This window comes from Brachypodium distachyon, chromosome 3, assembly GCF_000005505.3.
Source record: "Brachypodium distachyon strain Bd21 chromosome 3, Brachypodium_distachyon_v3.0, whole genome shotgun sequence".
In the NCBI taxonomy this organism is placed as follows: domain Eukaryota; kingdom Viridiplantae; phylum Streptophyta; class Magnoliopsida; order Poales; family Poaceae; genus Brachypodium; species Brachypodium distachyon.
The window spans coordinates 42,498,757-42,635,215 of NC_016133.3; the positions used below are offsets into that span (position 1 = coordinate 42,498,757).

At 46.7% G+C, this 136,459-nt stretch overlaps 20 protein-coding genes, 1 long non-coding RNA gene, 1 other non-coding gene and 5 pseudogenes across 32 annotated transcripts in view; 11 read left to right on the top strand and 16 right to left on the bottom strand.

Moving 5' to 3' along the window:
* LOC100822872 (thaumatin-like protein 1) overlaps positions 1-1,894 on the top strand; it is a 4,176-nt gene extending 2,282 nt beyond the window's left edge. For 2 of the 3 annotated variants that reach the window (XM_010237016.3, XM_010237015.3), the window contains 3 exons: positions 1-463; positions 576-840; positions 1,026-1,894. The exon at positions 1-463 is cut by the window's left edge. In XM_010237016.3, coding sequence (XP_010235318.1) covers positions 1-463; positions 576-840; positions 1,026-1,494 — 1,197 coding nt within the window. In that variant the 3' untranslated portion in view covers positions 1,495-1,894. The remainder of the gene's footprint in view (positions 464-575; positions 841-1,025) is intronic. The other variant, XM_003572357.4, reaches the window with a different exon arrangement.
* A 148-nt stretch (positions 1,895-2,042) lies between these two features.
* LOC100834123 (oxysterol-binding protein-related protein 4C) lies at positions 2,043-6,071 on the bottom strand. Of its 2 annotated transcripts, none has more exons than XM_003574742.4 (6): positions 5,745-6,071; positions 4,128-4,319; positions 3,223-3,468; positions 3,006-3,102; positions 2,491-2,891; positions 2,043-2,380 (listed from the first exon to the last, which is right to left on the bottom strand). In XM_003574742.4, the coding sequence occupies exons 1-6, from the start codon at positions 5,745-5,747 to the stop codon at positions 2,123-2,125; spliced, it is 1,197 nt and encodes a 398-aa protein (XP_003574790.1). In that variant the 5' UTR covers positions 5,748-6,071; the 3' UTR covers positions 2,043-2,122. The 2 variants fall into 2 exon arrangements, with proteins under 2 accessions (XP_003574790.1, XP_014756359.1); XM_014900873.2 differs by lacking the exon at positions 5,745-6,071 and adding an exon at positions 4,496-5,350.
* Positions 6,072-19,005: 12,934 nt separating this feature from the next.
* Positions 19,006-22,361, top strand: LOC104583737 (methyltransferase-like protein 13). Of its 2 annotated transcripts, none has more exons than XM_010237019.3 (9): positions 19,006-19,439; positions 20,945-21,058; positions 21,146-21,214; positions 21,309-21,328; positions 21,404-21,456; positions 21,533-21,563; positions 21,651-21,729; positions 21,878-22,011; positions 22,104-22,361. In XM_010237019.3, the coding sequence occupies exons 1-9, from the start codon at positions 19,268-19,270 to the stop codon at positions 22,158-22,160; spliced, it is 729 nt and encodes a 242-aa protein (XP_010235321.1). In that variant the 5' UTR covers positions 19,006-19,267; the 3' UTR covers positions 22,161-22,361. The 2 variants fall into 2 exon arrangements, with proteins under 2 accessions (XP_010235321.1, XP_010235322.1); XM_010237020.3 differs by having other exon boundaries at positions 19,010-19,439; positions 21,881-22,011.
* Positions 22,362-22,703: 342 nt separating this feature from the next.
* LOC100823180 lies at positions 22,704-25,673 on the top strand. The gene is made up of 9 exons (XM_010237017.3): positions 22,704-22,904; positions 23,721-23,927; positions 24,015-24,117; positions 24,209-24,288; positions 24,371-24,448; positions 24,815-24,906; positions 25,091-25,202; positions 25,341-25,466; positions 25,572-25,673. The coding sequence occupies exons 1-9, from the start codon at positions 22,704-22,706 to the stop codon at positions 25,671-25,673; spliced, it is 1,101 nt and encodes a 366-aa protein (XP_010235319.1).
* Positions 25,674-26,264: 591 nt separating this feature from the next.
* On the top strand, positions 26,265-32,036 carry LOC100834422 (serrate RNA effector molecule). Its single transcript, XM_003574743.4, has 12 exons — positions 26,265-26,632; positions 27,293-27,339; positions 27,760-27,814; positions 28,476-28,550; positions 28,719-28,793; positions 28,885-28,932; positions 29,054-29,122; positions 29,226-29,987; positions 30,074-30,122; positions 30,213-30,427; positions 30,496-30,705; positions 31,506-32,036. Exons 1-12 carry the CDS (start codon positions 26,388-26,390, stop codon positions 31,564-31,566), a joined length of 1,911 nt encoding a protein of 636 aa, XP_003574791.1. The 5' UTR covers positions 26,265-26,387; the 3' UTR covers positions 31,567-32,036.
* Positions 32,037-33,504: 1,468 nt separating this feature from the next.
* On the top strand, positions 33,505-46,279 carry LOC100834729 (calcium-transporting ATPase 5, plasma membrane-type). 2 transcript variants are annotated; one of them, XR_002965300.1, is made up of 35 exons: positions 33,505-33,762; positions 33,866-34,162; positions 34,742-34,858; positions 34,940-34,982; positions 35,907-36,022; positions 36,105-36,236; positions 36,586-36,675; positions 36,815-36,884; positions 36,983-37,053; positions 37,151-37,234; positions 37,315-37,392; positions 37,474-37,545; positions 37,719-37,802; positions 37,899-37,981; positions 38,048-38,156; positions 38,253-38,308; positions 38,396-38,438; positions 38,516-38,599; positions 38,853-38,990; positions 39,562-39,627; positions 39,706-39,801; positions 40,587-40,697; positions 40,769-40,933; positions 41,192-41,251; positions 41,676-41,840; positions 42,271-42,387; positions 42,472-42,570; positions 42,991-43,128; positions 43,327-43,431; positions 43,537-43,582; positions 43,682-43,816; positions 44,548-44,655; positions 44,742-44,833; positions 45,525-45,622; positions 45,720-46,270. XR_002965300.1 is itself a non-coding variant. In XM_010237022.3 (35 exons), the coding sequence occupies exons 2-35, from the start codon at positions 33,971-33,973 to the stop codon at positions 45,743-45,745; spliced, it is 3,285 nt and encodes a 1,094-aa protein (XP_010235324.1). In that variant the 5' UTR covers positions 33,508-33,762; positions 33,866-33,970; the 3' UTR covers positions 45,746-46,279. The 2 variants fall into 2 exon arrangements, 1 of the variants encoding a protein (XP_010235324.1); XM_010237022.3 differs by having other exon boundaries at positions 33,508-33,762; positions 43,327-43,427; positions 45,720-46,279.
* A 159-nt stretch (positions 46,280-46,438) lies between these two features.
* LOC100823486 (LOB domain-containing protein 6) lies at positions 46,439-47,748 on the bottom strand. The gene has a single exon (XM_024462001.1). The coding sequence runs from the start codon at positions 47,228-47,230 to the stop codon at positions 46,967-46,969; it is 264 nt and encodes an 87-aa protein (XP_024317769.1). The 5' UTR covers positions 47,231-47,748; the 3' UTR covers positions 46,439-46,966.
* A 2,003-nt stretch (positions 47,749-49,751) lies between these two features.
* Positions 49,752-51,468, bottom strand: LOC100823786. The gene is made up of 2 exons (XM_003572359.4): positions 51,143-51,468; positions 49,752-50,543 (listed from the first exon to the last, which is right to left on the bottom strand). The coding sequence occupies exons 1-2, from the start codon at positions 51,457-51,459 to the stop codon at positions 50,093-50,095; spliced, it is 768 nt and encodes a 255-aa protein (XP_003572407.2). The 5' UTR covers positions 51,460-51,468; the 3' UTR covers positions 49,752-50,092.
* Positions 51,469-54,893: 3,425 nt separating this feature from the next.
* LOC112271932 lies at positions 54,894-55,768 on the top strand. Of its 2 annotated transcripts, XR_002965482.1 has the most exons (3): positions 54,894-55,035; positions 55,122-55,181; positions 55,281-55,768. It is a non-coding gene; the product is annotated as an uncharacterized LOC112271932 (long non-coding RNA). The 2 variants fall into 2 exon arrangements; XR_002965481.1 differs by having other exon boundaries at positions 54,894-55,181; positions 55,281-55,291.
* A 5,748-nt stretch (positions 55,769-61,516) lies between these two features.
* On the top strand, positions 61,517-62,481 carry LOC104583738 (histone-lysine N-methyltransferase 2B). Its single transcript, XM_010237023.3, has one exon. It carries the CDS (start codon positions 61,651-61,653, stop codon positions 62,104-62,106), a length of 456 nt encoding a protein of 151 aa, XP_010235325.1. The 5' UTR covers positions 61,517-61,650; the 3' UTR covers positions 62,107-62,481.
* Positions 62,482-66,855: 4,374 nt separating this feature from the next.
* Positions 66,856-68,079, top strand: LOC104584247. The gene has a single exon (XM_010238455.1). It carries the CDS (start codon positions 66,856-66,858, stop codon positions 68,077-68,079), a length of 1,224 nt encoding a protein of 407 aa, XP_010236757.1.
* Positions 68,080-75,165: 7,086 nt separating this feature from the next.
* Positions 75,166-77,897, bottom strand: LOC100824096. The gene is made up of 8 exons (XR_002964971.1): positions 77,832-77,897; positions 77,135-77,749; positions 76,780-77,037; positions 76,480-76,700; positions 76,079-76,391; positions 75,906-76,004; positions 75,682-75,828; positions 75,166-75,580 (listed from the first exon to the last, which is right to left on the bottom strand). It is a non-coding gene; the product is annotated as a protein MAIN-LIKE 2 (transcript).
* Positions 77,898-86,478: 8,581 nt separating this feature from the next.
* On the top strand, positions 86,479-89,287 carry LOC100824404 (cytochrome P450 709B1). The gene is made up of 5 exons (XM_003572361.2): positions 86,479-86,586; positions 87,590-87,816; positions 88,029-88,279; positions 88,362-88,719; positions 88,817-89,287. Exons 1-5 carry the CDS (start codon positions 86,490-86,492, stop codon positions 89,285-89,287), a joined length of 1,404 nt encoding a protein of 467 aa, XP_003572409.2. The 5' UTR covers positions 86,479-86,489.
* A 579-nt stretch (positions 89,288-89,866) lies between these two features.
* LOC100824709 (BTB/POZ and MATH domain-containing protein 2) lies at positions 89,867-91,213 on the bottom strand. The gene has a single exon (XM_024462176.1). It carries the CDS (start codon positions 90,926-90,928, stop codon positions 89,924-89,926), a length of 1,005 nt encoding a protein of 334 aa, XP_024317944.1. The 5' UTR covers positions 90,929-91,213; the 3' UTR covers positions 89,867-89,923.
* Positions 91,214-91,391: 178 nt separating this feature from the next.
* Positions 91,392-94,253, bottom strand: LOC104583739. Its single transcript, XM_010237024.2, has one exon. The coding sequence runs from the start codon at positions 93,910-93,912 to the stop codon at positions 91,597-91,599; it is 2,316 nt and encodes a 771-aa protein (XP_010235326.1). The 5' UTR covers positions 93,913-94,253; the 3' UTR covers positions 91,392-91,596.
* Positions 94,254-94,946: 693 nt separating this feature from the next.
* Positions 94,947-98,399, top strand: LOC100835345 (cytochrome P450 709B1). The gene is made up of 5 exons (XM_003574746.3): positions 94,947-95,258; positions 95,887-96,110; positions 96,244-96,494; positions 97,301-97,658; positions 97,761-98,399. The coding sequence occupies exons 1-5, from the start codon at positions 94,985-94,987 to the stop codon at positions 98,196-98,198; spliced, it is 1,545 nt and encodes a 514-aa protein (XP_003574794.1). The 5' UTR covers positions 94,947-94,984; the 3' UTR covers positions 98,199-98,399.
* A 375-nt stretch (positions 98,400-98,774) lies between these two features.
* Positions 98,775-99,884, bottom strand: LOC104584248 (BTB/POZ and MATH domain-containing protein 1). Its single transcript, XM_010238458.1, has one exon. The coding sequence runs from the start codon at positions 99,882-99,884 to the stop codon at positions 98,775-98,777; it is 1,110 nt and encodes a 369-aa protein (XP_010236760.1).
* A 521-nt stretch (positions 99,885-100,405) lies between these two features.
* On the bottom strand, positions 100,406-106,557 carry LOC100825012 (annotated as a pseudogene).
* Positions 106,137-106,808, bottom strand: LOC100825623 (BTB/POZ and MATH domain-containing protein 1). The gene has a single exon (XM_024461453.1). The coding sequence runs from the start codon at positions 106,806-106,808 to the stop codon at positions 106,137-106,139; it is 672 nt and encodes a 223-aa protein (XP_024317221.1).
* Positions 106,809-110,295: 3,487 nt separating this feature from the next.
* On the bottom strand, positions 110,296-110,984 carry LOC112272020 (BTB/POZ and MATH domain-containing protein 3-like). The gene is made up of 2 exons (XM_024462511.1): positions 110,914-110,984; positions 110,296-110,828 (listed from the first exon to the last, which is right to left on the bottom strand). Exons 1-2 carry the CDS (start codon positions 110,948-110,950, stop codon positions 110,455-110,457), a joined length of 411 nt encoding a protein of 136 aa, XP_024318279.1. The 5' UTR covers positions 110,951-110,984; the 3' UTR covers positions 110,296-110,454.
* A 919-nt stretch (positions 110,985-111,903) lies between these two features.
* Positions 111,904-112,638, bottom strand: LOC100825937 (BTB/POZ and MATH domain-containing protein 1). The gene has a single exon (XM_003572365.3). The coding sequence runs from the start codon at positions 112,636-112,638 to the stop codon at positions 111,904-111,906; it is 735 nt and encodes a 244-aa protein (XP_003572413.1).
* A 342-nt stretch (positions 112,639-112,980) lies between these two features.
* On the bottom strand, positions 112,981-117,609 carry LOC100826563 (BTB/POZ and MATH domain-containing protein 1). Of its 4 annotated transcripts, XM_024462626.1 has the most exons (5): positions 117,381-117,609; positions 115,459-117,278; positions 115,237-115,354; positions 113,362-114,182; positions 112,981-113,233 (listed from the first exon to the last, which is right to left on the bottom strand). In XM_024462626.1, the coding sequence occupies exon 2, from the start codon at positions 117,149-117,151 to the stop codon at positions 116,258-116,260; it is 894 nt and encodes a 297-aa protein (XP_024318394.1). In that variant the 5' UTR covers positions 117,152-117,278; positions 117,381-117,609; the 3' UTR covers positions 112,981-113,233; positions 113,362-114,182; positions 115,237-115,354; positions 115,459-116,257. The 4 variants fall into 4 exon arrangements, with proteins under 4 accessions (XP_024318394.1, XP_024318395.1, XP_024318393.1 ...); XM_024462627.1 differs by having other exon boundaries at positions 112,981-114,182; positions 115,998-117,278; XM_024462625.1 differs by having other exon boundaries at positions 112,981-114,182; positions 115,637-117,278.
* LOC100826250 lies at positions 113,380-114,717 on the top strand (annotated as a pseudogene).
* Positions 117,610-118,531: 922 nt separating the features above from the next.
* On the bottom strand, positions 118,532-120,049 carry LOC100826876 (annotated as a pseudogene).
* An 848-nt stretch (positions 120,050-120,897) lies between these two features.
* Positions 120,898-124,676, bottom strand: LOC104581334 (annotated as a pseudogene).
* Positions 122,321-127,389, bottom strand: LOC100827490 (annotated as a pseudogene). The gene is made up of 6 exons (XR_002964950.1): positions 127,144-127,389; positions 126,072-126,252; positions 124,611-125,986; positions 123,516-123,803; positions 123,166-123,401; positions 122,321-123,048 (listed from the first exon to the last, which is right to left on the bottom strand). The product of XR_002964950.1 is annotated as a BTB/POZ and MATH domain-containing protein 2-like (transcript).
* Positions 127,390-131,367: 3,978 nt separating this feature from the next.
* Positions 131,368-136,339, bottom strand: LOC100828103 (BTB/POZ and MATH domain-containing protein 1). The gene is made up of 3 exons (XM_024461454.1): positions 135,941-136,339; positions 135,599-135,855; positions 131,368-132,270 (listed from the first exon to the last, which is right to left on the bottom strand). Coding segments are annotated over exons 1-3 (1,161 nt in total). The 5' UTR covers positions 135,942-136,339.
* Between the last annotated feature and the right edge of the window lie 120 nt (positions 136,340-136,459).

Below are 136,459 nucleotides of genomic sequence, written 5' to 3' on the forward strand. Positions count from 1 at the left end.
TCAATGGCAGCGAGCTGCAGCTTCACCATATCCAACCACTGCTCCCACACTATCTGGCCAGGTACAATGGCCGGCGCGGGCACACCGCAGCTGCCCACGACAGGGTTCAGGCTCGACCCAGGGCAGACAGTTCAAATCCCGGCGCCGGCGGGGTGGTCTGGCCGGATATGGGCTCGGACGGGGTGCAACTTCAGCGCTGACGGCGCGGGCGCACCTGCTGGCGCGGTCGCGTGCCAGACCGGCGACTGCGGTGGTGGGCATATGGAGTGTGGCGGCACGGGTGGGAAGCCGCCGGCGACCCTGTTCGAGGTCACGCTGGGGAAGGGCACCACTGCTGACGACCAGGACTACTACGACGTGAGCCTCGTCGATGGCTACAACCTGCCAGTCGTCGCTGTCCCGCGGGCCCAGCAGGGCGGTGGCAGTTGCAATGCCACCGGCTGCGCCGCCGACCTCAACCTCTGTACGTGCCATGTGACATAAGCATGAAGCAGAAAAGGCAACCATGTTTATTTGTAGTACACAAGTGTTTGTTTTCAGAGACCTGACACATACTTTAAATCATGTTATGGCAGCATGTCCCAAGGAGCTGCAGGTGGAAGACGGGATCGGCGGCAGCGGTACGGTGGCGTGCCAAAGCGCATGCGAAGCGTTTGGAAAGGACAAGTACTGCTGCAGTGGCGCCTACGCGACGCCGACGACTTGCAGTCCGACGGCCTACTCATCCGTCTTCAAGTCGGCATGCCCGCGGGCCTACAGCTACGCCTACGACGACGGCAGCAGCCTCTTCACCTGCAACGCCATCGACTACACCATCGCCTTCTGCATCCCTCCCACTGGGTAATCCAAAGTCCTTTCTTTTCTTGGCTTTGACATAAAAAAAAATGCATGCCAGCTAGTAATAAACACGCTTTCATCAAATCTTTGCCAAAGTTCATCAGTTAACAAGTATGTATGTACAACTCAATTTCTGGGCTTGGAAGTACAGAAGATTTGATGAATATCTTGTGGTTAATTTTGCATAGGGGCGGCACTCAGCTCGGCGCGCCAGCCAATGGACAGGGCAACCCTGGTAATGCTAACCTTGCTCCTCCTGCTGGCAGCAATGGTGCTGGAAGCGCCTACCAGCCGCCATCGACAGGCAATGACGGTGGCGGAAGTGCTTACCAGCGACCCCCAACAGGCAATGTTGACCCTGGAAGTGTCTACCAGCCACCGCCAACAGGCAACAATGGCCTTGGAAGTGTCTACCAGCCACCACCACTAGCAGGTAACAATGGCGCTGGAAGCGCCTACCAGCCACTTCCGTCAGGCAACAATCCGACAAGCAACAATGGCCTCGGAACAGAACTCGGAAGTGCCTACCTACCGCCCCTGACCGGAAACAATGGCGTTAGAAGCACCTACCAGCCTTGGAAGATGCCATCGTCGGCGAGCACTCGATACAACCAGCTATGGTTTCTGCTACCTGCAGCGCTCTTGTTCCTTGTATGATCACTCTCCATGAAAAGACAGGTACTGCTTTGTGTCGAGTCCTTCGAGCTTTTGAAGATTTGAAGAACGGACAACCACAAACTAACAGATGAATGCTGGACAGAGGATTGGGTGATCAGAGGCGTGGAAGGGAGAAGGTACATTCAAGCAGAGATCTTGTAGGAGTTCCTGACAGAGTGACAGTAGTTACAACTCAACGATTATTAACATTGTAAAATTAGTCTCGGTAATATCTAGTAAGTACTTGTTCTTTCATGTAGATTATCTACTGGTTCATCAGTGGAAGGATGTAAATATGGGTTCTTTTATGTAGATTATCAAAGATAACCTCTAGTATAAATTGTGCACTCATTTGAACCATCAAGGAAATGCCATGCTCTGATTTTGTAGGGTTAGTAAATCTTATGAATTCTACCACAGATGAGGGCTTGCGTTCTCATTTTCCCTAGAAGTTTTTTGATATTTCGAGCTGAAAAACCCTATCAAATTTTGTACAGAAATCTTGTCCAAGAAACTTGAGCAGCACACAAACAAGCAAAAGAAGCAACTAAAACATGTAAAGAATCATCAGCTTTATTATTATATAACAACAACAACAACATCTGTTACAGGTAATCTCTAGCTACTGTCATGAAGAAGGGACAATAATAGGAGCTGGACGCACTGATTTATCCAATGGCCAGCACTCCCAGCTTCCATTCTTGTCCTGAGACAGTGAGAAGTGCTTGGGCATCCACACCTCCCCCTTCTCATTCCTCTCCTTCTCAAGCTTCCTAGCTGTGTCCTCGACGCGACGCTTCGCCTCGCTAGCTTTCTCCCAATCTTTTGCCAGGATAGCTTCGCTGACCTCGCCCCAGACCAATGCCGATTCCGAAGGTGACAACCCCTGCCACATTATCATCACAATTCGTGAGTGCTACCCTTCTCAATTCTGGAAGTGCATAATATCATAAGACTCATCATTTGATCACCATATACAGAGAGTGAAAAATTTACCTCTTGATCTTTAACCTCTGGCGTGGTGAGGTTACCAATGGCGCTCTTCGCATCGTAGAGAACCGAGACCTCCCCGCTGCCAACATCCTTGAGCGAGACGGTCCTGTCCCAGTGGCCATCGATCTCGCAGACCGTGTCCTGCGGGCTCGATGAACAGAACACTTTGCCCTTTATGCACCTCGCATCGCCTCCCAGCCCCAGGAACGAGTGGCTCCGGTAGTAGCACAGCTCGGCCTCGAGACCGGAGTCCTTGCAGGCGATCCTGACAGTCCCGGACCACTCGACGGATGGCGCAGGCAGTAGCCTTATGAGCAGGTTGGGACAGTCCACCTCATATGTCTCATTGAACTTCAGAAGCTTCACTTGCCTCTTGCCTTTCACTGTTGCCTCTATGCTGGCGCCTTCAGAAAACAAGGTGCAGGAGTTCAGAGGAAATTGTGTTGTTTCGATCAAGAGCAATGTCATTGCTGAAACTATTGGGCGGGAAAATGGTTGTTCGATCTGGTGTGGCCTACCATTGAATTTTGGATTTGGAATTTGGCACCAGAGGAGCTCGACGTTCCCGCCATCATCGGTCGCATGAAGCGCGGAGACCGGGGGATGATGAGACACCTGAAAATGTCAAATGCCATATAAAAAAATTCACTTAGTTTGGGAACAAGAAGGAAACATGCTTTTTCAGAATGTTCAGAGACTGAAAAAGGAGTGATCTTGCCAAGCTTGGGGTGTAACCTGCTCAAGGAGGACATGGAGTGACCCTCTGGAGACATGGTGGGTCTCCCCGAGGACAGGGTTGTAAGGAGCGAAGCCGAAGATGGGCGGCCTAGTCGTCGAGATGCTCCACGCGACGACCGCCGTGAGCCGCTCGAGGCTGTCCTTGCCTGTGGCGCAGCGGCTCAGATGGTCGTCGCCGGTGCAGTAGACGCCTTCGCCGTACAGCTGGAGCTGCGACTTGGGCAGGTTGAACGTGGCCGGCAGCTGCAAAATGTTCAGAGATTTTATTTTACTTTCATCACCAGAGCCCCCGTTCTTGTCTGTCAAATACAGTATATTTGAACGCTTTTGGTTTCTGAAATTCGGATGCAGAGATAATGTGGTGACCGTCCATCCATGTGACACTTTTCGAGGGCAGAGATGATTTGTTAGTATACAAACGAAAGAACAGTTGTGAATTTGTATGGGTTGACCAGTGAATTAGGTGCCTGCAAAGGGCATAACCGATCATTATTGTTATGATTGATCATCACCACACCACTAACCCATGATATATATCTCGGGCTGTCGAGAACACCATTTGTGGTCAAATGCAATGAAGCAATCACACCAACTCAATAATTATTCTTTTCAGATTCGTGCGGAAATTGAAGCCTGTTTTGTTTGCTTATTAACTGAAACCCCACCTACTAAACTCTCCCATAAAACAAGTACAGAACCTGCTAATCAACTGTATTATTATACTGTACTACTAGTACAGGCAGCCCCCTGAATTATGCCGGTTTCAGGGCGCCTAGTGCTGCACCTGAAACCTTGAGCTCAGTAAACTAAGTAAATTTTGGCTCTCGAGATCGCATCGACCGAGACACACCCACGAGGCTGATGATCTGAGCAGTTACTAGTTTTCTTGAGTTAAATTTTACCTGGAAGTGCGAGAGATCGGAGCCCGGGCGCACGTTGCGGAAGAGGCTGAGCACCCGCTGCACGAGGTTGGCCGGTCGGAGCTCCGCCGCCAGCCCGCCTTCCAGTGACAGCGGCGCCGTCAGCACCGCCGTCGCCGTTGATGATAATGTCGCCTCCGCGTCCACCATTGCGGGCTCGCCCTCTGACTCAACCTGCATGCATACATGCATTGAATTAATACAGTCAATCATCAACAGCACTATACTAGTGCTATATTAGCAACCAAGAAAGCTCCGATCAACAGAGGAGTACTAGTTTAGCAGCAATTGAAATAAACAAAACAAAACAGTAGCAATTGAAATAAACAAAACAGTAGAGTAGTAGCAACCAAGGAAGCTCCGCTCGCTCGTCGTCGTCGTCGTCCCCATGGTGCCATGTTTTATGCTCTTGCTAGATTCAGGTCAGACCGTCAGATGGTCTCGTTTGCTTGGAGTCGAAGGGGATGAGCTAGGGGAGGAGGTTCCAATGAAAATTCTGGTCCGTCCGCGTGAATTGACCAGGAGAAATGGAAATGAAACCCAACCACCAAATTAACAAAACCAAACCCGTGTGGTCTATATGCAACGAAATAAACGAACGAATATCTGAGGCAGGTAGTATATGTGTGTGCTTTAAAGGAAGGTGAGAAAGAAAAAGTCAGTGGATCAGTTTGCCGGCAGCTGGGCGCTGTAATAAGAGAGATGCTGCCGCTGCGGGCCGGCCAATGCAGGATGAAAGGTTCTACGTGTGCTGCAATTTGCCTAGGAGTGTACGCCGGGCCGTCCCGTCCTTGACGCGGCTAAGAAAGGAAGGAGACAGGATTGGAGCTCCGTTCGCGTCTCCTTGGTCGCAAAGGAAAAGAAAAGGAGGCTCAGAGACAGACACTGTAACTCTAATTAACTCAATAGTCAATCCATAGGTGTCCTTGTCACTGCGCCTCTTGCTTAGCTTCAGAGACGACGCGTACGTCGCGGACGAGAAATGCAACAAAGATAGTAGATTCTTCTTAATTAATTGATTGGGTCCTTCAGGCTCCGGTTCGAAAAAAATAATTCTTCAGTGACATTTTTTTTTCCGCCCGCGGCAGTTTTCTTCTAATTTCAAAAGAGGAGCAAAGCGGGGTAAATAATTGATCACTTTTGCGGTTTTTTATCCGGCTTTTGATACAAGTAAAATGTGGAAGCGGGCAGGAAGAAAAGGCAGGAAAAGGAGACGCGGAAGGGAGTTTAAAAAAAAAAAAGAATGGCACGAGCAAGAAGAAGAACGGGACAGAAATTAAAGGCGAGGGGCGGCGCGCGGGCGGTATCTGAGAAAGGCGGGCGATATTCTTCGTGGCCGCCCATGACGTGGACACGCGGCCCCTTCCTCCCCGTCAGGAGAACAATCTCGATCCTCTCTCCCCCCTCGTAGCCAACGCCGGCGCCGGCTTGCCGCCCGGCCGGCCGAAGCAGACTGGGTCGATTAATCAACTAAACACGCGCGCGCCGGGGGCACGGCTGGCTTCTCGGCGGGATCGAGGCCGACGGGGAAATTAATCAAGGGGGAAGCTTGCGATCAAGGATGGGTCAAGAAGAACACAGGAGGCAGATGCAGCGTACCATTTCGGTCGGTGGATCGATCAAATCGATGGCGTGGCGCTACAATTTTTCCGGCCGAGCTCGAGCAAGCTGCCGTCGATCGGATCCCCTTCCGCCTTGTCTCTCTTTCTCTCTGACGCTCGCTCTTTCTTTGATCCGGAGCTCGAAATGGCAAGAATCCTCTCGCCTCGACAAGCAGACGGATGGATGAATGGATGGGTGAGTATGTATGTACGTGTGGTTTCTTTCTTTCTTTAGCAGGGGTGGCGCTCCGGGCTCTCGCTCTTGAGTTGCTGGCGCGGGCGTCGATCTATTTATACGCTCTCCAAGGCAGGAGCCTGGCGTGCGCTCTAATTCCCTCCCTCCCTCCCTCTGTGTTGTTCTCGCCATGCGGGGCGTGTGAGTTGCTGACGGCGTCGGCGTGGTCCTATGCGTGTCAGCTCGTGCGTGCGTGTGAACGCCCCTCCTCTAATCTCGCCACGGGCCAAAGAGGAAAGCGCTTCCGCATTTCAGGACCAGCTAGTGCTGCTATGTACTTCCTCCTCCTCCGTTTCATAATTCTTGTCAAAATATTACATGTATCTAGACGTTTTTAAGAATAGACAAGAATTATGAAACGACGAAACAGCATGCAAACACCACATCGCACCTTTCTTCACTCCCTTCCCCCGACTGAAAACAAAAACAAAAGTGCTCCAATCTTCATCTGACGGGGCCGTGCAAAAATTAACGTACGTACAACAGTCTTATTAAAAAAATGTATCTACATTATGTATTTGAATTTTTTTTCTCTCTCTCTACTACTACAGAAAACTCCATCCGTGATTTCCCTCCGGTGGCGGTTAAAACAGACCAAAAAACACACCGCCGCTGGAGACCATCCCAAGGCATCCACGAGCGCCACCAGTTGCGGTGATAGCCACCGCCACTGCTGCCCAACCACCAGTGGCGGTGTTTGTCACCGTCACTGGTAATGGCCATGAAAACCCTAAAAACCACCAGTGACGGCCGTAAAAAAGATCCGCCACTGGTAGACCACCCGATACATGATGGTACTACTCGGTCTCAGTGCCCTTCCCTGAACCCCTTAAGCACCGTTTAGAACTCAACCGGAACGGGAAACACACTGAGCACTGAGTAGTAACCACCGGTAGGTGGGGCGGCGGAACCCCTTTTATGCTGGTCGGAACTCCTGTAAACTAGCGAGGTGGAACTAAAGTGGGAAAAATGGTGGGAGAGCACCAGTGGTGGTTCTAATATTACCCGCCACTGGTGAGGCCTCCAGTGGCGGTTTATTTTTCCGCCTGCCGCTGGAGGTCACCAGTGGCGGTTTACCTGTCTATATATAACCCCTGCGCGAGCCCCAGCTGGTCGAGCTCGCGCGTCTGTTTGGACCAGCTGCGGCTCTCTCCTCACTGGCGCCGGCGAAGCCCTGCCAAAATTTGATGGCGGCGGCCGGAAGGTAGCTCTTCCCCCTTCTCCTTCCTCTTCCTCTCCCTTCTTCCTCCTCCTATTCTTCTCCAATTTTGCAAAATGACCATTAATGGTGCTTTGGCCGCCGGCGGGAAATTCGGCCCCGATCTCTCCCGGGCTGCCACCGCTGTCTCTGAAGCTCCCCCTCACCCTAGTTATGATCCTCCCTCTCTCTCTCTCGCTTTAATTTTGCTCGGATGAGCTCCCTCTCTCTCTCTCTCTAGCTCTCTCTCTGCGGTTCTCTCTATATATAGCTGCTTATGGGGGAGCTTAGCCCCTGGGGGTTAGCCCTAGGGTTAAGCTTAACCTCGGGACCGGTGTACGTGCATGTTCAAACGTATTAAATGTGTGTTGACACCGGCCTTCGTGCGGTGTAATTTCTTATGTGATGTGATACCGGCCGTCGTGCCGATGTGGGTGGGGGTAATTTGTTTTTGATGTAGGCATCGAATTTCGTAGTGCAAAATGCTATTTTTTTAGCAAATGTCATGCCGAAATTTTCCATTTTTGTCGATCAAGCTAATTTGTTTATTTAAAAAAAAACTTGTGTTGTAGCTCGATGGGCCGTGCTTGGATGTACGAGGACAGGTTACGTGTTGAATGGATAGAGCGGCTGAAGACTTTTGTCGATGCCGGCATGGAAGATATGCATTGAAAAGAGGGTGATAAGATGTGTTGTCCCTGTGTGAGATGTCGGAACAGCAAGCTGTATGAGCCAGAGGATGTGGAGATGCACTTGCTCATGCCGGGATTTGTGTCAGGTTATTCAAGGTGGACTTCTCACGGGGAGGATGGCATTGAAGTCGATGGCGGCATTGAGATGGAAAACATGGAGTCTGACGACCAGCCTGGTGAAGAAGCATACCGTGACGAGGATCCAGTACAGGACGTTCCAACCGGTAGGATGGTTGAAATGCTGGACGATCAGCATCTGCAGAATCAATTGGATGACCCCGAGGATGCGAGGGTGTCCCGTAAGTTCGAGAAGCTGAGGGAGGATGCCGAAACACCGTTATATGAAAATGCTGGCGTGGATAAGAGTGTGCTAGAAGTAACGCTCGAACTTTTGCGTATAAAGGCAAAATACAACATCGTGGACTCGGGATTCACGGAGATTCTAAGTTACCTACGTACAGTACTTCCTCCGGGCAACAAGTTGGCTAAGAGCACGTACGAGGCGAAGAAAGTTACATGCCCACTCGGGTTAGAGGTCATCAGATACCATGCTTGTCCGCTGGACTACATCATATATAAGGGCGACTACAAAGAAAGACCCCAATCCTGACGGCGGCGAGGAGGAAGAATTGAAGCGTGGTGCGGCGGCAAAGACGGTCTGGTATCTCCCGTGTGGCACTAGGCTGGAGCGTTGGTTCCAGAACGAGAAGGAGGCCAGGTGGTTCATCTACCACGACGCGAATCAGGCGGATATCGATCCTGAGGGCGTGTACCGCAATGATGATGGAGTCCTCAGACACCCCGCAGATGCGGCTCAATGGAGGACTCTAGACGACGAATTCGCTGAGTTCGGCGCAGAGCCCAGGAACATCAGGTTCGGGATGAGTACGGACGGGATCCTGTTCATATACAACCTCCCCCCGTGGCCTGTCATGAAGAGGAAGTACATCCACCTATCAATGCTCATATAGGGCCCTAAGCAGCCTGGAGCTGATCTGAACGTGTATCTGGAACTGCTTAAGGATGAGCTCAAGGAGCTTTGGGAGAAGGGTCGAAAGGTTTGGGACACTCATAAGAAGGAGGAGTTCACCCTTCGAGCAGCTCTCCTGACATGTGTGCATGACTACCCAGCGAACGGGAACTCATCGTGCCAGTCAACACATGGGTACAAAGCGTGCAGAAAATGCGGGGACGAGACAGACGGGTTGTTCCTGCCAAAATCAAAAAAGATTGTGTAAATGGAACACCGTAAGTGCCTGGAGATGAAGGACCCGTGGAGGGATGATAAGAAAAACTTCAATGGGAGGGCAGAGAGGCGGCACAAACCGAGGGAACTGACTGGACACGAAGTATACGAAACTGTCAGAGACTTCGAAGTTGTGGCCGGGAAAGCACAGCCGGCTGCAGGTCCAGATGGTGGCGGCCTTACGTACAAGAGGAGGTCCGTGTTCTGGGACCTGCCTTACTGGAGGTTCTTACAGAGCCGTCACACCATAGACGGCATGCATGTCGAGAAGAACGTGTGCGACAGCCTGTTGGGCTTGATGATGCACCACGCGGACAGATCAAAAGATGGACCAAAGGCACGGAAGGACCTGCGGTGGATGGGGATAAGGGAGAAGCTGTGGCCGATAGAGGAAGAGGCGCCGTAGGAAAACAAGGATGGTGAACGCACGATATATACGCGATGCAAACCTACGTGTTACAGTCTGAGCAAAGCCGAGCTGCATAGAATGTGCGAGTGTCTCCATGGCATCAAAGTTCCATCGAACTACTCATCCAGCATCAAGAAACTCGTTGACATGAAGAGCCATAAGCTGGTTGGCATGAAGTCTCATGACTGCCATGTGATTCTCATGCAGCTACTTCCGGTTGCAATAAGAGGCTGCATGGAGCCATGGGTGAGAGAGATGGTCATGAAGCTCTGTGACTTCTTCGACACGATCGGCCAGAAGTCCATCACGGTGGACCGTTGCCTGCAACTGAGGGACGCAATGATACAGATATTGTGCGAATGTGAGATGTTCTTTCCCCCAACGTTCTTCGACATTATGGTCCATCTGATGGTCCACGTCGCCGATGAGATCTTGTTGTTAGGGCCATCATTCCTGCACAACATGTTTGGGCCCGAACGATACAACATGGTGCTGAAGTGATATGTTCGTAATAGAGGGCGTCCCGAAGGAAGCATCATGGAAGACTATCATGCAGAAGAGTGCGTTGAGTTCTGCACTGATTGGTTGGCAGACCGCAAACCCATAGGGGTCCCCGAATCACGACATAAGGGGAAGCTAGAAGGTGAAGGTGGGCTTGGCCGAAAGGAGCTTGATGTGCATGCCCGCCAAAGAATGGACGACTTTATAAGAGCACACACAATGGTGCTGCAACTCACGCCAGAGGTCGAGCCGTTCATCGATATGCACATCGAAGAACTTCGAAACCTCAACCCTAACAGGAATGATGATTGGATCCAGCGAAAACACAATTCTACATTCGCCATGTGGCTCAAGGATCTTTGGTATCCGAGGGCTGCGGCGAATGAAGATGAGAAGATTGTCCAGAAGTTGTCACGTCTTCCCGACCGCAACATCGTGACATACCAGTCGTACGCAATGAATGGGTATACGTACTACACCAAGGCTCAAGACCGTAAGAGTACGTACCAAAACTGCGGTATAGTGCTCGTAGCTGAGACGGGGACCGACAGTAAAGACCAGACTGAAGCGTACTACGGCGTGGTCGAAGAGATCTGGGAGCTTGACTACACCTTCACCACCATCGCCATGTTTCGCATCAGATGGGCACGCGATGTCAGGCATTAAGATCATAGGTTCACAACAATGATTCTGCCAAAAGAGATTCCCCGTCATCAGGTGAACTTCAAAAGAATCTCGGCACTGCATGAACCATGGCAGTTTGCTTCCAAATGCAAACAAGTCTTCTTCGTAGAAGACCCGATAGCGAAAAACCGCATAGTCATGAGGAGAGGTAAAAGGAGCATTATTGGGGTCGACGGAGTAACTTCACAACAAGACTATGAAGGTTTCTCTGATCCCACGACCAGGCATGAAGAAGAGGTGGCAAGACGGACGATCCAGACAAGAAATAAGTCAAAATTACCCACAAAAGACGGGGCCTACGCCAGAAGCAGCCACGATGAGGTCCAAACGTATAAGAGGAAAGAGAAGACACCAAAGAAGAAAGACAAGATTGTCCAATAGTTCACTATTTGTGTAATTTTAAATGTAATTTGAATTCTAACGAGGTTTGAATCTTAACTTGTTCAAATTTGAAAACAAATGCCGTAAATTTGTTCGCTATGCTCGTTGATGATTTTCAATGTAGTTTCAATTCTAACGAGGTTCGAATCTTAACTTGTTCAAATTTGAAAACAAATGCCGTAAATTTGTTCGCAATATTTGTCTACTGTGAATGCATATTTTATTTGCTTGTTTCATCATTATAAAGGAGAAAAAAAAATTTAAGCCCGCCCGGGTCAACTAGGCTGTTCAGGTTTGGGCCCAGCCAGGCGAACCCGGGAGGAGCCTACTACCTACTAGGCCAGAGCGGACCCGGGCCCACGGGGCTGTTATCCGAGCCCACAAAGAACAGTACAAGCACCGGGCCCACGGGCCAGGCGAGGAGCACAGGAGACAGGCGAGAGGATTAATCGGAAGCTGATGGGAGAAGGGAGGAAAGTCTTATATGCTGGTCGAACTGCTCGTAAACTAGCGAGGTGGGACTAAATTCCCACCTCTCAGTCTAATGAAGCGACATGGAAAAAAATCAAGCCCAAAGTTGTTATAATGTTACAATTTGGAAGTTGGCTTAGAAGGTATCAGAGATATCTACCTAGATGATCCCAATATGTTATTCTTATGGGCTTCATTTGGAATTTTGACACCAAACTTCATATACAGGCATATTGTTGTGTGAGAAGCCTCCATTGCAAATATCAGACCATTTTGAGCAATTTTGTAATTTATAACAATTTTTAACCACGATAAACACTACAAAAGCATAAATATTTCAATTTCAGCAATGTATTTAGCATTGAAATATTTAGTGAGACAACAAAAAATTATTTTTACACTTGAAAGTTTAGGTGCCATAATTTTCAGAAAGACATAGAATATAATAAAAATATAATACTAGAGTCAAAATAATAACTAGTGGTGGGTATATGCAATACCGCAGCCACTGGTGCGTGGAACAGGGATGTGGTTAACCCTCACTCCTGTTCCAATTACCAGTGGCGGGGTTTTCACATACCCGCCACTGGTGGGTCACCAATGGCGGGTATCCGGAAATACCCGCCACCGGTGGTCTCCTGCACCTGTAACCCTAGGAAGGGTCTTCAGTGGCGGGTATCTGCGAAATACCCGCCACTGGAAACCCTCCCCATATATATTACAGGGCAAGACTTCGCGAAATTTTTGTATTCGAGACACGCGTCTTTCCCAGACCAGCAGCGCTCACGGCTCGAATCCTAGGCGAAGCCTTGCCGAAATCTCGTGCCGCTGCCGCCGCCCACGCAAACCCTAGCCGCCGCGCCGCCGCCATGTCGCAGAAGGACACCACCGGGGGGTCACAACGGACGAGGAGGAGCGGGAAGACCCTCGCCCCGCAGGCACCCCCGCTGGCCGCCGGCCGGGCGGCCTCGATGCCGCCCCCTCCACCGGCCGCCTCCGCCCCGTTCGCCCCGGCCCCGGCCGTCTTCGCCCTGGCCCCGGCCGCCTCCGCCCTGGCCCCCGCCCCGACCCCGACCCTCGCCGTCGCGACCCCGGTATGCTTAGGGTTTTAAATTAGGGTTGCTATTTTTTTTAAATTAGGGTTGCTGTTTATGTTTAGTTAGGGTGTAAATATTGATGTTTATGTTTAGTTCTAGCTATTTAGGGTTTATATTGCTGTTTATGGTTAAGTATTGATGTTATTGCTGTTTATGGTTTAATGATACATGGATGTGATCCCGACCATCGTGTCGGTTGACATCAGGAATGTGGGCCCGGCCATCGTGCCGGGTCGTTGAGAAGGGTCCGGCCATCGTGCCGAGGGGGTATATGTGGGTGGGAGTTTTTTTTATGCAGGTATAACATTCGGGTAGATTCATTTGTTGTTTTACAGCAATGGTCATGCCGAAATTTTCTTGTTTTACAGCATAGGTCATGCCGAATTTTTCCATTTTTTTAAATTACTTTTATAAGTGTTGGATAGGAAGCTCAGGCTCGCGTTGAAGAGGTGCCTGAGCAGCCACCGGTTGTGGAGGGACAAGTCGAAGAAGAAGCGGGGGCATCGTCCTCGGCCTCGGAAATTGCCATGAGCGAGGAGCAGCTATTCCTTGAAGGAGCCGAGGAGCAGCTGCTCCTTGAAGGAGCAGCTAACGAGGAAGAAGCCCAGGGCGAACAAGGTGCGGCGTCGACTACTCAGTCGAAGTCCAAGCAGGGGGCGAACAAGGTGCCGATGGAGTCGTGGGTCGTTACCAAGCTGAGCAAAGAAAACTATCCGGAGGAACCGGTGGAGGCCGCAGAAAGATTCTCCAACACATGCAACGCCATCGTACGGGTACGCGCTCGGATCTATCAAAGATGGAGTGACGTCCCGGAAGCTGTGAAGCAGGACTGTTACGAGGCGGCATGGAAGCGGTTCGTGCCTGCCAATGATGAGATCAGGAGACGGTTGGAGTGGCGGATGCACCAAGTCATGAGGAAGGGCCAGAGCACGTGGCAATATAACTGCCGGAAGCTCATCGGCAAATACTGAAGACAGAGGTGAACAAGCACTGGAAGGGGATCTCGGAGGAGGACTGGGAGAGGTTCAAGGAGTGGGTCAGGTCAGATGAATTCAAGGCCAGCCAAAAATGGTACAAGGAGCTTCATGAGAAAAGGCCCTTCGACCACCGCCTCGACAGTCGTGGACGCCCCGGAAAGGAGAAGGTGTGGGCGAAGGAGGACGCCGCATTGGACCAAGCCGGTATACAGCCAAGGGTCCCAACTTTGCTTCGCAGTGAGCACTCCAGCAAATGGATGCGGTCGTCCATGACCACAAATCAGTGGGCGGGCCTGAAGCCTATGTCAGAGAAGCAAGAGGCTGCACTCGTAAGACCTCGTTCTGACATCTTCTTTTATCGGTTAGGCTTCTTATACTCACATATAACATAAACACTGAGCATGTTGTTTTTTGTATACAGGGTGCAATGGCAGAGTGGGAGTCGGATGGCTCCCACTCGTCTATCAACCAACAGTGGGATGATGCCATCAGCTACGCTCTGCAACGAAATGAGCACGGGGGCCATATGCGAGGTGTCGGTTCCGGGCCCTTTCGCAGGCAGATGGCGAAAGAGCAAGGTTCCCGCAAACGCAGAAGGGCGTCCAGCAAAGAACAGAGCTCAGAGGAACTAGATGAGAAGATCCGGGTGTTGGCGAGGGAGGAGCTCAGGAAGCTCATGCGGCTTGCAAGGAATCAGCGTGACGTCGACAACTTCATCGATCACGGTGTTTTCCCGGAGGCGCCCATCCAACCAAGCCCACCCCCATCAGATCCGTCCCCGCTGCGGAATAAGAGCACCTCATGCTCCGGCACCGAGTGCCAGCTTGACCTGCTTAGGCCACCCGACGAGAACCTCACGGTAAGCGTCTTCGTGCGCTACGAAAAATTGTAAAATACCACTATCATGCTCCAATCCATTAATGATGTTGCTATGTTTGTCATGCGCAGAAGGGCGTCAAATGCTGGCTACACATGCCGACGGTGGGGAACCCTCTGGGTGCGCGCGGGTTGCTGATGCCGCGTACGGCCGTGGTGCACCACGTGACCCTGCGAGACGACATGGTCAGGGTGCAAGTGGACTCCGTGCTCAGGGGCTTCGAGGACAAACCGGTCCCTTATCGTCCGCACAAAGAGGCGACGACCCTAAGGGATTGCGTCAACTCCTACCTCATCTGGCCTAGGAGGTTGGTGGTCCTCGGAGCCGTCTCCATCTCCGTCCCCCCGCCTCGGTCCGTCTCCACCCGCCCGGCGCGTGACGTCTCCGTCGCCGCTTGGCGCCTCACCCGGTCCTTTCGACTACGAGCCCGCGGAACGAGACTTCTCCGCTGCGGCGGAGTGCAGCGACGACAATGCAGGCGAAAATCTTCCGTCGCCGCCCAAACCCGAAGCCCCGAAGCCATCCGCACCAAGACATGTCCCTCGGAGAGCCGCAGCACAACCGGCCCCGTTGGAGAGCCGTCCAAGTGCCCCTGCTGGGATGCAGGTCCCCCAGAAACCGGACAGTTCCGATTTCCTGAGACGCAGGAAAAACAAAAGGGGGACAGGCGGTAAGGCAAGCAAGGGCTCCTCCAAAGAGGCAAAAGAGTCATCTTCTACGGGAAGACAACCAAAGACCGCGCCACAGATAGAAGGGATTTGGGAAGAGCGGCCAGACATTCTGAAGATGCCCACCCACCCCCGTGTTGGAGATAGATTGCCTGATGGGTCTTATTTCGTGGACAGACGATTCTCCCAATTTTTGTTGTTCCACCCCAGACAACCGATGGTCACCCAGGATGACCTGTATCGCCTGCCACGGGAGATGCAAGAGCTCCATGATAAATACATGAATGTGGCATCATCAGGCGCAGACCTCCAGAATCTGGAAATCAGGGTTCGAGTGCCAAAGCATTATGGCTTCTTCGACTCCAATACGGGGGAAATCCAGAAGGAAAACGACGTTACCTTCGGCATTGACTTCCTCGACTTGTTTCACCTCTTCAACCGCAAGTGCCTCGACAACGCCATATCAAGACTGTGGTGTGTACACTACACAAGGGAGGCCTATAGGGTGAAGCAATATGGGATGGCCGTCGCCGACCCCCTTCTCTTCAACGCTACTTTGCTTGGTCCAGACCCATTGTTGGCCGAAAGTAGAAGGTTGGCGATTGAATACCTCACTCAATTCATCTTGAAACACAGAGACCGCCGTTTCGTAATGATATTGTACCATCTACAGTAAGTTGTTTTTAATTCGCGTGAATACATAAATCTTTTTCCGTCGGAAGACTTGCTTGTTATATTATTTGCCTAATACAATGTGCGTCCTTTTGTGAAACAACGGCCATTGGGTGACAATTGCCATCTGCCTCGATATGGGAGGGGTCACATATTTTGATCCACTAAGACGCAAGGGGAATGAACCACAACACGACTTTGGGCCGATCAAATATGTCATCGACTCAGCCTATCGCAACGCGGTGAAATGGTACGGGATGATTGGTTTCAGCCGCAATCCTGACGCTCTCCTCAGGCACAATTTCAACTTCCCCTGCGAGCAATAGCCTGAAAGATCCGTCTACTGCGGTTACTACTGCGTGCACACTATTCAGCAGATGATCAACGATTTCAAGCCGAAGGGGAAGAAGACCTTCGAAGAAGTGAGGAATTGGTTTCTGGCCCACGCCGAGTTAGGGCACAACTCTGAAATTCTCGTGTACGAGATCCAGAAGGACATCGGCGAAATCCTCAACAAGGAGGTCCTCAAATCGAGCGGGGGTTACTACGGCGGCGGGATTGTCGTCAAAAGTGGCTAAATTGTGTGGAATATTTTTATTTGTGGCTCATTTTTCAAACACTTTGTATACAGATGCATGTGACTTGAATGTTTAACTTGTGTGGAACTTTGTAATATATTTGCTGCTATTTCTGTTTTTTTGGTGTTGTATATTGTGCTGGTGTATTCCTGGTATTATCTGTGCTGTGCTGTATTCATGCTATTTCTGTGCTACAGGAATATTCATTTTTATAAATAATTCTTTTTTTTTGGAAAAAAATAGTATCAGTGGCGATTAAAAGCCACCGCCACTGAACACATAGCAGTGGCGGTTAGAAAACACCGCCACTGGAAATGGTTCTAGAGGCGGTGGCCATAGATCGCCACTCGAAAATGTCCAGTGGCGGGTTCTTCGCCCGCCACTGATGTACTCCACGCACTTTTCAGTTGGTGCCGGAAGGATTTACAGTGGCGGTTTGTGGGTCTTCGGTGGCGGGTATTTTATCCGTCATTGGTGATCTCGGAGCAGTAGTGGCCGGTATTTTACCCGCCACCGGTGCCGAAATCTCCAGTGACGCAGAGTTGATGGCAGGCGTGATCACCGCCACCAACCCAATTTTTTGACCGCCACTGGAGGGGTTTTCTGGAGTAGTGCTGGTAAAGGAATTTTTTTCATAGACTCCCGACCTCTACATTTGGATGCAGAAGGATATATTTCCTCCGGCCAGAATTACTTGTCAAAATATTACATTATCTAGACGTCTTTTATGCATAGATACATCCGTATTTGAACAAATTTGAGACAAATAATACCGATCAGAGGGAGAGGGAGTATAAAATTTTGACGTGCGGGCTTTTATGACAGCATATACAAAAGCGTCACCGATTAAATGGAGTGTCGGCGCTCCCTCGTACCGAGATCGGCCTTCATCGCACGCACACGCCAAAACTGGCCATATCGTACGCATGCCCAATGCTTGCTTGGAAGCGAAACCAATAAAACGTAGCCGCGTGCCCGCGTTAATTTGCTTCCCACTCGATCGACGTCCCAACCAAGCAAGACAACTAGACAAGCATGCATGATTCCGGCGTGTGTTTCTCATCTCTCTAGCTTGATCGTGTTTGTTTTATGACAGATTATTAGTCCATTACTATGAAAGTACTCGATCAGAGATTGATTGACCCGCGCAATTATGTCGTGGGTCGTTTCGATCGGACGGAGAGAACTCACCGGCCGGCCTTTGCCCTTTGATATGATATGATTCGACGGGGGCGGCCGAAGGGCTGCTTCGCGTTAGATGGCTCTCCAACGCCCGTGTTTCGTTGACTAGTCACACCACTTAATTAGATGGAATCTTGGACTTCTTTCTTCTTTATTTTTTATTTTATGGGAAGGCGTTTTAGTTAGTTTTATTCTAACCCAAGCCTTTTGAAATATGACCATGTTTATTAAAATACCAAGCTAAAATACTATAAAAATATTTCGCATTGGTATTGATTTGATATCGGCGTGTATTGATATTAGTCCCCATGGATAGTTTTTTTTAACGGTCAACGGTGGGGGAGGGCCCCACCTGAATCAAATTTTAGCCCATGGATAGTTAAAACTACATATATTGTATACACCAATGAAGCGTTATGTATTAGTCCTCGCAAAAAAAAATGAAGCGATATGAGACGTTGGATTTAGACAATTGTGCGGCGATCTTATTTTGTATCTGCCATAGCTCGTTTTTTTAAGTACCGTTGTTTTAATCGCAATTCGTTTACCGTTAAAAAAAACCATTGCATTTATTATTCACACAGGCTTGGGCTGGGCCATCCGGTGAGTCCTGGCCCACGACATCACCCACGTCACGCAAGCAAAGCTGGCCCCGAGGGGCCTACCATCACACAGAGGGCTGTTTCATTTTTTAGGGCTCATTTGGCTGCAGGGAGTAAAAAAACCAGGTAATCAAACCCCAGCGGGGATTTTCAGGGGCACAAGGGATCCTCCTGGGATCTCCTTCCACCGTGGTGAAGATTTGATTGTGCTATTTGACAGCAAGGGGAAGGGAGGGGAGGAGGGATTTATGCTCACAGAGATAATGATAGAAGCTCTTCAGATCCGAGGGAAGAAGAACGTCGAGGTGGAGCAGAGCTCGAGGGAGGGGGCATGGCCCTCGGTCGCCGGAGGGAGGCGGCGGGATCGCTCGCGGTCGCTAGAGGGAGGCGGCCGGTTCAGGGGATGGGGCGTCGCTCGCAGGTCGGGTCGGGGGAAGGGCTGGGAGGCGGCCGGGTCGACGATGCCACTCGCGGTCGAGGGAGGGAGGCCGCAGCGTCGCTTCGGGTCGCCGGAGGGAAGAACGGCGGCGTCGCACGGTTGCGATGCGTCGTAAGAATGAGCTCTCGCTCGTGGATTTTTTTTCCCGATGTGCTGGGTCGTGGGAGCCTTCCCCATGAAAAGGCCGTGGAAAAGGAAGGGATCCATCTCCTCATGTACTACCAAACGCGTCACGGGCTCACCTGGATAAAATTGGCCCGCGGTTTTTTCATCCAGGAAAAGGCCCGGAATTCCGGAGGGAAAATGGGCTTCCAAACGAGCCCTTAAGGAGCCCTTAAGGAGAAAACCACTCGTCCTCGTGTCGTGCCTCGTGGCATCGCACTTTCCTGCGACAGCCGAGAGGTCTCTCGCATCGCACTTGCGCAGATCGCGAACCGACTCCACGTGGTCCCCCCACCACTCTCCACAGCACAGCGGATCCGGAATCCTCAACCCCTCCCAATCACCTGCTCCTCCTGGCCGGCCGGCCGGCGCCCGTCGATCGATCGAAGCCCGGCTCAGAGCAGATCCGGCGGGAGGGAAGGGCAGTCCAGTCACTGGGAAGGGAGGGGGATGACGGGGGCGGCGTCGCAGGCTTACGGGGAGGCGTGGTACTGGGACGAGCGGTACCGCAAGGAGGCCGGCCCCTTCGACTGGTACCAGAAGTACCCCGCCCTCGCGCCGCTGCTCCGCCTCTACGTCCGCCCCCACCACCGCCTCCTCCTCGTCGGCTGCGGCAACTCCGGTTAGTCACTGCCCTAGACTAGACTAGTGTACAAGAGTCGAGTTGATTTCATTTGATTGCCCGCTCGCCCTTGGGGTGGGATCAGAGGAACCGATGGGACCGGTACTGGGCAGGACGCCGGTACCGTCTCTAGGCCCGCTTAGTTGACACGCGGTGGTGCCTAGCGCGAGCGTCCCCTCGCGTGACCCCGCCCGAGATCGGTTGGGATTCCCCGGGAAAGACTGTTGACCGAGGTGTGGATCAACTGGAATGCAATGTGCCCGTGCTCTGCAAACTCCCTTAATATTTTTTGGGTGAAGAATTTATTGAATGCTGTTATACACATAAAAGCCTTCGACCACACGGCACTTGTTTGATGGAATTGCCTGTGACTGGGAATACTGGGATGGTAACATGTAGGAGTAGTGTAATCAAAGGCAACTAGCATTCCGGTGTGTACATGCTATGCTGCATCGGTCTTCATTCTGGAATTAGTTCATACTAGCACTGCTGCCTATTAGTGGTTTAGCAATTCAATTCTGCTTTGCCAGATCATCTGAGACAACCACTATCCTGCCCCCTGTGCTCGTTGACACTAAAAAGCACATGCAAAATGTGGTGCATTACAGGCTTCTGCTCCCATGTCACTGTCATTGTCTGGCTAAAAAAGCATGTGCAAAGTGAGATCCACAACCGTGTATGTACTCCTGGTGCTTTATCAGTGTCACATCATAAAGAGTGCTGCTCTGGAAATGCTTCTGCCAGAAGGATAGCTGCACCTTGTACTCTACGGAGCATTGCTACTTGATTCAGCTTACTACTGATTAATTACTGCAATAGATCATGACAGAGAGTTACTTGAAGTGGAGTCGAAATCGCAACACGGGGTGTATGGTAGCAGGAATGTTGAGATGATTCCCAGGAATCTGGGGTAATCCAACAACATTCCTGCGTTTGGCACGGGGTGTATGGTAGCATGAAAATTCGGTATATTAGATTACGGCAGGAAGAAGGTTCCAGAGTTTGTGGGTTTTGCGTTCTCTTGGAATAGACAGCTCTCTGAGATTCCCACTCCCACCACATTCCCTGTGTTAAGATTACCATGACTCCTAAGATTCCCATGATTTTTCTAGCCACTAAACGAGTTAGTGACCTTAAACATCATGGACTCTTTCATCCATTTATGTCCACAGTTTTGCTTCTATGAAAACCTTGATTTGGTTTCACCCATCCTCAAATTTTGTTTCCAAGTGAAGATTATGTTGACAGTAGAGCATACACGATGAACAAATGTTATCTTTCCACCTTTTGATGCTGGAATGCTTAAATATATGTGCTTATGTGCATCTGTTTTTGCCGTGACTCAAGTGATTGTATTGTTGATAGTTGGGAATTGAGATGTTTTCAACCATAATTTGAATGAATTTTACATGTAATTTCAGACTAGCATTAATCACTTTCTGACCTTAGATTCCAATTGTAGATTGTTGTCATTATGTTTATTAAGCTACCTTTGGATGTTGCAGTTTTTGGTGAAAACATGGTTGACGATGGTTACCAGGATGTTGTCAACGTCGATATATCATCAGTGGTGATTGAACAGATGAAGAAGAAATACCATGATAAGCCTCAAATGAAATGTATAATCTTTGTTCCCAACATTCTAACACTGTATCCTTTCGGAGTATATACCACTTACTACTGTATTATTTTCCTACAATTTATAGATATGAAGATGGACGTAAAAAACATGTCAGATTTTGAAACTGGTTCATTTGATGCTGTGCTCGACAAAGGTACAGTTACCACGTAATACTTGCCAGTATCACCAAACATCTCCACATACATATGCAGCATGGCATTGGTTCTAACCCATTTTGTTGTTTGCAGGAACACTAGATTCTATTATGGTGAGTCAATTGTTGCGAGGATACTCTGATAGTTTTCCTATGTCGTACTCAAGAGTCGTGTTTCTTGTATTGTAGTGCGGCCAAAATTCACAAGAGCATGCAACAAAGATGCTAGGGGAGGTCAACAGGTAAAGAGTCAAGTGGCATTTGTTTTTGACACCTGTTTATTTGACGGTTGGTTATATTTGTTTCTTCTATCTGCAGAATTCTCAAGGATACGGGGGTCTACATTATGGTAAATGATAGTAGTATATTATCGTGGCAACTGTGTGATCCTTTTTTTTTGTGTACATAAATTTCTGTGGGTGCCACGATGCTACAGATCACTTACGGGGATCCAAGTTATCGATTGCATCTCCTGAAGGACATGCAGATTTGGACAGTACAGCTTCATGTCATAGGTTAGTGGGTTTTGCGACCGGCACAACCTAACCATGTCCCTGCCCATATATATACTCTTGACCCTGTTAATCTATTCTTTTGTTTTGCAAAGCTATAAGTAACACTTTGCTGTCCGTTTTCCCCGCTTGGCATCCACAATGGACATAGCAGACAGATGGGACAGAAGCTCCAAGCAGAAATGGGACCTGACGAAGCCGTTGCCTCTACACGATGACAGCACATCGACCATAAGCCTTCTCGGCCCGAAACCTGACGTTCACTACATCTATGTCTGTATAAAGGTCAGCACGCCAGCAAAGCTCATCTTAACCTGTTTTTTCGCGTCATTCTCCATTTCACCACCAGTATACTGTGTAAATGTACATCACCGCAGGGCGACAACGGTGCAAGGGCGAGCTCGAAGGCCGAGGCAGACGAAGCAGCCAGCTGATCGATTCCTTTGTATAAAAACCACATTTGGATCATCGTGTATAACCAGTGTAGCGAACGAATAATGTAGGGAAGACCTTTCTGTATTAACTCTCTTTTAACTGGCTTTGCTGCTGCCAACGGTCTAGCGAAATTACAGCTGCTGTTGCCGGTTCTTACCATCCTTGTGGTGCAAATTTCCTTAATTCCTGTTCTGTGCAAATTTGTGTCCAAGGGAGGGATTGCTCATAGTTGCTGGAAATATATATAGGAGAAAAGAATCGAAATATTATCTAGGTTTTTCTGTAAAAACTGAATTTTACGAGAACCCAGGCAAAGGGAAAGTGGAGGAAGAATCCTGAGAATTCCCTGGCGTCATGGATCTACTCATCTACGTCCAGTTCCAATCCGACGCCTGTGGGCTCGACACGTCTCTCAAATTCTCTCGCACCTCCCCTCTAAAAATCTTTCTCACTTTCTCTCCGTCGTCCTCCTCTGCCTTTTTCTCTTAGCCGCCTTCCTGACTCATCTCTCCGTCGCCTCTGCCCCTCGTCCCGTCGATCCAATGGAGGCTCTCGCGGGCGCCGCCGCCGCATCCTCCTCACTTGTCCCGAGCTTCCAGGCCCGCCAGCCGACCTCCCGCGTCGCGGTCCTCCGCGCACGCCCGTGCGGGCCCCTGCGCGCGGCCGCCGCGCCCGGCGGCGGCGGCGGCGGCAAGGATAAGGAAGAGTATGTCGCCACCCCGAACGGCACTCCCGTCATAAAGGTAACCACGCCTTGAACGCTTAGGGAACGGGGTTCAGAGCGCGAGTTGGCGAAGGTTTTTTGTCCGGGTGTTGTTGGTCGCTGTGAGTAGTGAAGTAGATGGGCGTGGCAGCATAGAACACTGGATGAATCCCGGAAGAGATTTGATTTGTTGCGATTGGGGAGTTCTGTTAGGCGCTGGATTGGATGCGAGGTAATATCGTGGACGTACCTACACCTGGCTGTATGTCTGGGTTGTTCGATTACCTTCTTACGAAGGTGTCACTGGGTTTCGAAACTTGATATGTTTGAAATCGGCTGGGAAGATTTTTAAGAAGCGTGTCTTTTTCGTACCAAGCAACTGAAAGTTTCTGGATGTTGAATTAGTTGAGACTTGAGAATCATCTCTCCGGATGTGTCGTTCGCGATACGCGAAGATACATCTTTTGTTGTTGAGAAAAGGCCTATAAAGATATCATTTATCTTCTTTGTCGTAAAAGATCAAGATGATCCTGTAAATATCGGTTCCAGACTCTTCCTGACTAATGGGCAATGCTTCTGCCTCGAAAGAAAAATATTTTTTGATAAGATGAAGTAGTCCAATTTTAGTTTTGTTTAGTTTGCCTTCTGATTGGTCACATATGTTTGTTTATTTCTAACCAGTTGCTTAACATTCTAAGAGTGATTAGAGTCGTAGTGTCATTTGCCTTTTGAGCGGTCACCATATTAGTTTAGTACTAACCGTTGTTTAACAATTGAAGAATGATTAGAGTCTTAGTGTTTTTTGCCTTTTGATCGGTCATGCATGTTCGGTTCGTACTAAACTGCTGCTCAACAGTTGAAGAGTGATCCAAGTCAAAATGGAGCTCTTGGACCGATCGTGACCGACAAGTCGCGCACGACTTTATCAGCCAATACCACTCCTGACTCAAGCGGATCCAGAGCTGGCCTGTTCAGAACCCCTATATCTGGTGGTGTGCAGAGTGCAACTTTTGCCCACGGTTTACCTCCACCGGCTTTGGCTGTTCGTAATTTGATGGAACAGGTAGCTTCTGTTAGTCAGCCCCTTTCTCTTAAGCTTCTTTTGGTTCTCATGGATGAAGTCTTATTCCTGTATTACTCTGCTTACCAGGCACGATTTGCTCATCTATGCACCGTCATGTCTGGCATGCATCATCGCCGTGCTGGATATCCGTTTGGTTCACTTGTTGACTTTGCTAATGACTCGATGGGCCGTAAGATAGCTACTTGGTTACAATTTGGATAAATATGATGCACTCTGTTAGATCCCCTTAGTTAATTATTTTGTGTTGATGTCTTGTGCAGACCCAATATTTTCGTTGTCGCCCTTAGCAATACACACCAGAAATTTGCTCTCTGACCCAAGATGCACACTTGTCGTCCAGGTATGAAGTGTCTAAATATGCTTTACTGGTGCAGAAAGATTCCTTGTTAGTTATTACTCAAGTCCTTCATAAATCATAACAGGTACCTGGATGGAGTGGACTGTCTAATGCTCGTGTCACGATATTTGGTGATGTCTACCCTTTGCCAGCTGAACACCAGGTTCCTTTCTTGCTTTTGTTGCTTCATAATTGATATTTCATCAGCTAGGTAATTACTTTCTCTATTGATGCCAGCATGTTAATCATAAAAAATTAAGCACTCCTATTAATTCTCCAAATTATTATTTTTTAAGTTGGTTTTTGGTCTTTCTTGTTTTTTGGGCTGCACTTTTTATCATGTCATGGGCTTAGAGAGAATAGTTGTTTTCTCATGGATGTTACAGTCCTACAGAATACGTGATTGGAATGTGTGATCTGTCGCTTTTTTAAGTGCGTGATGTATCTTTCAGAGTGAATGCATATTTATTCTTTCATTTGTGGTTTTAAAATATTTCATAAACTGATGGTGAATGTGTGCATCCTCCAGGAATGGGCTCATAAGCAGTATGTCGCAAAACATCAACAATGGGCATCTCAACAGTGGGGGAATTTTTACTACTACAGGATGCAGAACATAAGGTCTGTGACATTTATCTGATGGGTTATGCTCTTCTGTATTTTGACGTTGGCCAATCCAGTTAACATTTATACACATGCCCAACTGGAAATGTTCTCTTCTCCCTTCCATTGCAAAGCACTATTTGATTTATTCAGATGGTTGTATAAGTTAGGATTTGTGACAGACTATCTTCAATAATTACAGCGACATATACTTCATTGGAGGCTTTGGGACTGTTGCATGGGTGGATGTGAAAGAGTATGAAACTATTCAACCTGACAAGATAGCAGTTGATGGTGGCGAACAAAGCTTAAAGGTAAACTTTAATACCAAATCCCGGTATATGACATGAACAACAGAATAGTTCAGTCATTATGTTAGTCACGGGCTAATACTTATGATATAGGCGATTACAGTAAACCTCAACCACTTTTGATGCATGCTCTACATGTAGGAATTGAACGCGATTTTCTCTAAACCACTTAGAGAGTTCATGTCCTCTGAAGGTGAGGTTGATGATGCCGCTCTTATATCAGTAGACAGCAAAGGGATAGACATACGGGTTCGCCAGGGTGCACAGGTAAACTTTATGCAAGATCACTTACCATCACCTACAAGGGCTATTTCTTCAAGGAAGAAAAATGCTTCTCTCCACGATCTTCATCTTATAATTTGTTCCGTGCAGTTCAACATTCAGAGGCTTGCATTTGATGTACCATACAAGGTGGAGACTCTAGAGGAGGCCAAGAGAGCGCTACATAAGATAATCAAGACGAGCAGCAAATAAAGTTTTAAGATAGCGCACGACCAGCGTGTACTCGGTTTCCCTAGTATTACAAGCTTGTGCCATGGCTAGGCAAAGAATAATTGAGTATATCATGTAATGTAGCATCCACAAGTGCAAAATAAGATGGATCTCTCTCTCTTTTAATAAGTAGGATCTCTCTGGCAAGAAAATCACCAAATAGTGTACCTATATGGCTATATGCTTGTATCACTTTTAGTGTAGTTTGTTGGACGAGCTAATCGTTGGTTTCCGCATCCCAGCATGTTATTTTGACCGTGGAAAGTATTGATATGCTTAACAGAGTATATATTTGATCTGATGTCAACTCCTTTAACCAAATATAGCATGTAATGTAGACATCGAGTAGAGATAACAAGATTACTTTTTCACGCCTAACAATTTAAACAAAGCACAGGCGAGAAACTACGGATGATAGCATGGATTTTCAAAAGAGAAAATATCTCTTGAAAATGTGAGCAAGTTGCGTCCTTATGACAGGTGGGTCCCGCTGACCAGTGGCCCGCAGGTCGAGTCAAAACGGCCCTACAGGACACAGCGCACAAGTTCACAACTTCTTCGTTTCCCTTTCACAACTCCTCGTTTCCCCTTTCTTCCCCCCCACGCACCTTCCCAACACGACCCGACCCGGGAGATCCTCTCCATCCAGATCAAGCTGCCTAGGCGCCGCCCTAGGGCCCCGCGCGCCACCCACCCATGGCCGAGGTCGCCGACGCGCCCCCACGCGGGACGCCCGGGGCCTCCACCTCCCCTCCTCCCCCGTCCTCCGGCGGCGGCGGCGGCGGTAGTGGAGACCGCAAACGCGGCCGCGCCTCGCCCGTGCTCCCGCCGCCGCCGCCCGGACCCCCTCCGCCGGCGGCCCAGAACAAGAGGCACCGGGCCGAGGGAGGCGGCTTCGACCGGCGCCGCCTCGGCAGCGGCGGCGGGCAGGACGACAGGAGGTGAGTGAGACCGTGCCTTTCGGAATTTTTTGGAGGAGGAGTTCAACTTTTTTAGCTGAAGTGATTGGATCAACGCGCTTGCTAGGATCTATGGTTTTCTGCTGTCAGTACGGATCGTCCGTCCGTTGCTGATTTAAAACCGTGGTCTTTAGATTTGTTTAGCATACGGATGAGACATGAGAGGAACTATTTAGGTATGGCGCTCCGGACTTGGGGTATGCGATAGGCGCGCTGTAGATGCATGCTGTTTCCTCTAACAAGTTGTTTTACAACCGGGGCTAAGCGAGTTAAGAGGTCGAGGTTTGTTATATATTCGAAATCACTATGGCTAGAAGGACGTTGCTTCGCCACATTGGGAATTACATGAGGTTTGTAGTTCGGGTGTTTAGCTCCTGAATACCAATAACGTCATAAGAATCCTGAGGTACCTGCGCTGACTGAGCTCACTAGTTGACTTGAGGCTCTGTTAAGAATTCAGTAGTCAACATGGATTCTTTATTTTGGATCCCAGAGCTGCTAATTGCTAAAATAGTGAGCGCAAAGGAATGAAAGTATCAGACGGTCTGGGCGTCTGCTAGTCTCTAGTTTTTGTGATTACAGCCTTACACGTTGCTTTGGGCGCTGCTGCAGTTTCTAAAATCTCTGTGCTTTGTCTCCTAGGTTCGGGAATGATGGTGGCCAGGGTCGACACAGCAATCGTGCACCAGGTATGCATTAGTGGACGAGGGTTTGTGCAGTATTCACTAATTATCGTTTGGTACAAACCTTAGTAGATTTGTAACTCTAGTTTTAAGTCCCATGTTAGATAGGAAAGGTAGTCTGACTTCAGTTCATTTGCCTGTACAATTGTCCTCATCTTTGTTGAGTCTTTTGACCATGCAATACATTTATGTAGTCAACAGACTGGATCGTGAACCATAGCAAAGTCAAGTTATTTTTTAATCCTAAAAGTCTTTGCAAACTATAAAGAGAAATTGATGAGTTAGGATAAAAATTGGAATTGTTCATTAATTATATGGCCTATCATCTGGGACACAGATTAATTCTTGTCTACTTCAATATTTTGTGGATGGAAATTGGAATTGTTCCTTAACTATATTCTCGCCTACTTCCAACATCTTTTATAGATTGGCATGATTCTGGACGTGGTGGATGGAATGAAGGCGCGGGGAACTCTCGCAGGTACATATGTTATTCTAAATTGGCTTCATGTATTTTTGTTTTGCACTTTCTAATTTATCAAGAGACTAATTTTACCTGCTGAGGTGAGATAATAGACTGGTACATCATCTGTATACTGTGTTATACAAGAATTTCTGTAATTCTGGTTGGTCCATTGACAAAGTGGAGACTGGAGAATCATTATAATGCGAAAGATTAATGTACTATATATGACCTGAACTAAATACTCGTATTGGTATTGGGTGATAAAAGAAGCAACCATCGTTGCAAACTTCCTGAAGTAATACATAATACACTCATGAAAAGTTCTTAATTCATTCTTTGAATTAAATAATGGAAAACGAGGCAATCATCATTTTGAACAGTTATGTATGATTCGGGTAAACAAGTTGATAGCTGAGAGAAAACAAGTACACACCATTTCCACTAAAATATAAGCAACATTATGTTGTGCCCTAATTCATCCCTACATCCATATATCTCTCTAAAAGGACCAACTGTCACTCTGTCAGCAGTTTTAAATCTAGAGGGGCATAAAACAGAGGGGCCAAACCAACCTATGGGTAAAATTCAGGGTTGAATAAAGTACATCTTACTTTGGATATATTTGGCCTTGCTTCTTCTTCCTTGCACTAACATGAGCGGCATTGATACTCTACAGGGAAGGCCTGATGTCTTACAAGCATTTCATGTTGGAGCTCGAAGATGATGTTTCACCTGTTGAAGCTCAAAGCAGGTGTGCTATGCTGTACCTTTTCTCTTGCTGGCAGACTTATAGTTATATTTCATTATTGTAACCACAGCTGCTATATCTTCCTTTTTTTATTATGCTGTGCATAGTGTTCTTTCTGTATGATTGGTGTGGATTTTAATTTGACATTTCCATCCATTGTTCCGATTTTAGATATGAAGAATACAAGTCAGAGTACATCACAACTCAGAAGAAAGCTTACTTTGACCTTCATAAGAATGAAGATTGGTAATACTTTTTTTGCATATCTGGATGTGCCATCTAGTGACCAAATTTCTTCTGTAGCATTTTGTTGATCCATTTCTTACTTCTGTTGCAGGTTGAGAAACAAGTACCATCCTACTAATCTTGAATCTGTTATGGAAAGGTTAACTATTTTCTTAATGCACTAAGTTTATGCAATTAACATATCACCTTATGATCACTTTCTGAGCAGTCCGGTTCAGAGTGATAATTTATAATTATATTATCTTTTATTTGACAAGCAGAAGGAATGAACTTGCAAGAGGTACTGCAAATGAATTCTTCCAAGATTTGCAGAGCGGAAGATTGGACACGTAAGATCCCCCCCCCCCCCCCCCAAACACACACGCACGCAAGCAAACTCCACCTTTTCGAAGAGAGTATGTGTTTTACCTATCTTTATTTACCACCATGCAGTGGTCCAGGATTGAGTTCTGCAGCAAACAAATCTGGAAATAATGACTTGAATGCAAATGGAAAAAAAGGGAAGCATCCTGATGATTTATACTATGCTGCTCCCAAGGCTCATCCAGTTAGTTCTGAGGCTCGACGTGTTAGCATCGACATTCAACAAGCTCAAGCTCTCATCAGTAAACTTGATTCTGAGAAGGGTATTGAGAATAATGTGCTGTCAGGTACTGATGACGACAAAGCAGCCAGGGATACATCACATGGTTCAATGGGACCAATTGTGATAATACGGGGTGCGTCTACTGTAAAGGGTCTTGAGGGTGTTGAGTTGCTGGATACTCTTGTCACCTATTTGTGGCGTATCCATGGTGTTGATTATTATGGCATGTCTGAGACAAATGAGCCCAAGGGCCTAAGGCATGTGAAATCGGACTCAAGGACATATGATGGGGCTAGCTCAAATGCAGCTGAATGGGAGGAGAATCTTGATTCGTTCTGGCAAGACAGGATTCAAGGTCAGGATCCGTTGGAAATATTGAAAGCCAAGGAGAAGATTGATACAGCTGCCAGTGAAGTGTTGGATCCATATGTGAGAAAAATAAGGGATGAGAAGTATGGGTGGAAATATGGTTGTGGAGCCAAGGGCTGCACAAAGCTTTTCCATGCTTCTGAGTTCGTCACGAAGCATCTCAAACTCAAGCATACAGAATTTGTGGTGGAGCTGACTTCAAAAGTGAGAGATGATATTTATTTTGAGAATTATATGAAGTACGTATTCTGCAGCTTTGTCCTTTTTAAGTGAATTGATGTTTCACATTGCAAGCCTATTATGGGTTATTGTATGTTGAATGCAGTGATCCCAAGGCGCCTGGGGGAACACCGATCATGCAGCAACCTGCTCCAGTAAGCTTGATTGTCTGGTTTATATTCATCTGCAAATTGGCAAAAACTTAAGTTTTCATGTCTATTTGTTTGTACTGGCCAATTTTACAGAGAGAAAAGGGCAAACAACGGCCACCAATTGAGAGTCGGCTTAGAGATGAACGTGGCCGTAGGTTTGACAGAAATGCTGATTCGCCAAGCCAAGATGGGTCCGGTGAGAATCCTGATGATCCAATGTATGATTCTTATGGTAATCCGACGATGCATGGTGCCTTTCCTCCGGATGTCCCTGCTCCTCCAATGCTGATGCCTGTGCCTGGTGCTGGGTAAGTCCACAACTTCTGCTTATTTTGCATAGTGAGTGTTACTCATTGTTCTTTCCTTGCCATTGCAGCCCACTAGGACCGTTTATTCCTGCACCACCGGAAGTTGCAATGCGTATGTTGAGGGAGCAAGGTGGGCCAACACCTTTTGAGCCAGCTGCTGGTCCACGTCCTAGGAAAGCAGGAAAGGGTGGTGGTCCCCCAATGGGTGGTCCATCTCCAATGCTTAATGCTCCTCTAATGCATGATCCTCGTATGCACGATCCACGTAAAATACGAAGGTTAATACTTATATCTCAATCTCATTGAACTTTTGTCCCCTTAATGGTCCTCAACCTGTAATATAATCGATTTATTTTCAACATTTCGAAACATTGTCAATAAATTGGGTATGCTGAATGTTAAACAAAACTTATCTCTGATTGTCGTCATGATGTGCATATGCATAATCTGGGCATCTTGCGCTCTCAAGTACAATTCGATATTTTTTCCGTTTGCTACTCCCTCCGATCCATCATAAATGTCTCAGGTTTAGTACAACTTTCTACTAAGTTAGTACAAAATCTGGGACACTTATTATGGATCGGAGGGAGTAGCACATTAGAGCTGATCAACAGAGCAGATGCGTTTACTTTATTTTCAGATTGATTTGTAGTTTGTATACCTCAAAAAATATGGCTGATACATCACATTAAGTGCCTGCAGTTTGAAACATTGTAAACCATGTTCCTAGTACTATTTCCAAGTAAATGCTTCTTTTTGTGTTTCTAAAGCAGCTGTCCTACCGTTATTACAAATATTGTTTGTCTTTTTGTTTAAAGATAGTGTTATTCCCTGCTGCATGTGAGGTCGCAGATTTTATGCTTCTGAGTAAACATTACCCCTTAACATTTAAAGACAATACATCGTCGCTTGACATTAAAAAAAGTAAACATCATCCGTTGTATGCATGGTTGTAAATTTTCTGTTCCAAGTTAGCACCGACTCTGCACATGTTTAAGCATTCCATATACTTTTTCCTCCCCGTTGTCCGATTCTCTTTCATACACTCATTCACCTGTTTCACACCTTCTGGTTGCAGCTATCAAGATCTCGATGCTCCTGGAGACGAAGTGACAGTTATGGACTACAGGAGCTTGTAGACGAGTAGACGAGTGCTTCATGATCCTTCCATCTCTTGGGTAATTCTTAGGCAACATCACCTCACAGCAAGACCTCGCCCCACTCTAGATTTACCCGTGGAGGAAACACGGAGGTGGTGTCCCTGTCTCTTTGAGTTATTTCATGTCTCGGCGCTTCTAAAATGAACCAACCACAGGCTAGTCACAGTAGCTCTCCATTTTTGTTCTCCCTGTGAAGCATGGTCAAAGCTGCCCCTCCACATAGTCTAAGCAGAGGTATTCAAGCTTTTGCCTGCGGTATCCATCCAGACCAAATATTCTCCGCTACGTGCCAGATATTCTGCACTGTGTAGGACGAATGTGTAATTTTATATGCGCGAATGGTTTGGTAGGTAGATGATGGAAAACCTGTTTGATGTCGGAAACTGCTACGAAGTTGTCCTTCCTGAAAACTGTGATCACCCCTTACTTCCAGTCTGTATGGTTTGGCCTGTCCTGGAAACCATGTGCAGGTTGCAGCTCTCCGGCCTAACGCCATTGCACGAGTTATTGCTCAATGTGTCCAGTCATTGTGGACCTGGAAGCTCAGTCGGGTGGTCCTCTGGATCTCGTCGTCGTCGATGATCGGTGTCGGTAAACGGATCGCCGATTGGTCAGCCCTGTGTGGTCATCGCCGGTGCGACGACGAGACGAGACGTGTCCGGAACACCGAGAGGGCGTGCAGAGTGTATGTATGTAGGCTGGTGGTGGAGCCAAATGATCCGACAATTGCCGGTGCCGCGTTGCGCTCTCTCTTCTTGACTGGGCAGTGGGTGCCGGCGAATTCCCCTGTAGGAAGGTGACAAGCAGCCCGTGACTAGTTGGTCATTAGCAAAACCAAGCGGCTTTGACCGAGATCCGTCGTATTCCACGGCATGTTCCTCAGCATCTAGTGGCCAACTGACCACTGTGGCGACATGAACATTGTTGTCCCAACTTTGTGAAAGGTGATGCAAGAGACGGGTGTCTCATTGCCTGGATTGGGTCTGGGTCTATTTTATGAGTTTGCAATTACTACTACTATTGTTATTTCTGCCTTTTGTCCGGAAAAAAAGGCTGGATGGGATGTGACAGCGAAACCTGCTTTCAATAGAGCAATGGACAAAATCTAGTATGGGGTCTTATAACGCTAAAGAGGCCAACGAGTTCCGGCGTCAACTTTGCCAGCAGTTAAACGATTACGGCCAAAGAAAAAGCAGCATCCGTGATCTCTTCACGAAATTTGGTATGCGAGACTCTAAGCGGGGTGTTCGGATGGTGTCGAAAGTCTATCTTATTTTGCACGCCAAGGTCATGCCGACAATGACACGTTCTGCCGATGGCTCTGAATCAGACCTCGACGTAAATTTTGTTATGTTTAAAGTGCTTTGTATTTCTGATGGCTTCTGTTCCTGAATTTTTGTCGTGGTTTTAATTCAATTAATGTTTCCTTCAAACTAAAACCACGATAGGATTTTTCTTTTGTTTTTGAAAGTGCACGACAAGATTTTGGAACGGAGGTGTCAATTCTTCACATTGAGCAATAACACATGTTTTTTCGCAACATGACCAAGAGAGGCAGCAATAATCAATACCTTTCCTGTCGAACCGACCACAAGACGACGGGCATAAACACCATCGCGTCTCTCTCTTGCACGTTCAAAATGTCTGGCAAGTCCCGGACGCACATCCGTGGATCGGACGGCTCACCTGGGGACCCTTTTCCGTTTTCCGTTTCAAACGAACCGGTCCAGTCCAGTCCAGACCCGCCAAACCCCCCGATCCGAGCCTCCCGCGCCGCTGACAGGCGGGCCACCCAACGTGAGCCCGGTCTCTGCCCCCCGGGCCCACGTGGCAGGGAGATAGACAGCGAGAGAGCGCCGCGCAGCTTCGTCGAAGCTTCCGCAGAACCATCGCCGTCCTGGAGAACGAGTCCCCATTACCGACCGAAATCGGGGGAAGCATAACAGCGGAAGCGCAGCGCAGACAAGCCACAACAAAACAAAGGAATCCGCAAATCCAACACCACACCAGAGGGAGCTCCCAAACCCACCACACGCACCCGCGCGGAAGCGAGAGTGGTAACGAAGCCGCAAGGGAGCTGCGGCCGGTGGTCTGCCTGCGACGACGTAAGACGGCGGCGCGAGGGGAGGTGGCCTGGCGGGACGGGAAGAATTTGTAGGAGGAACTTCGCGGAAGGTGAGGCGAGGCGACAGAGGGAGCGAGCGATCCACACCCCCGTGACCATCGATCGATCCCGTGATGACGAAATGGTTGTCGGTATGTGTGTCTGTGTGTGCAGGGTGGGTGGCGGCGGCGGCGGCGGTGGCCGGTCGACGTCGTGGGCGTCGTCGGTGTCGTCTCTCCTGCGGCTGCTGCTGCGGCGGCGGGGGTTTGGTAATCGGGCATGGCGCTGGGGAGCTCGCCGACGCCGCCGGAGATCCGCTCGCCGGAGCGGGACAGGGCGGCGGAGGAGGAGGATGCGGCTGCGGCGACTGCGTCGGCGGCGCCGGAGGGCGCAGAGGGGGAGGAGGAGTTCGGGGACGCCTTCGACATACCCCACAAGAACGCCTCCCACGACAGCTTGCTCCGGTGGAGGGTACGGTGCCCTCTCACAGGCTGTGATCTCACTGTACTGAATGTTTTTTCACTCGGATTGGATCGGATAATGCCGGGCTGGTCTATTATGGAGTTGTGTATGCGCCGTATTGTCGTCCCAGTTTGGTTTCGCAAATCAACTCAAAATATCACCACTCTGGTAATGCCAATTATGTGCAGGGAGAAGGGGGCTTAATGTTTTCGGGCTATTGGATATACTGCAGTGAAGTGTATCGACGTGTCATCGGCCCGATAATTTGCTCGTGCGTTCATTTGTGTCTACATTCTTGCCAGTGGAGGCATTGGAGTCTGTTTAGCAATTCTAAGAAAACATTAATCTCTGCTACTAGCGTGCACATTCGTAGAGCCACGGAGAACTTCCCTAAGCAACAAAAATGAGCAATACACTGACAAGGGTCTATTGCGCGCTCTTGCAAACATAGAAATTTTCTTTGGTTTTCACATATTTAGAAAGCCCATGTACTGGGAAAAATTACTGAAAGAAGGAAACAGTAATACTTTTACTACCGCTGCGAGCATTGTTCTCGAGTTCTGATGAATATGCATCCTCTCCTTTCAGCAAGCTGCTCTCGTGTTGAATGCTTCACGTCGCTTTAGATATACTCTAGACCTTAAGAAGGAGGAGGAGAAAGAGATGATAAGAAGAAAGATCCGAGCACATGCACAAGTTATACGGGTAGCGTGTTGTTTTCCAGTTTACACACCTTATTCTTTTCTGGCCGTATTTGTTTGTCCATTCTAAATCTGAGTTTTCCAGGCAGCATTTCTTTTTAAAGAAGCTGGCGAAAAAGATCTCAGAGGTACCATTCTGTACCATTAGCCTCTATTTTAGTGGTTATTAAATTAATATTAGAAGGGTCTGTGATCTCTGCCTTTGCTCAAGTAATATTGCTTCTTTTAGGAATTGATCACGAGGTTCATGTATCCCTATTGACATGACATCTGTTTAACTTTCATTATTAAATACGGACTAAGTTAACTTGCGATCCAACATGCCACGATTATGGACATCACTGATCCAAAGGGTAGAATAATTTCATTTTCCTGATTTCCTTCCTAGACCGCATGGTAGCTTTGTAGTCAGAACATAGCAAATGGTGTAGTGCAAGCACTAAGGAATAATGCTGTTCACACATTGCGTTGATAGTCGTAGTCATTAAGTTCTCTATTTTAGTTTCTTACTCCCTCCGTTCCATACTAATTGGCGCGGATTTATTTAAAGTTGTATTAAATCTGCGCCAATTAATATGGAACAGAGGGAGTATAAACGTTCTCCACATACAAATGTCCAATATATCATACCAGCACCTTTTCTATATTTACCAGGATAATTGCACTAGATTCATAGTGTTTTACTTGTGATATTTTTTCTTACATATTCCCACTGTTCGTATATAGGCAATGTTACATGGGCAGTCTGTTAGTATTTTTCATAAAATCATGATGTTCTGAAAGTATTTTTCTCGACAAATCTAATGATGGTGTTATTTATATTAATATTCAAAGTTTGACTGCACATTTCCAGGACGTATCTATTTAGTGGAGGTAGTGCTAAATCGATCATGTCCACTATTCTAGTGTTATTGCTGCCTTTTCAATTGATGTTCGAGGGCTGCATTTTCAGTTTCTACTTGTATTCAATATCTATCTGTTCTATCTATGCCTATTTTGCATACATTGTAATTTATATTCTTGTGTTATTTTAATGTCCTTGATCCGAGCAGAAGCTTATACTGGTATAAAACTTGCAACGGCCTCTCGCAGTTTTCCAATTGAACTGGAAAAGCTTACAACATTAAACAGGGACCACAACAGTGTTGTTCTTCAGGAACTTGGAGGAGTAAGTTAACACTGAGCTAGAATTAGTTCCACTTCATCACATCCTACTTTTCATTTGTCTCTAATGACACTCTTCTGTTCAGATTAAGGGCCTGTCAGGTTTATTAAAGAGTAATTTAGACAGGGGAATTAGTCCGAATGAGGATGAATTGCTACAAAGAAGGGATGTTTTCGGAGCAAATACATATCCACGCAAAAAAAGAAAAAACATACTGGTATAATTTTTGTATGTTATTTCTTTAAGTAAACTGCACTTCCATCTCGCAAACCTTCACATAACCACTAGCAATTTCAGTTTCCTAACAGAACATATGTTCTCTTCATTCCTTTTTATGTTATGTTCATGGCATAAGAGTGCTCTAAGCTTTCCAATTACACAAAAGTTGTATTTTGGCATTTTTAGGATGATCTAAAATCACTATCGCAAATTTTGATAGATTCTGCATATTAGAAAGTCTAGTACAAAATAGGTCCTTGAGACTTTCCTTCTTTATAACATCGTGTCATTTGATGCTTCAACGTTTCCCGTGTCAACGTTTAACCATAATTAGTTTTAATATGCAGCGTTTTGTGTTTGATGCATGCAAAGATTTAACTCTCATGATTCTAATGGTAGCTGCTGCCATATCTCTGACGTTGGGCATGGCAACAGAGGTAATTTTATACCAGTTCATTTAATTGTTTCCTTGCAATGCTTTTCATTGTCTGTCATTTTACTTGGCCATTTTAGTTTTGAACTAAAATAATTGCCAAGCTTTAAGTCTAGGTATAACTTAACTTTTGTTTAATTTAGGGTGTCGAGGAAGGCTGGTATGAGGGTGGAAGTATTTTCTTAGCTGTTTTTCTTGTGATACTTGTTACAGGTAATTGATTTGAGCCTGCATGTTACCTTTTATTTTGCCTTTATGGCCCTCAGTTTAGCTTGTTATGATCAAATTTTGCTTCTTTATGTTCTATCTAGCAACCAGTGATTACAGGCAATCACTTCAGTTTCAACATCTGAATGAGGAGAAACAGAACATACAAGTAGAGGTGAGTATGATCACTTGTAACCTTATGTTAGTGTAGTTCCAGATATGAACTATCACTGATTGGCTGTATTCCTTGATTTACTATCTCCTTTAACTAGGTTGTTAGAGGTGGTAAAAGATCTGGAGCTTCAATATTTGACCTTGTCGTCGGTGATGTGGTTCCCCTCAATATTGGTGACCAAGTAAGATGGTATATGATTATTCAACTCTGTTTATTTATTTCCCTAGAATAATTTCCTTATATTCATTATTTTACATTTAGGTGCCTGCTGATGGTGTCCTGATAGCTGGCCATTCTCTTGCAATAGATGAATCAAGTATGACAGGGGAATCCAAAACCGTGAGTTCCTATGGAAAATCTTTCGTTTATCTCAAGGATTCAAACATGTTTTTGTTTTTCATGATATGATATTACTTTTAGGTTCACAAGGATCAAAAGGCACCATTCTTGATGTCTGGTTGCAAGGTTGCAGATGGCTATGGTTCTATGTTGGTGAGTACCACGGTTTTAAGTGTTTCAGCAACATGTTGTGTTGAGCGTGCCTGCTTTCTGTGTCACTATACGCAGTTTTTCTCTTCATTCTTTATGTTTCTTTCTTAGTGTCTTTTTAATAATATAACTATAAATAGCATACTACTTACCCACTTTGCCTATCGAATACAAAGGTAACAGGTGTAGGTGTCAATACTGAATGGGGCCAGTTGATGGCTAACCTTTCTGAAGATAATGGTGAAGAAACCCCGTTGCAGGTTAATCTCTGTTCTGAATCATGTACATTCTTGCATGGATGAATACTGAATTCTTGCTTTGATTCTATGGATGTGGTCCTTTCGACCATGGAGTAGGTGCGCTTGAATGGTGTTGCTACTTTTATTGGTATGGTGGGTCTGTCAGTAGCTGGTGTTGTGTTTGGCGTGCTTGTGATAAGGTATTTTGCATGATAATGCAGCAGTAGCAAATGTACTCTTTATAACTACTTTCTGCCGAACTACAGATATTTTACTGGGCATACCAAGAATCCGGATGGGACTGTTCAATTTCGGGCTGGAACTACTGGTGGCAAACATGGACTTATGGGGGCAATTAGAATTTTGACAATTGCTGTATGTAATTTTACTCTAATTAGTATACAGCTAATATAATGAATAATTAAATAGTATTGTTTTTCTGTCCTTAATTTTCTCTAATATTTATCCTAGGTTACAATCGTAGTTGTTGCTGTGCCTGAGGGACTCCCATTGGCGGTAACATTGACGTATGGATCTACTCATTATGCAAATTCCTCAGAATCATCAGTCACATGACTATCCATATCTTTTTTCTTCTTCTTTTTTGGTTTCAGTCTTGCCTATTCAATGCGAAAGATGATGCGAGACAAAGCGCTGGTAAAAATAACATTGTATTTCTGTACCAAAACATTGAAATTATTAGGAATTTTATAATCCTTATGTTTTTTATTTAGGTGCGACGGCTCTCATCATGCGAAACAATGGGATCAGCAACTACAATATGTAGCGATAAGACAGGAACTCTCACCTTGAACAAGGTTTGTGCAGTCAATTAGTGGTTTGCTTGCCATGAAATGCTATTTGAAGTTCTGTCATGGTGTTATTCCAAGGCCCAATACGCTGCCTTGACCGGATGCTGATTCTTTCCATCAACTTTAAACCCTAGAACATACCTTTCTTCGTTGCTGTCAGTTGCATGAGCATATCTTGCTAATCGTTTTTTGGTTGTGGCTTTACCAAGTTTTGTGCATTATAATTCGTTTCATAATCCTGATGTTATTGATTATGTAGATGACAGTTGTCGAAGCATATTTTATTGGTACAAAGTTGGATCCTTGTGATGATGTGAGGGCAACCTCACCCAGTGCATTAGCACTGCTTGTTGAAGGAATTGCACAAAACACTACAGGAACTGTATTTGTGCCAGAGGTATGTAAGGATATATTCTTTTCCGTTCTTCCTTTACAATAATATTAAGGTACCTGCATTGTACATTATTCGGAAAAGGCGGTCACATACTTGTTAGCAGTTACTTTGATCGAGCTATGACTAATTACAACCACATTGTAAATATATTTTTTTACTTTGAAATTTATTGTAAACACGATGGTCCATGGTATTCTTTGAGGCATCTTTGAGAACTGGTCATAGGTCAGTTCCATCCTGCCTTTCGATTCTTTATGTCTTTTAGGAGAGTCCAGCGGAGTCTTGTTAGTTCCACCAACTCTATGAAAATTGTGTTTGCCTAAGATTCTTAGCACTGTGGAAACTGCACGTAATTAAGCTGATTGCCTGTAATGACACTATAGTTTAAACTATGGTACCATAAAAACTACCCCAATTAATTTTTATTGGTTCCTTTCATAACCAAACAAAAACCTGAACTGGCATGCACCTGTAGTCAGTCTGGGGACAGTGCTAAGTGTCATCAATGGGACTTGCATATATCAGTTTCTTTGTTCTTTGCACACAATTGCATCCGTTCTTTTTCAATGTATAGGATGGGGGAGCTGCTGATGTTACAGGTTCACCAACTGAGAAAGCCATTCTTTCTTGGGGTCTTAAGGTATGAATGATTTAGCTTCATACTTAAGTATTTCCTCTTCAGCTTCTTTTGTTGATTTGGACCTTCTACGTTGCACAGATAGGGATGGATTTCAGTGATGTTCGGGCAAAATCTTCAGTTCTTCATGTTTTCCCATTTAACTCGGAGAAGAAACGTGGTGGTGTTGCAGTACAGGTATAAGCACGTTTATATGTTTAATACATCTGTTATATCTAAATCTTTTAATGAAAAGAGTGTCTCCATGAAGATATACCCATTTTTCTTGCTTATTTATATTTGGGTGTTTTGTTTTACTAATCCCTTGGATATACCACTTCTAGATGGGAATAAATTAATGTTTTCCCATTTATGGTGCGCTTTTCCCTTGATTACGTATGTGGTTTCTTTGGTTCAATATTTTTGTGTAAATTTAATTTAGTCATTAATATCAGTGGTTGTCAGTTGTGAGAATTGAAGTCATCAATTTTAACGACTTCTGGACTCTATTGGTTCCTGCCAGGCTGATGCAGTTTTCCTTCTGGATATCTTTAGGGACTGATTAAAGAAGCAGCCAAATTTTCATTAAGAAACTCAAATTAGGGTTGGTTACCTGTGGCAAACAGTTTCTGGATGCCTTTTCTGTTTTTTTTTGGAAACTTCAATATAGTACTATTCAAAATCAGAGTGATTTCGAGAGACTGCTTCCCCTTCTAGGACGTCTGGTTACCTTTTGAGGGAATAGATGACTGTTTACTTACTAGTTGGTACTTGCTACCGGAATTACGGTTGCTGGATGCTAATGAGCATTTCTTCTTATTCGAGTATCAGGATAGTGTTGCTAGGAACTTGTGTTTTTTGACATGCAAAGATCATTGATTTGAATGAGTGCCTTGGGTTGATTAAAACTTATGTGTTATATTGTTTCCTATTCCCAATCTGGTCCATCTTACCTCAACGATGGTTGGTTACTGTAACTGCAGTCAGATACTGGGGTCCACGTCCATTGGAAAGGTGCAGCTGAGCTAGTGCTATCATCTTGTAAAAGTTGGCTTTCTCTGGATGGTTCAGTCCAGACAATGAGTGCTGGGAAGGTAATTGCCATGCATAACTTGCCAACCGCCCAATTTCTGATGCATATTTAAAATATTTGAAAATTTTGCAGCGTAATGAATACAAGAAATCAATTGAAGACATGGCGAAGAGTTCATTAAGATGTGTTGCTTTTGCGTACTGTCCTTGTGAGCCTGAAATGATCCCGAAGGAAGACATAGCTGATTGGAAGTTGCCTGAGGAAGACCTGACTCTGCTTGGAATCATGGGCATAAAGGTTGGCCCCTGATGTTCGGTAGATTCACTTCCAGATTGATTGTATCCGTATTTTCACAATCTATCCATGCTTTTCTGGAATATTTGAAACTGATGAAATATACTACTATGCACCATAGCTCCTCCAAATGATTTGTCACCTTCCATTTATACGAGGTGTCATAACTCATAACATAATTTCTTCTGTCCAGTCATACTGCATTGCTTGATAACATCATTCAGCTATTACTCGTGCTATAAAAATATTCTTCTCTTATAGGATCCGTGTCGCCCAGGAGTGAGGAATGCTGTGCAGTTGTGCAGAAATGCTGGTGTAAAGGTATATCTTGAACTCTATAAATCTACAAAAGTAATCATTGACAGAGCGAACTGTGAAGCTAAATGCTCTGTGGTACTTCTCCTGCTTACAATTATGTCTAGTCTTTTAATTCTCATAGGATCAGCCCTAGCAATAGCTTTATGTTTTCCTCACCTCCTATGCAGTAATTTTGTTCATATACAGATATACTCTCTTTCCTTTTGTTTATTTGTGTTGATGTTCAATTGTTTGTGTATGTATTCATACTTCCTCTGAAACGCTTCTCATGAAGTTGAGATTGTTGGTTAGTTTGATTGATCCTTAAAAAAACTGTTCTTCAAGATATTTTACTTAAGTGGATACATTGTTTTTAATTTTATCTGTTTTGAATCGTAGTGCTTCTTATGTTGTCTTTAATAGTTGTTATGTTTGTTTGTACATGTAGGTGCGCATGGTCACGGGAGATAACATTGAAACAGCTAAAGCAATAGCTTTGGAGTGCGGAATACTAGATGCAAATGGTGTTATTTCAGAGCCATTTGTAATAGAGGGAAAAGTGTTCCGCGAGATGTCTGAAATTGCAAGAGGGGAGATTGCTGACAAGATAACTGTAACTATCTCTGTTCTTGAGTCCTTTATGTATTGTTCTGCAGTGCTGAAGTAATAAAAATTGTTTCTACTTTTCTTTTGACTTTAAACTGTAAGAGCTGCGCGATTGCAGTCCGACAGTATATAGATATATAATTTTTACAAAGTGAGACACCGAATTGCGACCTTCGAGGATCGAACTCTGGTGGGCTGCCAGCACACCTGGCTGGCTGACCACCCAAGCTATGCTTGGTTCTCAAATTGTTTCTATTAAACACTACGATGCTTGGAAACTCATTTTAATTGATGAATTATTTTGAATAACTAGGTTTACAAATTGTCTACGTGATGGTAGGTTCTAGCCTTTTTTATCGTGTTCAGCAACTTGTTCTCTTGGAAGTTCCTGACATTCTTTTCTGACTATTTCACAACTAAATAACTTTGGAATTTAGGTCATGGGAAGATCATCTCCAAATGACAAACTTTTGCTTGTCCAAGCTTTGAAACGGAAGGGACATGTTGTAGCTGTCACTGGTGATGGCACCAATGATGCTCCTGCATTGCATGAGGTGTGTTCTGTAGCTCTTGCCAAATTATTAGTGGCTGTGCTTATTTTTTATATTCTTATACCTAATGTTTGATTTGTTTTATAGGCTGATATAGGTCTTGCAATGGGCATGTCAGGGACAGAAGTTGCTAAAGAAAGCTCTGACATCATAATCTTGGATGATGACTTCACATCTGTTGTCAAGGTTAGTATGTTCGATAAAGACAATTGGCAAAGATATTTCTAATGAAGGATAACTTTGCTCAGCATCAGTAAGGAGTTTTATAACAAGCTGTCTTGGTGCTTTGATCGCTAGTCAAAGTAACCTGAGGCTGATTCTAAAAAAAAGTAACCTGAGGCTGTGATATCATGCTTTCTGAGACACAGTGAACTTTCTATACAGTACAGTTCATGGAGATCATGCATGCTCATTCACGTTCTGATATATATGCTGCCTTCTGCTGCTCATTCAGCTTTTACATGTTAAACTTAAACTAGTGTGTGTGCTAAATCCTCTGAGATATTGTGCTTTTGCACCAATTCTGGTCGCCTGACCATCTTTTTCCTAATTGATATGTTGTCCAAAGGTTACACCTTTCATCTCTCTCTCTCCTCTCTCTTGTAGGTTGTTCGCTGGGGACGCTCTGTCTATGCAAATATTCAGAAATTCATCCAGTTCCAGCTTACTGTCAATGTTGCTGCACTTGTGATTAATGTAGTTGCAGCTGTGTCATCTGGTGACGTGCCTCTAAATGCTGTTGAGGTTGGGTTTCTCCCTTTATCTTGCAACTAATTTTTAACTGCTAACACGTAAGTTACTGCCTAGGTTAGCCATTGCTTCTTTTGTTGCAGCGTTTAGATGACATGTTGCATTTAAGATATGCTGAAACCTTAACTGTAAGATCGAATACTTATATTCCAAGGTTGCCTCTCGTGAACCATATTCTTTTTTAATTTGCAGCTTCTCTGGGTGAACCTTATCATGGATACACTGGGAGCTCTAGCTTTAGCAACTGAACCACCAACAGATAACCTTATGAAGAGACAGCCTGTTGGTCGAAGGCATGTAATATTACCCTACCTGTTGACAGTATTGCATTACATGTTCCATAAGATGCATTTAATTGTTTTCTACATAATTGACAATTATTTTCCCTATTTTTCCCTTCAGGGAACCTCTTGTAACAAATATTATGTGGAGAAACCTGTTCGTCCAGGTTCAAATTGTGTTACTCAATTGTGTACTACTGTACCAACAGCATACTGTTGTTGCTGCATATTCTTTCATTGTTCTGATTTATATGGATTTTTTTCAGGCCATTTACCAAATAGCAATCCTTCTTATCTTTGATTTCTCTGGAACAAAGATTTTGCGGCTGCAGAATGAGAGTCAAGATAACGCTGAGAAAATGAAGAACACATTTATCTTCAACACCTTTGTGTTTTGCCAGGTTGGTTGGCTTTTTACTAAAAAAAATATAATTGTGACAGAATGTTATGTCAAGCTCTTTAGACAGATTAATATTGATATTTGTTTAATCTAAAGAAAATTGGGAAAATCCAAGGCTGCACACGGTTCTCCTGGGTGCCAAAACCAATTATCTAAACGTCAATTTTTTTGAAACAATCACATGTGTAAATGTTCATGTCTTCTGCGTGCTCGTAATATATCGCGTAAAAAGGATTAATTTTCACCCTGTGTAAGAAAACAAATTTAGTGCTTCAAATTTTGCTTTATGAGACCATGGATTTTTTTTTCGTCCATGGTGTGAAGATGCTCCATTTTCTAGGGTAAATGCTGGAATATTGTCGATCTATTATCAATAAGTGCTTACTTTGTTTGGAATGTTGTTTTGGACTATTATCACTAGTATGTCAATCTTGAATCTTGACAATTGATTGAGAATAGTTCTACCACAAAGTGAATAAGCACTCTGATTCCCTAAAAAAAAAGCACCCTGATGCCAATTTAAGGACCCTGACCATATACTATAATTTTGCCTTTTGAAATTTGACATAACTCCTGCTTGTTTGAAGTCAAACCATCCTTGTGTGGGCTATGATTCAAATTATGTAGACCTACAATAACATTTACCTTTAAATATAAGTATATTTTTTATCATAATGTTAGCTTTATGTGCTGAACAAATGTATCTGTTAAACTTATGTCATATCATGCCAGATATTCAATGAATTCAATGCGCGCAAGCCTGAGGAAAGAAATGTCTTCAAAGGAGTAACGAAGAACCACCTCTTCATGGGAATAATTATTGTAACCACTGTATTTCAGGTAACAAGCCATAAAGAGTTCTTCCCCTAAAATGTCCTATCATCTTTATCCATAAAGTGCTGATAAAGTTGCTCCTCCTTTGGCAGATACTAATAGTTGAGTTCCTTGGGAAGTTCTTCAAAATTGTGAGACTTAATTGGAGACTATGGCTAGTTTCAGTTGGTATTGGCCTCGTGAGGTAAACACTTCAAAATTTAAAATGTGTTTATTATGCAAGGTTTGAGATCAGTACTTTATTGATCTTTTTAAGGTTCTATTATATGATTAATGTGCAATACGGTTTTTGGTTTGGACGGAAAAATGTAACAGCTTGTTTGGCACCCATCATTTGGGACTAGAATTGTGGAATTCATTTTGAATTCTAAAAACTAACTTGTTCGGTTGGCACGGAGTTGACTACATGAATTCAATTTGCAATTCCATGGAATCACAATACAACTAACCTCAATTCCCCTCTACAAGCCATCATTTCTCTGGAATTGTCTCTAACTCTACAAATCCATGTGGTAGACAAACATGATTTTTGAATCCAGAATTCAAATTCAACCAAATGAAATCCTACCAAACATTAGATTTCATTTCATTTGGACCAAATGAAATGAAATGAGGGGTGCTAAACGAGCTGTAAGGGAGGCCGGATTATGAATGTGTTTGTACAGTTATTTTATGAATCCAGATATTATCTGTCATTTGTTTTCTCTTTGGCAAGGTTAAGGTTCATAAACTTGCCTTCACCACATTCTAGGGCTGCTGTACCCATCTGGCTTTGATATGCATTCATCGACATCCGCAGTTACAATCAATGACTTCTCAACTGAACCCCATTGAATTCTAACCTCCCTTTTCTTCCTCTCTTGTGACGTTGCCAGCTGGCCTCTTGCATATCTGGGGAAATTCATTCCTGTTCCTGTGAGACCTCTCCAGGCCTACTTCAAGCCTATTCCTTGTTGGAAATCATCACGCCGAGGTACGTCTCCAGTGTACACTTGCTACTCGCTAACCACTGGTTTGTGCTTACGTATCATGATCCAACAAGCTTACCATGAACACATTTCATAACACAGATGAAGAGGAGGGCGGTCAGGGCTAAAAAAAAAATGCAGCAGGTTATCTTCTGTAAATAGACATGGGTGAACCAAAGAAGAAGGCACATATACTGACTCTCTGAAGGAGAGAGCAGAGCTGCGAATTTTTTTTCTACAGGAGATGCAGGGAAAAACCTGTGCAGAGGCCAACACCCCTGTGCTAAAAGCTTTTTGCATGCAGGCAGGCATGCAGGCACAGGTCAAAGTGCAACCCGTTGCTGCTGCTGATTATTATGGGGGCTTCGGATGACACAGGTTAATATGAAATTATAAATCGTAATCCTACCTGGGAAGATAATTGCTAACATTGCCACGAAAGTGATTGGTCGCGAATGTTTTATAACCATGGAATGGTCGCATTTTTGTGTTGCAAATAAGGTTGATATGGGCTAGAACAGTACATTGTAGGATTCGTGCTTGGGATGTTCCACCTTTCTTTCTTGTTTTGTTAAGTTGGCTAGATTGAACAAGCAATAAGATAGCCAGGGGTTTCCTTGTGGCTGAACTTAGCCTGCAGTTTTATCTTCAAATTCTCTCGAGAAACTAGAATGATTTTCCATGCCCACGGTGGGACGACAACGGGCAGTTTATGAAGATTCTAAAAATATTAGGCTATATCGACTAGGATGCGTTTACTATGGCATAAATTTCACATCCAGATTTGACCCCACGCGTGAGTAGTTCACTTGTAAATTGACGGAAGCATTTCACGGGTGCCACATTCTCCCTTTCCCGATCGAGAATGCAAAGAGTGAAAGAGAGTGCGCGTGTAGAAATTTTCGGCAGCAACCTTCGACAATGTGACATGTGTACAGTAGCACATTTAGATATATTTTTTTGGGACGTCCCTACAATGATTTTATCCTATATTTCGTATTTGACCAGCATCTTTTGACTGCTACTAAAAATATAAGAGCAGCGATCAGCTAGCAGTACTGCTGCTTTACTCGGCAAGCTTGGCAGCATAATTCGAGGCAGATTTAATTAAAAAAACGTTGTAGTACAATCGTAGTCACTGGTTTACGAAATATGGATATATCTACACGTCGACCGCACACCCTAAGTTCCTCTTTTTTCGGAGAGGTTGCAGAATATCAAGGCCCATCAACTAAACAGCCAAATTCACCACACTACATTATTCATCCATTCACCACTTTACTAACCCCAGAGCATATATGCCTGCGCGAACGCACGCAGGCCTTAATTTATGGATCGACCGGATCAGCTCATGAAAGCCCGTCGAGGTCCAGGAACTCGTCGGCCGGGTCAACAAGCTCTGCCGCGGCCGCCGCCTGCTGCTGTCCATCATCGTCCTGCTTGTGTCTCTCAGTGACGTCAATGGCGGCATGGTTGGCGGCGGCGATGGCGAGTGTGGCCCGGGTGGTGGCGAGGCGGCACTGCGTGTCCCGGATCTCCTCCTGCAGGCGGCTGATGAGCCCCGTGCAGCCGTACACCGGGTCCCGCAGCCGCTGCTCCGCCTCCGCCGCCATCGTCTCCGCCGCCCTCCCCCTCTCCTTCTCCGGCAAGCTCTGCAAACAACAACAAAACAAAATTGGCAGTCACGGAGAAGTACAGATTAAATTAATCTTCTTCTACAATGCATGGATTAAAGCTACTACAGTACAAATCGAATATACTTATTTATACCTGGAGCAAGCGGGAGACGTTGCTGGCGCCGAAGACGCGGTGGACGGCGGCGTAGCGTTGGGGCAGCGACGCCGGGAAGTGCGGCGCCAGCACGCAGTCCACGGCGCACCGCCGCCGGAGGTACTTGCACGCCGCGCACCGCCTGCCGTTGCCGTTGCCGGCATTGCCGCCGCCGGCTTCCTCCTGGTGGTAGTCGTCTTCTTCTTCGGCTTCGACGTAGCTAATGCTGTTCTCGTTGTTGTTGCCGGAAGCCGACATGGTGATGATATAATATCTAGGAGGAGATTCTGCGTAAGTGAGGAACACGATCGATGATGATCTAGCGGAAGATCTCTTTGTGAGTTTGGGAGATTTTGGGGAGATCTTGTGGGGATCGGTTGATGATCCATGGTTATATATGGATCATAGGTTCGTGCCATGCGTGCGTGCGTGCATGGGATCAGGCTCGAAATGGCAACAACAACGGCTGTGTTTTTTTGGTGTGCCAAGGATGGAAAGCTTAACGGCTATGCTGCTGTGCCAATGGCCCCGTTCGGAAACACTCTCCTTTCTGATGGGCCGGCCTGTTTGGAACCTGAGCTAGCTTGCATGGTCAATCAGTTTGGGATTTGTCGATCTGTTCTTTCTCATGGGCTGGCCTCGTAATATGATAGGCCGTCTTAGGGCCTTGTTTGGTGTTAGCGTATTTTTTTAGTCACTGGTGTTTGGTATATGAGGGTTTTGGATGGTTTTTCTAAAAACATTAGTTTGAGAAGTGTTTTAATTTGGTATAAAAAAGAGTGTTTTGTTGGGGAAACTAGTGATTAATCCCTTCCAAACCCTTGCTACCAAACAACCTTTTCAATTTGGAGTGGCTAATACCCTAGAAAAAAAAACAAAAATGGGTCAAATCAGTGGCGAAGCCACCTTTACTCTGTGTAGTCAAGTCAGGTATTTGACTCCTCTCTCTCAAAAAAAAGTCAGGTATTTGAGAAATTCAATACCTCTAGCAATGGATATCTTAGTGCTCAACAAATTAGCTATGAAAATTGACCACACAGCTATTAGGTTTAGGTCATGTAGATTGACATCACAGAGTTTGAATCCTGACACCGCCACTGGGTGAAATAGAACATTGAGACCAAGCTTTTGCTTAAGCAATTTCAGGGGTTCAGGTTTGGTTTTTCCGGGGGATTAATAGTGTTGCTCATGTTTGCTGTGCATGTTAGATTTGTTGAGTCCAACTTTGTTTGGCAGGGACATGTCCCTGGTCAGGTTGACTGTAATACTCTGTGATCCCCTGTTCTAGAAAAAAAGGTTGTACAAAATCCGGCTTTATGATCCCCGTCCCTTTCCTAAGCTCGCATCTTCTACCTTATCTCCTCATCCAGCTATCCACCCGAGTCCAAATGTACTGAACGTACGATCTATCTGTATCTGTATGGCTTATTTTGCCCATCTCTCTCGTTGTACCTGAAATCCTATTCTAGAACACACTTGCCAACGGAATATAACCCTCACCAGATTAGCAGAAAAGGGATTAGATTAGGCTAGCATAGGATGCCATGCCCCTCCATCAAGTTCACACACACACAAAAAAAAAACGCCTCTTCGGATCAAAGCAGCTCATCATCATCACTATTATCTGCCCCTTGGCAAACCTTAAACAACATCGCGCATTTACATTGGACTAGATTACATTACATTACCAAATGGGAAATCGAGCTGTTTCATTACATCTTTGATGGCACCGATGCCGCGTCAGAAAACGTACGGACGAGGTAGTAGTACTAATCAAAAAGGGTCAAGGTTCGTGATCTGTTTAAGCTTCCCCAGGTTAGCTCTAACTCTAATCAAGGCCGGTTCTGACTCTGCTTTGCTTCGTTAACCGGGAGTACGTGGCAGCTCGTCGCCGCTGCTTCGAGAGCTCCCCTGATTTCATAGATTTTGTTGTCGTAAGGATGAAGTTAATCACCTTCGTTAAAAGCTCTGTTTGACCTTACGGCAAAGGATTAAGATAATTCTGGTTGTTTAACAAGTCATCTGCACATTTGCTTATGGCAGATGATGCTACACAGCACATGGTGTGTTTCTGTTGGTGCAGTCTTGAGCTTTTTTGCCGGGGAGGCAAAGAAAGGAACCGCTTCAATTTTCTTGTGCTATTAGCAGTATGCTTGGAGATTAGCTGGCTAATGGTCACCATCTGATCCAAGCCAATCAGTCATAAGAAGCAGCCAAAAGGTAATCACCAAACAGCTGGACTATGATGATGATTCTTATCGGATTACGCAGATGCATCATACACATACACACATAGGACTCATCACCCACCATTTCTGTCCCAGCACCAACAAGGACAACAAGAACACCCATGATTAGCCGTAATGAGAATGCAAAAACATGGTTGGTTAAGAAGATGAAACACATCCGTTCCAGAAAAAGAAGAACAAGACATGGTTCAGAAGAAGAGCATGTCGTCTTGTCGACAGAGATGGATATGTCCAGTACCCGATCCATTTTCAGAACAAGCCATGCCATGCCACCAGCAGCAACCAGGAGATTCATTCTATCCATCCAAGACAGAGGCAGACAGGGAAACACGGCAAATTAATGGGTGTTCTTGTATAGAGACAGACTACTATCTTTGCTTGATTATACAGTACTCGCGGCAGCAGGATCATCATCTCGAACAGCCTAAATTCGATCCAAGATTTTGAGCTAGTCGACTAGTCGTAGCTCGCGTTCTGGAGATCGGAGAGGGAGAAGGACCTCGGCGACCGGAAGGAGCTCGCGCCCCTAGGACTCATGCCGCTCCTGGCCCCCATGGCGCCGCCCTTCTGCGACGCGCTGTGCAGGCCGCCCAGCCTGGGCGGAGGGAACCTGCTGCTGCTGCTGGGCGGCGCCGCCGCCTTCTCATCTTCGTCTTCGTCTTCGTCTTCCTCCTCGTGCTCGTCGCCCTCGACGACGGTGTGGTCGAGGGAGAGGAGCGGGGGAAGGTAGGCGGTGGCGAGCGAGCTGCAGGACGCCCTGCGGCGCGACCAGGCGGCCAGCACGCGGCGGCGCTTGTTGAAGGGGTTCTCCGGCTTGGCGATCTCCTTGGCGGCAGCCTTCGCCGCCGCCTCCGCCAGGCTCGTGAACGACTTGGACTTGCCCGCGTAGAAGTTCGACAGCCCCCTCCTGCGATCACAATTAAGTTGCTCATCTGATCAGTCCTCGTTCAGGAATCCATGAGAATCAATCAATCAATTAGTACATATATTCACAGTGTATTTGTAGCAGAAAGATTCGTCGCTCAGCTGGAGCTAATCACTCGCTACAAAATCCATGGACTTTATCAGTATGACCAGCAGAAAGATGCTGACTTTATCCACGGGGTTCGTCCTAATTTGGGACAGGCTGCAAAGTTGAACAAAAATACTACGGACTAGCACTATTTTCTAGCTCCAGTTCTGTGATCTAAAGCCTCAACAGCCAAGAAGCCAGAACTGTTTTTTTTTCACTAAAAAAAAAGAAAAATCACCATTTCTCTCAGACAGATGCAACAGCAGCAACTCTGCCATATCCATTTCGACCAAGAAGAACTTGAATAGTACTCCGTAGATCATACCACAAATTTATCAAAATTTATCATACCACGAAATCTACCATACCACGAATTTCATCAGAAAAACTTGAACAGATCATTACAGTAGTACTCAGCTAATCAATGAGTCAACGAAAGAAATCAGGAGGAGGAAGAAGCAGGTAAAAGCAAGAAGCGGATGGATAAAGCTTACTTGCTGGGCAGAGCGTCCTCGAGGGAGTCGAGCGATCCGAGCCCCATGCCGAGCACCTCCTCCACCGGCGCCCTCGCCTCGCTCTCCACCTCCTCCTCGCCATCCTCCTCCTTCTCCGACGAGGAGTCGTCCCCGATCGATGAGCTCTCCGACGACGCCGCGCCGATCGACGAGCTCTCGGACCGCGCCTCCTCCTCTTCCCCCTCCTCCTCATCCTCCCGCAAGACGAACCCGCCCCGATCCCGCTCCTCCGAATCCGCCCTCTGCTTCCCCTTCTCCGCCTCCGCCCCGCGGCGGAACCCGTGGCCCCGCGCCATCCCCGGCGCCACCGCCGTCGACATGAGCACTCCTCACACGCCGACGACGCAAGTACTCCTCCTCGGCTCCTCCCCCCAAGATCCGCCCCCGGATCCCCGCGGATCGGCAGCCCGACCGGCGAGCGCGTGGGTGTGTCCGCCGGGTAATCGAGCGGGGCCGCGGCCAGGCGAGGCGGACGAGGACAAGAAATCCTGGAGAGAGATGAAGAGAGAAAGTGGAGGCAGCAAGGGAGGAAGGGAAGAAGGAAGGATAGGATAGGGATGGATTGGAGATTCCTGCTGTGTGCTGTGTGACCAGACGAGCAAGCAAAGAAGGAAGGCGGGCGTGTCCTGTCCTATGCTATACGCCCACCGAACGGTCGGTCCACGCACACTTCCGTCCAGCCGTCGGATTTTGCCACTGACGTGTGGGCCCATCCGGCAGAGATGGTCTCCTCCGTGCTCCCGGCTCACGGTCCCGCCGCTGTGGACCGCGGGGCCTGATCCGCGTATACGGTCTACAAGGAGTACACGGTTTTGCATACAGGATGGACGGGATACATGTACGGTTCTGGTCGTATTTTGTACTCCCACGCGTGGGCCGTGTCAGGAGCAGTGTGCACACGTGTTTGGTGCACCGTTTCTTTTTGGTGCCCACTGTAAAAACTGTTCTGCTGATGATCAGCCGCTGGTTTTCTGGATCGAGCTGACAGTTTCTCGATGCTCCCTTGGTAAAATGAAGTATTATTTCATACGAAAGAATGCAGCATGATTTTGGTAAAATGATGTGATAATAAAGATAGCCAGACCGCAGATAATTGTGATCAACGACGTGTATACTGCATAGTAATAGAATCATATACGGAGTACTAGATTTAAATTTCTGGTAAAATAAGATGGAGCGGTGCTCGCTTTAACTTTCTTCTTTCGTCATTAACTCTCCTTCCACCTCTTTCTTTCGAAATACTCGTAGTACTTTCTTGGTTTCTTACAAATTCAAATTAAATCTCAAAATACATAGATGTTACTGCTCACTCTGATAAATTCTTGACTTAAATTTGTCCTAAATATGAATGTATCTATTTTTAAAAAGCGTCTAGATACATTAATATTTCGACGACAGTTTAGGATCGGAGTGAGTTGTATTTTTGCTTATTGAAATATTACATGTATCAAGACGCTTTTTAAAAATAGATACGTCCATTTCTGACAAATAATTTGAGACAAGAATGAATTACGGAACGGAGGAGGCAGTGCTCCTCCCACCTCAGCTGGTCTAGGTTGTCACTGTGGTTTCCTAATTAATCTGATTTGACCGGAGACGTCATGGATGGATAAACATAATGACCAGGGCGCTAATCTTGATACACGCACGCACAACGTCCATGTATATTGACCCCATGCAGCTGGCCTTGTCATTTGTTTTGCCTCTAGTCTTGGTCTAAATCAATTAATACTAGCAGTAGGCCACGTATTACTAAACTAATATAAGCCTTGCATGCATGTTAGGTGAGTGCCGAATTGTCGTCAAATCAGCGAGAGGATCCTCCATCTTAATGTATTTGCATGCTTTTTGTGTGCCATTGGAGGTTTCAACTTAATCCTTTTTTTAGTTTCACATATATAGGAGAGAAATTTCCAAATTAAGGCGTGATCTGATCAGTCCTGGTCGATGATATCAAAGCCAATCCAAAAAATTGCATGACCAGTAGTCGCACCGTCCAGAAATAAGTGACAAATCCAAATCACTTATTTCCGGTGTATATATGTTTTCAGGCTATCGGGCTCAAATTAGTAGTAATCCTTTTCCATCAGGAATCTATGGATGAGGTCCGTCGGTACGCAAAGGTGACTGGATTATTTACTTTAAGCCGGACAGCAAAGAGATAAGCTAGAGGAATCGCGGTTAATATAAACTCCATTGGTGGATTGCCTTTCGAGGAGATATTCCAAAGCATCTCGTGATTAGGATATTGTTTCTCTCTCACATCCTGTGGTGCCTGTCCTAATTAAGAAAAGCAATTGTCCGTGTGGGGTCCCTGATTGGGGGTCAAGGATAATGATTCGTGAACAATCGTGATTAGACGAGGGACAGTTGATTACTGCCTCCTACTGGTAAGTTCATGTTGTATGGCCCATTGCTTCATATGCAAAACTGTTTAGAACTGATGAACAATGTTATTTACCAGTAAAGTTTTGGTCTTTAAATTTGAACTTAAACTAGATAGAGGAACTTATCAATAAATTCAGTTTTATTTGTAAATACTCCATCCGATCCATAAGTGTGTCAGGTTCGGTACGACTTTGTACCAACATGGTATAAAATCTGATCGGAGGGAGCAAGTCTTTAAACTTTTTATTGTGTGACGGTAAAATATGCATGTGGCGTGAGCCAAACGGTGCGTGTCACTTTCTTCACAAGTACTTTTTTCCATAACCAATCACTATCTACCGTCGCTATGTTGTCAGCTAATAATCCTGCGTCTAGTGCTCCCTGAAATCCAAATCAGGTTATTTTCAAAAAGGAAAAAAAATAATCCAGATCAACAAATATAGTTTCCACTTGCATTTGATTTGATCCGTTCGTTAAGAATTCTTTTTTATAAAAAGATCAGCTGGAGGTTTTGCAAAGAAAGCTGGTGGGCATGGGCCCGGACGTGGATCATGCCTGGTCCATGCGCCCCACTTATCCATCCAGGAGTAGCAGCTGGCCCAGCTTGCTTGCCGGATGCCATGTGAGATCTTTGTCTCGCAATTGGTTTGCAATTCAATGTGCCCAGCCACCACGGCTTGGTCTTCTGTCCTGCCCTGTCCTGTCACAGAGGGGATGCATCATAGGAGTACCAATTTGCTTTGTTCTGTGCTTTAGGAGCATTATTCCTGCTGCATCGACCGCACACAGCATTAGCCCCAATGCATGCATTGCCTGTCTTTTTTTGGAGGTGTTTGGTTCTCTGTTCAATTCATTAAGACGCCGGTTTTACTCTCTCTTTGGTTCACCGAAACGACGAATGCAAGATGGTCAATTTTGCCTCTGAGGAGTAGAATCTCACTTCACTTCCAGATATAATTTCACTGTTTACTCGCAAAGATATAATAAAACAGTGAACTAGAACTGTATGGGGAATGGCTGGGGAACGGGGTGGTCAAAGATGTCGAGCGGACAGACAAATGCAGTGGAGAATCTAATCCCGGAACAACACGAAAACTTAATTATACGAGAAACCAAACAAGGAAAAGATCAAAAGCGGGAATCATCCTTGGAAATGGGTCAGCCGCTTGCTAGCTCTAGGAACTCGATGTGGTTCTTGCGGATAGGAAACGGGATATGGTTTTTTATTTGCAGCAGGAATCGTTAACTTATTGCCCTTGTCCATTTGCCATTTGCCTGCACATGATACGGTCCCCTTCCCCTTTTCTCTTTTGCGAATCGTGCGTGCGATAGTACTAGTAATACGATGCATGGTGTATATCTTTCCTTCTCGATCTCGCCCTTGCAAATTTTTTACACTTTGTCCTTCCAAGTTCCAACCGCCTTCACCATCATTATCATCGATGGTCACCACCGATCATTTGCTGGGGAGGATCTGGTCCGAGGTGGGTGCAATTGTGCAATGCAATGCAACAAGCTAGTAGTACCAAATTATTTGGGTGGAGCTAATCTATGTCTATCTAGGCAACAGAGCAATGGCCATTGCATCGTTCATGGGTGTGCAAGTTGCCATCGGTTTTGACTTTGGTTGGTACGCCCCATTTGGCTTCTGGATTTTTGTCCGGTTCTTGTGATCTTCTTTTTTTTAAGGGTTCGCGTTATCTTCTGATATTGGATGCTCCTCCTGCAGGTCCGGTCTTTGCTCGGTGAATTTTGTCCGGTTCTTGTTGACTCGCCCTTGGGATGCCATGATTAATTAGCAACTACTACTATCAACAGCTTCCGTTTGTCTGGTAAGTAACATGGATATCATGATGTAAAAAAAGGCAAAAATAGAAAAGAAAAGATGGTGTGGTGGGGACGATTTCAGAAACGAAATTGGAGGGCTCTTCAGTTTCCACCGTTTATCGCCACCAATCCGCGTTCTAATGTCTGTCGTCGAAGCCCAAAGAGGGCACGTCGTACGTTCCGGCAAGAAAGGAAGCAAGCGGCCCTTCTGTAACGAGCTGGGCCGAAGTCGAGACGCAAACAGATGGGCTTTCGCACCTCCTATGGGCCGGCGCAACGAAAGCTTCCTTTTTGATTTCGGTTTATGGCTCAATGTACGATGGATTTCCTTTTGATTTCGGTTTATGGACCAGCGTATGTATGTATGTATGGATGTATGTATGTATGTATGAACGCAAAAGATGGGCTTTACGCGCGCTTATTTTGCCGCTGCTCTAAAACATGGACGACGTACGACAGTGCCAGATGGACTGCATGCATGCCCTGGCAGATCAGATCCTAAAAGCTCTCTGTTCTGTAATTAACTAACCTGCACGCAGCCGAGCCGAACCAAGCCAGCTGCGTACGTATATACATACGCTGGTCCACTGCATGCTACTGTGCGATTCAAAACACCAGCCAGATGTACTGTACCAAATGTACTATACATCGTCACAAGCAGAAGCAATTTTTTTTTATTAAGACAAGACATGGATATATACTCTTTGCAAAAAAAAAAAGACATCTAGAGAGCAGCTGTCCGTTTTCACTTGTTGGCAAATGTAGCACTTTGAATTTTGGAGGCGACGCATGGCAGATGGAGAGTGTATCCTTTCTGCTAGCTCGTGTCGTGCGTATACGTACTTGCGTGCAGCCCGCCCACGTCAGCTCCGCCGGTCGACGGATGCATGCACATGCAGCCCCAGATCGACGGCGCCCCAGATTATTTTGCATCATTCATCGCGTTTGCACTGTATCGACTCCATTATTTGTGGACCACGAAAATAATGGGTGCCATATTTTTTTTATTTATAGAAAATGGAATATTTGTATACGTGTGTGTGCATTTTCCACGTACGGAAAGTACAAATGCATAAGTTACAAACATGTAAGAAGTCGCATGTTTTTTTTTAAGAAGACGGCCGAAAGAAGTCGCATGTTTTTTAGTTTGAGATAAGTCGACCTAATTGACTATTGGATTTTAATCCAACGGCAACCACGTGAGAGAGAAGAGAGTATACGGAGATGACACTCGTATCTTAGACCCATGGTTCTTATGCGTCAACCGATTCAAGTTTTTTTCTTAAAAATTAGGCGTCTGAGATATAGCTACATCTTATAAAGTTTGTCATAGTTTCTTGACAGTCTGGCACAAGGTGCTGCATGCAGCACGTACCGTGCACTAAATGCATGCAAACGGGGTATGCACGTACTCTCCCTCACTTCCTAAATTCGATCTAGTCATGAATTTAGATCAAATTTGAACTAAAGCACGACAAGAGTTCAGGAACGGAGAGAATAGCTTAGCTAGCCGCTCAATCGTTTGGGTGGGCCTGCCACGTAGACACAGACAATCCATCACCATCAGTGCCATATACGTACTCCTACATGGACGGACACGCATACACATGGATGCACAGTGCCGCCAGTAGCTGCACGATATGATGCAGATCGATCCCTCGTTAAGTTGATCTGGTTACACTGTGTGAATGTCTGTGTGGACGTACGTTATGGCATGTATGATCGACGCACGCACGCACGATAGCTAGCTGTGTCTCGAGATCCGCGAAACTCTCTGACTGTCTCTGCGTGCTGCATGTGCATGCATGGGATCTCGATCGGTCGCGTAGTACGGCATACGTAAGTCCATTCCTGCCGTAGGTTCCATAATGCATCCATCGATCCCCTCCATCATCGATCAGGTTGATTTTCAGGCGTGGGGAATATCCATCCAGTCTCGTGCTCCCATCATTCGTCAATTTCCATGCATGCATGCGCCCATGCATTGACTAAGTTGAGATTTGATATGATTTTTTTTTCTCGATCTCCAACGTCCAACGACTCCAAGTTTGACTTTTCAGACGAGACTTCGATCCAAGGCTAGCTTCATGGAGAAAGCAGCTCGATCGTGTACCTGACATGTTCCCTTCCAATTTCTAGCTTGCTGATTATTCATACATCATAGTCAACGACGACCTGCCTGCAATCACTCTTTACCAACCCCGCCGTGGCAGGAACATCAAAGACAATAATACATATATACTGTACGTCCAGGCTCTCTATGACAAGATCAAGGACTCAAGGTGCATGCGCGCATAGGCGGATTCAGCACAAGCACCAAGTAAAGACGAAACAGGGAAATTTGCCTTGTCAGAAGCTAAATAAAGGAGTCATCCTAAATCATTATAAGCTCATGCATGGTCCACCTAATGATCGATCCACACCATAAAACATTGGATCCTAATTAGCTTGCATGGGAAGACAAAGGAGTGGTGGTAGTACTAGGTTACATGCATGGCCGGATGGCGCCCATGATTATAATGCATCATGCACATGGCCCACACAAGATATCCATCCACATGAGAATGTGAGATCGACGGATCGATCGATCGTCCCAACCACCTTAATTTGTTATTACATGTATCACGCTAATCTCTCTTACAAGTGTATAAACCTTTATTTGATGCTGAATTGACTAAAGCATCCCTGCACAGAGTGGAAACGCCCATCTTAAGTCATCATGGTACATGTGATCGGGCTAACTTTACAACAAACCCAGACGTATGCTTGCAAGCAAACAAATATTAATTATTGATAAACAAGATGCAGCAAGTGGGTATATGTGTGTATTAGTTAAATGCACATTTTGCATTGCATGCATGGCGCGCGGTACGAAATCAAACAAAGACAGCTACGTAGGAGCACTAGCTTTTTAACACAAATCAATTGTAAATTAAGGCTCCATTGCAGAATTGGGAGCGAATTATATATGGATACATAATGCACTTAACATTCATGCATGAATAGGTTTTAATTGTGATTTCACTAAATTCTTATTGGCTATACATTCTTGGCGGATTTAATTGAGATTAAGTATGCACTGGCTGGCCAGGAGAGGTTTAGATTATACCATAAATTGAGCTATAGAATCTGGTCAGACAAGTACCAGCATGGCCCATTTATTCCATCATCAAATAGTGGCAATAATTAATATTATACCATAATTGTGAGATGAAGAACCAATCAATGCAAAAAGGGTGTCCAAAGCAAAGGCGGTTCTTAATTTAATCAAAAAAATATACACACAGGAGTACTTACTTACACAATATTAAAAAAAATATTAAAAAAAAAGGCTCAATAGACCCTCTGGAAGCCAGCAGGCCCCATGTGGCATCGCATCATGAGCCTTTTGTTGCAGCCAGCCAAGTTGGGCTTGCGGTGGGCCCGGGCTGAGATCTGGTCCACTTCTCCCTTTCCCTTCCCTTCCAAGCCAATGGCATCCGTTGCAATTTCCACCATAATTGGAGGGCGTTTCTCGTTACAGGCAAACAGATGCCCTGTCGCTTTTCCTGGCAAAGACAAAAAGAAAGCTGGGCACGATGGAGCTCCGAAGCAAGCAAGATTGGTTAGCTAAGAAAAACCACAACCACAAACGGATCGATCGCACTGTTTTCTGACAGCTCTATTTTTCTTGCAAGTTTTTTGAACGGGAACAAATAACATATTCCTTTCGATCCATAAAAAATGACGGTCACTTAATACAAAATTTGTACTAACTCAATATAAAATGAGCGACACTTTTTGTGAGTCTTGTTTTTTTTCTTGCAGGTTCGTTGGCTATTAGTGCTCTAAATTTCGGAGTAAAATGGTAGTCTTACTAATTTTCCTATTCAAAATATATATGTCAAGAAAGTCAATGCGTCAAGATTGTCCAGTACACGCATCGCTGCTGTGCCACCGTACGTATGGTGGGGTTCGTTTTAGTGCAGCATTATTATTCATCCCTCCCTCCCTACGTTGCTTCTACGCAAACTCTACTCCCCCAATCAATTATTCCATCCATCTACACGAACTATACGATACTCAATTATTTCGTCTGCTATCATGTGCAGGTGTAGCCCACACACACAAAAAAAGTTGGAAAAGAAGGAGATGTGGTGCTCCATTTGGTCCATCCATGATCCATCCAGCTAGACGGCCTAGACCTAAAGACTTCTTAGACTGCCGGTTTGCACAGATTAACCACACAATGTCGTCTCCTCCTACGGTATGGGGAAACATCACGTCACACGTTTTAGGCCCATTTGAAACAAATGATTTTCATAGAAATTTCACATGGAAGAATTAAATCTTAAGGAAGAAAGTTCTACTATTAGGAGTAAGAAGAAGAAATGACACATTGGTGTCTCAATACATAAATGGCTGGTTTAATTAACCGGCCGCTACATTTCCCTGCAATTAATTAACCAAGTGGAACCAATCACCGCTTCTGTCCGAAGCTAGTACTATCTCTTGTGAGCAACGCATGTGGCCTTGGGATTTCCTCCCGGAACGTTTATAATTCCTCTCCTTTTCCTGGCTCACACCATAATTGCCTCCCTCCACACACACACACACACACGCTTTGCTTGCTCGAATCCCATTCCCATGCATGCATGTTTTTCCTCTTTCTCGGTCTCACCACAGGTTAATCATTTGGGTTCATCTTGGGAAGAAGGAAGAAACGTCGGCCATGCATGCATTGCACGCGCATCATGCTGGGTACACACGAGTTTTGGCAATGCCTCCTCATGCCGGCCTATGAACCCTATGTAAATGTCTAGGACAATAGAAGTGTACGAATGTATACCTTTTTATGAAAATTCTCTGTGGTTTTAGTTAGTGGAATGTTTTTCCCTCTAGTTTAGGAATAGGAGTACCATATAGCTGGAAATCTATGTAAGAGGAGTGTATGTAGAACCTTTTTTCTTTTTCTTTGCATTTACGGCTGAACATTTGACAAGGTAGAATATATGACCCTAACATCGGTAGGACTGTGGGCATTTATTGGGAAGAAGGCGGGAACGGTATCAAACCGAGAAACCATGCATTGTCGGTTTGCAATCTTGTTTGATTGTTACTTTTACTGCTTTGAATCGACACCCATTCTTTTATTTCCAATCCAGGTCGATGTTTTCAAACCGGACAAACCCGACGAGTTAGGGGTGGTGCAATTTCCTTGGATATCTGTTTCCAGTCAAGCTAAGAAGTTGGTTAAGAATTAGCGAGTACAACCATATGTAGAAACCGTTTCCGAACAACCCGACATGCAGTGGACTGCTCCTCACTCTAAATATAACCTACGGAATAAAAATGTAGTTATGTGTTGCTAAAATCGTAACGAAATATTGCATCCTTTTTGGGCGGTCGAGTTTATGAAAAAAAATTATTCTCTTTGTCCAACAAAAGATGTCTCAAGTTTGTCAATTTTTAGATGTATTTAGACATGACTTAGTGTATAGATGTATTCAAATTTAGTCAAAAGTGAGACATCCTTTGTTGGACGGAGAAATAAAATAATTAGGAATTTCTCAGGACTGCTGGTATTTTCACAAGTAAGGAAAAAGAAGAACCCCTTAAATTAAGAAGGCATCAAACAGCCTTTATGTCCAAGTGACACCTGGAACACCTAGAGACGCAATCTGATCTGACGGTGTCCAATTACTCCAACCTATCTTTTAGATATATAGCAGGTGTGTCCGTGCGTTGCTACGGGTCAACAAAATCACAAATTATTTATTTTCATTTTCTGCGTAGGCAATTCACGGTGCCGTCGAGGTCGGCATGCGGGTGTGGTGGCATCGGTCGTAAGACGGAGTAGAAGAAATCGTGAAAAAAACTGGAAGAAAATAAAATAACGGGCAGTGACATATTGGTTGTAATTTTAACAAAGTTAACCTATGGTGACGATCGTACCATTACCGCAAACTCCAATTTAGTATATTCGTATAGATAAAATCTTATTTTCTTGGAGACCTTTCTTTTGGAAAAAAAAGGCAAGGCAAAGAGAGCCCAAAGGGTACTCCATGGAGTAGTAAGAAAGAATTTAATTCAAGTTACCCCACCCCAAGCCGTTTAATCCCATTCTCTCCCTGGGCCGACTATTTAACAACAGCCTTGTCGCTACCGCCTTCGGGATTTTATTCTCCTCTTCCGCTCCTGATCTCTCCTCCTTCCCCAACCTAACAAGTCTCCACCCCCGGGTCTTCGACTCTCACGATCTTGATCGAGCCCGGCGGAATTCGCCGCGCCAGATGAGGCCTCCGGCCGCGGGAGACGTCGTCCTGCCGGCGGGGGTGGGGCTGCCGCCGATCAGGACGAGGGCGGTGGTGGCCGAGTCTGCGCCGTCGACGCCGCCGGACGCGGAACTCTTGCGGGCGGTGGCCATGGCGGAGGAGGAGAAGAAGGAGGCGGAGGCGGCGCCCACGACGACGACGGCGGCGGCGGACGCGGAGGAGGCGGAGCCGAGGACGCCGACGTCGGAGGAGAGCAAGCTGCGGCCGCCGACCGAGTGCCCGCCGGCGCCGAGGAAGCCCGCGTGGACGCGGCCGCCGTCGTCGGGGACGAAGCGGCGGCTCTGCTACTACGGCGTCCCGCGCGACCTCTCCGCCGTCTTCACGGCGTCCCTGCCGCCCAAGAAGCGGATCCGCGCGCCGCCGCGCCTCATCCCCTGCCGGGCCAGGTGCGGCGCCGACGGATCGGCTCCGTAGGAGGACACAATCCATGGGCGCCATGGTTAATTTACCGGTGAATTCTTGGAGTTTCTTCTGTTCCCCTCTCTAGTCTCTCCGTACGTTCTTCCTCCTCTTTCTTGGAGTCTACGGCCATCGTATAATCTCTCTCGTGCAAATAATGTGTTAGTATTCGATTTTCCTTCTTCTATTTTCTTCTGATTTCTTAGCGGGTTCGCGTGAAGGAGAAAATTGTAGAATTGATAAAGGGTTGTTTATTATTCATATAGTGATGAACGGGAAAAAGAAAAGTGGTGGTAGTAGTAGTACTGCTTGTAATAGAATTTCCCAGAGATCTTGTTAACTGGTGCGTGTATCAGTTCGTTATTTATAACAGCTAACAGTTGCCAAAAATCGTCTGAATTATTCTGCTGTTTTTTTGCTGCCCGTCGACTTTGATTCTCTGACAATTGTGCGTCCCCTCTGATCTGCAAATCGGACAAAAATTTCTGTCCAATTTAACCGAATGGTACGCTAGCATGATCCAAACGTCACACTGGATATTTCGTCGCTCTTCTTGCGAAAAAAGAAAAAACAGTTTCTTTCTTTCTTTCTGTCTTCCCTTGAGGAACAGATGCACGCAGGGAGAAGAAGAAGTTTGTAAGGATGTATGCAAAGCAAAATTGCTCAGGTGGGTAGGATATGGGGGAAGATGGAGGTATGGGGTGGGGGTGTACTTTTGGTTCTTTTGTCCCAGCAAAGCCACTGGCGAGAGAAGGTTTGGTTTGCAGCAGAGAATCTTCTATTCATGAAAACAACATGTCATACTCCAGTTTTTTTTTTCTGCTTCCCCTCCCATCATCCAGATTAAAAAATGAACTAGTCTTTTTTGTGGTTCCACCAGTCCACCCTTCAATTTCTTCTGCCTGGATGGATGTAATGGAGCTTGCGTTTGATGATCCATGGATCTCGCCGGGCCTCCGGCCGGCCTAGCGGAAACTTTCCTGGTTTCTCCCCGCTCCAGTTCCAGATTAAGAAAAAGAAGCCGCCTTTTTCAGCCCCACCCCCTGCAATTTCTTCTGGCAAGAATGGAGCCGTGTTAATTTGATGATCCATGGATCTCGCCGGGCGACCGGCCGGAGGATCGCAAGAAGCTTTCTTTCTTTCTTTCTTTCTCGCCCCCCCTTCCAAGTCGCTGGCTTTCACATGGGCTGTTACGTTTTGCGGTTACAACATGTCCTGAGGAATAGGTCTCCGCCCTCGCTCGTTTTGGCAAAGCCATTATGCATGACAGAGAGCATCCGAGAGACAGGAGACACAGAGAGAAGCAAACTAGCAAAGGCATCTTCCCAAGAGCAGGAGAACGTACGTACGGCCGTTGGTACTTTGGTTTGTGTAATGCATCCGGGTGGCAAACCAGATCGCCCATGGATGGCCCAAGGCTTGCTATTACTTGCCTGACGACGAGCGAGCATCCAACGGGACGGAGCGCCGTAATGACGGTGGACCGGGGACGGTGGCCACTTTTTAATCGAATTGAAGGGCCGGTGGTAATAAGCTGAGCTGGGGTAGCTAGTTAAAAAAAGACTTCTTCTTTTTCCCCCTAAAAATCAAATCTTTTTTCTTGAGAATAAGGAACAGACAGGTTGAGAGTTGTTAGCCAGCCCCAGCCTGCACGTACGACTTGATTGATTCCTTTTTCGACAGTAGACACTTCACTGTTGATCTCTATGTTTCCATGCATGACAATGTCCTTGCCTACACGAAAATTCGTCCAATCTTTTGCTGATTTAAAAAAAAAGTAGTAGTACGAATGTTAGTGGAACAAGAAAGAGCACCGACTGCCAACTTAATTGTCAGGATTATTAGGTGAGCAGAACCTGAAAAAAGAGACGGCAAAACACAGAGAGTCCTAATTAATACACCAACACAATCCGCTTTGGATGCGCCACTAATCCCGATTAAAACCAGGCCATCAATGTCAGAACGGCCATGCACGGATCGTACGCAACCTAGGATTCCTGTGAATTGGGATACGATGCAATGGCACAATACGTGCATGCGAACCATTGACCTTTTTAGGCCAGTCTTTTATTTCTTTCCCCCCTGCACGAACGGCACGTTTTCACGGTAGTAAAAACACCCGAGTCCTTACTACGTACAGTACCAGGTAAAATAAAAACGGAAGGAGGACGCGAGATAGGCGCGTCCGTGACGTCAGTACCACGTAAGGACCGGGCGATGCAGTAAAAAAAAAAATCTAGTGCTGTCCTTGGCTGGCTGCTGCTGCTCTGCTGCTGTTCTTTCAGCTCCCCCTCCATTCTCTGCAAATCCACTGCCTGCTTGCCGTAGGAATATAGCTGGATCACTCTGCTTAATTGGAGATCAGATCAGATCAGGTGAGCATCGTGGATTCGAGCATTTAAGGTGTCTGCCCTGAAGGATGGATTAGATTATACATCTCTCCCAAATGCAGTAGAAACCTGCTGCAATTACCATATCTGAACCCTGACAGAGAAGTGAGGCATTTTTTTAATATAATCTGGAGTAACTTATTTCTGTTTCTTTTTAGGATGATTAATTGGTGGATGCATTTTAAGCAGCTTTTGAATCGTAGGACGTTAGCTAGCCACCCATTATACCTATAGCAACAGTTTTGGAACCTGAATTACTGCTTACTAACCGTTTCTCCCTTTTAATTTTGGGGGAGCAGTTCAGTTCAGGCAAGTTTTGGATCTGAGAGCTGCACACACACCTTTCCATTTAGGGCTACTTTTGCATGCAATGCAGCATTATAAACAAAGAAATTATGAATTAATCTGTACTGTAACCAACCCACCCCCACATGACATGACCCCCTCCCTCCGCCAACACATCTTTTTGTTCAGGACTGACAGCTAGTGTAGATCCAAATGTGGTGGCCACTTTATCCAACTACTACTACCCCCCAGCCACTCTCCGACCAGCTTCCCTTCCAAGATGGCAGCCATTGGTTGGGCAAGGTATCTTTGCACGTTTGTGTACTGGAAAAAATAAAGGCAACTTTTTTTTATCATGCTATGCTAGAAATCGTTCTAGCTTACATGCAATGCGATTTATTTTCATCCTATGTATGCCATTTTAATTGTGGCAATAGAACAAAAATTGTATCGAGAAGTAACATTGTGAAAACATATGAAGTAGAGGGGCGATGATGCACCGCTGCACCCGCTAACTAAATTTATTTACTAAGAAATCTTACGGTGAATTCATTTGTGTGTACTGATTTTTTACTCCTTCTACTGAATGAGGATGTGAAATTGGGGTAAAATAGTTTATGCTTTTTGTCAGACCATCTTCCAATGTTTGTATGTTACTCTTGTTTGTTCGTGCAAAGTGACAACATCGATGCAAAATGGGAATGGCACCAGATCCTACACATCTGCTAGCTTCTTTTTTTCTTCAGGGTGTAGGGAACTGACATGAGCAGATTCGATAGACAGACCCACATCAAAGCAAGAAGAGAGGAGTGACGACCAAAGTGTCAGATCTAGAAGGGGAACAAGCAGCCAGCCACCTCTCGCTGAGCTGTCGATTTCAACATATCTGACCTCGTGACGAAAAGAATTCAAAGAATGAACTCGGTGTGGAACTATTTCACGCCGGTAACCCTTTTTCTCAGCGCCCAACAACTAGGCATTACACCAGGTAGCACAACGCCTAATCAGGAGGCGCTATGTAACAGTCAGCGTGGCCAACTCGAGGCCCACCAGGCTGGTCATGTAGCGCCCAGGTGTTGGGCGCTACATTACCCGTGGCTTATATCCTGCCCGAGCCGAAACCCTAGAGGTATTCTTCCCCACGTCTAGTCCGAAGAACAGCACCCGCGTTCAGTCTCTGCCCCCGCAAAATCGTTGAATCCGGCTGCTAAGTTGCAGGATTTCGCGCCCCCGAAGTGTATCAAGGTACCCCCCCATTTCCTTTAGTTATGTCCGAATAGAATCCGCAGATTTCGTTGGATTTCGTGGTTTTTGGAAAGGGGTTAGTTGTGGTATGATTGTATATAGTTCGTTTGAGTCATAGTGTGTTGGGGAACTCCATGTTTACCGGGTAATCTCTATGTTTTGAACCATACTGTGTTAGAAACCCAAGATTGGTAGGTTTAGTTTGGAGGGGAACCCTAAGAGTGCAAATATTTTTCAAAAGAATGCTTGTAGTTTTCCGTTGATGCTAGGGGCGTTGATGCAAGTTTTCCGTTGTAATACTTTTATAGATGGCAAGAATAGTTCATGTTCACCACGTGGACAAAGAGGCTTTTTTGGGTGGCAATGAGATGGTGGATTTGGAGGAGATAGACTTGGTGTTCGATTCTAGTCCTACATACAGAGCTATTGGAAGAATTGAGAATTGAGTTGAAATGGATGGATCCAAGTGATGTTGTTGAGTTGGAGGGAAGACACAACGTGGGGTTTGGGTCTCACCTCCGTTGGCAGACAATGCGCATCTCTTTCGAGCAACTTTGGGCAACATACAAAGAGACGGTCGCAGAATCACAAGACAAGGCTCTTGAGTTATTTGCTTCAAGAAAGACTGATGTCAATGTGCACATTGTTTTGAACCGTAGTTTAGTTGGAAGGGACTCCAATGTTCGAAATAGGAGTCCGGCACCCATGACGGAGCCTCGGATGCCGGAACCCTCAAATGTGATTACATCGCATAAAGAGTGATGATAATTTGGGTGAAGACAGGGAGGATGAGTTGCATGACAATAATGTTGGTGATTTGGAAGCATATTGTTTGCAAGAGGACATGGATCGGGACCTCCCTTTTCACAGGTCTTATCCAGTGGATTCGGATGACGATGGTCCCGAGGAAGAAGTTGATGAGGATGGGTTCACAGCAGAAGAAGCCAAAGTTCATGAGAAGGTGTTAGGCCGTGATCATCGGATACCATTGTTCCATGATATGAGTTTTGCAGATGATGCCGTTGTTGACGGCGATGAGGGTAATGCGCTTGGACCAAGACCCATTTCATACCGTGATATGAATGAGGATGAGTATGTCATTGAGTCCGGAATGAGGTTCCGAACCCTGTTGGAATATAAGGTATGGATAAAGGAGTACTCGGTTACGTATCATCATCCATACAAGGTAATTCATGCCGACACGAAGCTTCGTTACACGGTTAAATGTGTTGAAGATGGTTGTCCATGGATTGTGCGTGCAAGACCATTGAAAGGAGGGCCTGAATGGCACATTTCAAGTTGTTGTGCAACTCACATGTGCAAAGGAAAAAACATAGATGCCAAGGATGTGAAAATAGATCACCGCCAACTGACCTTGGAATTCATCGGTTACAAGCTTTCCAATTCCATAAAGTCACTTCCGACAATGTCAATCAAAGAAGTAATCGAACTTGTGGAGGCTCTTTTTCATTACAAGGTGAAGTACGAGAAGGCATGGAAGGCCAAGCAAGCCGCATTCAAGATGTTGTATGGTGATTGGGAGAAAGCATACAACCGGCTCCCTAGGTTGTTGGGAGCCATGGCTCATACCAACCCAGGCATGGTTCATGTGGTAGAGCCTTTTGGCCTAAGAACTAGAATTTACAACGGTGCAAATGTCCGAGTCTTTGGCCGTGCATTCTGGGCTTTCGAGCAGTGCATAAGGGGTTTTCAGCACTGCATGTCGGTCATCTCCGTGGATGGCACGTTCCTGACCGGAAAATTCAAGGACACTCTCTTGGTTGCAATAGCTAATGATGCGAACAACCGGCTGTTTCCACTGGCTTTTGCTTTGGTTTCTGCAGAGAATAACGATAATTGGGCATGGTTCATAGGGCTATTGAGAACGAAGGTTATACCTCCACAAATGGAAGTTTGTGTCATCTCAGATCACCACCAAGGCATCCTCAATGCAATGGAGGTTCATTTGGCGGGATTTGCTCCATTGCATCATCGATGGTGCATGAGGCATTTTGTTGCCAACTTTTACAGGGCTTGTAAGAAGCTGGAGTTGTCGGATTATCTTTAGCATTGTTGTCAGGCCTATTTGGAGCGTCGTTTCTCAAACCTGATCAATGCATTGCTGACTTCGCGAGACCTTTCTCCGGGGGGTTTGGAATTTTTGAATAGGCACTTGGCATCATGGTCGAAATGGGCCCGAGCATTTGACGAAGGGGGCTGAAGGTATGGTCAAATGACAAGTAACATGGCAGAATGTTTTAATATGGTCCTCTGAGGTGTTCGTGCATTGCCCGTCACGGCTATTGTTCAATACACATTTGACAAGATGAACGAGTATTTTCTCAAATATTCCGAGGAAACAGACAGGCAGATTGCTGGAAAGAATAGGGCAAAGAAGAAGTACATGTACCCACCGAAGGTGGATGCATGGATTACATTTCAGACCTGAAAAGCGGACTCCCAAACCGCTGTATGCTTTGATAACGATGAATGGATTTACCAAGTGAATGAGCCCAGAGGGACCACAAGTGAGGCTGTGCAGCATGGAGGCAGGGCGTTCGAGGTCTCGCTAAGAACTTGCGAGTGCTCCTGCAAGAGGCCCTCGTTGATTCATCTCGCCTGCTCACATTTGTGCACGGCAGCACGCTTAAGACATGTGGATTATAACCATTCGCTCACCGTGAGGGAGTCGGAGGTGACTATCGAGAAAACTAAGTGGACATGGGAGGGCAGATTTCATCCATATCTTGACCAATCACGGTGGCCCGAGTATCACGGACTTCAACTTTGGCCGGATCTAGAGCTTAAAGTTGTTTCACATGGAAGACGCAAGACAAAGCGTTTTAGGGGTGACATGGATGACTGGTCTTCTGGAGGTCGGTGAGAATGGGGCAACGATATATTTCATGAGCCAAGTGTTTCTGCCCGATGTGGAACTTGCAACGGCGTGGGACACAATACTAGAGGTTGCAGTACGCAACGTGGTAACAAGAGATTGAAAGGAAATGAGGCAAGCACAACGCAGAAGTACCTATCCATGGATTTGGTGGCAACAAGGTCCTAGCCAAGGTTGTGGAAGCCGTACCGGTCCTAGCCAAGGAAGTGGTAGCCAACAATTTTCTAGCCAACAATTTCCTAGCCAAGTAGGTGGTAGCCAACAAGGAAGTACAGTACACGTAGGTACCCAACATGTTCCTAGCCCCCAAGGTGCTCCCCAACAAGCTCCTCGTAAGCAACAAAGGGTGACCGTAGGAAGGGGTAACCAACGGGGGAGGGGAGGGAGATTGAGCCGACGTGGACGTGGCTTCCATGCTCCAAGGCAACAAAGAACTGGTGGAATGTTCTCTTACCTAGCTGGCCCATTTCCGTATGTATAAAAATTCCGTATGTTTTTTTGTTTTTACTTATGCAATTTCTGCGTTGTAACTAACCAAAATGTTTTTGCAAGTATGGTGGTGTCTCAACCTCCGAAGGCAACAGCCAAGTGGGACGAGGAGGAGGGGGACAAGGGTGAGGAGTCGTTATGGTGGCTAAGGGCTGCGCAAGCTGTACGAGAGAGGGAATCAAGGGAAGCAAAGGAGAAGCAAAAGCATGAGGACATGGAAAGAATAAGGAAGATAACTAAGAAGTATGAAGCTTGGGAAAGAAGTTTAGGTGATGAAGAGAGCATGAGAAAGAAATTTGCTGAAACTCACCGGGAGTACTTGCTTATCCAGGGGCTGAAGGAGTCTCACGCGCGAAGGATGCGTCACGCTCAATTTGTTAAGGCAAGTGAAGCCGCAGAAAAGTTGTCCGCTCACAAGAAAAAGGAATTCAATGAGTAGGTGCTTCGTGAAGCTCGTCGTCAAATGGAAGAGGAAGAAGAGGAGGATGAGAAGAAGCGGAAGGGCAAGGGTCCTTGTCCGACTCAATAGTTAGCTCATGTCCTGAACTACTGAGTCGTCGATTGCACTCCGTACTAGCTAGTATTTGCAATATGTGCTGAACTTTGTCCGACTCAATAGTTAGCTCGTGTGGAGCACTATGTTGTAATTTCTGTACCGTGTGGACAAGTATGTTCTATTTTCTGTACCGTGTCGAGAACTATGTCCTATATTTTCCAATGTGCTGAACTTTGTCCCTGTAATGATTTCATATCATCTGTTATCATATGTCTTCATCTGTGTCAGACAACTATCTATATCTTACTTACTTACTGTACCATCCGGACATTAGCGCCTAACGACGAGGCGCGAGCCTTGTAACTTTGGCGCCTACCAGCAGGGTGTCAAGTGTCTGAAATATACAATGGGGGTATGTCCAGCACATTCCAGTACCGTTTCGTAGCACAATTAGGACCCATAACGCCTACAAGAGAGGCGCGACAATACTACATTCAGCGCCGAGAGGTAGGGCATGATGCGACTAACAAATTTAGTCACGGATATCCGGTAACATTCCAGTAGCTTTTCGTAGCACAATTACGCATTATACCGCCTTTCATCGCGGCGTGTTACTAATAGGTTCAGCGCCGGCTAGCTGGGCGTGAAGGGTCTAAATAAATTAATCGCGAATGTCCGGTTACATTCCAGTAACATTTGCGGGCATGGGAAAAGGCCAAGTTAGTGTGTAGCGCCTATGCGCGAGGCGTGAAACATGGTGTTCGGCGCACTGTCGGTGGGCGTTGAGATGGAAGATTCTTTTACCCATCACAGGCTTTTGTTCTCAGGTCTTACCCAATACAGGCTTTTGTTCTCCGGTCCAACGGTTGCCCGGTGTGTAGCGCCTACTGCCCGGTGTGTAGTTCCATGCACTGTCGGTGGGCGTTGAGCTTCAGATTCTTTTACCCGCGGAAGTCTATTGTTTTCCGGTCCAACGGCTGTCCCGCCCGTGAACTGAAACCCTAGAAGATGGGTTTATAAACACCCGAGCCGGGCCTTGGTCCCCATTCACCACACAGCCGCAACACCACAAGAGAAGCACCGGTCCCCTCTTCCTTGCTCCCCATTCTCCTTCCACAACCCGGGTTATCTCCCCAACTTGGGCATTTCTTCCCCAAGCCGGTCCTGCGATGGAGCAACCGCCGCCGCCTGTCCCCGGTGCCCCCGAGCCGGCTGTGGAGATCGCTGTCGTCGTCAACCCGGATTCCCCGCCGCAGATCGCCATCGTCAACCCAACCACGCCAACTCCTATCGCCGCACCGGTCGTCCAAGCTATGCCCATACTCCCTCCTGCTATGGTTCCCCCATATGTATTGCCATTGTATTAGGTACCTATGTATTTCGTTGCACCTATATCCCTACTTCGTATGAATGAAACTTATGTAGTAAGAAGTCTTGTGCTATTGAACTGCTTATTGTTTCCCATGGCTCATCATTTACGTATGCCACATGGTTCACATCGTATAGATAGATGATAAGACTTTGGGTTCAGAGACGTATAGCGCCCGGGGTGAAGGCGTGACCCATAGAGATTTAACGCCCGAGGTGAAGCCGCTATGGTATCACGCATTTGATTCCAGTAGCGTTTGGGCCGTTAGAAATGCAAAGTCAAGGTATAGCGCCTGTTAACCAGGCGTTATGTTCCATATATAGCGCCCAGTACAGTGGCGTTATTCTTCATGCCATAGCACATGATGCGTACCAAAATAGAATGTTACATAGCGCCTTGGCGTGAGGCGTTATCACGCAATGCATAGCGCCCGCGTGGAAGGATGTTACATGGCAGAACGAATCAAACACCATAGCGCCTGGACATCATCAAAGGTATAGCGCATTGGGCGAAGGCGCTAAGGCAACAAACTAGGCAGAACGAACCAACTACTAGAGATATTTGCCCCCATAATGTTACATGGCAGAACACCAATATGTGTAACTTGAATTAATAGCATACAAATTCCCTAAGGGCTGCTGGGATGTTTCTTATTAATCAATACATAATAGACTAACAAACATTGTCTCGTACACATCTTACAAATGAGTCGACTACAAATGAAAGCACAAAAGCAATTGGATACAACAAACTTAATGTGAACTAAGACCTCTTTGCAAACAGGGAGAACAAGACAGCAGCCAATGTGAGTGCCACACTACATGAAACCACTGCAAAATCTCGAACTTCCACGTCTTTCTTCCTCCTTTCGTCCAGCTCGGATTTTAGCTCTTGCATTAGCATCTTTCCTTCTGCAAGTTCTGCTTCAAGACCAGCCTTCATCTGCATCACGTCATCTACTAATTTCTTGTTCTTGCATTTCTCTTCATTGACTTGTGCTTCCATGAGAGCCCTCAGCTACTTAATCACATGATTACTTCCATCAGGACGGCTGCCGACAAGCCACTTATCACCTTCTCCCTGTTGCCCATGCTCTTCCATATCCATGGTGTACTAAAATGTTGTAATTAAAAACAGAAATAAGAACTCCTATAGTTCACTTCCACTTCGATTGCATATTGATGGTGCAAAAAGATGGAATTCATTACCTTCTCCACGGAGCTAACGGTGCCATCAACCGATGGCCTAAGCCACTGCATCATTGAAGATTCATCTTCATCCTTGAAGGCAGCTCCCCCCATCCCCTTCCACATCGATATCCTACTGAAAATTTGGTCAAAATTCTTCATTGAAGAGGACATTTGGGAAGCAAATGAACGGATTTACCTTCCCGCGGATGAGCTCCTTTTTGGATCCCTAAGTTCCCACTCAAACTCGTCGGGTCGATAAAGTGGCGGTGCTGGCGGCGATGCTGGGATGGAGTGTCGGGGTGGAGGACCGGCGCGGGGGCAAGTTGTTAAAGAGGCACCGTCGGAGGCGGCGGCGACATGAGGAGAGGCGCCGGGGTCGTAGGCGAGAGGATAGGATTTGGGTTAGGTTTGGGAGCACTTATAGCTAGTAAAAGTTCCAGATTTATGCAAAAAAACCTTGCGAGCGTATAACGCCTAACCGCTAGGTGCTACACCTCTATACTAGCACCGTGGCTGTTGGGCACTAGAATTACTAGTTCAGCGCCTTGTCGGTGGGCGTTACACCGCCATAGCACCGTAACTGGTGGGCGCTACATGTACTAGTTCAGCGCCATGTCGGTTGGCGTTATGGTCATATATATAATTTATATAACCCACCCGCGCGTACTAGGTAAGTAGCTTCACTTCCCTCTTGTTCGATACTGTCTACCCAGGTTGCCACACATCCCCAGCTCCAGTGAGGTCATGGCCTGTCCACACATCCCTAGCTCCAGTGAGGTCATGCGCCGCGGCGACCCCAATCTGCGACCTGAACAGGTGCGCATGGTGGTCTCCAGGACTCCGGCGATGGAAGATTTGGAGAAGAAGCTCGAGGATTGCGCACTGCTGGTCACCATCCTTCCAGGTGCGGAGCTTCCGCCTCAGAGGGTGATGATCCGCAATGTGTTGGATGCAATCATGCCGAAGTGTGGGATCGAGGATGGAATTAGTTGCAAAGTAAGTAGTCCCCTAGCTGACTTCCTTTTTCGATTCAATCGTGCTGAAGATTGCACGGCTGCGTTGAAGCACTCGATGCAACTTGAGGTTAATGGCTGCACCGTTAAGTTCGATCATTGGACACGTACGTACCGCGGTGAAGAGTCGGTACTTCCATTCTGCACTGTGTTCTCGCTCGATGGCCTACCAGAAGATGCTTCCGAGAGAGGCTTTGTTGAGAAGATTGTGAACCAGCTTGGTGGAGAGTTTGTGGAGTACCTAACGCTTGTGGACTTGTGTTGCGTCAGGCTTCAAGCATGGGTTCGTGATCCTTGGAAGCTACCTAAGAAGGTGAGGCTGGAGGTGCCAGAGCCATTTCGTTCCACAATTCCCCAAGTTGATGACGAAGACACTGAGGTCTCCATCGAACAGTCGTTGGCAGCTCCTGCAACACCACTATCAAGACGGACTTATATCTTCGATGTTATGGTGCATCTTCACAAGGTTGTCGATCCCTATCCAGATTTACCTCATGGTGGAGGTAATGTTACCCGGGTGCACGAGTGGATTTTCTATGCTGGACGATTGGATGGATCGGTGCATGCAGCTGACCAGGACAAGCATACCCAATGCTAGGTGTTCATGTAATCTCTACTGTTCTAAGCCCTATGTCAGCTGCTGTTATTTGTTAGCCCTAGGTGTTCATGTAATCCTCACTATGTATTGTTGCCTATGTCTTGTCGTGTTATTTGTAAGCACTTAGTCGTATCAAGACCTGTAATTTAACTGTTATAACCCAAGACTTATTTGAACCATGTATGACTTATTTAGGCATAATGCCGTTCATGTTTTGTCCAAATAGCGATTTAATTGTACTGTACAATGTCATGGAAGTACTACACTGTAACCACGAACTATATGTGGCAAGTTAGTATATAACGCATTTGATTCCAGTAGCGTTTGGGCCGGTAGAAACGCTAAGTCAAGAGATAGCGCCTGACGACGAGGCGTGAAATGTAAAGGTATAGCGCCCTTGTTGAAGGCGCTGGTATATAGCGCATTTCACTCCAGTAGCGTTTGGGCCGTTAGAAACGCAAAGTCAAGAGATAGCGCCCGACGACGAGGCGTGAAATGTAAAGGTATAGCACCCTTGTTGAAGGCGCTAGTATATATCGCATTTCATTCTAGTAGCGTTTGGATCACTCGGAACGGCAGTCATGGGATAGCGCCTCCAGTCGGAGGCATGACACGTAGAGCTTTAACACCCGAGTTGAAGGCGCTATGGTATCACGCATTTGATTCCAGTAGCGTTTGGTTCATTGGAAACGTAAAGTCAAGGTATAACGCCCGAGGCGAAGGCGTGAAACGTAACCCTTTAGCGCCCTCGTGGAAGACGCTAGTATATAGCGCATTTCATTCCAGTAGCGTTTGGATGACTAGGAACAACAAAGTCAAGGGATAGCGCCGAAACGTGCGGCGTGAAACGTTAAGATGTTGCGCCCGCCGTTGAGGCGCTAAGGTATGACAATTCATTCCAGTAGCGTTTGGGCCGTTACAAAACGCAAAATTAAGCTATAGCGCCTACGCCAGAGGCGTGAAACGTAAAGCTTTAGTGCCAAGTAAGGGGGCGCTGAAGCTTGTAAACAGGCAATTATTAAGAAATTTCAGAAGGTATTACTTACAGGAAAATTCATATGAATGAAGGAAACATAAACATAACAAAATCACAAGGTGCAAGCATAAATTAAGCCACATCATCCACACAAGTTTAGCAACATAGACCACATAATCCACACAAGTTCATAAAAATATAAACATGGTCCAAACTAAGATAGGTTCATTGCTAGTCTACTTCTTCGTGCGTGTCCTAGTAGACCGTCTAACGCCTTTGCCTTTCGCAACCGCGGTCTTTCGTCGGCGAGGAGGTTGAACATCTTCTTCCTCTTCCTCTCCTCCGTCTTCATCTTCAGCCTCTTGCTCTTCTACGTCCTCATCTTCTTGTTCCTGATCTTCGTCCTCATCGTCATAAACAATCTTCCTTCTTTTCTCGTAATCTGAAGGGGTATAGCGCTTCAACGGCTTCCTAGGTTTGAGTACGAACGCTGATCGTTGCCATGCCTCCAACGTGGTGTTGTCATCCACATCATCTCCTTCCTGTAAAAAAAGAGGAAGGTAATGTATATTTACTTTGTGCAATACAAGTTGCAGCATTATGTGTGCTTACTCATATATTGACTTTCTGCAATACAACTTACCTGCATTGATCCATCGTCTTCTAGGTCAGCCGGGGAGGCTTGTACATCATCAGAAGGCGAGGAGGAAGATGACTGTGACGGTGATACAATCTCAGTGTCACGGCATTCTATAATGTTGGCAAGTCGGCGTAGTCTTTGTCCGGTTCACTATAATTTGACAAACAAACAAATAATAAGTACGAAACTTGCGTTATATTAGATGTAAATGATTCTTATAATCGTACCTTCACAAAGTCTCGGAGTGTACCATCACCGTTCTGTGACTTAGCCGTGCTTTCTAAGACCGACTCACACGCATCGGCATCCTTCCTGATCTTCTCACGCTGTAATCATTAGTGGAGGGTGAACGGGAGATTGCCAGCAAAGCGAATAGAAATAAAGGGAGGACAGAACATACCACAAACTTCAAGACATGAGCAAAATCTGTTTGGCACCCTTCCCTTACGAGTCGGTTGTACTCAAGGTCTGCAACCTCATCGAATAGCACGGGCTCTTCCAGAATTTCTGGGTCGTAAGCCGGTGGACATATGGTGGCATGTGTGTTGGCGAGATACCAACGCACGTAGTTGCTAAAGGCCCGTGGGCAATGCTCTCGAAGTTGTGATCCTCTAGCTTCATTTGCCTTCTCAAGACACCGCTTAAACTTGTCGACATGGTTCCCATGAACCACATGCCAATTCTGGATCTTCTTGCACTTCTTCCTGTCAAGTCTACAAATTAAAAAGAATGCTATTAGTAATATAAGAACGACAGGCCAACAACTTGATAATGTTAAATACATAGAGAAGGCACTCGTACTCATGAAGTCTGATGCCCGTGTCCTTCCTCTTCGGCGGGTTAGTCTGAAACAATCCAAATTGTGCCATGACACGATGCGGCAAATGTAATTCAACGACCCACAAACATACCATTGGGCAGTGCATCACCCACATATGTTGTTCTTCCAGGCACTTCGGATTAAGTTCAAACTCGAAGGTCTAACCGTATGTTTCCCCCGCACCGTATGGCTGCCAAACAACCTACAAAGTAGCATAGTTTACCGGATTGAAGAATGTGACGACAATATGTAAACAAAAGGAAGAATGCAGACAAATTTACCTGCTCCGGAGTAAGGGCATCGAACTCGTTAGTGTATTGCTTATACAGAATTTTTGTCGAGCTCGTGCTCTCGGAGACACGATCCCACTTGTATGCCCATGTTGGTCGGTGCAGCGGATTGCCATGATCATCCCAAGGATGAAAGTTCAGCACCTTCGGCCGGCTTACTAGGAAGCGCTCCCAACTCCATATTGAAAGCAGGAGCAAAGGACTGCCAATCCCACTCTCAGGACCAATCCTACGAGAAGCATCATCCAACTGCAAAAAAATAGACAGATTGGTTATTTGGTCTTGCGGCGACCGTCAATGACAGAAGATGTACAAAAATATAAATAATGTTTGAACACATGGTTACCTGTCGGTACAGATACGCCAGCGCAGCTGTACCCCAGCTCCAATTCGCATCCCATACAGTGAGTGCCTTCAACCACATCCATTGGGCTGTCCTACCACCGCCACCGGCGAAGAGTGTCCTCGTGATAACGTACCACACGTACACACGAACGTACTGCTGAACCACCTCTTCATTTGCATTAGGGGGGCACTCTGCAAAGCTCTGCGTGATCCAAGTATAAGTAGCCCCCGCCGGTACTCTATCATGAATGGGGTCCTCGGACTTGGGGGGGGGGGGGGGGGGGCTTCCAATTATAACCTGCATCTGCTCGCGCCATCCCGAAGAGTTGGTGTCCATGCATACCGGTTCTCCTTCGATGGGAAGTGCTAAGATCATAGAAACATCCTATAGCGTCACCGTCATCTCCCCAGTCATGAGGTGAAATGTGTGCGTCTCAGGCCTCCACCGGTCCACAAGGGCCGTGATTGCAGCCCCATTGAGGGATGGCGTGGACCGGGTAACTAGATGTATGAAGGGGAGGAGCCCTGTCGTCTCGATGTACTGCGTGTACCGCTCATCATAGCGCATGATGTTTGATGAGGCACCGTGTGATCTCAGTTTCAAGGGTTTTAATTCCTGCGAAATAATAAGCCCAAAGGTTACAACGTCGATGCAAATTAAACTTGTAAATATAAAGGCATGTCAAACTTTAAATTACCCGCATTTCATCCCGCATCATATGCGCACGGTGATGTTGATCGTAGTGCTCAGAAAGAAGCGCCATGGTATCTACAACATAATTAACAACTAATAAGATAATGTTCATCATGTCTATTTAGAATTACCAGAGAAAGCTAAAGTACATCTAGCTAAAGTATATCCATCACCGTTAAAGTACATCTAGCTAAACAAATAAAGCATAGTTCCCATCATCTATTTCCAATGAACAGCTAAAGTACATCTACCTAAACAGATGAAGCATAGTTCCCATCATCTATTTCGAAATGCCAAGTCACTGTTACCATACCACAATCTATAATTTGCAGAAAATAACTTGGACACTATGCTAAGGGTACCGTAAAGTCAATCTTATAGCAAACTAATACTATAATTTCGACACTATGCTAAGATAAAATTCACCACTATTACCGGCTGCAAAACTATAATGTCAACGAGGTAAAATTTACCACTATTACCTAACCTAATTTAGCACTATTACCGTAAAGGACATAAAATTCTTCCCTTCTATCTGCCCTTTAACCAACCACAAATGAGCAATACACAAAGGACACTCTTCTGTTCTAGGATTAGCCATTTAACCAACCACAAACTATGATGAGTTTGGGTTCTAGGGTTTGCGTAAAGTATGTACAATTCCTTACTGTTCTAGGAGTTGACTAAATTAGGTACAAATCGGAGGTATTTCGGAAATCCTAACACATCTAGGGTTTGGCTTAACTAGGAAGAAATACGCACAAATTTCCGCACGAAATTGAAGGAAAAGGAATAGAATACATTTGGGGGAGGAAGGGAATCAAATCCACCGAGAAATTGGACGAATATTTACCTAGGACGGTTGTTCTTCCGGCGGTTTTTCTTGCGGCGTGCTCGAGCGAGAGGATTACGCCCCGGTTGTTCTAGGGTTCGAAGGAAAACGGGATCAATAGCGGTCGGGGAGGAAAGCGGAAACAAATCAACCGACAAATATTGGAGCATTACGGGATTTACCTGGGGCCAGAGAGGGGAACGGCCGCCCCAGTTCTTGCGGCGGACGCGCACGAGAGAGGGGAACGGGCGTCGGTTGTTCTAAGCAGAAAAGGAACGGGCGCTGCTTAAGGGCGTAAGATGTTAGCGCCCAACACTTGGGCGCTACATGACCTTGGTCAAGTTGGCCGCGCTGGCATCTCGTGCCACGCTGGCTGTTACATAGCGCCTCCTGATTAGGCGCCGTGCTACCTGGTGTAACGCCTAGTTGTTGGGCGCTGAGAAAAAGGGTTACCGGCGTGAAATAGTTCCGCACCAAGTTCATTATTTGAATTCCTTTCGCCACAAGGTCATTTTTGTTGAAATCGACCGCTGAGCTTCTCTTTGGGACCCACTTGCCTCCAACTCTTTGGTACAAAGAAAGGAAAACTTGAGGGACACCACAGAAGCTGCATATGCATCAATGGACTGTGGTACTTTTGATCCCACCCTGGCAGTACAGATCTTGCGAGAAAGTGAAGTGAAGCCATCGGATCCCTGTACTAAAGTATAGTAGCCAAAGCAAAAAGAAAAGAAAGAAATGCACACTGTTAGCAGCAGTACAAAATCTCAAATGCAACATAGTAGCAGTGACACTGATTAGCAGCAGTACTAATTACCATGCTTTTGCCCCCAGTATGGATCGCTTTCACCGGCTCTGCCTGCCTGGGATGTGTACTTTCAGCAAAGATGTAATAGAACGCCTTTTTTCTCTTGTTTGTTTTCATCTTCCAACTGAAGCAACACACTCATGAGGCCTCGCCAGGGGTGCTTGCTACTGATCCCCGGCCACTTGTTCCCCTGCCAGCTCTGGCCAGTGTATGTATGTATGTGAGCAGAGCAGCAGTGAGGGAGTTGAGGGAGTGGCACAGGTCCATATCTTGATACTCAAGCAAAGCCATGTTCCCTCTCACTCTCCCTTTCCCTCTCTTGATTTCTTTAGCCTTTTGACCACCCATCACCAAAGCCTCTGCCTTTTGTTGCACAGCAAGGTTTATTAGAAGGAACCAAAGGCAGCAGAACAGAGGGGTTGGTTGCACTGGATGCCATGCCAACAGTCATCCTCACCCCTCATCTAGGATGATCTCCTCTGCCTCTGGTGGCTAGCTAGGAGGTGTTGAAGCCCAGACCAAAAAGCCTGCAGCTGGAAAGGCTGTCAGCTAGCTGCTGCTGCTTCTCTTCTTTCAGCCCCCACCACGCCATCATCATCCGGGTGTTTGTTAACTGCTCTGCTTGGTTCCCTCTATAGCTTGTTCTCCAAAGTTGGGTCTCTCTGTGTTCTCTCTCTCTCTTCATGATGTGGAGCAAATATATGTTTACAAATGTTCTCCCCATCCTTCTGTGTTGGGAAAGATACCTTGCACAATGCAGAGGGAAAGTTAAAGCACAATGCCGACTACTCTGAGCCTTTGGAGGTTAATACAGTTTAACACAAAGTCGTTAACATCCTGTACGCACGAGTTGCATATGCAGGACGTTTTCCTTTATTTCAGAAACAATTCGGTATCGCTTCAAATGAATTTCACCAAGTCTAAATAAACTTTATTTGAATCTTGTCCAAATTTTTCGAGGTGTGCTCCTATGGAAATTTCGAAAATTTCAACAGTTTTTGGAAATTTAAATCCTGGCCTGTAACGTGCATCTGACTACCTGAGCCGTACGGTTGGCCTAGGATGCTAATTAAGGTTGGTACGATGGAGCGAAATACGATCTGTGTCAGCAGCAGCAGCAATGATGGGAAACAACTCGTGCCGTTAAAATTTAAGTTCCCGGCCGGTACGAACTGCCAGTGCTACTCCTATATTACGGCGATCATTGATAGTAATATGTAGGGCGGCCGATTTTTTTTTGAGAGCGAACAATATTACTACAGGCGATTATAATTGCGGATATATCGATCGCCCGGTACAAGCGCGGCGCTCGTATATGCATGTACGGCAGCACCCGAGGTGTGATCAAGCTTTGCTAGGGAGTGACTAGTGACTAGTGAGGGAGGGAGAGAGAGAGTACTCGGACCTGCTGGCCCTGGAAGGATGGAACGGGTCATTAATCAAGAGCTCTTTTACAATACCCCTGATTTAATATGGGCCATTCATTTGTTTTGATTCAGTGGTTAGTGTTAGATTATACTCCATCCTTAGTCTAGTGGAGTACTGAGTCGAAAACCATCGGAGTAACTCGAGTTGGAGGACAAAATTGTAATTGTGTCGCATAGTTTGGTCGATCCTTGTTTTCAATGAACAAGGAAAAAAAAACTTCGTCGCCGACGAAGGGGATGAGGTCGCCGGGCCGTTGGAGTGGACGAAGGCACCGTTGCAGTAAGGGCCGGTCCAACGGTGGAGGGACGAGGCGCTGCACCGGTTGGGCAGAGGAGGCCGCCGCGCGTCGTTGGGGCAGACACGTCGCTCGATTTGGCCGTCGCGGCGCCGGCGGAGGGGGCAGAGGGGACGAGGCTGCCTGTTGTCTACGACTGTGAGATGGCCGGGGAGCCTACTGCGGCGAAGGCACTTTCTAGCGGGCGCGGAGAAGAAGCTACCTAGGCGGCGACGAGGACCATCAATCGATCGGACAGGGGGACAGCCGTTGCTGCTCGATTGCCCGGGACAACGGCGACGAAGGGCGCCGGGGCGATTGGAGACGGCGCCGCTCGATTGGAACGCGCGGGTGAGGGTGGTGCTCCAGGAGATCGACTGGTGGCGGCGAATCAATTCGATGTGGTCCGGTCGGGCCTTCTGGCGGCGGCAATGGAGATCGGCCGGTGTTCTGGCGGTGAAGATAGGGATCGGTCTGGCCGTCTGGGGTCGGAATGGGCTGGACATACCGACTAGATTAGGAGGGGAAAGATCAAACTACCCTTTTGATATTAACGGTCAGATATGTCCGGTACAGTAAAAATGCTCTTAATCAATGGGGGCATCCTGCCGCGAGAAGCGGCTGAATTATCTGCGCGTGTCCGCGAATTAGTCCGTGGCCACCGCATCACGCATGGAGACACACAAAACCGACGAAACACGATCCATGCGACAAAACCAATGGATCCACAGTTGGACACACTGCTCACCAGGCCCATCCCATCCATCGCCTGCCGAAAATTCTCCTCGACATTCTTTCGCCAGCACGGACGGACTCACGGACAGCTCGTCCCGCCATTCCGCCGATCCCAAGAAGGATGTTCTCTGCTGTGCTGCGTGCAGAGCTGGATCGACAGATCGCTCTTCGTTTCTTCCTGCCCTGTCTGTCCTCTCATATCACACACAAACACAGTGACACAGTGCAACGGCAGCGGCGGCGGCGGTTAAGTTGTAGCTAGCCACAACCACACTGCCACATAACGGAAGAGTATATATGGGTTCACTGCAGGGGGAACATGCTGATCAGACGCAGCTTGCTTTTCACCGGTTCCGGCGTCAGCATTGGTAGATAAGCATGGCTGCCTCTCACGGTTGTCCATCGCCTCTGTTTGTCACGGGATCTTGGGGCCTGGGGGCGTACTTGCCTGGCTGGCTGACTGACTGACTATCTGTGTGGCTTGAAGTGGATATATATGTAGCTCGATGGCGTGGCTATTTTGGGTTCAATGACACTGTAATAGATAGAGCTAAATTATCTGCGTGTCTTAAACGTGACTTAATTTGTGGTGATCGATTGACGTGGACCTCGTCATTCATGTTTCCACGTGAACTGAGCTAGCTGCCTGCTGATCAATCATTGGTCTTCTACTCTTGTTTTTCTGATCAAGTTGCAACTAGTAACCACTAACACACTATGGTGGTAATCCTGTGTCGACCTATACGAGTCTTTTGCGCTGCTCAATCTGCCGCAGCTTTTCTGCTTCCTTCCTAGTACTATTCTATCTAATACACGGATTCAGCTGAAAACCAGTGTTTTTTTTAGAAATCGCCTATAACTTTATTCAAACTCGAAAATCATGATAGTTACAGTGCTTCGGATCATAGACACAGGAAACTACAAAGTAATCCCTATGACTAAGAATTACAACGAAATCTCTCAAAAACATATTCTCCGTGGTATCAATCTTTGCAACACGAAATACTCTTCAGGCTGTAGCAAAAAGACCGCTCAAGTGGCAACAACGCCACTCGTAACCCTGCACGAACTTGATTACCTTCAAAGGTTTCAGAAAAACCCTTTAAATCGCCCATCTGAAAAGATGAGAAGTCATGAGCCTTGAAAATATTTGGGTGTGCAATGATCCCTTAAAAGTTTTGAATACTAGATTTGCCTTAGGCTGGTCGGCGACGAGGAGTGGTTTCTTTGGGTTGTTGTTACTGGGCTAATTGTATGAGGGCCGACGTTATTGCGCCGATTGCTACCAGCGCAAACAAATTGGGCTTGCATATTTGTATTGTTTAAGGCCCATCAAGACGTAAGAAAGAGCTGCTGTCGTCATGTGCCTATGTGGGCAAGAAAAGAGCTAGTGTCCGGTCGTTGTACGTGTAAAGAAAGATGTTGTTAGGAAGAGCTAGTGTTCGGTCGTCGTTGTACGTCGTACGTGAGTCGTCATGTGATGTGTTAGTAACCCTGCCAGTCCCTCAAAAAGAAAGACAAGAGTATCATTTAAGAACGATTTCGAAACCAAGATTTAAAGAAGGGTTTGAGCAAACGAGACGATTTTATTGATCAACTAAACAGAGCACATCAGACATAAATATTGCGCGGCCTCCACCGCCGAGATGTTGTCGTCGAAGAGAGTACGATTCGTATCACTCGAAATGTTGTCGAGAACTGTAGATCTGATTTGATCTCCCGATGACATGTCTCCGTTGTCTCAAACTCACAATCCATGCTCATACTTTTCAGCACGAAGCTCTGTTCTCAGTTGTCACGGCAAGGGTCTCGGCCCAATTAGTTCGCCTCAGCGGCACAGAAGCAAACGGTGACCTCACTGTGTTCCACAATCGGCCCAATACTGAGTAATGCTGACCAAGAACTTTTCAGCCCAATTCGTTTCCGCCGGCAGAAATCGGCCCAATACGACCGGCCCTCCCACAGATTCTATCTACCCAGTAAGGTAAATGCGTACAACCCAGCCCAGTTCAATAACCCGCAGGTGGCTGCCGGCGGTGACTTGAACTGTCGTTGAGAGACTCACCAGGCATGAATACTGCAGGTTTTAAAATTCTATTCATGCATATATATATGATCGCGCGATAAGTATCTCAACGACCGTTAAGTCACCGTTGGGATAAAAGAGCATGCAAACAGCCCAAGACCCAATCGCTCCTGAAAAACCATCATATTAATCTCCGGTCCAGAACTACCCGATAAAAAAATATATCCAGAACTTTGTAACCTATTAGACGCTGCAAAGTTTGAGAGGCATGATTGGTCAAAAAAAAAAGTTTGAGGGGCATGACAAGATAAGATATACAAGTAGTTAAAAAGTTTGAAAGGGAAGCAAAGGGAGTAGTCTATGATTATTTTTTGACAACAGAGTAGCAGTAGTACGGAGTATATATGATCTTTATCAGCTGCGTGTGACTACTGTCCCATTATGGCCCCGGCCTGGGGCGATGAAATTAAGAAAACTGGGTTCATCTTCTTCACCACGATGTGTCACCTCTTAATTAATGACGAGAGGTAAAAACAGTGGAGCAGTCAATCAAAGGTTTTGCAACAATTTAATGCTGGGTTCAGCTGAACCCAAATATGAGAGTCGCCTGACGCTGGCCAGTGACGAGGAGGGTTTCTTTGGGTAGTTGGGTTGTTGTTAGCTAGAAGCTGCCGGCGCTAACGAATTGGGAGGATTTTCTTTTTGTTAATTAAGCATCGTTGCGTATTTGCATTGCTTAAGAGGCCCATCAACATGTAAGAAAGATCTGGTGTCATGTCACGTGCCTATGTCAGTAGGAAAGAAGTAAGAAAGGCAGGAAATTTTGGCTCCCGGCCAAAAAAAGAAAATCATATTTTAAAGATTTGAAGAAAATCTGATCTTTTTTCCATGTAAGTGTAGATGCAGTCTGTTGCCTGTACATTTCCATCAAAGGATACGTTGATTTATGATCTCTGCACAAGTCACAAATTTGTAAATCTACAATAGTAAAATGTTTATATATTTAAAATCTACGAAATTTTGAATTTTGCACAGATCACAATTTAACATACGGAGTATAAAATTTATAGGTATGTATAATACATATATATTTACTGTGGAAAAGAAATTCAGACTGTCTGAAACACAGAAATATAATTTTCGTATTTCAAAAAGAAAGAGCTCCAAGGAGCCCGAGATAATTTTTTTTGATGAAACAGCCGCAGCGAGCTATTTATTGCCAATAGAAGGGTTGAGAGAATCAACTTGCGGAGAAAATTACACAGTTAAATACAGAAAAGATGAACTAGAAGGAGGGAGGTACAAGGTAAACGTGAAACACAAGGGCTCAAGGAACATCATCAGGTCCAGAGATCTCAGCTCTCCAATACCAGCTCCAGCCTTGATCCAAAGAGCCCCTTCCTCCTTAATGAGGGCAAAAACCGCAGACGGTCAGAGATGTTTGTGCTGAAAGGAGCCCGAGATAATGTGTTCAGTCGTTGTACTTGTAGCTATAAAGAAAAGATGCTTGTGCTGAAAGGAGCCCGAGATAATGTGTCCAGTCGTTGTACTTGTAGCTATAAAGAAAAGAGGTAAGAAAGAGCTAGTTTCCAGTTGTTGTAATTGTAGCTATAAAGAAAAGAGGTAAGAAAAGAGCTAGTGTCCGGTCAGTGTAAGCTATGAAGAAAGATGTAAGATCGATCGAGCTAGTGTCCCGTCATTGTTGTACGTTATATGTGTGAGTAAGCCTGCCAGTTCCTTGAAAAGAAAGACTAGAGTATTATTTAAGAACGATTTAGAAATATCACCAAGATTTAAGAAGGATTTATAAAATAAATAAGAAAACTTATCTTCTCTTCAAGTAAATGATCTAAATTTTATTGATCAACACTAAACAGATTACATCAGACCGAAGAACAAGGAGGCTCGATAAAAAATAAAAAGTATATCTCTGCACTTTTAGTGATTTATTTACCCTTTTCCAAACAAATTAACATCTCTATACTTTACTCTTGCATGAACTTTGCAAAATGAAAAGTTACAATTAGGCTCAGCCGCAGCGCGCTCCCGTCGCCAATAGGTTGCGATTTAGGTTTTTGCGGTTACCATGTTGATCAATCACCTGCTAATGGCCGCACAGATCATTTATCGACGCTCCCATCCCGGCGTTCCCCATGTCCGTCGGACGGCCTGGATATGAGGTGCGGTGTAGCCACGATCGAGCTCATTAATAAAAATGTTGTTAGAGCGTTGATGGGTAGGAGGGGAGCCGGCAGGCTACTTCAAAAATATCGTTGAGCTAGCGTTTGATGAGTATATATATAGACATGCATATATTCCGATCGCTAGAACTACGGCGTGTATCTGTCGTGCTTATATATGAAAGACATGGATCAGGCTGCCTATTGGGTGTTAGTGGTAGCCCGGCTTATTTGCACTCTTGCAACAGTGGTGCTGATATCGAATGCACTGTGGAAGCTCCTTGGCAGGCCGTACGTGGTCACCCGGTCGCTCCGGCGGCAGGGGATCCGAGGGCCACCTTGTAGGTTCGCCGTTGGGTCACTGCTGGAGGCTCGGAGGATGCTTGCTGCTTCTAGAGCTGATACGCTCGATGTTAGCTGCCATGACTACGCCCCCGTCGTCTACCCTTTCTTCCAGAAATGGACTGCCGACTACGGTACGTACGTAATTTTTACGGTACCCCGGTACTCCGAAAACCTACCTGGAGTACCGAACACATCCAACGATTAATAGCAAAAGGATAGTTCGGTCTTTCTAGGTCGTATCATCAGATGTACTCCGTATCAGTTACCCGATCTCCAGAGCGCCGTGGCCATGCTGACCGCTTCTCCCCCAGCCCGCGCGTTCCAATCCCGCCGCCGTTCCAATCGAGCTGCAGAACAGCGGTGACCGGGTATGTGGTATCTCGAGCAACCGGCCGCCGGCGGCGACTGGAGTGTGATCACGGAGCCACACTGTTAGTAATTGTTGTGTCTGTCTGTTTGACCGGTAAGTGACTAAAGAAAAACAAATCCATGTCTTGATTGATCGGTAGCAAACTCCAGTTGCCATGCTCGATTGAGCTAGGAGACCAACGTGATGAGATGTCGCGTACTGGGGGAGCAGTGGCGGCGTGGTTCAACTGTAATAAGCACGAGACCGGTGGGGATCACGTCGGCGGCCTTGTCCCTCCGGCGGCGCGTCAATTAGATCGGGAAGAGAACAAATATTGTTTATTTATTTTTAATTGCAAACCAAAATCCCGTTGACCTAAGGAAAAGACCAAGTACCCACGTAATTTTAAGTTTGCCTTCCAACTCAAGGTACTCCTCTGGCTTTTAATTAGGTAGTCCGTGAGATTGAGGATGGAATACCACACAATCCTAGCCATTAGATCGGGACAAATAAATGGCTCATATTAAATTCGGGATACCGTAAACTTCATTGGTTCTGGAACTAAGCACTTAGCTAACCACACGATTGCATCCCACAACAGGTATTGCGCCGGGCAACAAAAAAAAAACACTCTCAGTAAATGCATGATCAAGAATGAAACTACCAATGTTTGTTTCCAATGGATGTATATACATGCTATAGTTTAGTAGTAAAAAATCTTGGAATCATCTAATTTAGGTATGGTTTCCGATGTTGACTCGACTCGTTGGATCTCTATTGCTTAGGAAAAACATTCCTTTTCTGGTGGGGACCAACACCATGCATCATATCGACTGACGTCGCGCTAGTTAAGAAAGTGCTCGCAGACAGGACAAACTTGTTCCAGAAGGTACACTACTTCAATCCAAGCTTCAAATCCATCCTAGGCAAAGGGATGCTACTTGTAAATGGGGACGACTGGAAGCGGCACCTCAAAGTTATCCACCCAAAATTTAACGAAGAAAAGCTCAAGGTTAACTTACATATACCCACTAGCTTCTCTGGTTTTCTTTAATAAAACCTATGCTAGCTAGCAGCTGTTATAGTCTATGTATGTACACAGAGAAATCATATACTGCCTCCGTTCCTAAATACTTGTCATTGTTTTAGTACAAGTTACTAAAACAACGCCAAGTATTTAAGAACGGAGGAAGTATATAATACCATTATACTACATTTTTGTAGTACATGTCTACTCTGGTGTCGGAGGGCACACGACGGATGATGGAGGAATGGTACGCTCAGATACAAAACAGTAAGACAGACCAAGCTGAGATAGACATGATGCGTGACTCTGATGAGTTGACCCAAGGAGTCATCGGGCAAATGATTTTCGGCGTGAACAACAAGGTATACCGGCAGTTCTGTATTCCTGCAAAGGAGGTCCATGAGCTTCTGGTGCAGGGAATGAAAGATCCCCCGATTCCTGGATTTAGGTATTGTAAGAAGAAACGAATGTTGTGATCATTAAAAATAATGAACTAATTAACTATCAGCTGGTATTGTGTTAATTTCTAGATACCTACCAACCCGCCGCAACCGCCGGTTGGCGAAACTCGACAAGTTTTGTACGAGCAAGATCATGCAGATCATGAAGGCGCATCTTGCGGAGGGTTCGTACGGAGATGGCCTGCTCGGGCTGATGTTGGAGGCCTACGCCCTAGACAACAAGACATTGAGCATAGAGGAAGTCGTTGCAGAGTGCAAGTCTTTCTTTGTGGCGGGGCAAGATACCGCTGCAAACCTCCTTACATGGGCAATGTTTTTGCTCAGCAACTACCCACAATGGCAGGAGAAGGTGAGGGAGGAGATCCTCCTAGAATGCCCGAAAGAAGGCGAGGCACCGAGCACCGATGTCCTCAAGAAACTTAAGCTGGTACTATTTAATGTGCACACCATTTTTCCTTTCATCGTATATAACTAATAATCCTCACATATGTTTCTTAATCGCATTTATATATACACCTACGCAGCTTAAGATGACTGTTCTTGAAACACTGAGGCTCTATAACCCGGTACCGTTTATCATGAGAAAGACCGCATGTGATACAAATGTTTCAAACATCAAGGTTGCAAAAGGAACCAGAATAATGATCCCTATCGGGATGATACACAGGGATAAGGAGGTCTGGGGTGCCGATTCCAACGAGTTCAATCCCATGAGGTTTGATAAAGGCAATAACGCAAGCTCGTTGCTAGCGTTCTCGTATGGACCAAGGGTTTGCATCGGCCAGGACTTCGCCATGGTTGAAGTGATGAGCGTTTTGGTGATGATCCTCAGGAGGTTCGCCTTCTCCTTGTCCCCAAAGTACGTTCACAGGCCCAGGCACCGTGTGGTTCTGACGCCCAAGTATGGACTCCCTCTAATCGTGAAGAACGTCCTGCAGCTGGATGGGTATGATTACTGTGATGGCGTGAACTTGTGTGAGGTCGGAGGGCAATAACAGTAAATAATCCCAGCCGACCCTTTAATTAAGCTGCATGTACTCTGTGTATGTACATAGTTGTATGACATTGCTTATGTTTTAGCATGTAATTGTTCGTGGTACCTTCAATCTATAGTAGAACTTGATTGTATTTGAGGTTGGTCAACTGAAAGTTACATGACTCACAAACAAACCTGCACGTGAAAAACGAAACAAATCTACCAAAGAATGATGAGTCTCTCACCGACATGGATACTCACAAGATCAGTGGCTACCTCTCTCGAGGAAGACTTAAAAACACTGGAGTAAAACAATTCTAAAAAAATTCTAGCTAGAAACTGCAGGAGGGCCGACCGTATTGGGCCGATTGCTGCCCGCGCAAGCGAATTGGGCCAAAAAGTAAAGTTTTTGTTCAGCATCGTTGGGTATTGGGCCGATTGTGGAGCACAGCGAGGCCACAGTTTGCTTGCTCCTTTTGCCACTGAAGCGAATTAATTGGGCCGAGACTTTGGCGGTGGCAACTGAGGATACAGCTTCGTGCTGAAAAATATGAGCATGGATTGTGACAACGGAGACATGTCGAGTGGTACTGTACTGTCTTTGGTTTCAAAGGAGGAAAGCATACACAAATCACCATGGGACAATGAGTTATATCTAGAAGACAATCAAGGCCTCAACACGCGCCTTGATCTCATCGATAACCGAGGGAAGGGATTGCATCAGCCAGAGGTACCCTTCGGTTAGCACCGCCTTCTTGAAGATCTCCTTCTCCATGAAGAAGTCGAGGCACCTGCTCTTCAGCTCCGGGCAGCCGTGCATCTCAGCGCAGCCCAATGTCGTCGCCACCGTCTCCGCCGAGACGGTCTCCCATAGCTTCTGAGCACACATGAGCTTCAGCCTACCCAGATCGTACCGGTCCGCAGCCGCCAGCACGCGCTGAAAATGCTCTGTTGTTTTCAGAGACCATCCAAATCTTTCCTCTACCGGCGGTCGATCCGTGTACACGAACCGAAGCACTGCTCTGAAAGTCTCCAGGTCGATGTCGTCCGGCGACAACGTGATGCGTGACATGTTGGCCTCGGCCATGGAGCCGAAGAGCATTGCTCTGAACACAGGCGACCGGGCGGCGAGCACGGTCCGGTGCGCGCGGAACGTCTCGCCCCCAACGGAGAAGGAGAGGTCTGTGCCGTCTGGTGAATCGAGCAGGCTTCCGAATTGGTTGCCCATTTCTGAGGCTGGGACGGTGATAGACCAATTCCCACGCAGGGATACGATCCCACATATAAGAGTGATCGCGCCATTGGTAACATAGCGCGACTCCAGCAAGCTCGGCTTCACCAAGATTTCCCCACGCCAACTGACGGTGTCACAGTTGGTGTATTTGGTGTCGACGTTCAGGACAGACCTTTTCGCACGGGACGAAGGTGCGCCGTTTTTGCACACCAAGAAGGCCTCGAAGATGCCATCGAAGGTCTTCAGTTTGCTCCTCAGGAATAGGTAGAGGTTGATGCAATCGCCCTCGTCATCCTCCGTGTAGTGGCAGTCGATGCGCCACGTGTAGTGCCCGGCGGAGATGTACTCTGAGATTGGGTTGCCGAGGCCATGGTTCTTGAACTCTAGGTAGTCAAGTTTGAGCTCCGTGAAACTGGGGTCCGCCATTGGAGTAGCTAGAGCTAGCTAGATGTAAGCAGCAGGAACAAGGTTCAGCGAGTATATATACAAGGGCAGCAGCGAGAGCTTGTTGTGAGTAATTAACGACGTGTGAACAAGTGCATCTTTGAAAATCATCGAGAATTACGTGACGCCTTGGGTTCCGAGCAAGGAGCTGGAACGATGGCTGCTCTGACTGAGTAAAGAATGTGTGTTTTGGTTTTGTGTTTCCAGCAGACATAACTGCAGGCTCGGCGTGAACCCCGTTAATTCCCGAAATTCTCCTCGACCGATGATATTCCTCCACGATCCCAATTTAATCAGTTTTTTTAGGTGCCCAAATGGCCCGACGCTGGCCTTTTTTTGGGTGTTTGGACTGGGCTGACATAGTGTACGTACGTACGTTATTGGGCTAACTAGAAGCTGAATGAGGGCAAACCGTATTCGGCCGACTGCTGCCGGCGGAGACAAATTGTGTGAGGATCCCAGTTCAACTCAAGGATTCGCTGGAAATTACAGTTGAATTGGAAGAGAAATTCAAAGAAAGGTGGGGATTAGAGGAGGAAGATGAACAGTAGAGCCATCTCCATGCCTGCCTCGGCCGAAGCCGCCGTCCAGTTCGGTCCAAGCCGATTCTTCTGATAGCCTCTTCCAGGTATATGTAGTTGGTTCAATTCCTAGGATCCAGGTGAGTCAAGCCCAACAAGACGGCCCATTATCCCATCCAGTCGAAGAGGTCGTTGACAATCCCCCCTCCATAAAATCCGGCTTGCCCTCAAGCCGGCCACACCACCACCAGGATCCCATGGCACCGTAACCCCTTGTCCAATATTAAGAGCCACCATGGTACCTGTAGCTTGATGAAGATGCCGGTGCATACAGTGAGCCAGATAATCTCTCAGTGTTAGTGTGAAGTACTGCTTGCAGGCATCAGAGCACACTAAGCCAATTGACCATGCAATCTGCCATTGGAATTCTGTAGAATCATATAGGAGAGCCTTCCTAGTAGGGTAAAGCTGAACCCAATTCTTCAATAGTGGTTGACTGAATAACCCGGCAATATGCAATTTTATATGTTCAGAACCATATGGAATAATGTAACCACTGAGGTTGCGGCTAACAAAGGTGTGCAAGAAACCATCAACTAGTAGCTCCAGCTCAAAATAGTGCCAACTATAACCAAGTTCAGAACCACCTTGAATAGCATGGTCCACACTGGGTGTTGCATCAATCCATGAGCTCGTGTCTGTGGAATATTCAATAATCTGATTCAAAGCAAGACAAAGAACAAGGACCTGACTTGGTTGAGTGCCAGGAAAATTCAGAACTGTATGTGCACTAGAAACCACCAAATATACTGATGCCACAAGGTCAAACACAGCAGTAGCTCGAGTCCCTCTAGCCTGCAGTGATGGTACAATTTCAGAGTGCCCAGATGCTACAGCTGGGTGAAGAGTGATGGTGTGGCCACTTGCACAATGGAGCAGCTGCTTCCCCTTGCAGTAAAACTTGCTGGACCAATATCTCTCAGGCAAACCACCTAAAAACTGCAGTATGATAATTTTGCTCTCAATTCCTCCGCAAAGAATCAGACACTTGTAACAAGTATCAGGGATATCACAAGATTGTCCTGAGATCTGGGAAGGAGAATGGAGCAGCATAGTGTTGGACCAAGAACCATACTTGTTGAGCACCAGTCTGTTCTTCCATTTAACTTCAGAAGAAGTGGAAACAAGGATATCACAAAAATAACCCATCATAGTGAGAAATGAGAGAAATAACTGCCATGAGGGCCAAGGTTGAAGCTGCACTAACTCCACTTGTAAGTTATCCAGCATGTGAGCCGCAATAAGAAATGCACTAGAGTGTACTCCAAAGGGTGGAGGCCATGGTTGACGAAGGTTAGCACACATAAATGATAACCAATCTTTCTCTGATACTACTGTAGTCATATTGCTCATTGCCAAAAACACATGTTGAGCAACACTTAAAACAAGGCCAGGACCATAGAGTGATATAGGAGGACATCTACACTGTGCATACCAGGTATGTGTCTTGATGAGGAGGTTTGAAGCAGAGTCTCTGTTGTGGCCCTTCAAGGCAATGTCCATGTCAAGGCCAATGTCAAGTGGACCAAAGACAAGTGCACCTGCCGTGACATTTTGCACAATGAAGAACTTGAGTGGGCGTGGTACCATCAGAGTGTTGCTGAGCTCGATACCCTCAGTAGCAGAAGACGCGACCAAACCAACATCCGATTGTTGTGTCATGTCCTTCTCATGGCTAGGGCATACTGTCGAGCAGATGGCTGGCGACTCAGCGTTGAAGATGGTGTCGCTCACCATGGAAGGTGCTTGTCCAACGCATCGGACACCCAATGTGGAATTTGCGCTTGTATTGCCTTGCAGGCAACCCGTCGAACAGGTAGCGGGCATCTCGAGGATGATGTCGATGTCGCGGGATGCAGACGCAGCATAACCTGGGGCCGGCAAGGAGAGGCCCGTGGCGGTTGTTGCTGCTGGGTCGGGGGTGAAGGAAGCCGCTGGTGCCACGGTGGACACAGGCCGGACAAGGGCTGGTGTCGAGTCCAGGGCCTCTGCTGCGGGGGCGTGTGAGGAGGTCGTCGGAGACGAAGTCCCTTGGCTGTTTGCAGCCGCCTTCCGCTCAGCACGTACAACAGCAAGCGCTTCGTCGAACAAGGCTTCAAACTTGGCGGCCCACTTGTCCTTCGGCGACTCGGCGTGTGGAGCCGTTGTGAAGGGTGTGGCCGTGGCTGCGCGGCCGGTGGCGGGGATGGATGAAACCGATGCCGATGTGGCGACGGGGCGTGCACGGGAGCGTGGAGGCGAGGTAGCGCTTGTTGGGGAGGCGAGTGCTGCTGTCTCCTTCGCCTTCACCAGCGCCATGTACGCCGTCCACTCCTTGTGGCAGTTGTTGGGCTCGGCCATGGTGAACTCTCGCATCGTCTTCATCAGCGGAGTCTCGTGCTCCATGAAGGAAGAGGTGTCTGGTGGTAATTTGAGGATTTTTGGGGGAAATTTTGGAAGGGTGGTGTATGGCTCTGACACCAGGTGTGAGGATCCCAGTAGTTCAACTCAAGGATTCGCTGGAATTACAGTTGAATTGGAAGAGAAACTCAAAAAAAGGTGGGGATTAGAGGAGGAAGATGAACAGTAGAGCCATCTCCATGCCTGCCTCGGCCGAAGCCGTCGTCCAGTTCGGTCCGAGCCGATTCTTCTGGTAGCCTCTTCCAGGTATATGTAGTTGGTTCAATTCCTAAGATCCAGGTGAGTCAAGCCCAACAAGACGGCCCATTATCCCATCCAGTCGAAGAGGTCGCTGACAAATTGGGCCTAAACCTTTTTTCGAAAACATTTTGGTCCTAAACGTTTTTGTTCAGCGTCGTTGCGTCTTTTGCGTTGCTTAAGGCCTATCAAGACGTAAGAAACAGCTTTTGTCCGGACGTCATGTGAGTACGTGCCTTGCTAATTCTAAAAAAACAAGAATTCATGTTATTTTTTAAATAGAAAAACACATTTTCTCTTCGAGCAATCGATCCGACTTTATTGATCGACCACAAACATGAATAACAAAAATACCTAAATAAAAAAACTAAAATTATCATTATAATTTGAAATTCTCTTCTTAATTCCCACCTCTTGCACCTCAATTCGCCTCCATGTTTCCGATGAAGAATACAAAAGACCTGTGCATGTTTGAAACATTATAATGTGTTTTTTTTGTTCTTTTCCAAACAAATTAAGATCTCTGTACTTTACTCTTGCATGCACTTGTATAAACATACGCATGCATGCATGCATGTGCACAATTCAACCCCATATAAAACATTAATAGAACTGTTGTTGAGCGTTGATGGGTGGGAGCTGGGGAACCGGCTCCAATAATTCTGTGCTAGCTAGCTACCACACCACACGTGAGCGAGCACGTTTAAGCGACGGGCCTGCTCATAAAATTTGTTGGATCATTATCATATAAATAACCCCGTCGTGTATGCCCGCATATACACGGCACGTTGTATGTGCAAAAGAAGAGACGACCAGGCATATGGATCAAGTGGTAGTGGTAGCCCGGCTTATTTGCACTCTTGCAACGGTGGTGCTGATATCGAATGCACTGTGGAAGCTCCTTGGCAGGCCGTACGTGGTCGCCCGGTCGCTCCAGCGGCAGGGGATCCGAGGGCCACCTTATAGGTTCGCCGTTGGGTCACTGCTGGAGGCTCGGAGGATGCTCAAGCTTGCTCCTGGTGCGCTCGATGCTAACTGCCACGACTACGCCCCCGTCGTGTACCCTTTCTTCCAAAAATGGACCGCCGACTACGGTACGTTACGTACTTCATTCGGTCAATTTGCTGAGAGCCCTAAACACTTACCGAATGTCCTCCTGTGGCACTCAGTGAAAAGCTAGCTGATCGGGAGCGTTCCCCGAGCGCCATGTAGATGTTTGCCGAGTGCCTTATACCGGCAATGTAGGCGCAGAGACTCTTAGAAACCGCCACATGTGTGGCTCCTTTGTCGAGTGTGCCGTCAAAAAACACTCGGCAAAAAGTATTGCAAAAGAAGTTGTGCACATCACATATGTATTCATGAAATATAATTGATACACTACTGAAATAACAATAACGCTAAAATTTTATTGAAATGTTAACGACATATGTAGTAATGATCGATATGCGCGACTAAATTTTTTATTGATACGGAAATGAAACAATGATGTGTTACCATTTTAAATTAAATAATAATGTCTAACCAATATGAAATTTGATACTTTAATGCTATTATATTGAAATTTAATTAGGTTACCGGCCTGGTAAAAAGAATACTTTTGGTATATAGGTCAAGAATGAAACTGCCAACGTTTAATTGTTTCCTATGGTTGTACGTATATGCATACTATAGTGTAGTAAAAACTTTTGGATTGACTGGACTCGTTCGATCTCTATTGCTTAGGAAAAACATTCCTTTTCTGGTGGGGACCAACACCATGCATCTTTTCGACTGACATGGAGCTAGTCAAAAAAATGCTAGCAGATACAAACTTGTTCCAGACGGTACACTACTTCAATCCAAGCTTCGAATCTGTCCTAGGCAAAGGTATGCTACTTCTAGATGGGGACGATTGGAAGCGGCACCTCAAAGTTATCCACCCAAAATTTAACGAAGAGAAGCTCAAGGTTAATATACATATTCCCAATAGCTTCTCTTTGGTTTTATTTAATAAAACTACTCTAGCTAGCAGCTGTTATAGTCTATGTATATATGTACACAGAGAAATCATATATAATATAATAGTACTACATTTTGTAGTCCATGTCTACTCTGGTGTTGGAGGGCACACGGCAGATGATGGAGGGATGGTACACCCAGATACAGAACAGTAATACGGACCAAGCTGAGATAGACATGATGCATGACTCTGATGAGTTGACCCAAGGAGTCATCGGGCAACTAATTTTAGGCGTGAACAACAAGGCATACCGGGAGTTCTGTATTCCTGCAAAGGAAATCTATGAGCTTCTGGTACATGGAATGAAAGATCCCCCAATTCCTGGATTTAGGTATTATACTTACAAAATGGAACAACCACAACTCTAATATTGTCAATCAATATGGGTTCCTTATTCGTACTATGAATCATCTTACTATAGCTAAATAGTTCAAACATGGGGACACAAAAGTATCGATGGGTAAGCATGGGGACACAAGAGAGGTAGGGGGTAGGGAAGGGAAGGAGGGATAGGTAGACAGAAAGGGCAATGGTGGCCGTCCATCGACCCAGATCCAATGACGACAAGGTTCCCGCATAGACGATGATGGAGCTAAGACCCGATCGAGCCAAAGCCAGCGACGAAATGGCTGACCGTGCCTTTCTATATGTTGGCGAGAAAGAGGGATAGGAGGAGTAGGAAGGAAACGAATGAAGGGGAGGGGGGTCAAGGAAGAAGAGGAAGGAGGAAATGTGGATCAGGAGTTGGTTCGCAACCTGTGAGATGCCCCCGCTAGACATTAGGTGAGTGGGAAGTTATATTAATGGAAGCCCTTGGCCTTAGAGGACAACTCTACTGAGATGCGGCCCCATCCTAACTTGATATTGATGGTAGTGGTGTCAGCCGGATCGGGTGATCGAGTTCGCCTAAGCATGAAAAGGAATCGGAAATGAGAAAAGAGGGGCCGTTAGGAGTTAGTAATTGGGGAGAAGAGAGCATGTCGGTGTCGAAAAAAGGAGTGGAGGAGATGGAGGGCAGAGGGAAATAGGTGACCATTCACACCTTCAGGCCCCCAACTTTTCCATATGCAAGAAAAACTGGATATTGTGATCACTAATGAACTAATCATTAGATGATGATATCGTATTCATTTCTAGATACCTACCAACTCGCCGCAACCGCCGTCTGGCGAAACTCGACAAGTTTTGCACGAGCAAGATCATGCAGATCATGGAGGCCCGTCTCGCGAAGGGCTCGTACGGAGAAGGCCTACTCGGGCTGATGCTGGAGGCCTACGCTTCAGATAACAAGGCACTGAGCATAGAGGAAATCGTTGCAGAGTGCAAGACTTTCTTCATGGCGGGGCAAGATACCACTGCAAACCTTCTTACCTGGGCAATGTTCTTGCTCAGCAACTACCCACAATGGCAGAAGAATGTGAGGGAGGAGATCCTCCGAGAATGCCCGGAAGAAGGCGAGGCACCAAGCACCAACGTCCTCAAGAAACTTAAGCTGGTACAAACTAATGTGTATACATAGTGTACACCATTTTCCTTTCATCACACACCTAATAAATTCTCACATATATTTCTTACATTTATATATACACCTATGCAGCTTAACATGTTTGTTCTTGAAACACTGAGGCTCTATAACCCGGCACCATTTATCTTGAGAAAGACCGCATGTGATACAAATGTTTCAAACATCAAGGTTGCAAAAGGGACCAGAATAATGATCCCTGTCGGGATGCTGCACAGGGATAAGGAGGTATGGGGCCCCGACTCCAATGAGTTCAACCCCATGAGGTTCGATAAAGGCAATAACATAAGCTCAATGCTAGCCTTCTCGTATGGACCAAGAGTTTGCATCGGCCGGGACTTTGGCAGGATTGAAGTGATGAGCGTGATGGTGATGATCCTCAGGAGGTTCGCCTTCTCCTTGTCCCCAAAGTACGTTCACAGGCCCAGGCACCGTGTGGTTCTGACGCCCAAGTATGGACTCCCTCTAATCGTGAAGAACCTGCAGCTGGATGGGCCAGACCATTACGATTAATTGTGATGGCATGTGAACTTGTGTGATGTTGGAGGGAAATACAGTAAATAATCCCAGCCGACACTTTAGTTAAGCTGCATGTACTCTGTGTATGTACTTAGCTGTATGATCTCGCTTATGTATTTGCATGTAGCTATTCGTGGTACCTTCGATCTGTAGGAGAACTTGGATTATATATTACTTCCTCCGTTCCAAATTAAATCAAAATTGTCCAAATAAAAATGTATTTATACCCAAAAAACGTTTAGATACATGTAATATTTCGTCACTTAATATGAGACGGAGGAAGTATATATATAGCTCAACACAACAAACCAAAAAGTAGCGAAGATAGATGAAAAATTGCAGTACACGTGTCAGTTTTTATGAGCTTCGTCAACTGAAAGTTACATGTGACACAAACAAACCTGCACGCGAACTACACAAGAATGATGAGTCTCTCACCGACCGTTCGGACGGTGGCAGCCGTAGTAGCTGCTACCTACGTACGTTTCATGGTTCTGTCGAAATCTTACGTGTATCTAGACATCTTTTTAAAATAAATACATCTATTTTAGATCAAATTTGAGACAAGAATTATGAAACGGAGGGATCAGCTGCGATGTCACTTGCGCTACGCTTCCTGCTCCAGCTCAACACAGAGCCCACTTCATCCGCGAGCGCGCCTTGTTTCCGCTCCTCCCGGCGCTTGGCCTTGTCTTCAATCTCTTGGATCACCCACGGGAAGAGCCGCCCGTACGCCTCCGTCGCCGCCGCCTTCCGCAGGTTACCCTTCTTCGCCACGAGGAAGTCGACGCATCTCTTCCTCAACCCCGGCAAGCCGTGCATCTCGGCGCACTCCAGCGCCGCCGCCGCCGTGCCGGCCGTCAAGGCCCGCCGCTGCTCGCACGCGTGCTTCAGCCCGCCCACGCCGTACCGGTCTGCCGCCGCCAGCAATCGCAAGCCCCGGAGCACATTTTGTTCCTTGTCATTGTTGTCGTCGTCGGTGTAGATGAAGCGCAGGAGGTTCCTGAAGGTGTCCGGGTCGAGGTTTTCTAGCGTGATATGGGCCATCTGGGCCTCCGCCATGGGTCCGAACAGCGCGGCCTTGAACACGGGCGACCGGGCCGCCAGCACGGCCCGGTGGGCCTTGACCGTCTCCCCGCCCACGAGGAACGACACGTCCGACGTGAGGTCGTTGTCTAGCAGGCCGCCGAGGTGGCTGCCGAGCTGGCCCACCGCCGACGGCCCAGCAGGCTCGCCGCCGCCCAGAACGATGACCCCGCACAGGACGGTGACGTGGCCTCCGTTGAGGTACTCGTGCGATTGGAGACGCCAGTCGTCTTTCTCGCCTCCGGCGACGCGGGGCCATCCCCAGGGGCGGGGCGGCTTCGCGGGATCGGCGCCGGGGGAGCAGGAGACGACGCTCCTCCGGCCGCGGGAAGGGGAGCCGTCGGATCCGATCAGGAAGGCCTCGAGGACGGCCGTGATGATGGGCGCCGGCGCCGTGGAGGTTGCCGCCGGGAGGTCGAAGAAGACGGAGACGTCTCCCAGCCCCAGGCGATATGGGTAGCAGCGGACCCGCCAGAGGTGGCCGCCGGCGGAGACGTGCTTCGTTTGCACGGTGGCGCGGCGGCGGCGGCGGCGGGCGGCGGCGGAGTAGTCGATCTTGAACTGGAGGTAGCCGGAGCCCGGCGTGCTCGCCATTGGTGCCGCCGTAGGTTTACGTATGGGTTTAAGGTTGATCGATCTAGATTATGTAGTAAGTACTGTACAACATCTGCACGAACTGGTTTGTGGTTTCCGATACAGGTTCGTTACATGCACGTTCTACGTATCGAACTCTTCCTCTTTTTCGTATTGCTATAGTACAAACTTGCAACCGTATCTCGCAAACATACAGGAGTATCCGTTTCGTATGGTTGGAAACTTGAAGCTTTCCTGCGCATAATTGGTCGCACATGTACAGGAGTATCAGTTATTCAGTTTTACTCTCTTTCTTGCGATATAATGTGGTCCTCGTCCATAATTCGTTATTTTTGGTTTTTCCTTCTAAATAAATAAAAAGACAGCAGACACACGGGCCTGTATATCTTCAGGGAATTCTTACTCTATCCTAATTCCTAGATAATAAACTTTGGTTTAGCTCAACCCATTACAAGCTATTCCCATCATTTTCAGTTCATTAGGCCCATATCTTGGCTTGTGCCCAAGACATATCACATATATACACATCAAGGCATTATTTCATTAATGGAGGACCAACAGTGGGGACTCAGCTGATTCATTTTTCATTAAACTGAGATAATGGAGTATGTCACAGGGCAACAAGGAGGCTCCAGAATCTAGCTAGCTCCGTAGTCCCAAAGGATGCAAGGTTGCAATCGCAACCAATCTTCAGGAATCAAGATAGGCATGAAGCAGGTACAGAACATGAAGTAGCTTGTAGGCTAACTGAACTACATGACCCCTCCACCCCATTGCTTTGAGGCTGAAACTCTGAAATGTCACAAACCCACAACATAATCCACCTGGCCGTGCCTACCGGTATCACTTGGCAGCAGCTTACTCCAATCCTGCAAAAGATGAAGTTCCAAAATCAGGCTACAAGTTCAACAAAAACGTTGCAGTACTAGAATTACTGCATCTTCCTTCCACAGTATAAATTCAGAACAATTAATAGTACAGGAGTCGCAGATAACAGTACTCACCATAGTTTCAGATCACCGAAACATATATATCCAGCTCTTCTATATCCCAGCTCTCTTTCTCAGCTCCGTCAGAATGGATGGAAACTTCTGCCCCAACCGCACGAATCCCTCCGTTAACATAGCCTGCTTGAAGTTCTTTTCGGCCACAAAGAAGTCCATGCAGCTATCCTTCAACTCCCGACAGCTGTACGTCTCGGCACAGGCTAAAACATCCGCGACAGTGTCCGCGGATACGTTGTCCCACAACTTCTGGGCACAGAAGAGCTTCAGCCGGTCCATTGCATACCGATCGGCTGCGGCAAGTAGATTCTGAAACACATCAACAGGGTCGCCAATGAGGTCTCCACTGTCCATCGGCAAGGCATCCGTGTAGATAAAGCACAACAGAGCTTTGAATGTTGCCGGCTCGACGCCATGCACCGTGATGCATGGCATTCGAGCCTCTGCCATGGCACCGAATAGCTCTGCCTTGAACACGGGAGATCAGGCAGCGAGCAATGCCCGATGGGCGTGGAACGTCTCGCCTGCGACTGAGAAGGAAACATCCGAGCCGTCGGCACAGTTCAACATGCCTCGCAGATGGGCAAGGATACCCGAGGCTGGCACGGTTATAGGGTTGTCGCGCCGAACAACGACCCCGCAGATAATCGTGACCACTCCGCCGTTTGCCGCCCAGAGCGACTCCAGATCGCTTGGCTTCAAGAAATGATCCCAGTCCCAGCTGTACAAGAAGCTCCAGTGTTCATCTGTCCAGCCAGGGAAAACGGCTCCCGTTGCCCTGTTTGCAATGGACGGAGATGGTGCACCGTCTTTGCCCACCACGAAAGCCTCAAATACAGGATTAGTTTTTTTGTATTTGCTCAGCAGTAATAGGCCCAGACGGAGGTATTCGCTCTTCTTGCCGTACTGCCTGCACTGGGGCAGATAGTAATTTACTATGAACGCGTCGTCCCCGGCGATAGTGACCAGTTCCATGAAGCCGTCGCTGCCGTTGGCAAGCTTCTCTGAGTAGCTTTGGCGGTCAAGCTTGAACTCGACGAAACAGGAGTCAACCATGTTGGCATATAATAGAGGTTGGAGAGGCCGAGGGGAGGGGCGAAGCAGGCGGCGGGTCTGGCGGTGGAAGAGGGGGAGGAGATCGAGCAAGGCGGCGGCGGCGGCGGTCGCGTGGAGGCGGAAGGCGGCGCGAGTCAGTGGATCTGGCCGGGGCGACGGCGGATCTAGCGGGCAGCGGGGGACGGCGGCGGCGGAAGGCAGCGGCGCGGTCGGGAGATGGGGATCGAGCGGAACTAGGGTGCACTGGTGCAGTGGGCAAGAAGAGTGAGCAGAGAGTTTTTTTTTTTTTTGAGAATAAAGAGTGGGGAGTTAAATGTGATAATCGGGCTGAGAAGGCTGGCGAGTGGGCTTACACAATCAAGGCAATATTTCGTCACTCGTGTGGTTAGCGAATCAAACATGGGGTGCTCAGCTCGCGGTAAACCGTAACGTGGTTAGCGAATCAAACAAAATATCATTAACATTGGGTACTCAGTTGATTCATTTTTCATTAAACCGAGATAATATGCCACAGGGCATCAAGGAGCTAAGAGCCTAAGCCTACAGAATCTAGCTAGCTCGATAGTCCAATCTTCAGGAATCAGGATACGCATGAAGCAGGTACAGAACAGAAGAAAACAAAATTTGCTTTTAGACTGAAACTCTGAAATGTAGCAAGCCCACAACATAATCCACCCGGCCTTAGCTACGGCTATCACTAGGCAACAACTTACTCCAATCTGGTCTGCAAAAGAGAAAGTTCCAAAATCAGGCTACAAGTTCAACAAAAACGGTACTGCTACAAATACTGCAACTTCCTTCCCCAATACAAATTCAGTTATCAGAGAGCAGTACTCACCATAGTTTCAGAACACCAAAATATCCTCCAGGAATTCTATATCCCAGCTCTGTTTCTCAGCTCCGCGATCCAACCCGGGCCTCGCCCCTTTCCATTACTTCAAGCAACGGAAATACAAAGTTCCAAACAGCTCCAACAAGATAGAAGTCTTTAAGCAACCTAACCTACTATTTGGGCAGGAAATCCACTGACTAACATCCGCAATCGGATGCTAACTATGGGACGAAAACCTGCCCCTGCAAAACCTACGCTTATTTAGACAGAAGTTCAGTACAAAGTGGAGCTGACGAAAAGAAGCTAAATCAACAACAATCAGCTCCGCTATGATGGATGGAAACTTCTGCCCCAACCTAACGAATCCCTCCGTTAACATAGCCTGCTTGAAATTCTTCTCTGCCACAAAGAAGTCCATGCAGCTGTTCTTCAACTTTCGACAATTGTAAGTCTCGGCAGTAGTTAAAAGATCTCCAACAGTGTCCGTGGATACGTTGTCCCACAGCTTCCTGGCACAGATGAGTTTGAGCCTGTCCAGTGCATACCGATCGGCTGCGGCAAGAAGATGCTGAAACACATCAACCGGGTCGCCCCCAAGCTCTTTTATGTCCCTAGGCAAGTCATCGGTGTATATGAAGCACAAGAGGCCTCAGATACGGGCTTGATGTCTCCGGATTTGCTCTCAAATGATAGGCTTAGAGAGAGGTATTGATTGCGCGGATAGCAACGTGCTACCAAGGTGTGCTCCCCGTCGCGGATGGATTCGACGAGGGGCCGGCCATCAGCGATGGCAAACTTTGTGTTCTCTGGTAATCAAGAAGCTTGAACTGGACGAAACCGGAGTCCACCATGCTGGCATGTAGCAAGTTCAACTTGAAGGGGTCGAAGAGGAATTATATATGCACGCGTCCAACATCGTTTGAGTGGGAACGCGTTAACGCGGCACACACAAGATGGCTCCTGGAGAACAGTACGGAACGTCCATCCGATCCAAGCGTCAAGGATGTGAATACGCATATCGTCTTGGAATTTGAGCACGTATCTAGGAGTATACGCACTTTGGGAGATGAAACGGTTCTGATCGATGGCTCCGTGTTGTCTGGCTACTACGTACTGCTAGCTCGCTGCTCGTTTGCTGTCATGCCTAGTGTGAGCTGATCGATCTGAATCTGAATTAATCTAGATCGATCAAGGGTTTTTATATAAGTATTCCCTCCGTATCGAAATATCTATACATTTAACCTTGTTCTAAGTCAAATCTTGTCAATTTTTACCAAATTTGTAGAAACAAACACATGTATATACAACACGAAACTAGTATCGAATATATTTTCATATTGCATTTGTTTGGTTTTATATATTGGTATTTTTTCTACAAAATCGGTCAAACTTGAGAAAGGTTGACTTACCAACTTCCCTAAATTTTCCTTAAAAAATAACTTCCCCTAAATAGCTTGATTTGAACTCTACAAATGTTCACTCCACCTCGCCTCGCTTTTCCAGTACCACTTGGCAGCAATGTCGTTTCATCAGTATAGTAGTACGTTGCAAAACGGAAGACAGGGACTGAACAATTCACTATAGAACTAATTAAAAACATGTTATGTCTTTCAATAAATCATAACTTTCTATAGATGGAGGAATGGACGAGCATTCCCTGCCTTTAAGAACTGAAAATATCATGAAAACATTTGTTTAGGTAATCAAATCACATGTCCAACATATCATTCATTCGAACATCCATGAAGATGAGAAATATTAACTAAGCAAATGCAGAAAAGGAAAAGAATACATCATATTATTCACAACTTATCAGGACAGTAACAATAGTACAAAACCAGTCAGGACTCAGGAGACAAATGCACCAGGAACAGATTTGTGCCTCGAAAACATATAAACACAGCAAGCAGTCGCAAATGAAGCAGAGACCAGGTTTGACAAAAGTATACCATGAGGTTACCAATGCGATTTGGGCCAGCTATATTAATCACCAATGCAATGGGTTTTGGAATATATTTAGGTAGAGCAGGGGCTAAAATGAATTTCATATAAAATCTTATTCCTGTAGAACAAACCAGATGCTTCACAATGTACTCTGAACCAGGCAGCCACTTGACAGAGCAAATTAGAAACACCAAGAGTAAAGGCTGAAGTCCAAAGCAGAGAATGAAATAAGCATCACTCAAGAAGAAAATGCACAAAACTGTTCGACTGTAGCACACTAGCACGATCAGCCTTCCCGGTGTTCCTTGTTTCCCCAATTGCGGTATCTCTTACGCCACCCCTGATTACAGTCGTCGCAGAAGTTGACATCCCCGCGTTCATTCTACCTTCCCACTCCTAGGTCATTCAAACTCACGACATCAACTATTCAGTGCAATCGTCGCAGAATTTGGCATTCCCACATTCATTCTACCTTTTCAATCCTAGGTCATTCAAACTCATGACATCAACTATTCAGCACAGCGAATCCCAGTAACTATAACCATAAGTAATACGTTACGAATCCAGTGTTAAATAACAAAAAAAAAACTGTGATCGACATCAAAACTAATTACTTCAATCAGTAGTTTGCAGAATGACGGTTAGAAACTTAGTTTGAATACTGATGGCCCCACCTCAAAGATGAAAGTGTAACTGTTCTGTTTGCTCGTTCCAGTAATCCAATTTAACCATGAGACAGTAAACCCTACTACTCCCTGATAGCATAGCACAAGTGCAACAAATGTACAGACTACAGAACAAAAAAAAACACTGCTGCAAGGCACGGAATCGAATATGCATATACCTCCGACAGGCCGGCGTGGAAGTGCTAGGCGAGCTTCCGCGATTGGTGGGAGGACGGCTGGAGGATGCGGGACTGAAGATTGTATCCATGTTTGGTGCAAATTAAGGCAGTCAAGTCACAAGTAGGAACACTTCTCAAAGCTTAATTCAAGTGGAGACAATCTTCAGGACTTGTAAAGAAGCTGGGCCAGCTAGCTACTGACTAGACACAATATTTAATTATAATAACTTCCATATATTGCGTTCCACCTCATCTCACTTCTCCACCACTACCAGAAAGAAAGCATATAAACTCACAATAGTTTTAGAACACCAGACCAGCTTTCCTTTTCAGCTCCGCGATAATGGATGGGAATTTCAGCACCAAGTGCGCGAAACTCTCTGTTAACATAGCTCTCTTGAAATTCTTTTCTGCTACAAAAAAGTCCATGCAATTGTCCGTCAACTCCTGACAGTTGTACGTCGCAGCGCAAGTTAGAATGACAGAAACTGTATCCACCGAATTAGTCTCCCACAACTTATGAGCGCATACAAGCTTCAACCGGTCGAGCATATACCGGCGAGCGGCAGCAATCAGGTGTAAATGAAGTGAGGCAGAGCTTTAAATATGGAGGGCTCGATGCCGCACACGGTGACGCATGGTAGCTTGGACTCCGCCATGGAACCGAAGAGCTCCGCTTTGAATACCGGTGATCGGGCAGCGAGCATGGCCCGGTGGGCATGGAACGTCTCGCGCCCAACTGAGAAGGAGACATCTGAACCATCCGTGCAGCCCATCATGTCTCGCAGATGGACGCCTATGTTTGGCGCTGGCACGGTAATAGGATTTTCGTCGTGCCGAAGGATGACCCCACATACAACAGTGACCACACCACCATTCGCGGCACAGAGCGACTCCAGATCACTTTGCTTCAAGAAACTGAACAAAGTTGCATGTCTGGTGCCACCACCGACGATGGATTCGAATGCCACGGTTCTCTTTGCATGAGACGGAGATGGTGCACCGTCTTTGCCTACCACGAAGGCCTCGAATATGAGGTTGATGTTTTTGGATTTGATCGCCAAAAATAGGTGCAGAGGGAGGTCGTCGCCCGGATAGTTACCCCCGAATAACCCACGCGGATAGCAATCTACTGTTAACGTGTGCTCCCCGGCACGGATGGATTTGCTGAGCTTATGGCCGAGGGCAAGCTTCCGAGTCTTTTGGTAGTCAAGCTTGAACTCGATGAAACCAGAATCCACCATGTTGACAACTTGGCATAATACACAGAGCGCTACTCCCTCCCTCTCGTACTCCAGTAGCAGCAGGCCAGCACGAACGCTCCTGTTGAATACCAGTGCGAACTGAACGTCCTTCCCAACAGTCAAGAACAGGAATACAACATCGTCGTCTTGGAATTCGTCTAATTAAGGAGATGAAACGTCCGATGGTATTCTGATAAATTCAGCTTCACCCTGGCCTCACTGCTTGGGAGGTGGGAGATGCCGAGGGGAGGGACACGGGCGGAAGCGCGAGAAGGCGGGTGGCGGTGGAAGAAGAGATCGAGTACGGCGGCGGCGGCGGACGGCGTGGAGAGGGAAGCGGTAGTCCCGTGCAGGCGGAAGACGGCGCGAGGCAGTGAATCTGGCCGGCCCGAGACCGGCGACGGCGGATCTAGCGAGCAGCCGCGGGGCGGCGGCGGCGCGGGCAGGAGATAGGGATCGAGCGGAACTAGGGCGCTGCGGAACTAGGGGAGCAGAGAGGGGGAGTTAAATGTGATAATCGGGCCGGGATTTTCCAGGCCGGGCCGAGGAACGGACAAAATGGCTCGGCCCAATGGCCACGAGCAGGGGGAGAAGGCTGGCGGGTGGGCCGGATCCACCCATTCTGCCGAGAGTAGATTCTTGCCTGCACTGCTTAAAACACACCCGGTAAATCTATTAATAAGGCGCCTGTTTTTTAGTTAGATATCAATCATGTTAGTCATCGTATCTTAATCCAACGATACCGACCGAGACATAAGAGAATGGAACGACCCTCAGATCTTAATACAACAGATTTGAAACGCCGACTGATATTCAAGGCTCATTTCTTAAAAAACAGGCAACTTAGAAATTGTCACACCCTTATAAAATAACAGGATATAATTTAAACTTTTTTTATTGTCTTTTTTATATTTATCCTAAAATAATTTTAGAAAAATTTCTTCATTAAAATCACTGAAATTTCAGACAATGGACAGTAATTTTATCCTAATCTCTTTATTTTATTTTGAGTAAATTTCACAAAACCACTACTCTTATGGTTAGAGTTTCATGAAGCTACCACTTTAAGGGTTCGCATCAGTTTGGCACTACTCTAAAAGTAATTACTGTCAGTTTGTCCAAATCTCGCGGCTTAGTGCATTTGACAGCAGAACTGACAAAACGAGGCCACATGTAAGACAATTTGTTTTTTCAACCAGCCCCCTCTATACTTTTTTTTCCTTTCTCCTATTTTCTTCTTTTCCATCATCTTCTCCATCTCCGGCCGGCCAGAGCATCTCGCCGGAGTCTGCTGTGGTTCCAGGACGCGGTTGCTGCTGCCGTCCGTGCCCGGGCATCTCCCCTTCCTCCCCCGAATCTCCCCCTCCCGTGGATCTCTGGGCATCTCCCGTACCGTGCACCGCCCATACCCGTGGATCTCCGGGGACGAGACGGCGTCCATGCCGAGCAACGGGATCTGCCGCGTGCTCGCCGAGGAGAAGGATGCCGACGGGCATGGAGATGGCGACGGTGACCTTCGCGGACCGCCTAGCATCGCACAGAACGAGCTCCCAGTTGATCCGTGCTCTTTTTCTCGATGGAATCCTGACGGCGGCGAGCTCGAGCAGCGGCGGCGGGTGGTGCACGGCAATCGCGAGCGACGGTGCACGCGAGAACAAAGGGATAGGGGCAAAAGGACCGGGGCCTCACCACGAGTGCACTGGAGTGGTCGGGAGAGGCGGAGGACCACCGGAAGGAGCACTTCCACGGCAGCGGCCGGCCACCGGAACAGCAGGACGACGCCGGGATGGCTCGGGGCACTAGGGCGTCAAGTAGATACACCAACGTCTTCTTCTTGTCACCACAGAGCTCAGGGAGGTGGCGCTGGAGTCCATAGGTCGCCTGAGAAGGAGATCGACGCGCGGTGGCTGATGGACGGACTTGGAGAAGATGATGGCGGCGACGGCGATTTACGAGGCTTGGGGTCGATTACTTCCGCAGGGAGGCTCAAAGAGACCACATGGAGCTCCCGGGGAAAGTCTTGCAGGTCTATGAGGTGGATGGCCACGCGGGGAGGCGGCGCGGGCAGGCAACGCAGGTGCGGGCTGCAAGGAGAAGCACCAGCGTGGGCTTCAGCGTGGAGGAACAAGAAGAAGGGGTCGGGAGAAGCAGCAGTCGACGACCACCTCCTCAGCACGCCGACGAGGTGGCAGTCGGAGCAGGGGAAGAAGAAAGGGGAGAAAAGAATTAATGGAAATAACAAGGGGGTAAATGGATTAATTTGATGCCACGTAGGACCTTACATGTGGGCTCGTTTTGTCAGAGAATCGCTGTCAAATGGACTAATCGGTCAGATTTGGACAAACTGATAGTAATTACCCCTAGAGTAGTGGCAAACTGATGCGAACCCCTGAGATGGTTAGCTCCGTGAAACCCTAGCCTCTAGAGTAGCGGTTTTGTGAAATTTACTCTTTTATTTTTATTTGTCAAAGTCACTCCAAGCTTAATCACTGAAATTTCAGTCAATGGACAGTAATTTTTGCTCCATGGACTGAAATTTCAGTGATTTTAATGCCGAAATATTTCTAAAACTGATATTTGGAAACTTGGCATCAAGTTTTTTTTTTGATGAAAATGCAGCAGCGCTGCCTTTCGTTACTTAAGGGGGAGTTAGAGATTTAATTACAAACATGGAAGAGCAGATGAGAGGGAGGTGGGGAGCAACTAGAGCTGGTGGGAAAAAGGAGCAGGTAACTCGGGAGGGAGAACCCTGTGAAACCACATTTGCTCAATCATCTAAAAGGAGGCGTTAGCAGCACAACCGGCTAATTTCCATGAGAGGAGCTCCTTGCGGGCAAGGTCACAGAGACTGGACATTGAGCGTTGCTTGGAGTGAAACACCCTGCGGTTACGCTCAAGCCAGAGCATCCACCAACTGAGCATCACGACAGCTCTCAAGCGGTTGCGATCCAAAATGGATCGGCAGAGATGATCTTCATTGGACCACCAGTCTGCAATATAGCTTCCGGAGAGGTGAGGCGGCGACCGGATGCGGACGTTGATCATGGGGAGGAAATTGGCCCAGAATTGAGTTGAGAAGGTGCAAAGCATGAAAATGTGATTGGCAGTTTCAGGAGAAGATCCACAGAGCTGGCATGTCGGATTGTGCGGGATACCTTTGGTTGCTAATCTGTCAGCAGTAAGGCATCTTTTCAAAGTAACAGTCCAAGCGAAGAATCCGACTTCCAAATTAGGGCAGGAGGGGAGAAGAGAGTTCGACCGAAGACAAGTTCCAAAGAATAATTTTAAAATGAACCTTGGCATCAAGTTTGGTCCATGCCAAATTTTAAAAGGCAAGTTCCAAAGAATAATTAATACTCAGTCCTTAGGTTCGGTATAAAAAAAGCGGCATGCCATGCCATGCCGCACAAAATGAATCACGCACCAGCTTTGTCTCTCCGCTCAGAGATAATCGACGGGAACCTCTGCCCCAGCCGCACGAAACCCTCCGTCAACACAGCCTTCTTGAAAATTGCTCTCGGCCACAAAGAAATCCATGCACACCGGACCTTCAGCTCCGGGCAATCATGCTTCAGCGGGCAATATAAAGCATCTGCAACCGTGTCCGCCGACAAACTGTCCAAAATCCTCTGCACACACAGGAGCTTCAGCCGGTCCATCTCATACCAGTGGGCTGCAGCCAGCAGACGCCGAAGAGACCGACCATCAACGGGTTCTCTCCAAGCAGCTCTCTCCCCGTAGGCGCCAGGGAATCAGTGTACGCGAACCGGAGCAAAGCCCCGAACGTGACAGGATCGGTGTCCTGCACCGTAACACGTTGCGTTGTTTCGGACTTCCTGGAGCCGGAGCCGAATAGCTCCTCTTTGAAGACCGGCGACCAGGCGGCGAGCACAGCCCGGTGAGCACGGAACATCTCGCCACCGACCGAGAAGGAGACGTCGGCGCGCGGAGTCCAGCATGCGGCCCAGATGATCGTATTCACTGCAGGTCGCCGCTTCGGTTCAGCTGCCTGTATGCGAACTAGACTTTTATTTGCAGATCTTTGCAATACCAATGATTCAGCAAAAACATCCTAGAAATTTTAACAATGATGATCCGAGTGTACCTTGCTCCATTGCGAGTCCTTGCGAGATTAACGCCATCGTCGTGCGTACGTTCTTCTTCTCTGCCTCTTCCCTTCACGTGTTCCTCTAATGGACGAAGAACAGCCTTCCTACGTATGCTTTTTCTTCGCTTTTCATAGTCGCCAACACATGACTTTGACCATCGATTTCCACTTGTAATATTCTTTGCAATATATACATTCGCTATTTATATACTACCTCCGTCCCAAAATAAGTGACGCGGAATTGCAGGACAGAGGGAGTATCAGTTTTTGACAAAGTTTAGGTATGCTTTTTATTTTATTAAACAACTCTTGAAATTGGTAAGAATTTACTTTGTATGTAAAAGATGGTGATTTTTGTTTGCATTACTCATCATTAATGCTAAATGAAAAACCCTAGCTAGTAAAAGTTTCAACTCACAAATTGGCCAGATTATTACAAAACTTGGTCTGAAATTCAAATTTGGAGGTTCATTTCGGAGATCGTGAAATTTCTGAAGCATGTACCTTTTAAATTTTGTGTATTTGCTTATATTTTTTATACTAAGTCTATATACCCATAATATGGCACCATGCCAAAGATTGTTAATTTTTGATAATGTTTTAGTATTATTTCATTTTTTTTCTAATTAAGGGGCTCTCGAAATGATAAATAATTATTTTTACATAAAAGGTGTTGATCCATATTCACATTACTCATGATTAATGATAAATGAACCTTACAAAAAATTTCAACTAAAAAATCAGTTAAATTATCACTACATCATATTCACCACTATACTTCTGAGTTCTGAATTCCATCAGTTGGGACTTGGGAGTGTCCGTAGTACACTCGTTTACTACATGCTTGAGTTGTCTGTACGCACGTGTTCGCTTCGCCTACGTTCTTTATAATTGCGAATGAGAAGAAAAAATTGGCAACAACTTAATCGCACAACTGAGAGTAAATACTTATGCAGTTTACAGAACGAAATTAGAGAAGAAACTACACTAGAACAAGGGTCCAATACTGTCGTACTCCGCCTTGTACTCACGCAGCTCATCCATGATCCCCGGGAACTCCTGCATAAGCCGCACGTACCCGTCGGTCAAGGCCGCCTCCATGAAGTTCCCTTCGACCAAAAAGAACTCGAGGCACCTGGCCTTGAGCTCCTGGCAATGGTGCAGCTCCGCGATGACCAGCGTGTCCGCCACCGTGGCCGTCGACAGGCTCCCGCACAGCTCCTGGACGCACATGGCCTTGAGCCTGCCCATGGCGTACCGGTCCGCCGCCGCCAGCAGGCCCCGGAGCAGCTCATGGTCCCCGATCCCCGGCGGCAGCGCGTCGGTGTAGATGAACCGGAGCAGGGCGGCGAAGACGGCGGGCGAGATCTCCTTGATGGTGATGCAGGGCATGGTGGATTCTGCCATGCCGCCGAGGAGCGACGCCTTGAACACCGGCGACCGGGCGGCGAGCACTGCCCGGTGGGCGTGGAACGTCTCGCCGCCCACGAGGAAGGACACGTTGGAGCCATTGTTGTTGTTATCAATGTCCAGAAGGCGGCCGAGGTGCTCGCCGATGTCCGAGGCCGGCACGCCGGCATCGGCATCGGCACCGGCGCGGAGCACGATGGCGCCACACACGAGCGTGACCGTGCCGTCCCGCGACTTGACGTCGCTGCGGCGCAGGAAGCTGTGCCAGACGGCGGAGGCGGCGTCGGCGCCGGAGGATAGGTGGAACTCCATGGACCGCTTGGCGAGGGCCGAGGACGGGCCCGGCCGACAGCGCGAAGGCCGCGAGGGCGGCGTAGGCGAGCTTGCGGCGGGACGTCAGGTGCAGGGAGAGGGAGACGTACTCGCCGGTGCCATCGGCGTGGCCGTGCGGGCAGCACTCGATGCGCGGCGTGTAGTCGGCGGTGGCGATTTCCTTGCTCACGGGCCTGCCGTTGTGGATGTTCTTGGTGGCGCCGGCCGTGCAGTCGAACCTGAACTCGGTGAAAATTGAGTCCAACATGATGCTGCTGCCGCTGTGTTAAGAGTCCTGAAGCCCTTGAAATCGATCAAATCAGGCTAGCTCACGCACTGCAATGAAAAGAAGCCACGCAGCAGGGGAATAAATATAGGATGCCCCGATCGATCGAGCAATCGTAACGTGACTAGGACTCGTACTCAAACGCTAAAACCGAGACGGACACTGCTAATTGATGAACTTGCCGATCGAACGCCGCTCCTCCTTATTACCTGCAAAATTCTTCGATCGGCAAAATTCATCGGGTTCCAAAGTCACGACACAAGGTCAACACCAGCAGGCCGCCTCTAGCTTGGAGGCGACGATCTCCTCCTACTTATATCACAAGGTCAATTAACAAATTAATCGCCGCCGCTATCAAGCCAGTGAGTGCTCTCCATCTCCGGTTCCTTACACATTGTCTGTCAAACTTGTGGTAAAAATTCGTGACATTTGCTTACCAATTTGTTCAGTGACCAAGCGTGCTAGGAAGCCGGAGATGCGGACCACCATTGTGGATTCTTCTGTCGTCCAGCTCACAATAGACTACGAGCAAGCCAAGAAGCTTCCTATCGGCAAGGAGTTGCGGTCGGATGCCTTCTCCGTTGGGGGACACCTCTGGAGGATTGACTGCTACCCGCATGGCGACAGTGAGGACGACAAGGGAGAGTATCTTTCTGTCTACCTCACGCACATGAGCAACACCACAAGCGTCAACGTCCTCTCAGATATCTTCTTGATGGATAGAGACGGCAAACCATCCTCCGAGTACGCAGAAAGGTTTATCCAGGCCTACAAAGTCGAAGATGGTGGCAGCTACACCTTCTGGGGATGGCCCAAGTTCGTGCAAGGAACTACTCTGGAGAAAGAATATGTTGCAGAGGGAAGCATCACAATTGTATGCGCCATCATGGTCATCAATGAACACCCCATACCTGTGCCGCCTTCAGATATCGGCACCCACCTTGGCAGCCTGCTCGATCACACCGACGGGACAGATGTGGCATTCATCGTCGACGGCGAGACATTCCATGCTCACCGGGCTGTGCTTGCAGCCTGCTCGCCGGTCTTCAGAGCGGAGCTCTTTGGATCCATGGCCGAGGCTACAAATGCCCTCCATCACGTTGCATGAAATCGCGCCCGCAACGTCCAAAGCTATGCTTCGCTCCATGTACACAGACGCATTGCCTCGAGAAAAAGAGATTGGGGACTCTTCCGTTGAGATGTTTCAGAATCTGCTTGCTGCGGCCGATCGGTATGCACTTGACCGGATGAAGCTTACCTGTGCTCAAAAGTTATGAGATAAGGTGTCAGTAGATACAGTTTCAGCGATCTTAGCTTCCGCAGAAACATAGAACTGTCCAGAGTTGAAGGACAGGTGCATTGGCTTCTTTGTGGGCGAGGAAAACTTTAGGAAGGTTGTGTTCACCGAAGGATATGGTTCGTTACTTCTGAAATTCCCATCGGTTACTGCTGAGCTCAGAAAGAGGGTTGGATCCTGATCTACATGTGAACAGTTCATGCATGGTATTTTGAAGTACTTAGTTGGTGAATGCTATGCGACATCTTTCAGGCATGTTGGGACATGATCTGCCTGTATTTGATGAACGAGGAATCTGATCTTTAAAGTCGTCTTCTTTCAGAATCACAGATGCCAAGCTAAGGAGGTTATGCCACATTAATTACTAGCGGATTTGTATTTTTGGTTTCTTCGATTTCTTGGACATGTCATGCCCGGAAGCTGGGCTGTGCTTGATGCATTTAAGATATTTAATTTTGCTATGCTGATGTATAATTACTAAGATTTTTAGAATCTAGCTAGCTATCAAGTCTTGGCTCCATTAGTACTATATGATAGATGTATGCATTTCGTAGCTGAGAATATGTCAAATGTCGCCTTGCCAAAATTCTTGGGCTTGCATACCTCAGTCTGAAACCCTGAACTTCCCATTCAGTTTCATTATAATTAAATTCCCGTCAGAAATAAAATCTGACGGAGATGTAATTCATGGATGAAACCTATCATCCAAAAAAAAAATAACATGCCAAGTTATTCATCAAGTCATTGATTTACAATTGCAACATTTCGAATTCAGAGCATGCCACACTTCAACAGAGCGGGTACATGCCACTGAATAAACACATCATATAAACTCAAAGTGGAACACACACCATCTATTTTGACTACAAGTCACACTAGGTCATCATCATTCACTACCCAACACGAAGCTAAATCTTGAAAACCCCAAACCCCAAAACCTTATATGCCAATGGCAGCGCAACAGTTGAAATAATGAACAAGAGCAAGTAAAACAGGGTTAGGTTAGGGCACTAACCTTGCTCCTCCTGCCGCCCTTGGATCTCGATTCATTTACGGCGTTCATCCATTCGTCGCTGAGTCGTCGCCACACTTGGATCACCGATTCAATCCCATTAATTTAGAATTCATAGCACCTAATATAGAAAACGTCAAATCAATTATTTGGAAATTCACACTTAGTTATCAACCGATGCCATTAATTTCGAATTATTCTAATTGTTTGGATGGTATCTCATACCAACAAATTTTTATTCATTAGTTGGTATATGCAACTCATGTACACGGTTACTAGTCAAATCAAAGCCTTTTGATTTTCTTTTTGACCGAAGAACTAACATTGGACACCAAGCTCCTTTTCATTGCAAGAGGAAACTGATAATGGTATGTGACAAACTTAGAAGACTACACATAGTTACATTATCAGCATAGCAGACATGAACATGCAAGAGCTTCCAAGTATAACCAAGCTTCGGGAGGTCAAATCCAAGAAAAAATGGTGCAGAACACAAACTAGCCTACTAACTGGTCCATAGCTCTGAATCTGAATTGTGCCAAAATATAATCCACCATCTCCTGTTACTTGCCAGTATACTCAGCAGCAACTTGGTCCAATGCTGCAAAAAGAAGAGCATCTTGAAATCCTCCCAGGTGATCTACCACATGCTCTAATATAGTCACTGACCAGAAGTCCAAAATATCAGAACACCGTACTAAAGCTATCCTTGAACGCCTGAAACCATATATGTGGAAATGCATACAGCAGTGTCATGTCCCAACCTTTGCTCTCAGCTCAGTAAGAATAGATGGAATTTCTGTCCCAAGCACATGAAACTGTCGGTTAACACCGCCTTCTTGAAATTCTTCTCTGCCATAAGAAAGTCGATGCATCTGTTCTTCAACTCTTGGCAATTGTAGATCTCAGCGCAAGCTAAAGCATCAGCGGCAAACGTATCCACTGACACACTGTCGAGCTGAATGCCTGAACTGTACACATGGAGATGCATTGTGCTATGCTATGGCCTAACCCTCTTTCTGAGCTATGCAATAACTGATGGGAATTTCAGAACTAGCAATGCATAACTATCAGTGAACATGGCTTCCTTGAAATTTTCCTCCACCACAAAGAAGTCAATGCACTTGTTCTTCAACTCCGGACAATTGTTTGTTTCTGCGCAAGCTAAGACAGTTGAAACTGTATCTACTGAAACCTTATCCCATAACTTTTGCGCACAAATCAACTTCAGCCGGTCAAGTGCGTACCGATCAGCTGCAGCAAGCAGATTCTCAAACATCTCAATGGAAGAGTCCCCAAGCTCTTCTTCTCCGGGCAATGCATCATTGTACATGAACCGAAGCATAACTTTGAACGTTGCGGGCGCGATTTCATGCAGCGTGATGCAGGGCATTGTAGCCTCGGCCATGGAGCCAAAGAGCTCCGCTCTGAAGACCGGCGAGCGGGCGGCAAGCAAAGCCCGGTGAGCATGGAATGTCTCGCCATCGATGATGAATGTCACATCTGTCCCGTCAGCGCAATCAAGCAGGCTGCCAAGATGAGTCCCGATATCAGAAGGCGGCACAGGAATAGGACTGTCATCGGTGACCATGATGGCACATACAATTGTGATGTGTCCTTCTGCTAAGTAGTCTTTCTCCGGAGTAGTCCACTTCACGAATTGCGGCCATCCGGAGGATTGACGAACTTGGCTGCATTTAAAGGTGTGAAGAAACCTTATCTCGTCCTTCACAGATGGTTTGCCATCTTTATCCATCAGGAAGACATCTAAGATGGCCTTGGCGCTTGTGGTGGTACTGCTCATGTGTGCAAGGAAGATAGATAGATACTCTCCCTTGTCGTCTCCATGACCATGATAGCCACGCGGGTAGCACTGAATCCTCCAGAGGTGTCCCCCGACGGAGACGACATCCGACATGACGCCCTTGCCTGCTTGCCAATAGGTAGCTTCTTGGCTTGCTCGTAGTCTATTGTGAGCTTGAGGACAGAAGAAGCCACAATGGTGGTCCGCATCTCCGGCCCGGCAATCCTAGCACGCTTGCTCACTGAACAAATTGGGAAGCAATTGTAACAGAAAATTTCACCACAGCGTAAGAATCATACAGATTTACGAACTGAAGAAGGAGAGAGGCCAGGAAGGCACTCACTGGCTTGTGAGTTGTGAGATAAGTAGAAGATCGTCGTCTTCAACAAGCGGCCTGGCCTGCTGCTGCTGAGGCGCCGCCGGCCGTGCAGCCGTCGTCCGCGCACCCGATCCGGATTCTCCGCGACTCCGCCGTACGCCTCCTCTCGCCGCCGCACAGCCCTCGTGGCCGTTAGCGTCGCCGCCGCTCGCCGACTTGCTCGGTAACTAGGGATTTGTGAGGCCGCCGAGGGCGAAGCAAATTTTGGTTTTCTTAGCAAAGCCCAAAGCAGATTCTGAGGGCCAGATTCCCTCGTGATATTTATGGGCCATTGGGCCGCACTTGTAGCTGAAAATCCATTCTCCAAAGAAGATGATTTGGATCCTCAAAACGGGTGATATTCAGATTATTAAACGTTCATACCTTGGTTTCAGAGCCAAAAACATTGAGACACACGTTTCATTTTCAGCTTTCACAGCAAGACAATTCACCAAAAAGAACATACAGAGACACTCGGTTGCATTGTCAGCTAAAAGACGGTACTTGAAATAATAATGAAAGGATTCTCCCTTCCCTCAAGAATACTCGATCAGACAAATACAAGAAACACATTCGAACAAATCACAAGAGAGCTTCCAGCTTTCTCTGCTATTCGATATGGCAGGAGACGAGATTCAGAACATTATGCATGTCGAGATTTCAGTTTACAACGAATCTCAGGAATTCAATTTAGAGCACCTGAACAACTCAACAATCTAACACTGTTTCAAAACAAACAGATTACAGGGAGTTAATTTGGTGATCACCCATAGATCTACACATACTCAAATCTGCAAAAAAAATTCAAACTAATTTGGTACACGCACAAAATGTTCACTGCCTAATTGATTCTTCCGCTTGCAAGCACAGAAAAACCAAATAAGATTCAGAGAAGCTAACAGCTTTAACAATAAAACCTGATTGGTATCTATCAGAGAGGTGGTGTCTTGCCCTTAATCAATGCGCAATTCAAATCACATGAGAGACAGAAGATACATGGAGTATTGTCAGATTTTTATGGCAGCATAAAGTTCACTCGTCAAATGATCACAGTAGAAGAAAGTTCCGACTTAAGTATGCAAACAACAATACCCACAATTTTGGTATGACAAAATAAGTACTCAGGTGTTTTGAGTCACGACATGCTTGCATTGATCACAAAGTACTCATGAAGCCAGGTTTAGATAGCTAGATACTTAATATCTGAAGTCACATCGGTATAGAAAAAGTGAAGACCCTAAAAGCCGGTAAGCCAGGTTCAGGACATGAAATGCCCGAGACATCACATAGCACTCACCAAATGCCTTAAAACACCGTATTAAAGCTATGCTTGAATGCTTGAACTGTACACATGTAGATGTATTGCGCTATGTCACGTCTCGACCTTGCTTTTCAGCTCATCAGTAATTGATGGAAATTTCTGCAACAATGTCGCAAAGCCATCGGTGAACACGGCCTTCTTGAAATTTTTCTCCACCGCGAAGAAGTTGAAGCACTTGTTCTTCAACTCCGGACAGTTGTATGTCTCAGCGCAAGCTAACGTAGTTGCAACTGTATCAATGGACAAATGTTCCCATAATTTCTGGGCACACATCAGCTTCAGCCTGTCTAGTGCGTAGCGGTCTGCCGCGGCAAGGAGATCCTGAAGCATCTCGACAGAAGAGCACCCAAGCTCGTCATCTCCCGGCAAGTCGTCTGAGTAGATGAAGTGAAGCATACATTTGAATGTAGCAGGTGTAATGTCGTGCCGCTTAATGGAAGACATTGTAGCCTCAGCCATGGAGCCAAGAGCTCCTCTTTGAAGACCCGCGAGCGGGCAGCAAGAAACGCCCGGTGAGCATGGAATGTCTGGTCTTCGACGATAAATGTTACATCTGCCCTATCATTGTGATCTAGCAGGCTGCCGAGATGAGTCCCGATATCTGAAGGTGGAACGGGAATAGGTCTTTCATCAGTGACCATGATGGTACATACAATTGTGATGTGTCCCTCTGCAACATAGTCTTTCTCCAGGTTAGTTCCCTTGACGAACTTCGGCCATCCCCAGGAGTAGCCATCACTATTGACCTCGAAGGCGTGAAGAAGCCTTCTTGCGTCCGTCGCGGATGGTTTGCCGTCTTTATCCATCAAGAAGACATCTAAGATGGCATTGGCACTTCTGGTATTGCTCATGTTCACAGGCGCAAGGAAGAGAGAAAGATACTCTCCCTTGTCATCCTCGCTATGGCCACGCGGGTAGCAGTCAATCCTCCAGAGATGTCCGCCAACGGAGACGACATCCGACTCCACGTACTTGCCGATAGGTAGCTGCTTGGCTTTCTCATAGTCTATTGTCAGCTTGAGGACAGAAGAACACACAATGGTGGTCCGCATCTCCGGCTCGGCCGTCTTAACTCGCTTTGCTCACTGCACAAATTGGTAAGCAATTGTAACACCAAATTTCACCACTGCCGTAAGAACTAAGAATCATACAGATATACGAACCGAAGAGGAGAGCAGAGAGGGGTCGAGAAAGCACTCACTGGCTTGCTGTCGACGGCGATTGGTTGGCCTTGTGAGATTAGTAGGAGATCGTCGTCTTCAACAGGCGGCCTGGCCTGCTGCTGCTGGCGGTGGCGGTCGGTGCTGAGCCGCCGCCGTCGCCCGCGCACCCCGAATCGCGACTCCGCCGGCGCCGTACGCCTCCTCTCCCCGCCGCCCACCCCTGCTCTCGTGTCCGTTACCGTCGCCGCCGCTCGCCGACTTGCTCGGTTACTACTTACTCCCGACTAGGCCTTTGTGAGGCAGCCGAGGGGTCGAAGCAAAATTTCGTTTTCTTAACAAAGCCCAAGGCCCAAACAGACCTGAGGCGCCTTGAACCCAAAATGCGCTGAGTGGGCCAAACATTTGAGGCTAACTGCCCAATTCGTATGCCATTCTGAGCAGCGTCGAGCCCAGAAAAGCTCCTCTATGCCGCTATATGCATCGGCAGGTCCATATGGCCCGATTCCACAAAGAAATTAATCTGATCTTAGAATTTTTTCCCTACATTTTTGGTTTAGAAAAGCTACAAAAAATGCTGACTTGACACCTCCGCGCTACCGCGCATAGTTAAAACCGCTATGTATCCCACATTAGTAACTATTTGATATGGTTTGAATTTGCTATTCCAGGAATTAATCACCAGAAAAATAGTTTGAGGAGAAGTGCTTCTCTTGAATAATTTGAGGACAAAATATGCTAGTTATCCTTGAGAAACAGCAAAAAAAAAAAGGCAAGGAAATGAAGATATCAAATATAAAAATACAGAATTTTGGAAATTTTAAATGACTAAGAAAACCAAGTCTTGAATTTGTTCATCAAAGAATATTAACCGGGTTATCTTTACTACCATAAAATACTCAATTGGTGATGGTGATCCATACTGATTTCGCAAACCCCCTCCCTGCCTTTGCTTCTGCTATCTGAAAATCCATCCCCCGAATTGAACAAGAAGATTGGCAGAAACTCAGAATAATATTACTACTACACAAAGAAGATTCTGTAAGAGGATGAGTTCAAAAGATCAGGCCTAGTTCATCAAATACAAGTGGTTCATCTCCCAATATGCTTGAATTAAAAGACATCAGATAGCACTTACCAAATGCTTACAAAAAGCCATATTACATTATTAAAGCTACGCTTGAATGTACTGAACTATGTATGCACATGTCGATGTACGTACTGTGTGCTATGTTATGTTGCATCAACCTTCTTTTTCAGCTCATCGGCGATCGATGGGAATTTCTGCACCAACATTGCAAAGCCATCGGTGAACACAACCTTCTTGAAATTCTTCTCCACCGCAAAGAATTCAAAGCACTTGTTCTTCAGCTCCGGGCAGTTGTATATTTCGGTGCAGGCTAGCATCGTCGCGACTGTATCGACCAATAAATTCTCCCACGACTTCTGGGCACACATAAGCTTCAGCCGGTCAAGTGCGTACCGGTCTGCCGCGGCGAGTAGATCCTGAAGCATCTCAACGGGGGAGGCCCCAAGCTCATCCTCTCCTGGCCAGGCATCCATGTACATGAAGCATAACTTTGAACGTGGCAGGCGCGATGTCATGCCGCGTAATGGACGGCATCGCGGCATCGCACATGGAGCCGAGGAGCTCCGCTTTCAAGACCGGCGAACGGGCGGCGAGGACAGCCCGATGAGCGAGGAATATCTCACCGTCGATAACAAACGACACATCCGTCCCGGCAGCACCATCCAGCAGGCGGCCGAGATGGTTCCCGATGTCGGACCGCGGCATGGGGAGAGGGCTGTCGTCGATGACCATGACGGCGCACACAATCGTGATGTGCCCATCCGACACATAATCTTTCTCTAAAGTATCCCCCTTGACAATCTTGGGCCATCCCCAGGAGACACATCGAAGGCGTGGTGAAACCTTCCTGCAATGGTGGTGGATGGCTTGCCGTCCCTGTCGATCAAGAAGGCGTCCAAGATGGCATTGACGCTTGATCAATGCAAATATAGTAGTTTTTGTCGAGGTTCTCCACAGGAACTAGGCAGTGACAACAATGTTCGGATAAAGCTAGATCACATGAAAGGATTTTGGAATTTAAAACAAACAAAGAGAAGGTTTCCCACTCAAAAGCAAGACAAGATCATCTACCACGAAACATCACAAGCAATGATCCAAGATAGGGATAGAAACAATTATGGGATTCAGGGTACATAATGACTGCAATATTTTTTTGGTATTTTCAATTTACTTTAGAATCTAAAACACTAAGAAAAGCATACATCAAAGATAGGGGCAGAAGCAAAGACAAAGAACAATATTGACAGAAAGTAATTTCACTAGCAAAAGACTGGGAAGAAGCAAGTTTTTAGATAGGGATAGAAAATTGCACGAAACACATCAACAAGTATACACACAGCCACATTCACAAATATTAGAGTAGAACAACTCAAAGATCTTCATTGACATATAAACAAACAGGTTACGAATCTTATAGCATAGAACAATAATTAAGTGCACACATCGGCCAGAAGCTAAAGAGAGAGTTTAACACAGTGCAAGGCTCAACTAACTTTCCAAAGATCAACAGCATGTTCTTTCTCAGTTCTTGTACACACAAACAGCAAGCAACAAGTAGGAGATAGAGAGAGAGAGTTCGGTGGGGATTTAACCAAAGGAGAGGGCAACAGCACTTGGAGAAGGGGAGGATGTTGCAGGTGGTTGTCGTGCTCGCGTTCCTTGGCTGTTGATTTCTTCGGTGCGTGGGGGAGTAGCAGGTGTTGATGGAGACGATTCGTGCAGCCCGCTGCCGGCGGAGGCGGTATGGAGGAGGAGTAGTAGTGGATCTCGGGAAGGGGCTGCAGCTAGCTCGGTGGCGCGCCGCCACGCTGGCCTGGCCGCGGCGGCGGCCGGTGGTGCATCAGGAGATAGGGGAAAGGGGAAGTGCCAGGCTCAAGGGGATCGAGAGCAGGAGTTAGGGATTTAATCCCTTTGACATTTTTACATCCAGGCCCTTCTCCTTTCTTCTTCTTTCGCAAGTTGGTCTTTTTTTTCTTCACTTCAGCCATTTCTTTCTTCTTTCCTTATGCTCAGGTCCTTCGGTGTATAGGTGCATCAGTAGCTCGTCCAAAATGAGAAGAGTATGTGACTTTTCGCACTTAACTGCAAAAGAGAAGCGACAATGTAATTTTTGCCACATATTACAAGTATTTGTATAAATTCTTTGCATTTTAGAATAATTCAGAGTTCAAAACACAAGATTTCAGATATAATTATGACCTGAAAATAGTTGCGCGAGGAAGACGGAGAGGTACTCCCCCTTGTCGTCCTCATTCTGGCCATGGGGTAGCAGCCGATCCTCCAGAGATGGCCCCCGACGGAGACGACCTCAGAGTGGATGGCCTTGCCGATGGGGAGCTGCTTCCCTTGCTCGTGGTCTACTCTGAACACGACCACGGCGGATCCCGCGATCGTCGTCCTCGACTCCGGCCCTGCCGTCTTGATTCGCTTGCTCACTGGAGAAATTTAGTTGAGCGACTTTGAGGAAATTAACGAATCTTAACACCAGATTGGTTGGAAAACAATGTGTGTATTCGACCGATCTATGGATTAGCAATTGGAAAGAGTACCCGATCTGTGATTTCAAGGAACCGATCGAAGAAGAAGAGCAGAGGAGAGGGGGACTCAATGGCTTGCTCGCCGCCGGGGTTGGCGGCGCTTGGCCTGCTGGTGGTGGCGATCCAGGCGCCGGCGCTGGCGCCGGCCGATCCCGATCCTTGGCGGCGCGTCCGCCGTACGCCGCCGCTCGCGAGTTCTTCCGTTGCTACTTACTCCCCGCTAGGGCTTGATTGGTGACTGACTGAGGCTGGCCCATGCAAACTTCGAGGCGCCTTTGAACCCACCACGTACTACAAGCCCTGTGTTCCCAAATGACCTCTGATGAGTTTATAAAGTCTTACGAGCTCTTGGATGCATCGAGTTTATAAAATCAAAGTTAGTACCTCAAATTGTATATTATCATTGAACGCAAAAAAAAAGAGATCTAAGGATTAATTCAAAAGGATTGAAGCATCTCCTTACCTTAATTAAGGATTAATTACACTTGACAGTTTAGATTTGTCCTTACCTTAAAATTGTTATTGTAGTATCATTTTTCAAATGAAAAGCCATCCTTTTGTCCACAGATATTGCCAAACTCTAAGTTTGTTCACTCAACTCCACATCAAATAAATTTAGTTCCTCAAACGTGTCAAAACTATTTAGATTTGTCCCTTGCCCCACCGAAAAATTGTCTTTGATGATGACTTGGTGGCGCTTTAGCACACGTGGCAGCCCAAAATCAACATTTTGTGAAGTTTTTGGAAAACTCTGCTGATTCAAAGAAAAAGAGGAAAACATATTTTTCACAATTGTTTTGTAGAACTGAAATACTATATATCTAGAAACTTGCTTTTCCCTTTTTGTTAAATGATAGTTTAGAAGAAAATTTTAAAAACAAAGGAAAGTTAGGGAAAATAAATGATATTTTGGAAAAGTTACTGACGACCTGATAATTTTAAACGAAAAAAATAACTTTTAAAAAGGAAGCCTTTTGAATTTCTTGAACCTTTAGCTTCACTCGAGTATTTCTGTTCTTTCTCTCTCTGTTTTTCAATTTTCTGGTTTTGATTTATTTGTTATTCTTGACTGGGATGACACAAAAAAAAATGCAAAACCGCCATTACCTTATCATCTAAACCAGCTTCAGTGATTCCAAATCTCCAACTTGAAGGACCCAGAATATCCAGCATAGAGTTCAGGGGAAAACTTCACTTCGAAAATAGTTGACGAGCCAAAAATAAACTTTTTTTTTCCTTTTTTTCTTCTAATACGTGCTAAGTTCGCACAATTTAAAATGACTTCAAGGGGAATTTCGAATTTGGTGGAAATATCAAACAAAACATGAATTGCACAGGTACTTTTGTTATTTTTAGAGAAAGGAAGAGTTCTGCTCTCTCGGCCTACGCACTGATGCATAATTATGCATATTCAATTCAGGGGTAGCATCAATCCTCCATCCCCTGCATCCTCTCCTTAAGCTCAGCAGTAACCAATGGGAATTTCAGAACCAACCATGCATAACCATCGGTGAACACAGCCTCCTTGAAGTTTTTCTCCACCGCAAGGAAATCAAAGCACTTGTTCTTCAACTCTGGACAGTTGTAGGTTTCTGCACAAGCTAAGGTAGTTGCAACTGTTTCTACCGACACTTTATCCCATAACTTCCGGCTACACATAGACTTCAGTCAGTCCAGTGCGTATCGATCAGCTGCAGCAAGTAGATCCTGAAACATCTCAACAGGAGATTCCCCAAGCTCGCTCTCTCCAGGTAAGGCATCTGTGTACATGAAACGAAGCATAGCTTTGAATGCCGCAGGTGTGATGTCCTTTAGTGTGATGGATGACATTGTAGCCTCGGCCATGGAACCAAAGAGCTCTGCTCTAAAGACCGATGAGCGGGCGGCAAGCACTGCTCGGTGAGCAGTGAATGTCTCGCCGTCGATGACGAATGACACATCCGTCCCGTCAGTGTCATCTAGCAGTCGGCCAAGATGGGTCGTGATGTCTGAAGGGGGCACACAAATAGGGCAGTCATCGATGATCATGATGGCACAAACAAATGTGAAGTGCGACTCCTCATCTACGTAACTGTCCTCCAGAATAGTTCTCTTGACAAAGTGCCTCCATCCCCAGGAGTCACCAGAGCCTCTGCCTCGACCTGTGGCGATTCGGAACGTACGAAGAATCCTTCGTGTCTCTGTCATAGATGGTATGCCGTAATTGTCAATCAAGAAGACCTCGAAGATGGCTGTAACACTTGTGGATTTGCTCATGTGCCTGAGGAAGATTGAAATATATTCGCCACTGCCATCCTCCACATCCCCACGCGGTAAGCACTCAATCCTCCAGAGGTGTTCCCCGACGGAGATGATGTCGGGGTAGACAGCATAGCCGATGGGAGCCTGACTCGCTAGCTCGTCGTCTACTCTTAACTGGACAGCAGCAGAACCCACCATGGTGGTCTGTGCCTCCAACGCCGTCGTCTTAGCTCGCTTGCTCACTACACAATTGAACAATGCACCAATTCAGAGACTACCAAGCCATTCAGCTTCAGGAAACAAATAAGAAGAGCAGAGGGCACTCACTGGCTTGGCAGCCGGTGGAGACGGCAGCGATTGGCGTGCCGGTGGTGGCGATGGGTGCTGGGGCGCGGCCAGGCGCTCCTAGATCTCTTTACATCTGCCCCTGGTCCTCGATGTGTTCACCGCCCACTAGGGCTTATCTTGCTGTCCAGGCCCCTGAGTAACCAATCCACCAATTGTCTATCTGTTCTGGGGTTAGTTCGTTAGGATGTATGCCATAACAAATATTAAGCAAATTGAGAAAGCGGCTATGTATCTTAACCCAGTTTAAATTGATCAAACAAAAGTAATGATGATGAGGGCCAAAGTAAGTCTCCGACCTCTGCATTCCAGGAGTTAAACTGGAAATTCTTTTAGGTCGATCTGTTTCCAGAACCAAGACGATAATGCTTATTGTTGTGCAGTGTAACAATCTCTGAAGTATTTTTTTTTGTTAAAAATGCAGATATCTCAGCAAGTAGGATTGAGAACAATCTTTATAAATTTGGTTTCACAGGACATCTTTGCACGTGTGTAGTACTACAAGGAAAAGACCCTTCAAATCAAAATTATAAATAGAGCAAGCAGGGCAAATTCAACCATCAAGGGAAGCATCTGTCTAATTTTAACTAAATAAATCAAGAATTGACTTTTTAGACCCCGTTTATCTCAGACTGACTGTGTCTGTTCCACTGGAAAACACATGTAACTCCGTAAAGTACCACATTCAAAAGTTCATCATTCATTATTTTACTAACCTAACATACTGAAAAATTGAAATCCCATAATGTAATCACTAATCAGGATGATACTTCTTTTAGGAGCACCTGGTTCCCGGAAAACATGGGCCCATTTTTATATGGAGTGTAAAAAAAGGGTGAATTTCTATGGAGAGGTGCCATTTCTTATCTTCTTATTAATCTTGATTCCTTTCTACTAGTATTATATTGAAGTACGAAGTACTTGTTATAATTTGGGGCTAAACAGATTTAATACATTACAAATTTGCAATCCCTACGTTGGCCTTGTTCCACGTCGCTGAGCACCGTGGGACTAAACAGATTTCAGTGCTAGTACTACAGTTGCGGTTACTTACCCCGAGCAGATTTCAGTGACCTCGTCTGCCGCTTCTCCGGTCGCCGGCGGGATTCTCATCCCATCAATCTCCTCGATCTCTCGCCTGATGATTACCGCGCCAGCCTCGATCCACTCCCCGGTGTCTCGACGGCGAGAGATTGGGATTCGCCTGGAGGAGGAAGGGAAACTCGATTGGAGGATGAGGATTCCGGCCCCGGCCGCCGTTCTCGTGTGCAGTCAAGGTCACTCGTGGTCGACATATAGAGAGACGACGAAGCAGCAACAGCAGGCCGGCTTGGGCTGGACGACACGAGCACATTGGCTTAAGCGGGCTGGACGCATTGCGGCCAGGAGTCCATCTTGTTTTCCCGAGCGCGGCCCAGGCCCATCCTTTAGCGCTTCTTCTTCCTCTGACTTTTTTTTTTTGCAAAACCATATAAGAATAGAGTACGCATGCTTGTCGTTTGGAAATCGAAAATCCAAAAGGCCGTAAGATTTAACCAAATGTACGAATTGTTATTCCATTAATAACTATTATGATTCGCTAAAAAAAACTCTTATGAGTTGTATTTGAAACATGAGAACTATCCATGCATCTAGATCTCTAAATCGATGCTTTATTTAGATTGGTAACCCTTGTTCACGATCGATAAATAAAGAGAAAAAACATATCGTGTCGGTTATTACCGTCTCTTCTTCTCCGCCGTCCCCGCCGAGATCACAAATCCACCGCCTAGCTCGTGTACTTCCGCCGCCGCCGCCCCCGCCCCATGGAAAGATCTCCCACGCCGCCGCCCGGCAAGGCCCCCTCCTCCTCCCACCGCTACCCGGACTGGGTGATGCTGGACCCTCACACCCGCCTCAACTACCCCATAGTCTCCCTCGATTACCCCGAGGGGCTCTACCGCACCACCTCCGCCAGGTCGGAGACTGGGACCGGCGCCACATCGACGTCCGCTTCCACGCTGTCCCGCCGCCGGGGGCCTCTCGCCTCTATGTCAACTGGGATCACCCCAACGGCGGGGATCCGTCGGACGGGAGCGGAGTAGTAGAAGAAGAAGATTCAAATTGGGAGCAGTCGCTAGGGCTGGAACCCCTGGTCGTGGCCGCCCACAGCAACTCCATCCTCCTCAAGCTCAGCCATAAACTCACCATCTCGGATTACTTCTCTACACGGTCGATCCCACCGCCACCGTGTCGCCGTCGCTCCGGCGGCTCCCCACCTGCGACCTTAAGTTCTACGCCTACAAGCACATGTTCTCGCCTGAAGACATTGGCATCCTGTACGATGATCGAAGAGAGGAGCTTGTCGTGGCGGACCTCAAGATTTCCCCCAAAGACGACATAAATGCCTTCACTTTCTTGAATTACGATGCTCCGGTGGAAGCCGCGGTCTGCTTGTATCGCCAGATAAGCTGCAAGAACAACAACTGGGAGGCCACGAGGCCAGAGATCTGCCATGAGAAGGGGCAAGGCAAGGACTTGGGCCTGGTGGCACACTGATGCCGTAATCCCCTACGGTGATTCCTTGGGCTACGTCGATTACTCCCGTGGCATCTTGTTAGCAGACGTGCTCAGTGAGCGCCCTCAGCTCCGGTACGTACGGCTGCCTGTAACAAATATCCCTGTTGGTGATCCGGATGATCGTGAAACCGGGCTCCGAGGGTGCCCGGAACGCTCTCGGAGCGTGTGCGTCACCGATGGCGGCCGCACCATGAAGTTCTTCGACGTTGTCACCACGGCTGTATTGTTCCCGGGTGGCGGCTGCCGCCCTGCTTCCTCTTCGTTTGCCATCAAAGTTTGGAGGTTGAGGTCGGATAACAAGACATGGGAGAAAGAGTGCACCATGGAAGATATCGAGCTCTGGTCTCTACGTGGGTACGGCGATCTTCTGCGTGACACGTCACACGCCATTGTTTCCTCTGGTGAGCATGCAGGAGCCCAATATCGTCTATTTCTTCCTGAGCAACCTTGATGGTTTAGGAGACCACGACGACGACATTACATGGGTTGTTGTGGTTGACATGCTGAAAAAAGGCTCTCCTATCATCGTTTAGATACACCAAAGTATTCTGGAACTCAATTGAGAATGATGGCAACATGTCCTCCGGAAACCTCCCTACTCAAACTGCATTTATGGCTTGTGACTTTTCCAAGTACCTCCTAACCACCAGGTAACTGAAATCTCGCTTTGTTGCTCAAGGGTTCCTGACAGAATTGTACGAGAGCTGACGTACGATCAATTCTGTACGATTCTCGTACGACGCTGCATAGCAGTCTTCGATGGAGCAGCATAGAGCAAGGAAGTCCACTGGATTCACGTCGTACGAGAATCATATCAGCAAAGTGTCGTACGTGTAGTAATTTCGGAATTGTACAGAGACTTTATGCCTTCAAATTTTATCACTGTATTTTTTTTTGCAAAGAATGTTGTACGGAGTATTATTAAACATGTCTTTACTTCTGCTATGCAACTGACTGCCTGAGCAATTTGCCACCTGTACTTCTAGCTCGTTACACATGATCCTAAATCTATAAGAGTCGGAAAAAAAAATTGTTGGGTGGGAATTTGCAAAATCATGAAAATTACCTGTTACAACATGAGAAGTACGGAAAGCCCGGCACCGGATAACCCGTTCGATCTGTGCCAAGATTCTGTTTTTCGCATGTGCACTCGGCCGCTCAAGTCCGAGCGAGAAGGCTGCACAAATATATATCAGCGAGGAATGGATGCGCGACCAGTTACCGGTATATACCAGCAGCGGTAAAAAAGATTTTCCCGAGAAGTGGCAAATGCATTGGGAGAGGCTAATGAGGTTTGAAACGCAAGAAGTCTACCCAGACAGTAACTAATTTTGACGTGAGATTGATGGTTGTTGAGACCCAATGTTCAAACTTGTACTCTCTCCGTCCCAAATTAACTGACGTGACTCGGTGATGAGATTTTAGGTAAGATTTTGCTGCGAACATCTAGTTGCGTATGGGGACTATAATTTCATCTTGTGCAAAACAATGTCCTGTTTGTATTTCGGTTTCTCATGAAAATTACTTACGTGATGGACATATGATGAGCTCACTTCTCTTCAGGAAGAGGAAGGGTCCGTGGTGATGATAGATTGATGGATGCAGTGCTAACAAGAACCTGTTTAATTAAGAAGACCATGCGCCCTATCCTAGTTGAATTATACTTCAAAATTTAACTAAATCCATGTTCAGTACTTTTCGGTTGTTTTATTGGTGTCTTTTTGTTGTGAAATAACTCCACACAAGAGAGGTTATTTATTTTCTTTTCTTTTTCCAAGCGGCCGCTGTTAGCAATAGAACATAGAAAAAAAAGGTTAAACATATGCATTATATTAAAAACAATGCATACATCATTTAGAAATAACACACGCAACAATGGAGAGCACATTAACAACATAAATTCAACCTTCACAAGAACGCCCATAATGATGGATTATGTTGCTCATGTGTAGGCAGCAAACCACATACACGCTTGCAGCATGTCCATGTGGCCTACGCAACATAAAAAACTCGATTTCACTAACCTCATACCGTCAACACTTCTGAGGCACAAACCCTCAAATTTGCCCTGGTCGATGACGAACCCGCCTTGTCGGAGTCTCATTGGAGCAATACCAGGCTCCCTGGACCCATTCCCTATGATCCCACATCTTATCGAGCTTGGTACTCTAGCTTGAGATCATCAATAACACTCCCACTTTCAGCTTTAACAACATAACTTCATCTCATTCAGAATATTGCTTTGGAAGGTAACAGTTAGCACTCACATACTATGTTTCAAATGGAAGTGTGTCTTGCAGGCTATGTCACTCATAGTCACATGAACCGGATTCTAACATGCTTGCATTGATCATATAGTTCTAAAGAAGCTAAGGCTACACATAGTCATATCAGCAGTTCAGCACATAATAAGCCAACGTCTTGAAAGCTTCAAGCAGAGCACAACCCAAGCTTCCGGACAGGGCATGTCCAAGAGAGAAAAAAACAAAAGAGTGTAAATGCTACTAATTTGGCGTAAGCTCCTTATCTTAGCATCTTAGCTGTCTGAAAAACCCACCACTTCACCCCCTGTCAGCAACTCAGCATCACATGGCAGTAACTTAGCACAATATTGTGAGACAAAGACTAAGATTCTGCGACAAGAAGACATGTATTAGGATCAGGCACCTAGTTCATCCAATACAGGTGGTTCATGTCACAACATGTACTCACCAATGTTTTAGACCACCATCCTGGGAACAGCTGCACTGTACACATGTAGATGGATTTCACCATGATAATTTGCTCTTAGTCTTAACCTTATTTTCAGCTCAGCAGTAATCCCTAGGAATTTCTGCAGCAACAATGCAAAACCATCGGTGAAAACAGCCTCCTTGAAATTTTTCTCCAGCGCAAAGAAGTCAAAGCACATATTCTTCAACTCCGGACAGTTGCATGTTTCCGCACAAACTAGGGTGGTTGCAACTGTATCGACCGACAGATTATCCCATAACTTTTGGGCACACATCAGCTTCAGCCGGTCCAATGCATACCGATCGGCCACAGCAAGCAGATCCTGAAGCATCTCAATTGGCGAGTCCCCAAGCTCGTCTTCTCCGGGCAAGGCATCTGTGTACATGAACCGAAGCATAATTTTAAATGTAGCAGCCGCGATGTCGTGCAGCTTGATGGATGCCATTTGGGCCTCGGCCATGGAACCGAAGAGCTCCGCTCTGAAGACCAGCGAGCGAGCACCCAGCACCGCACGATGCGCGGGGAATGTCTCTCCATCGATGTTGAATGACACATCAGTCCCCTCGCTGCGATCCAGCATGCCGCCGAGATGGATGCCAATGTCCGAAGGCGGCACAGGAATAGGTCTTTCAGTTACCACCAAGATGGCGCACACAAAAGTGATGTGTCCAGCTACCACATAATCTTTCTCCAAAACTGTCCGGGTCACGAAAGAACACCATCCGTAGTTGCCGCACGCCGCGAGTCTGAACACATCCATCCTCCTTGTGGCCGTGGTGGACAGGACGCCGTTCTTGTCCAACAAGAAGGCCTTGAAGATGCCCTGAACCTCCCTGGATTTGCCCATGTGCTTCAGGAAGACTGAGAGGTCGCCAACACCCGTGCGATTCTGCCGATAAGCCGGCCTTCCTTCTCGAACTGGAAGCTATTTGCCACGCTGCTGTTGGGCCGTGGGCCGCTTTTGGAGATTTCAACCAGATTCTGCGCCCCACTGAATGATCAAATTCCAACTTCAACGCCCCTGAGGCCACGCACTTCTCTTCATGCTTAAACGACCTGCACCTTCTGGAGATCCCTCTTCTTGGGCGTAATTTCACCTAGTCGGACCAACAACCCAGCCCCATTCTTGTTCGTTTGGATCGGGCCTTTGTCAACCTTCTTTGGAGCGCCCGCTTCCCGAATACAACTCTTTCCTTCCTGCCTTGTGCTACATCCGATCACGTCCCCCCTATCCTCTCTGTCTCGTCTGATATCCCAGTTCCTTCAGTCTTTAGGCTTGATAACCACTTGCTCTCAAACAACGCTTACGGGCAGATGGTCCAACGAATTTGGAACAGCATCGATCCCTCACACTCTGACAGGAGACAACCTGGGTTACTTTGTCGTCGCCTCAAGCAGACGAGAGAGGAAACAAAAAAGTGGTGTCGCCGCACAAGATCGCCGTCTGTCATCTCCCAAAACTACCAAACTGTCATCTCCCTCCTCGACAAATTTGAAGAGTCTAGGCCGTTATCTCCAGATGAACTAGGGCTTCGCACATTGGTCAAGCTTTCCTTGCACTGGCACAATGCGCTGATTGCTTCCTACTGGCGGCAACGAGCTAAAATTAAGGACTACGCCCTCGGCGACGAAAACACAAAATATTTCCACACTTGTGCCTCCATTCGCCTCCGAAAAAAATTAAAAAGCTTTCGGACTTCGAAGGATCCCTGATCTTCTCTCACTCTGCTAAGCAATCAATCCTGTCAGGTTTCTTCTCTTCGATCATTGGTGTCCCTGGCTCCTCTTGTTTCAACTTCGATCTCACCAGCCTACTTTCCTCCTCCCGCCTGACCTCATCCCAGACTCGATCTCTGGTCGCCCCTTTTTCGGACCTCGAAATTAAAGAATGCCTACTCTCCATGAAGGACGACGCAAGCCCAGGCCCTGATGGTTTTGGCCCAGCCTTCTACAAGAAATTTTGGCCCTTTGTTAAGTTCGATCTAAGGGGATTTTTAGCCAACTTCTTCACCCTTTCTGCCGATCTCCATCCGATTAACAAGGCCTTTATTGTTCTTCTTCCGAAAAAACAAGGGGCGTCCTCTCCCGACCACTTTCGCCCGGTCTCTCTACAAAACTGTTGTCTCAAAGTTGCTTCTAAGTGCTTGGCCTTGCGACTACGGCCTCACATCCATGGTCTAGTTCACCTCGATCAAACTGGTTTCGTCCAGGGCCGAAGTATTTCTGAAAACTTCATCTATGCCGCCGACATTGTTCAATCCTGTTTCAAATGGCGACTCCCTTCCATTGCCCTAAAACTTGATTTCCAAAAAACTTTTGACTCTGTCTCTTGGGTGGCCCTTCGCAAAATCCTGAGCGCCAAAGGGTTTCCTGATAAATGGTGCGATTGGATTTCTAACCTTAACTCCTCCAGTCAATCTGCGGTCCTACTCAACGGTTCCTCTGGGCCTTGGATTCAGTGCCGTCGGGGTTTAAGGCAGGGAGACCCCCTTTCCCCGTTTCTTTTCATTCTTGTGGCCGACGTTCTTCAGCGCCTTCTTCTATCGGCGTCCTCCCAGGGCCTCATCTCTCGCCCTATTGATGATAGCTTGCCTTGTCATGTGCTACAATACACCGATGACACTCTAATCATCCTGCACGCTGATTCTGCCCAACTTGCTCATCTTAAGGACGTCCTCCTTCAATTTTCTGCCGCCACCGGCCTGCAAATCAATTTTCACAAAAACACCTTCGCCCCAATTCATGTCGAAACGCAGGCGGCTACAAAGTTGGCTGCCATTTTTGGGTGCCAGGTTTCATCCTTTCCCCAATCCTATCTTGTCCTGCCCCTATCCACCCACAAACTACGCCTTTCGGCTTTCCGCCCTATTATTGATAAAGTTGACCGCCGCCTTGTTGGTTGGAAATGGAAATTGGTTTCTATCGGCGGCCGTGCTATTCTTGTAAAATCTGCTCTGCGTGCGATGCCTTCTTATGCCATGGGGGCCCTCCTTCTTCCGGCCGGCACGATTCACGAAATTGATAAGCGTTGCCATGCTTTCTTTTGGACGGGAGAAGACCATACAAAAGGCGGAAATTGTAAGGTTGCTTGGGATGATGTTTGCGCCCCCATTGGTAAAGGAGGGTTGGGCTTCCGTTGCCTCCGCACGCAAAACGCTTGCCTTTTGCTTAAGCACCTCACCAAGGTCCATCTGCCAGGTTTGGCTCCTTGGGAGCAGCGCTTCGCCCTTTCCTATGGTTGGTCTGCGCTTCGAGACCTCGGAGATCCTCACCACTTAGACACTCTGATCTGGAAGGATATTGTAAAGGGCCTTGATTTCTTCCGGAACATTTCTAAGGTCACCGTTGGGAATGGTCTCTCGACTTCCTTCTGGCTTGATCTGTGGTTAGGCGACACCACCCTGGCTCACCGTTTCCCTGCCTTGTTTTCACACTCCTTGCGACCCAACATTCCGGTAGCTGCAGCGCTTGCTTCTTTTGACAGCTTAACCACTTTCCGGCCTAGGCTTTCCCTTGCGGCGCAATTAGAATTTGGCGACTTGCAACTTTTATTGTCTGTTGTCTTGAATTTACAGGCTCCAGATGTTCGGGTAAGTCGATTGGACGGCAAAGGGCTAGCCACGAAGACAGCGTACTCCTCGGTGATCGGCCGGACGACCGGATGGCTCCGACCATTTGGAAGAATTTTGCAACCAACAAATGCAGGATTTTTATGTGGCTGGCTTGCAAAGGCCACCTATTCACCAATGATCAAAGATTCCGCCGCGGCCTCACCTCCTCTGCAAAATGCCCTTTCCGCGAGCTCCCCGAAACCTCTGCACATCTGTTTCTTCACTGCGCTTCGATCGCCCCGATTTGGTTGAATCTTCAATCGCTCCACCCTGACGCCACGGCCTGTGATTGTTTGGCCGACCTCGCGACCCACTTCCACTCCAACAACGTCAACTCCACAATTATAATAGTTGTGCTTTGGAATATTTGGAAACGAAGGAATGCCATGGTGTTCAATGACTCCACTGAGGAACCCCATGAAGTCATCATGCACTGTGCTTCCGACCTGGTTCTTTGGTCCTCCAGATGCAACTCGCCTCCCCGTAAAGCTCTTCTAAATGACTGGGCAATCATGATGTCCCACCTTGCCTCTAAACTGTAATTCCCCATCCCCATGTAAATTCGACTAACACCTTTGTAAAGTTCAGCATTTTTTAATAAAGTTGTGTAGGCTGGCCTCGGTGCGCCGTAGTTCCGGTAAAAAAAAAAAAAGAGGTCGCCAACACAGAGGATCCTATCCCACGAGGATAACACTCGATCCTCCAGATGTGCCCGCCGGCGGAGACTATGTCCGAGGGGATGCCATCTCCCGGGGGCAGGTCCTTGTTCTTCTCGTAGTCTACCTTGAACTTGAGGAAACCGGAAGCCGCCATGGCGGTCAGCGGCACGCATTCAGTCATCTTAGGTCGCTTCCGCTTCCCCACTGAACAATTGTTAAGCAGATTTAACAACAGATCAGAAGAATATGCTCGAGGAACTGAAGAAGAACAGAGGACGAGGGCACTCGCTTGCTAGCCGCCGCCCGCCGGAGGTGCCGGCAGTTGGCCAGCTGGCGCTAGAGATAGCGCTGGTGCTGAGGCGCCGCCGGCGGATCCTCGGACGCGCACCCGAGTCCCCCCGTCCGCCTTCCTCTGTCTGCCTCCGCCCGTCGCCTGCTCGCCCGGCCGCCGCCGCTCAATCTGTGGAGCCACCGGGTATTCCAAGCTGAAATTAACTGGGCTGGATTGGGTTCACTATTTTTCTTAATATCACTTGTTGGGCCGCTGATAATACCAAGGGTGTACATGGGCCGCTTTTGCGAAAGAAAGTCTCATAGTGCCGCCGTGGCCCTAAAACAAGATAATTAAAAAAAACACTAAAAATGAAATGTACCTTTTTAGAATAGATAATTAAATTTCCCTTGGCTCTTAAATTTTTTTCCATAAAAATCAATGTAAATTCTTTTCAGAGTTGGTAAGGTAGGCGTTGGATCGAAATGATGTTGGTTACCATCCAAAAGTTAGTACGGAGTACCAATTTTTTGGTTG

Bases quoted from the DNA above. Each gene is read 5' to 3' on its own strand.
- LOC100825937 (XM_003572365.3), bottom strand. From the start codon at position 112,638: ATGGAGTTCCACCTATCCTCCGGCGCCGACGCCGCCTCCGCCGTCTGG.
- LOC100835345 (XM_003574746.3), top strand. From the start codon at position 94,985: ATGGATCAAGTGGTAGTGGTAGCCCGGCTTATTTGCACTCTTGCAACG. The intron at 96,111-96,243 runs GTTAATATACAT...TACATTTTGTAG, and splicing joins TTAACGAAGAGAAGCTCAAG to TCCATGTCTACTCTGGTGTT. The intron at 97,659-97,760 runs GTACAAACTAAT...ACACCTATGCAG, and splicing joins TCCTCAAGAAACTTAAGCTG to CTTAACATGTTTGTTCTTGA.
- LOC104583737 (XM_010237019.3), top strand. From the start codon at position 19,268: ATGACGGGGGCGGCGTCGCAGGCTTACGGGGAGGCGTGGTACTGGGAC. The intron at 21,457-21,532 runs GTAAAGAGTCAA...TTCTATCTGCAG, and splicing joins ATGCTAGGGGAGGTCAACAG to AATTCTCAAGGATACGGGGG. The intron at 21,730-21,877 runs GTTAGTGGGTTT...CAATGGACATAG, and splicing joins AGTACAGCTTCATGTCATAG to CAGACAGATGGGACAGAAGC.
- LOC104584247 (XM_010238455.1), top strand. From the start codon at position 66,856: ATGGATCGGGACCTCCCTTTTCACAGGTCTTATCCAGTGGATTCGGAT.
- LOC100825623 (XM_024461453.1), bottom strand. From the start codon at position 106,808: ATGGTGGATTCTGGTTTCATCGAGTTCAAGCTTGACTACCAAAAGACT.
- LOC104584248 (XM_010238458.1), bottom strand. From the start codon at position 99,884: ATGGCGAGCACGCCGGGCTCCGGCTACCTCCAGTTCAAGATCGACTAC.
- LOC100824709 (XM_024462176.1), bottom strand. From the start codon at position 90,928: ATGGCGGACCCCAGTTTCACGGAGCTCAAACTTGACTACCTAGAGTTC.
- LOC100824404 (XM_003572361.2), top strand. From the start codon at position 86,490: ATGCTTGCTGCTTCTAGAGCTGATACGCTCGATGTTAGCTGCCATGAC. The intron at 87,817-88,028 runs GTTAACTTACAT...ACATTTTTGTAG, and splicing joins TTAACGAAGAAAAGCTCAAG to TACATGTCTACTCTGGTGTC. The intron at 88,720-88,816 runs GTACTATTTAAT...ACACCTACGCAG, and splicing joins TCCTCAAGAAACTTAAGCTG to CTTAAGATGACTGTTCTTGA.
- LOC104583739 (XM_010237024.2), bottom strand. From the start codon at position 93,912: ATGGAGCACGAGACTCCGCTGATGAAGACGATGCGAGAGTTCACCATG.
- LOC100823486 (XM_024462001.1), bottom strand. From the start codon at position 47,230: ATGGCGGCGGAGGCGGAGCAGCGGCTGCGGGACCCGGTGTACGGCTGC.
- LOC112272020 (XM_024462511.1), bottom strand. From the start codon at position 110,950: ATGGCGTTAATCTCGCAAGGACTCGCAATGGAGCAAG. The intron at 110,829-110,913 runs GTACACTCGGAT...ATAAAAGTCTAG, and splicing joins AGGACTCGCAATGGAGCAAG to TTCGCATACAGGCAGCTGAA.
- LOC100834729 (XM_010237022.3), top strand. From the start codon at position 33,971: ATGGCGCTGGGGAGCTCGCCGACGCCGCCGGAGATCCGCTCGCCGGAG. The intron at 42,388-42,471 runs GTGTGTTCTGTA...TTTGTTTTATAG, and splicing joins ATGCTCCTGCATTGCATGAG to GCTGATATAGGTCTTGCAAT. The intron at 45,623-45,719 runs GTACGTCTCCAG...TTCATAACACAG, and splicing joins TTGGAAATCATCACGCCGAG to ATGAAGAGGAGGGCGGTCAG.
- LOC100834123 (XM_014900873.2), bottom strand. From the start codon at position 4,543: ATGGCACCATGGGGACGACGACGACGACGAGCGAGCGGAGCTTCCTTG. The intron at 4,320-4,495 runs GTTGCTACTACT...GTATGCATGCAG, and splicing joins GAGCGAGCGGAGCTTCCTTG to GTTGAGTCAGAGGGCGAGCC. The intron at 3,103-3,222 runs GTTACACCCCAA...TGACATTTTCAG, and splicing joins TCCATGTCCTCCTTGAGCAG to GTGTCTCATCATCCCCCGGT.
- LOC100823786 (XM_003572359.4), bottom strand. From the start codon at position 51,459: ATGGCGCGGGGCCACGGGTTCCGCCGCGGGGCGGAGGCGGAGAAGGGG. The intron at 50,544-51,142 runs GTAAGCTTTATC...TTGTGATCGCAG, and splicing joins GAGGACGCTCTGCCCAGCAA to GAGGGGGCTGTCGAACTTCT.
- LOC100823180 (XM_010237017.3), top strand. From the start codon at position 22,704: ATGGAGGCTCTCGCGGGCGCCGCCGCCGCATCCTCCTCACTTGTCCCG. The intron at 23,928-24,014 runs GTAGCTTCTGTT...TCTGCTTACCAG, and splicing joins TTCGTAATTTGATGGAACAG to GCACGATTTGCTCATCTATG. The intron at 24,118-24,208 runs GTAAGATAGCTA...TGTCTTGTGCAG, and splicing joins TGCTAATGACTCGATGGGCC to ACCCAATATTTTCGTTGTCG.
- LOC100826563 (XM_024462627.1), bottom strand. From the start codon at position 117,151: ATGTCGGATGTCGTCTCCGTCGGGGGACACCTCTGGAGGATTCAGTGC.
- LOC104583738 (XM_010237023.3), top strand. From the start codon at position 61,651: ATGAGGCCTCCGGCCGCGGGAGACGTCGTCCTGCCGGCGGGGGTGGGG.
- LOC100834422 (XM_003574743.4), top strand. From the start codon at position 26,388: ATGGCCGAGGTCGCCGACGCGCCCCCACGCGGGACGCCCGGGGCCTCC. The intron at 28,933-29,053 runs GTTAACTATTTT...TTTGACAAGCAG, and splicing joins CTTGAATCTGTTATGGAAAG to AAGGAATGAACTTGCAAGAG. The intron at 30,428-30,495 runs GTAAGTCCACAA...TTGCCATTGCAG, and splicing joins ATGCCTGTGCCTGGTGCTGG to CCCACTAGGACCGTTTATTC.
- LOC100828103 (XM_024461454.1), bottom strand. The intron at 132,271-135,598 runs CAACTTTATTAA...GCTTATCGGCAG, and splicing joins CGCACCGAGGCCAGCCTACA to AATCGCACGGGTGTTGGCGA.